At 46.5% G+C, this 144,179-nt stretch overlaps 1 protein-coding gene across 2 annotated transcripts; it reads left to right on the top strand.

The window, feature by feature from the left end:
• The first annotated feature begins 2,592 nt into the window (after positions 1–2,592).
• On the top strand, positions 2,593–117,053 carry PIGO (phosphatidylinositol glycan anchor biosynthesis class O). Of its 2 annotated transcripts, none has more exons than XR_014969485.1 (11): positions 2,593–2,697; positions 11,191–11,684; positions 16,027–16,170; positions 25,044–25,167; positions 28,435–28,594; positions 29,732–29,911; positions 49,562–51,164; positions 51,750–51,953; positions 57,000–57,212; positions 79,567–79,637; positions 113,873–117,053. XR_014969485.1 is itself a non-coding variant. In XM_085628137.1 (11 exons), the coding sequence occupies exons 2-11, from the start codon at positions 11,192–11,194 to the stop codon at positions 114,000–114,002; spliced, it is 3,318 nt and encodes a 1,105-aa protein (XP_085484263.1). In that variant the 5' UTR covers positions 2,593–2,697; position 11,191; the 3' UTR covers positions 114,003–117,053. The 2 variants fall into 2 exon arrangements, 1 of the variants encoding a protein (XP_085484263.1); XM_085628137.1 differs by having other exon boundaries at positions 57,004–57,212.
• Positions 117,054–144,179: the final 27,126 nt, after the last annotated feature.

The raw sequence follows: 144,179 nt of genomic DNA on the forward strand, positions 1-144,179 counted from the left end.
CCTTGTGGGAAGGGGTGTCAACTTTGGGACACTGGGAATGGGGTTCGGGCTTCGGTGTGGATCGACTTCAGTGGTCCTGAGCGGATTGTTTAATATCCTCCGCCTTTCATCGTTCTGAGGCCGGTGTGGTATCCTGCTGCTCAGCCAGAATGACTGCCTGATGGAATGTTAGTGTTTGGAATGTGTGCATGCGTGAATCAGTTGGATGAAGGGGTGAGCAGCAGGGAAGATGCTCCTGGTGGGGCTCCTACTTAGACTCTGACTTTACCTCTCTGTATCTAACTTACCACCTCAATAAATCTATGTGGTAAACTACCTGGCTTGGAGCGTCCTTTCATCCATCCTACAGCTGGTTACAGAAATTACGATAAGCCACAACTGATGGGTTTACAGCATACTCTGCTTAGTAATAATACAACAGTGCCATCTAGTGGCTATCCAGCACCACCGCACTTGAACATTCTATTTAGTTCAAATAAATCTGTTACGCTTCATTGTGCTTCACTGCAAGTACTTTTGTACCAAATCACACAATTTAATCAGTTCTACAAGTACTTCATTGGAACTGCCCTCTACTTGTGTGAGAGTTCGCCAAGGGCAAAGAGTATTGTCACCACTTCACTATGTGTACTTATCTTACCCTACTGCATTACAAGGATTCAACCTGCTGCGCTACAAAGCTTCAACCTGCTGCGCTACAAGGCTTCAACCTGCTGCGCTACATGGATTATTCATTTTTATTTAATTTTCTGATATCGTGAGCAGTTTATATTTACATGCTACATGTTTTGTTTCCTTTTAGGGAACCTTTCTTTGAATGATTTGTATTTCTGCATACGCCATGTGCTCTTGTGCTTCTTTGCCTTGCATATTATGCCGTGTGTGCTTTCTCCACACATTTTATGCTGTGTGGTCTTTCTCCACACATTTTGTGCCGTGTTTATCCCACACGTTCTACCCCTGCTAGCGCTGGGGGGGGGGGGGAAGTACTGCATTTTCTACGTGTACATGCCATGTGGTGTTTCTCCAAACATTCCACCCCAACCTCTCTTTGAGGTAGTTCTATTTTTTCTGCATGTTACAATTACGTTTTACTGTGTGGGTCACTCCCACACCTTCTACCCATCTCCTTTGGGGTAATTCTGCATTTCTTGTATTCTATACCTTCCACCCATCTTATCTTGGGTAAATTCTCTGGTGTTTTTCCATTTCTGCTACTTTCCTATTTCTGCATATTCCACACCTCTTTACTTACTCCTTCTCTTTTATCTTCTTTCTAACACCCTATACTTTCCTGTTTGCCTGGCCAGCATACATGATCTTAGTCCTTGGTTTCCTTTTTATTGTTGTACGGGTTTGTATTTTTGTGTTTGTGGAAAGGAAGATGGTGTAATACTCGCTTGTACTTTTCCTTTCTCTCACTTCCTATCCACTTTACTTCCTCTGCTTGCTCTTTCCATATTTCATTTTCACGCCTTCTTTCAGTGTACCATTCACTATATTTCATTCTCTTATTTTCTTGCCTCTTTTTGATGCCTTTTCAAACGTCCTTCCTTTGCGTTTTAAAGGGGGGGAAGATATGTGGTATCCTGCTGCTGCTCAGCCAGAATGACTGCATGATGAATGGCTGCTCAGCCCTTCATCAATTGGATGAAGGGCTGAGCAGCAGGAAAGCTGCCCCTGGTGGGGCTCCTACTTCGACTGTGACTTTATCTCTCTGTATCTAACTTACCATCTCAATAAATCTATGTGGAAAACTACCTGGCTTGAAGCGTCCTTTCATCCATACTACAGCCGGTTACAGAAATTACTATAATCCTGGTAAATAACAGCGGGGCCTATGGTGGCACTTGACAGACCCGCCACAGGGGCAGTACGAGGGGTGTGTGCGGTAAGAGATGATGAGGAGGTCGGAGGTGGTGGTGGTGGTTTGCATGGGTGTGGGCAGAGCAGACTGTCGCCTTCAGAGGGGAGGGGGCCCCTGGTGGCGGTCGTTTTGTTCACATGCGTGGGAATTGCTGCTAGCCCAGCAGGAATGTTGCTAATCTGCGCACGATCACAGCATTCCTACTCGCACGGTCTTTTTTTTTGCATATTTATATAGCGCGAACTCGACCCGAAGGTATTGGAGCGCTTTACACGAGCACCGTATTTACATTGCACATTCAGGCACGGGGAGATTAAGTAGATTAAGTGATGTGCCCAGAATCACAGGATGTGGACGCGACCCCGAGGCTCGAACCCTTGTTTCCAGCACCAAAGTGGGCAGTCTAGCCGACGGACCACATCCTCTCTCCCAGTGAGCTCGTTCTGCGTGGCACTTGGTGATAAACGGCTTGGCGGCGATCCAAGGTTTGGAAGGGAGCAGCAGACGCCCGCAGCCCCTGCTTTAAACATGATGATGTGGAGTGGGCGCTTAATGTCCGTCCTTAGGCACTTCGAAATTGAGAAATCCTTCCCCGTATGCGTATATAACGTATATCTCGCCCGCTGCTGTGTTTCAATGTACGGGCGGGCAGCACGGTTCAGTTAGTGAAGAGGAGAAAATGAAACTCCCTACCGCCTCTCTCGCGCATGCGCAGCTGTGGCGCGCGTGCGTTCACCGTGCTCAGCTTCCGGGATCTGTAGAGTCTGACCCCTGCCATCTCTGCATGTACTTCCGCCAGCCAGGGAGCCTGACCTTCCATGCAGAGACAGGTACGTGGCGGTAACAGGTGTTCTCTCTTCTTTACAGGTGCCCAGGTCCTTCTGTCCGTCCCGCTAGGTGTCCTCTCCCCCTGACATGTGCCCTGAAGGTATGTCAGGTGTCCTCTCTACCTGTTATGTGCCCATGAAGACAGTCTTAACTGCCAGGCGCTCTCAACAACACCTGCCAGGCGTCCTCCCTCTGTATGTGCACCTGACCCGTGGTCTGTCTAACTGTCAGGCAGGTCTGTCTAACTGTCAGGCAGCCCTATCTGTCTAATTGTCAGGCATCCCCTCTGCCTGAGGTGTGCACCTGAGGTCTGTCTTACTGCCAGGCAGCTCTCTTTCATGTGTACACCTGAGGTCTGTCGGTGTAATTGTCAGGCGTACTCTCTGCCTGAGGTGTGCCCACGAGGACTGTCTAAGTGTCAGGGGCTCTCTGTTCCCGACTATTGCCGGGGGTTAGTCATACCCATGCCAAGCGTTCTCTTTCTCATCTAGATGTTCTCTCCCTTTGACGTGTATCCCATATCTATGCACCTCCCGCCCCGTGCCGGGGTGCCCTTCTCCCTGGTCAGTGCCCCAGGCGTCTCTCTTCCAGGTGTTCTGTTTCCCTAAGGCTTGCCTAAGGTCTTTCTGTCAACATACTCCTGCCTCACTCTTTAGTGTCCACTCTCCCTGACAAGAACCCAAAGGCTATTTATCTTCCCGTGCTTTCTCTCTTTATTCTATTTGATGCTTCCATACAGGTGTCCCATATCTATCCACCCTCTCCCCGCGCCTATGTTCTCTCTCTCTGACAAATGTTCAAGGTCTTGCAATCTCTGCATGCCTGGCGATCCATCTCTTTTCCGGGCGCTCACGCCTCCAGGTGTTCTCTCGCCCTGTCAAGTGCTCATGGTTAGTCTGTATATCGCCCAATGCCATGCGCGCTCTCTCTCTCTCTCTTTAGTCTAGGCGTTCACTCTCTCGTACAGGTATCTCATAGAGATCAAAATCTCCCCCCTGTGTTCTCTCTCTCTGACAATTGTTCATGGTCTCCCTATTCCTCATGGCTGACGTTCCCTTCCCGGTTATTTTTTCTCTCTCTCTCTCTTCCAGGTGTTCTCACTCCCTGACACATGCTCAAGAACTGTCTATCTCTATCTCAGTGCCCGGTGTTCCTTCTCTCTTCAGTCTATTCTCTCCCTTCCGGTGTTCAGTCGCCCTGTCAAGTGCCCTAGGTCTGTCTACCCACCTCCCAATGCCTTGTATTCTCTTTCCCTTACATATGTCCCTCATCTATCCATTTCTCCCCATGCCAGGTCTTCTGTCTCATCCTGACAAATGTCCAGCTTTGTGTTCATTCTCTTTCCCAGATAAGTGCCCAGGTCTGCCTGTTTGTCTCCCCATGCCTGATATTCTCTCTCTCTCTTCCAGTTGATCTTTCTCCCTGACAGGTGCCACAGGTCTACTCTCTTACCCTGACAGTTATTCTCTTTCTTCTAATCATTCTCTCTCTGTTTCTGTCAGCCTTAGTACCACAACCCCTCATGTGTCATCTCTCCCTGGCAGTTGCCACAAGTTTTGTTTCGTCTTTCCATATTGTCTCTGCCAAACGTTCTCTTTCCCTGGCCAGCTATATCTCTATTTTACACACTGTGTGTTCTCTGCTAATGGTCACAGGTCTCACTTTTTTTCCGCTCTGTCAAGTGTGCTCAGCAGCTGCGGCCAGATGTCCTCTTTTATATACAAGTGTCCCTTGTTTAGTCCTGTCTTTCTACTCCAGCTGTTCTCTACAGACTACCTCTCGAAGGATGGCTCTCCTCTTCACACAGTAGGTGTCCTCTCTCCCCCTTATTATTATTTGTTAGGCGCAAAACAAATCATTCCCAAGGGGATTTCTCGACGCTACAATAACAGGCAGAGCAGAAGCGGAGACAACTAGTTAGTGATTGAACAGCCAGGTTTTAACAAGTTTTTTTAAATTGCATGAGGTTAGTGCAGGTGCGAATATGGTCTGGCAGTTTGTTCCAATGGCAGGGCGCCAGATACGAGAACGAGCAGCTGCCCATTCTGGTTTTATTTATCCTCATAGGACACAGCAGCCACTAGATCTCAATTGACGGGAAGGAATATACGGATTTAGCTTATTTTTTAAGTAGCCAGGACCATTCCCCAGTAGTGTTTTAAAGACCAGACACAGAAGCTTAAACACTGCTTGTTATCTAATGGGAAGCCAGTGGAGCAGTCGCAGGAGGGGTTCGGAAGGTGTTCAATAGGGCCGATTAAGGGCTAAGCGAGCGGCTGTGTTCTGCACTACCTGCAGCCTTGAGAGTAGATCTTCCCTTATCCCTACCAGTAGGGAATTTCCATAGTCTAGCCTACTCACTAGTAATGCCTGAATAAGAGATTTTCTTGCTGAGAGAGGGATCCATGGGAATACCTTCCTGAGCATTCACATCAGGCCGAAGCATGTGCCCGAGATGCTTTTCACTTGTTCTCCATAGAGAGTTTGTCATCCAACAGGACACTAAGGTTTTTCACCCATTTTTTTTTTTAGAGTATGGGGATCACCCAGCTCAGAAGGCCACCAATCAGTAGACCAGAACTCCCCCGCCTTTCTGAGTAGCAAAGTCTTAGTTTTGTTTGTGTTAAGCTGTAAAAAAAAAAATTGCAGTCATCCACGTCGCCATTTTTTACATGCAGCCTTTAAATTTTTCTCTGGAGGAAGCGGAATCTGTGTCACTGGTACTTATCAATTGTGTGTCGTCCTCATACCAGATGGTATCAAAGCCACAAGATCTAATAATGGTGGCCAGGGAGGTCACATAGATGTTGAATAAAGTGGGGTTTAAAATGGATCCCTGGGGGACCCCTTTGTCTACAGCCGTGGTTTGAGATGTAAACGAGTCTAGTTGGACTAGCTGTGTTCTGTCCGCGAGGAAGCTTTCAAACCATTTTAGCATCATTCCGCTGACACCTATCTCTCGTAACCTTTGTACTAGGATTCGATGAGAGATGGTGTCAAACACTGCTGACAGGTCGAGGAGGATCAATGGTTGGTGTCCCCTTATCTAAGGCGAGCTTAATCATATCCGTTACTTCTGTTAAGGCGGATTCAGTACCATATGACGGAAGCCTGACTGGGAAGGGTCAAGTAAGTTATTCAATTCAAGAAATTCAGTTAACTGCGTATTAACTGATGCTTTCATAATTTTAGGAAAAAAAGGAAGAAGTGATATGGGTCTATAGTTCTGCAAGTCCTGTGGATCGGCCAGTTTTTTTTTTTTAGTATGGGTCTTATTCGAGCCTTCTTCCATTTCTGAGGGAAAGTGGCTGTGGTTAGTGATAAGTTACAGACTTCAGTGATAGAAGCCACAAGGGCCGGGCAAGAGCTGAGATGATGAAAGGGGGGGCTGGTCAAGAGGGGAGCCTGATTTTATTTGTACTAGTAAGGGCTGGACTTGCTCCAGAGTGATAGCATAAAAAACTTCCAATGGGGGAGAGATAAGATCTGGAGCTTCATGGTTATGTGATGCTGTGCTAAGTTCCTCCTCTATGCTAAAAGACGTATAGAGTTTATTGATCTTTAACTTGAAGTGATTTGCAAGATCATCACAGAACTTTTGAGTCAAAGGGATAGTAGGATTATTAACCCTCGGGTTGGTGAAATCTTTAAGAATCTTGAACAGCTCTTTGGAGGAATTTTTAGGTTCACTGATTCTAACCCCTAGGTGGTATCTTCTTGCAGTTTTGCACTTTAAGTATGCTCTAAGAGCCGTTTTATAGGCTATTTTATCTTCCTCCTGTTTTGATTTCCTCAATTTCCTTTACCATTTCCTACAGGCAGCTTTTTCCTTCTTTAGACTGTCGGTATACCATGGTGCAGGGCTAACTTTTCTCAGGTCTTGCCTACTTTACATGGGGCAATAGTATCTAGAGCTTTTGCCAAAGAGTCCTCTAGCGTTCCCAGTGCCGCGTCACTGTCCGCACAGTCCTGAAAGACTGGCGGTTTAAAAGCAGAGGTGAATGAGGCAAGGGTCACCTTCCTCCATGGTCTCTGAGATCCCAGGATGTACTGATGTTTGGTAATAGCATTAGGGATTTTTAACGATAATTTTAGTGCAAAATGGTCTGTCCAAGTCAAGGCAATGGGAGGTTCCACTACTATGTCCTGTATATTAGAAAATATGGTATCCAACATGTGTCCTGCTATGTGGGTGGGACTAAGTACTTTAGGAGAGAGACCAAGAGATTCCATATCTGCTATCAGACAGGTGGAATCAGGGTCTGAAAGGATGTCTAAATGATTAAAATCTCCTACTAGTAGAAAATTATCTGCATGCAAGGTGAGGGGAGCAAGGGATTTCCATAGTGATGTGCCAAAAACGTTTTTATTTTCACCCGAGCACGATAGACCACACCTTCCATCCAGTTCGGGCCATGTGCGATCTCCAATTTGAATGCCATCATCTCTAGGCTAGGGGAGGAGATTGTGTCCAAAAGCTTGATGCATAAAGGTAAGCGGGTTGCACTGGCTAAACCACCTCCCTTCTTCCCCACTCTGTCAAGTCTAGAGACTCTGTACTCTCCTGGAAAAGCAATAGCCACGGATGAGGCGGCAAGCTTATGCAGCCATGTTTCAGTGAAGAAACAGATGTTTGGTTTACAAGTGTCTAACAAATTCCAGATTTCAACCGCGTGTTTGGGGATGGACCGTGAGTTAAGGTACAGACCCTGTAGGCCATATTGTTTACCTCCCTTCTCATACATTTTCTTACTGGAAGAATTATTGCTTAAGCCTTGAGAGTTTGTGGGGTGAATGTGAGAATGAGTGGCCTAAGGGGGTAGAGGGTTGCCAGGAATTGATTGCATCTATAGCAATGGCCAAAAAGCGGGCCACTAGTCAGGGATGTTTTCCCCTTTCACCTTATTTTTTTTATATCGATATTGTTTCCAATCTCCACGAGTCTATTTCTGTCTCACTCTGGTTCCCCAGTGCTTTCCAGGTGTTATCTCTTCATACTAAGTACCTAGGTGTGCCTGTCACTAGTCTTCTCTCCAGGGCAGAGGCCTCAGGCTTGATTCTGTCTTTCCATGCCAAGTGATCTCTCCCTCGTCATATCTATCCCTCTCTTCACATCGAGGTGCTCTCTCTCCCCTGCTAGGGGTTTCCGATTAGCTCTCTCCCTTTCTGTTAGGAACTCTCAGTCTCCGCCAGTGAATCGCTCCCTGCCAGACTTATCGTTTTTTCCATTCGTTGTCTCTCTGAGCTGCTAGGTGCCCCAAGTCTAAGCTATCTCGTTCTGTCATGTTTCGCTTTATGGCAGGTGTTCCTCGACGTATGTTCTCCCCCACTGCAAGATCTTCATTCAGTAGCTCTGTATTCTGTATCCTCTGTAAGATATAGTATTCTGCACCCCCAGGTGTTCCCCCTTCCCTTCCCAGGTATTCTCTCCCCCCTGACACCTTCAATTAAATCGGCTGGTGTTCTCCCCCCGCCCAGATCTTTCTTTCTACCCACCAGCTGTAGGTGTTCTCACTTGCCATGTACCTGTGTGCCGCCAAACTGCAGGACAATAATATTCAAGTAGCTCTTTCTTGAGGTCGTCCAGGGTAAATGTGAAGGCCACATGTTCGAATTCAAAGAAAACAAATTGAGCTTTAATGATTTTGGTGACTGTATACATGCTTTCTTGTTTAGCTGACTGAATGTGCAGTACCCAGGGATGTGAATATTAAGTGATGTTCAACACGGCCTTCGGTGCCTTTTGAAGTAATTGCTGAAAACATACTGATAGGTTTACAGAATTGATATGACTTCATTCTGTGCAGTTCAGTCATTCGGGAATGAACTATTGCAAAGGAAATTAATGTGCACAATCAGCCGAGCAAGCCCACATATTTAGATATAAAATTGTTGGCATATGTATATATGTATGTAAGGTGTATTTATAAAGCGTACTGTGACCAGTCCTGGCACTGAGAGTCGCTACTGTCATGCTGAGAAGCTAGGGCGGACAGAAATGAAGGGAAAGGGGTTATTTTAATCAGATCAGCATTGTTTTGGGAATAAACAGGTCTTAAGGGCTTTCCTAGAGGTGTAGGTTTAAGGTTCATTTACTGTGAGAAGGATTATGAAGGCTACAATGCTTTTATGATGCACTAATAATTTATGCAGGATGCTCGTAATAAAGTTCTTATCGAAGTGGGTTCGGCCATTACAGCTTTGTTACCGGCATGGTTAATTGTTTGCTATCCAACTCTCAAATTGCCCTGTAACTCAATGTAGGGACTAAGGAACATTTGACTGCAACCAACCAAATATTTACCTCCTTTGTAATGCAGTTTTAGGTCTCTTAATCAAGAAATGCCCAGTAAAAGGGAGGGCACTTGTCATTGCCTCCTGCAATGTTGAAAAGGTTCACAGGCCTTTGCTGTTGTGTAAAAACATTTTCTACTGTGCAACAACCCAAGGGTGCCCGATGCTTTCAGAACAGTTGCAATGCCACTGACATGTAATTGTTCGGCAGTACCATATAGTCTTTATTTTTGTCTTAAACCCAGTGTGGCATTGTACTAAGATTAATCAATTGGAAAATGTGGCAAATGTTTAGTCCACTTCAAAGCTCGCCCTGCTGTGAACTTTGTGGGATGGTTTCAGACATAAAGGCCTTGTCAGTGAGTGCCTGCATGGGAGTAGTGTGTCCAATAACTTTCTCCCTACAGGAAGCCACTGAAGGTGATGTGTTGGAAAATTTTGGTTCCAGATTTTGTACTTCATGCAATCTGTATCGACCAATGTCTTCAGTAGTCCCATATAGAGTGTAACACAGTGCTAAAGTTTCACTCTTATATTGCTCAGGATTGATAAACAGATGATCCTAGGGTGTAATAAACATCAAATATGGAATAGCCCATATCAAATGTTACTTCTCACTATCTTGTTGATATGTTTTCCCTAACATAAAATTAATATCGCGTACCTTGTACATGAGTTTGATAGATAGCTTGAGACATTTTTCTGTGTCTGTTTTGAGCCAGATTAGCTTTGTTAGACTTAACTTTTTTTCACAACCAGCCATAGAAGGACATCATTGTATAGCCTTGTCAGATGCCAGCCAGCGTCTTTAAGCAACTACTGTGTATGTCCATGGCTCGTAATAACTCTCCACATTCTTCCCACGGAACCTGACTAGGTAGATGCTTTTTGATATCTGTCTGAAGTTCACAGCCATGTTATTTTATTGGGGCGATGAAGAGCTACTCTGTATTACTGTTGGGCTTGTCTTGTGAAAACGAGCTCACTCTGTCCCTACGCTCTTACAGCCTTCACTTCCTCTTCAAAAATCAAACCTTCTCCAAACGCCATTGGTCAAAGGATTAAAAAGTTATTTTTAGAAGAGGTTATAGAAACTTGGCATGTTAGTAACCAAGTGAGAGACGAGCAGCTAAATATTTCAGATCAAACCATAGGCGGTAAGGTGTTGTGGGTGTTTTTTTTTCTTCAAATAAACAATGAGGGAATACTTGGTGAGCTAGAGTTTGCAGTATAAGATAAAGTGGAGGCAGTGCTACAAAGGTCATATTTGTGTAAATTGTTTATTAATAAAAAAAGGACCTGCAGTTGTTTGAAAGGAAAAGCTGGAGGACATAAACGGTGCAGAATAAAAAAGACAGTCAGTGACAGAAAGATGGGGTGAAGCTGGCAAGCATGTGTAGTTTGTGGAGCTGAAGTATTCAGTGGACATGTCCAACATCCGTTGTCAGACTCGGTCTCTGAATATGTTACTTGCTAGGACAAGAGACTGACATTTTCAGAGAACATAAGCAAAAGTGCTGAAGTGGGTGCAAGGGGTTATGGGTAGGTGTAAATAACCTGCCTGAAAAAAATACCGGGGCAGGTAAGAGACATGTCCTACAGAATTGCCTACCTAAAATACATGAATTAAGAATGAATAGGTCCAGCAAGTGAATAAGTCCACATTCTACTGAGACGTCCCATCCTTACCCAGTTCCCCCATTTCTTTTGGTTATTACCCTTCTTTTATCATGTGCAGAGGTACTACGTTTTTTCTTTATGTATTTTATAAATATCACCCATGTCCCTTTTCTCTTTCACAAATGCCACCTGTTCACAGGACATGGGGACCTTAGGAGGAAAAAGTCCCTGTGGCCCAAGGTCAGCCTGATCAAGGTGTAGTAACACCTGCCTAAGCCTTTGACAAACGCGTTTCATACTAGAGCTCTCCTCCCGACCTAAATGTTGAAGGCAGGACCCAGTAAGACTGTTTGAGAAATTGCTGGGGCACAAGGTTGTCACACTGGGAGTTTCCTCAGCAGAAACGTAGTGACGGATTATTGATCGGACGTTGTGACACCACAGAATGGCAGTTTTCCTATTATTCAATTTCCAGTGGAGCATTTTTTATTTTAATCCCTTACAGGGGAGCAGTAATGATGAATGTTAAAAAGTCACTGTATCATGTGAAAACTTAACTGCTTTGTTTCCATGTTTTTCAGAATGAGGCGCGCACCTATATTGATATTCTTGGCCTGGGCCTGCTTCTGGTTTTATTCTGGCATCTGGCTGTTCATGAGTGGCTTTCTGTTAATGAGAATTGAGCTGAGCAACCAAAGCAAGTGCTCAGATGCTCTTGTTGCTGCCACCCAACACGACCCACAGAACTCTCCAAGCAACTGCTGGATGCAGCGCCGCTTCCAGAAGGCTGTGATCGTCATCATTGATGCCTTAAAGTTTGAGTTTGCGAAGTTTGACCCATTGAATGACAATCCTAAGCCATTTGAGAATAAGCTGAACATCATACACCAGCTCACTACTTCTCAACCTCGTCATGCCCAGTTATACCAATTCAGGGCAGATCCGCCCACAACGACCATGCAGAGAATTAAAGGAATGACCACTGGCTCACTGCCCACCTTCATAGATGTGGGAAATAACTTTGCATCGTATGCAATTCAAGAAGACAACCTGATCGATCAGTTTGTACAAAATGGTGAGAGACTTCTACTTCTTTCGGTGTGGTGCCCTAATCTTCACATCTATAGCTGTGTCTTTCCATCTGCAACGTGCTTTTCTCTTTAGCCTCATTGTTTCACCTCTAGCCCTCTATCCATCTTGAGATATGTAGAATATATTAATAAACCAAGAGACAAAGATACAACGGCAGAACCTGCATTTGGACACAGGATACGGCCAAGCTAAATGTTACATGTATTCTTAGATTAGACTTGGATTCAAACAAAAGATTTGGTAGAATTGGATATTTGAGAAATAGTTTGTAAAGTTTCAAATCCTGCGAGAAGCTATGTAGCTGAGGCTGCCCAGGTAGAACCTTTTTCTGACCAGCAACAATGAGGTAATTTGCTTAAGCGAAATATTTTCAGATTTAGGTTTTTGAGAGCTTTCCCCTAGCTTCTGAATGTTTCCAATTGTTCAAATTCTTTTAGGGCCTTACAAAGTGTAGGAAAGCACTATACATTACAATACAATAGAACACACCTGGAACTCAGATGCTGGCTTTAAATCCGGTGGTTTCACATTTGACATGAGTAGTGGGAAAATAGAGACTGAATCTAATCTGGCTTGAGGCATTGGAGTGGCACAAGCACTGCATACACCTGGCATCATGATGGAAGCAGCTGGCTGATCATCAATGAGTCTAGCACTTGGACCTGTTTCAGACACCTGACCAGCAGAAAGAGCTGACTTTCTGAGTACCCTATGCAGACCTTGGAGTTGTCAAGCTGTGCACACAGAACAACAGAAAAAGGTGCCCTAATTGAATTAGGATAGATTGACTCAGCCTTTGGACTCCAGTGCCTTTTTTTGCGTCATGACTCCCAGGAGTCTTGGTCAAAAGCAAATGCCCTCTTATTTCTTGTTAAGCAAGGGCTCGTCAGTAGTGAAGAAAACATTACTACCACCCAGTGAGACTGCAGAGTGGCTGCTGTTATCTCAGTAGTCTGCCTGTAGACAAGCAGACTTCGCTCTTAAACCAACTGCTTTATGTATTGTGTCAAAGATGATGAGCGCTCCTGAGGATTCTTAGCAGTAGGACAATAACTGGAAAATTAGAGTATAAGGGGGCTCCATATCTACGGCTCTATTGCCTTTAAACTGTCTGATGTTGAGTCTATTATTCTCTATTGCACGCCTATAGTTAGAAAAACTGAGGTGGGTGCAGTTTAATGAATCCCCTAGGGATAGTGTAAAAAATAAGTGAGGGATAATTCTGCTCACAAAATGGGGTCAACATGGTTCTGCCTGTATCAACCCTCGAAGGTGGTGTCCGTGGCATTCATCAGGACTCAAGCAGCCCTCTCCGCTTTTGAAAAAAAGAATGAAATGCAAGAAAATTAGAATGCTACCCGCATCTATAAAGTTATATACAATTTCAGATCTTTATATACCTTTAGAGAAACAGGTCAACCTCATTTTGTGAGTAGAATTACCCCCCACTTATTTTTTACTCTATCCCTAGGGGATTAATTAAACTGCATTTTTCAACATAGGTAGTTTTCTTCCTTTCCAGTTCATTCCCCTCTGCACACCCGTTCAGACCAGACTCGTAGCATAAGTCACTATTTATATTCCATTCGCCCAAGCTCCCCTTGATATTGAAGGGTAGTAGATTGCATCTACTCCTTAAGAGGAGGGGCTCGATGATGAAGCATGCCACCGATCGGGTGGGTGAGTGCCTTCGTCCTTAAACAGGAAGCGTTTCCCACCTAATCAACTAAACGTTATTGCTATTTTCCAGTTACATTGGCCGGTAGTTCTTTTTGTGGTTATTTGCTCTTGTCACATAGACCTGGTCAACTCCAGCCTGTAGGCAACCAGAATGCACATTTGAGCAGACTCTGCAAGTGTGTGCCCGCGCTGATGTTTTAGGCTGGTACGTGTGCAGAATACTGCTGTAGCCAAACAACCTGGATGGATACTAGTGCCATCATGGATGTCTTGTAGGGAGTCCCACAGGATACGCATGCTCCAAAATAAACTACTCTAAACTGTAGTTGATGAGAAGCAATCCACCTTTATAAGACTAGTTGTTGCCTCTTAAGGGCAACCTAGAGCAGTTTTGTGAACATTTGTCCACACCTGTAGGAATCAATGGATGCCTCCTCCAGATGTATGCACATGCGATGTGAAATCCCCGGCTGAAGCCTAGCTTTCAGGTGAACTTACCTTTTCTCTCCTACTAGAAAGCCTCATCTTACAAGTAAGATTGTTGTTTTTATGGATATTTTGCCTTTCCTATGCTCGCTTATGCCCTCAAGCTTATTGTCTTGCCGCCCTTTTTGTTCAGAAATGCCAACGCATATCTTTACCCAGCAATAAATACTACAGATAATTCCCGTCTTGACCAACATACATCATTGTGAAATTCTCAATACAGGATATTGATGAGGGGGCTTCACCGAATTTGGCAGGTGCTTCACAAAAGAGAAGCAGTAATGAAACACCCACTCTTTGTTTTCTGACACTTTCCTTGAGGTTAGTTAATATGTCTTTTGAGCAACCCTGTAGGACCTCTGTCTCGGTGACCACCTACCCCTCTCCCAGCTCCACCCTCCAGCCTTTCTAGTCTCTAGTCTTTAACAGCTGCTCACTCTGTTTAAAGAGCTGCTTTAGAAGGTGGGATTCCAACTCGTTGTCCAGTGGAGGAATCCAGGCCAACATTTAAAAAAGAATAGATAAGCAAGTTAAGACCAGGAAAAATAAATGAATGTTCACCTCTATTGATCTTATTAACCCTTAGAGAGCATTTCACCAAAGCTTTTCTCACCTCATTAAGAATGGGCCAAGTTTGAGCAGACTAGAAATTCCTAATGTATAGGATCAGTAGATGTCTGCTATGCTAACACTGCAGCCTGGACGGAAAACCCTATTAGAAGTGAGGCACTTTTCTGTGCTGTGTTAATAATACTGGCTAGGCACAAGATTTACTCCTGGAATTATTAGGACAGAGAAATTCCCCTCAATTGGCATCTGCCATTTTTCCTAGTGCATGCTTAAGAATATTGGCAAACATCTAATTTCATACAGTGACGTGGGCCGCTGCACAATTTAATACTGCATATTGCTTTACCTCTGTATTTTTGTTTAACCTGGATTTTATAGGATAATGATATCGCTGTTCTATGTGACTAGAACAAGAAACAGTTGTGGTCTACTGCGGAAGAATGTGTGTGTGTGTGTGTGTGTGTTTGAGGTATAATCGGGTTGATCCATTCTCGCTTCTTTTTCTTCAGATGATATGTTTCGGGTTTGTTTTCTGGCCCCGTGTTTAGGGCTTGCACTGGATTCTTCTTTAGTTTATTTGCTCAAACAACTACAGTTTTAAGTTGGAAAGACAAGGCATCATGATCAGGATTTATTGAATGTATTTAGAGTTTTCAGAAACCTATCGGTGCTCGACTCCATCCAAAGCTGGGATTTAATGGCTCTGTTCGAGTAATCGTGCGCAGTGCTGCAGCTCCTACGATTGATGCTAATTTATAGCTGCCGATTCATGTTTTAAGACTCCTCAAAAAGGCTGTGCTTCTGCCTGCTGATCCCTCCTCACACCTGCCTTCAATTGATCCACTGTTATGCTTTCTGGAATAAATGTCCATCTGTTGTTTCAGCAAGGTGCTGTAGAACTTCTGGTTGGGGCCGCTCATTTAAAAATAGATGCCTAAAGATGGCCCCCTCATGCACAGCGAGTTGCCAGTGTCCACAAGTGGAAGTTGGTGGAAAGTTACAGAAGCAAGGAACAGTTCAGGGCAGGTGGGGGGAGGAGAAACGCAGCACCTTAATTTTAAATGAGTATGTTTTGTGGGACTCTTCGAACAAATGTTCTTTGCCTGACTTATCTGAGGCAGGTAGTCACTTTGTCATCGTGAATCAGTTTGGTTCAGAGTTTTATCCTGTATAACAGCCTTGCTTTCACACATTATTTTTAGATGCTTGACGTTATTCTTCTGTCATTAGCTACATGTATCCTGATTTGTCCCTGCTCCCACACTTTTAAACCCCATCAGTCTGTAAAATGTGTATAGATCTTTAACACCCGAGCTGGCTGCATGAACAGTTTTGTATTACTTTATTTTCATTGGGCAGATAGTTCTTAGCCATCATGTCAATGGTTTTGGTTTACATGAACTCTGTTCTTTTGCATGGCCCTACCACCTTCAGATTGTAAATATTTGACTTCTAGATGTATTTGTGTTCTCCAGCGATAAGGTGGGCAAAATGTTTGCCGGTCACTGAATTACTTGGCAGCACATTGCAGTGTTTTTTTGTTAAAATTCTTAAATCCTTTTAGATTAATTGCAGTGATTCCTTTACAGGAAAGAAGGTAGTGTTCATGGGCGATGACACATGGGATGGTCTCTTTCCAAAGAAGTTCTACAAGTCCTATTTCTTCCCTTCCTTCAACGTGAAGGACCTGCATACAGTTGACGACGGCATCCTGCAGCATCTCTATCCAACGGGTGAGTTTTAGTTAGTATTAAGATGCAATATAGCAACTTGGTGTAAGGGTTTGCAAAGCTTGCATGTCTTTGGACAGCTTTGGGCCTGTGCTTAAAGTGAGACAGGGAACCTCTCTGACCTGCAATATGGTTTTAGCCCACGCCATGGTCCAGTTGAACAAATTCTAAATCTGTGCCTTTTGACCCACAAGTATACAAGGGTTTGGGGGCAGGGGGCGGGAGGGTTGGTTCATGTGGCCTTCAGCTCAGCCTTCGACTGTGTCAATAGAGTTAGGCTTTGGGCTGAGCTGGAGTCCCTGGAGATGGATCCAACACGCATAAACTTTGAGCGGTTTACATAGAGACCTTACCGGGGTGGTCCGATTTCGTCAAGGCAGGGAATGCACCCACCCCTTTAAAATAATTTCAATAAATAAAGGTGCCCATCAGGGCTGTGTTCTTGCCCCCCTTTTATTCATCGTGTATATCAGTTGCCTAAAGTAGGCAGTTATTGATATTGGAGCCGACGTCCCTAAAGCAGGGGGAAGAGCTGTACCAGTTTTACTATATGCCGATGATGCGGTTTTAATTGTCCACATGGCAAGGAGCCTGCAACGCTTGGTAGACTCGTTTGTGGATTTTATGTGTAGCATGGACCTATTTACAAATGTAAAAGATCACATTCTTTTGTGAGATGCACAAGGACGCTAGATGCCGTAACGCCTCAGCTAAGTGTTCGGTATTATCCAGGATGGAAAAACTTTCCCGATGTCTACAAGGCCAAATGTGTCCTGATGGCTACCTTTGGCAGTGAAGTTTGGGGAATGCTGTTATGGACTTTATCCAGGTGATGGAGAACAAATTCCTGAGAAATATACTGGTCATTGGTCAGGGAATCTGCTCTGAAATTGCACATGAAGATTTGGGTATGCCATATATTGCAGCTCTTCTTTGTCCCCCCCTCACCCCCTCCTATTGTGGTGTTCAGTCTGGTACAAAGAGGATTTGTGTTTTAATAAGATCATACATCAGGACGATTTGCTCTTACATAATGTGGCTCACATCACATGGTTACAATATTTAATAAAATTGTTCAGGGAACTAGGAAGTGCTGGCCTATATTAACCCCTTGTGTGCCACGCCCTTTCCCCGCCCTGTGCCGGGCGTTGCATTAGCGGGTGGGGTTCATGACGAGCTGGACTCGTCATGGGCACAGCGCAACCGCGGCCCATGACGAGTCCAGCTCGTCATGGGCACACAAGGGGTTAAACCCAGGGCATAGGTACAACAGACCTTCTTCCAAAGGGTAGCCATTGAACAGGAGAACTCTGCATTGATAAAGCAGATCGTGCGTAAGTACGCCTTGGTTAAGTCTGTCAGTGGAATAGAGCCCTATCTTCTCCTGAATATGTCCAACAGGGTCTTTTAACATTTTTAAGGCTTGATATTTTCCAGCTGCTTCTGTTGCAGAAGGGGGCCTGGTATGAACTGCCTAATTTGCGTGTTTGTAGTTGCGATAATACCTCGATCTGCGACTCCATACATATTGTACTTGTGTGCTCATTGCTTTCTTATTATTGTCACAAGTATATCAGGCCTCTGTTGATTCTGGCACATTTTAGGCAAATTAGACCGGCATGCCTCCTATTTAAAGCTGCTATGACACCAAAAGTATGTTTCTTTCTTTTCTGTTTTATCTCTGGTGTCTTATCGACCACCTATTGAGCCTGTAATGTTGGGCACTAGCTGCTGTTGGGATACTGTGGGGGTACGTAGCCCTATTGATTTGAACTGCTTTTATAACTAATGTTTTGATTACTTTTTATTCAATGTGTTTCATCTAAGATTTTATCTTGAGTTGTTGCTGCTATATATGGAGTTGTACATTTTTATATTTACTGTTATATGTGATGTACACTTTTATGATTATTAACATAAAATGGAATAAAATGAACTGAACAGTGCGAAAAGTGAGACTGCAGTTTGAACACACAGAAACTGACATTTAAGTACAGATCTAATTTGGAGCGTTTCAATAGTTTTTAGGTTGGATCTGTTTTCTGAAAGGATTTCAAGTATTGACATCATGCATTCCATGTAGTGGAACAGCATGTAAGTGACCTCCATATTTACTCGTGGGCCTGGTTTCTGGTTGGTGGAGCAGTTTGAAGAGTGCCGCAGCCAGTGTTATAGCACTGATCTTTTACTGTACCTGAGTGGGGCCCTATGTAAACTATTTTATATCTGCTTGCAATCCGGGTAGCCTTCACTGCCCAGTGGAGGGCTTCCAAAAATTAGTGATGGGGCTGCTCCAACTACTGTTTGTGCTGATTGCTAGCAGGTTTTAGGGCCATTAGGTTTTGCAGAATAACAACATACAAAACATTATAGTAGGCCCTTTCCAATGATGTAATGTATATGTAAAACATTTTGGCTCACAAATGTCGAGTGCTAAGGCCAGTACAACCAGCTTGCAAGGTGTCAGAAGTAAATGAAATTGCACCTGTCCCAGTAGGAAGATGTGCAGACTACTTGCATACTGACAGTTCTGCTTCAATATCATGCTCCTGTAGGATTTCCGTTTGTAATGGAAAGGCAGCTCATAAGTCTGTGAGAGTGGATGAACAGTTACTTCTGGATCCGTAACCATTTGTTCTGCCCCTGATTTGCAGGCTGGGCTAATGTGCAAGTGACACCCAAGCTCCCAACATGCATTTTGGAAATGAGTTTAAATCTTCTTCAATGTAAATGTGAAAGCTGCTCAATGCCTTTACCCACATCTACAAAGCACTCTACAGCCCAGGTCCTGCCTACAAGAACAGCCGTAGAGAGAGAGAGAGAGATTAGATAGATAGATAGATAGATAGATAGATAGATAGATATATCCTCTTTCTTCTCCCGAGTATTTCTTTGCCACTCCTTACCGAGAGCTGCATCGTCGCGGGGGACCTCTCGAGAGTAGGTCCTAAACATCAATCCAATAAAGACGACGCCGTGTGCGGTTCTGAAATTTATTTTACACTGCCGTTATCAAACGCGTTTCAACTGCAAAGCAGCCTTGTTCACTGATAGCGAAATTTTGAACGCGCAGCCATTTTAAAGTGCTTTACGTGCTTGAAACCAAATCACATGGTAAACTACAAACGTGATAGATGTGAAAACAGACTTGTAGTTTTTCAATTTCACAGGCATTGTATACCAAATATCCAGTCAAATTCATAACGCAACTCTCGCATATTACACATCGTTTTTTCATAATTAGTGAGGAATAATTATGCAAACCAATTATTTCCACTGTTTTACAAATAAAACTGGAACATATCAAATGAAGCGCATTTTGCACTGGTGCTATGTTATCACATTTTGCAAAAATGGGCTTTTCAATTTACGCGCTCATCTTAATAAATCATCAATTTAGCTCCAGTGAGCTTTCATATATTACTCACTCTTGCATTTCCCAACATAAAAATTGCAAAAACGATTAAAACTAATACGCCCTAGTGGGCTTGCATATTCGATTTGTTGTGAATTCATTTCTTGATTTTCTGGTGAATGTTGTGACTAACAACCTTTCATTACTGTCTAAGTCTGCTAAAAAGATATTTCTATACATACAAATAACCGCCTAATGGCAATGACTTTCGCTCGGGGGGCGCTGCGTTGTACTCCTCGTTCTCCACCACAATTTTGCTGAAAAGCGCAGTGCTCCTGACCGAGAGGGTGTGTCCGAAGCCGGTATCGGCATAACTGGCTATAAATCCACTACCAGTGTTCACCTTGATACAGACAAAGGGATTTAATGAGCATATTCCCAGCACAAGCATTGCAGTCCGTGAAACACTTGGGCAGACGCGTTTCTAGCCGGAATGGCCGTCATCAGTGCTGGTCTCACAGGCTGATAGATTCACCTTCAAAAGCAGTCTCTCGGCCTCTCCTACTTAGTACAGGTGGATATCGTTACGCTTTGGACTCCAGGTGAACTGCATGATGGTACTTGCAGTCCGACGTGGTACCTCATACAGTGATGGGGGATTCCAAACATCCAGTGATGCCCCAAAATTGTTGGCGCTGGACTGTATACTGCCACAGTTCTACTGGATATGTTGGTCCAGCTCACGCCCCTGTCTGTATCCTCATCAGGCAGCCACACGCTGCCTCCTCTCTCCCCTCGCTGAAATAACCGCCTAATGGCATATATACACACACACACACCTCTCTCATACCTGCTCCTAAAGCCTAGAACCACCTCCCACAACACATCAGAGCCACCTCTCGACTTCTGCAAGAAGCTAAAGATCTCACTGTTCAATAAGGCTTCCAGGGCTGGCCTAACTCACTGACTGCAGAGTGCCTAGATACCCTCACTGGTGGTTAGCATTTTATAAAACCACTGATAACCTAACATAACCATGTCACTGATCATTCAAGAATGCTCTCTGTGACCTCCGGAGGAACGACTGAGAGGGGACTGTAGCCAGTGACATGTCAACAGGCAAACCCTTTAATATGCAAATCACAGGCAATTGGATGATCAGAAAAGGTAAGAAATTATCTGTGCACATGAATGTTGTAGTCATTGGCAAGAATGCTGTGTAGAGTGGGGCACCAATATAGATACTGTGTGGTTGGGGGTGGGCAGAGTTGCTGTGGCAACGTAGGAACACGAAAGAGGACTGTGGTGGTTTATGAACAAAAAGGGATGTTATGGGCCTTTCAGAACAGTCTGAGGATGCCGCTGGGGGTTGGAAACAGACTGGGCTGCTGCTGGAGGTTGAGAAGAGATTGGGGTTGCTGCTGGAGATTGGGAAGAGACGGTATGCAGCTGGAGGTTGGGAAGAGACGGGTTGTAGCTGGAGGTTGGGAAGAGACGGGATGCCGCTGGAGGTTGGGAAGAGACGGGATGCCGCTGGAGGTTGGGAAGAGACGGGATGCCGCTGGAGGTTGGGAAGAGACGGGATGCCGCTGGAGGTTGGGAAGAGACTGGATGCCGCTGGAGGTTGGGAAGAGACTGGATGCCGCTGGAGGTTGGGAAGAGACGGGATGCCGCTGGAGGTTGGGAAGAGACGGGATGCCGCTGGAGGTTGGGAAGAGACGGGATGCCGCTGGAGGTTGGGAAGAGACGGGATGCCGCTGGAGGTTGGGAAGAGACGGGATGCCGCTGGAGGTTGGGAAGAGACGGGATGCCGCTGGAGGTTGGGAAGAGACGGGATGCCGCTGGAGGTTGGGAAGAGACTGGATGCCGCTGGAGGTTGGGAAGAGACGGGATGCCGCTGGAGGTTGGGAAGAGACGGGATGCCGCTGGAGGTTGGGAAGAAGCGGGATGCTGCTGGATATTGGCAAGAGACTGGGGATGCCGGTGGAGGTTGGGGAAGAGATGGGATGCCGCTGGAGGTTGGGGAAGAGAGGATGCCACTGGAGGTTGGGGAAGAGACGGGATGCCACTGGAGGTTGGGGAAGAGACAGGATACCGTTGGAGGTTGGGGAAGATATGGGATGCCCTGGAGGTTGGGGAAGATATGGGATGCCCTGGAGGTTGGGGAAGAGACGGGATGCCGCTGGAGGTTGGGGAAGAGACGGGATGCCGCTGGAGGTTGGGATTAGACTCGGGATGCCACTGGGGGTTTGGTATATGCTGGGGATGCCGCTGGAGGTTGGGCAAGAGACTGGATGCCTCTGGAGGTTGGGAAGAGATTGAATGCCGCTGGAGGTTGGGGAAGAGACTGGTTGCCTCTGGAGGTTGGTAAGAGACTGAATGCCGTTGGAGGTTGGGGAAGAGACTGGATGCCTCTGGAGGTTAGGAAGAGATCGAATGCTGCTGGAGGTTGGGAAGAGATAGAATGCCGCTGGAGGTTGGGACTCGACTGGGGATTCCACTGGTGGTTTGGCATATGCTGGGGATGCCGCTGGAGGTTTGGCATATGCTGGGGATGCCGCTGGAGGTTGGGGAAGAGACTGGAGGCCTCTGGAGGTTGGGAAGAGATAGAATGCCGCTGGAGGTTGGGGAAGAGACTGGATGCCTCCGGAGATTGGGAAGAGATAGAATGCCTCTGGAGGTTGGAAAGAGATAGAATGCCTCTGGAGGTTGGAAAGAGATAGAATGCCTCTGGAGGTTGGAAAGAGATAGAATGCCTCTGGAGGTTGGAAAGAGATAGAATGCCTCTGGAGGTTGGAAAGAGATAGAATGCAGCTGGAGGTTGGGAAGAGACTGGAGATGCCACTGGGGGTTGGCATATGCTGGGGATGCCGCTGGACGTTGGGGAAGACACTGGATGCCTCTGGAGGTTGGGAAGAGATAGAATGCCGCTGGAGGTTGGGAAGAGATATGCCATTGGGGGTTGGGGCGAGACTGGGGATGCAATTGGGAGTTGGGACGAGATTTGGGATGGCCATAATAACGTAGAAACGTTTGGAGCAAGTAAACAATCATCAGGTTAAAAGATGACATAACTGGGTCACCGATAAAGTGCTTGTACAAAGCCAATGAATAAAATAATTAATTACCTGAAAAAGGGCTGTCTATGATAGCTTGAGGATGATTAACCTTTATCAGAGGGCACACAGAGTTCACTAAATAAGAACCATTCTTCGAATGGGAGACACCATCTCTTGCAGCATTCTGTAACCGTGTTAATAGGGTGCACACAGGAGTCCAAAGTGACGACTATTCTTCTGGTGGGAAAAGCTATCTTAAGCGAACAGAAGCAAGAGGGTCTGTTCGAGCCAGGACCTCGTATTAATTGGTAGGGTCCATATATTACAATCTCACTGAAATCAGAAACACTCATGAGGTGAATTCACTGAGGGCCCAGCAGTGACCACTTTTCACCAGGGCTTGCAAAAGAGAAGCAGGGGGCAGGGTACATGTTGGTGAGCTGGAACATCAGTTATTGAGGGAGCGTGCGGGCTGCTCTGCTTGCCATGGGGCCCTCCCTACTGAGCCAAGCCCAGTAAAGGGGGGGGGGGCTGGGACTGTGCAGAGCCCACCAGCAGCTCCTTTAGTTGGCTGAACCTTTTGGTAGAAAAGGTGATGAATTTGGTTAACCAAGAACTTAAAAGGGTGTTATCAGGATTAAGGGAGGAATTCACAGCTTATCGACATGTGCGGACTCCCAGCTTGCTCCACTTACGCTTGAGCCTGCTTTTTCGCTCGTCCACCAATTCCGGGCAGAGGCAGACAACATGTTCAAGGGTTTCCTCACACTAACCATATCCTCTGCAAATTTTTTTTTGCGTAGGTCGACCCCAGCTGCCAAATGATTAAAAAACTGGCACTCCCCAAGCCTGAGAGCATTGAATCTTGCCTTGAAACTGATGGAATAGGTGCAAGAGAGGTAATATGAGGGGGGATGCCTGCCGGTAAGTGTTAATGACCATCCAGGCATGTTTGTTTGGCTAGGACGGCCCTGTCTGAATGGTATGACTAGAGGCGTACACATTTATTTAAATACCGCAGTTTAAAGGCTGACTGACTCTGGTTGGTAACCCAAAGTTCTCTCACATCCAGAAGGCGCTGGCAGTCCCACATGAACTGATGTTTCAATCGTCTTGGGCTGCAGGTGTTAATTTCGGCCCATAATAGCGCCTCTAGGCAGTCACCCCAAGCCGCCCGAAGTTTCACACAGATTGAGATAGACACCAGCTGCCCAGGAGGGGATGCCCTGTTTAAATGGAGCCTTGGGGAGACCTTTGGGACCCAAGGCCCCTCCACCAGTGCCTTCTGCATTACAAGGACCAGTCGTCTCATCAGGGAGGGCAGATTGATGACAGCGGAAAATAAGTGATCTTGGTCATGAGGCAAGTCTGGGGTGATATCCACGCTCGAACCAGAAGTACCTTGGCTCATCAAGGAGGGCAGATCCGTGACGGGGGAGGGTGCATGATCATAATCGTGGGGTGAAACTGAAGTAGGCCATGTTTGGACTAGAGGGACATCTACCCGGTGTGCTGGTTTCAAACCCACTTGATTAAAAGTGCCTGTAGAGGAAGGATGCCCATTCTGGTTCAGTAATATTTGCACAACCAGACCTGCGGATTCCATTGTTTACACCAAACGTATCTCACCTCCAGAGACTGGTCCAGATTTAGCCTGATAGTCTGGCTGTGTTAGCTTTAGTGAAGAGGGGCCTCCTTTATGCATCTCGTTTCGAATTGGCCCTGGGTGGTGACATTATGGGAGCAGGAGCGAAGCTGTTTGTCCCATGTAACCTGGGTAGTACAAGCGGTATCAGTGAAAGTGTTTGCTATGTATCTTTTCCCTTAAGAAAGGCCGCACAGTGAGATCACGCATGCCAGCGCTGGGGACGTTGTTGGCATATCGCTGCATAGAGACTTTTTGGGTGGCACCAGAGCCTTCTGAGTTTTGGAAATGGCAAAAAGACCTACAAGAATGGGCATTGGGGGGCGAACAACACATCAAGTTGATGTGCCGTGATAACAAAATCACACAGGGCCTGGCAGAATGGGCGGAAATGCTGATGAAATACTTGACCCCCTGAATAATAGACCTCCTTTGATTTAGAGGTTGATGTGATTCCTGGGCTGGTTGGGGTGGCTCTCAGCCTCATGTGTGCGTTTGTTTTATATTTATGTGGGATCACATGAGAAAAACATCCTGGTCTGTATTTTGGGATTTTTCATTTGTTTAAGCTCTTGCGGACTGTATCATGTGTCTGGTTAAGACTCCTGTGGGTGACGGCGAGGAAAACAGGCTTTGCTTGATTATGTTCTGTTATTATCTGCATTATGATAAATACCATTTGGAGAAAAAAATGCATATGTGGGCTTTGCTCAGTGGTTAATCATTGGTGCTGAGTACGGGATAGGGCAGGGCTAGAGGCATCGTGTTGACATGTCCTTAGGCCTGATGAGATGTATGTTTTTATGTTCAACTCTAGTGGACGGTGACGAGTGGGATATCCTGATCGCTCATTTCTTAGGCGTGGATCACTGCGGCCACAAGCATGGGCCGGATCACCCAGAGACTGCAAAGAAGCTCTTGCAGATGAATGAGATGCTCAGGTGAGTGTTTGAGTATGCTACCATTGTATTGTGGCATTTACATCATGATTCAGTATATCACGATATGTGAATTGGAAGTCTACACATCAGAGAGAAAGAGTATATTGAAACAAAGTACAAAAACAGAACATGGCCTCAGCACAGCAAAGGCAATGACGCAGGCCGAACAGCTAAGAGAGGGCTCGTCCCATAAAACATTGGGGTGGCCCACAAAATTTGCATAATGAGTTAAACAGTGCCACAGAGAGGGCAGTGTTTTTTGCCATTTATTTTCCCATGCTGCAGAAAGTGTAGCAGCCCCCACAGGAGACCCTAGTTTATTTTCAAGTTGACACCCAAAGTCTCTGGCGGAGAGCGATCCAGTTGATGACCCTGACAGAAGTTTGTTACTTTGGAGCACTTCTGGAGCGTGGGCTTTGTACCTTATGCCTTAAAAATGCAATGGCCTGTTTTGTTGGTCTTAAAGTTACTTTGGCAGCACCTGTTAAAAAAGAAAAGACTTGGGTGCATAGTATTTGAATGTTATAATGCTTTATTAACAAAGGTAAATACGATTAATTGGCTTATTAGTGAAAGCCATTGCAAGACTGCAGAATCACAAAGGTTGTAAAGTTGTTTGTATTGGGTTTTATTGTTATTCTGATACCCTGACGAAGTCCGTAGGTCTGACTTTCAATGAGTACTTCCTAATCTTGTGTATAGCCTAATTGGGAGTCTTGGAGTGAGGGGGTTGTGGTTTTAGGGTTCAAATCTCACTGGGGTATCAACTACTAAAGAGTGTCACGGTGTCCAACTGCTAACCTGTATATATGTTTTAATAAATATGTAGAATTTAGTAGCGAGTATGATAATATACTTTTAGTTTTATAAGCACTGGCTGGGCAATGATTTATTGAATGTTTGTTGCGTGCCTAGGGACTGTGTTACTGCCCTCACACCATGTCCCCTGAAAAGTCCTTGGGCGGTTCCAAATCATAACTGGTGACTCGAGATTTGAATAATTAAATTCCAGTCTGCAGTTAGGGCCCGATTCTCAGAACTAACTTAAGACAAAATCCTAAACTTACTACCATTTTGGTATTCACAGAAGGCACTTACTCATTTTGGTATTCACAGAAGGCACTTACTCATTTCGGTATTCACAGAAGTTAGGAGTCCTAACTTTAGGACTCCTAAATGCCTTCTGTGAATACCGAAAGTCTTAAAATTTGGATTTTTCTCAATTTAGTAGTCCTAAATTTAGGAATCCTAACTTTAGGACTCCTAAATGCCTTCTGTGAATACCGAAAGCCTTAAAATTAGGATTTTTCTCAGTTTAGTAGTAGTATAGTTAGGACTCCTAACTTTAGGACTCCTAAATGCCTTCTGTGAATACCGAAAGTCTTAAAATTAGGATTTTTCTCAATTTAGTAGTCCTAAGTTTAGATTTAGGACTACTAAATTGAGAAAAATCCTAATTTTAAGACTTTCGGTATTCACAGAAGGCATTTAGGAGTCCTAAAGTTAGGAGTCCTAACTATACTACTACTAAACTGAGAAAAATCCTAATTTTAAGACTTTCGGTATTCACAGAAGGCATTTAGGAGTCCTAAAGTTAGGACTCCTAACTTCTGTGAATACCGAAATGAGTAAGTGCCTTCTGTGAATACCAAAATGAGTAAGTGCCTTCTGTGAATACCAAAATGGTAGTAAGTTTAGGATTTTGTCTTAAGTTAGTTCTGTGAATCGGGCCCTTAGACTTTTTTTTTTTTTTTTAGAAGCATATGGTGGTGCTAGATACTCCGCTCGCACCCAACGGACAGAAGAGAACACGCGTACGATTCCGTTACTCTGCAGAAGTCTTAAGTGTATCGAGGCAAAAGTTTGAGGAGGCAAGAAATGTTTAGCCCCTCGTAACTCGGGATAGTGAATAAACTCTTACCACAGCCGATTGTCAAGTTCAGGCACATTAAAGCCAAAAAGTGTTAAATTGGGAGGATCTCGGAATATACTAAAAATCAAGATACCCCGTAAGAATTAGTCTGCAGTTGGGATCGTTGTAAGAGGCTGTCCAAAGCTGCAAAAGAATACTGCAGATTTTAAGAAAGACTGCTTTATGTTTATACCAGTGCCTAATATTAACATGAGTTGGAGGCCCAATAACGCAGGATAATTGCAGTGATTTAACAATGATGAACAACAGAGAGGCTTGAAATGTTAGTCTTGAAAAAGATGGAATATTAAAGAGAAACCATTGAAACGCGTCTGCTTTTTCTGTGGCATAATCTATGGGAACACTTTGTGCTGTATATTGTCAAATAAAGTGTACCCAGGCCAAGTGAGGAAATTGTCCCATGTGATATGCTTGACCAATGACAAACCTTAGTGTCTAATTATATTTTTCTCTCTTTGTTTATGCAATATTGTTTTGTATAATAATTTTGTTTTGTATAATGTTTTTAATGTACTGTTTTCATATATATATATATATATATATATATATGGGATTTTTTTTTTAAAGATTGTGTCACATATCTGATGTGATTTTTATGTTTATAAATTTGTACAAGAATGTATAATAAAATAACATTATCTAATTGTTGGTTGTAATAGAGATATTTATTAAAAATAAAACAGGGTATATATACAATACTTGAAATTAGGATGGGATTTACTTAAACAATTATATTGTTTTAATTAGAAACCAAGGGATAACTTGTCTTTAATCTATTGAATAGTACTCCAGTCCCTTTGTGTGTGTAAATGGGTCACTCTCTATTTTTATACACGGTGCTAGATACTCATCTAACATCATGGTTTGAACAAAGGCTTTTGATTTACACCTTTTGTCAAATTAATACTCTTGTTATCAAAAACCAGTAAAAGCAGCGGGGAAAAGGGGCAGAGCGCAGCCATCTGCATAGAACGTATAGGCAGGCTAAATCCCTCTTTGCATGTTATTGGGTCCATGAGCTGTTTTCACAGCTGGAAAGAGATGCATGACAGGAAAGCATTTTCCTTCTATGGGAAGAGGGCAGACTGCAACAGTTTATTGGTCACACCTAAGTTCACGCTCCAGCTGCCTGGCTTTCTTCAGAGATTAATCAAAATAGGAGCATGTTTTGAGTAGGTATCAAGCCTGTGTCTTGATTTCATGGAATATGTTAGGGGATAATTTACATTACTGCTATGTAGAGTCATTGCAGTGCCTGGGCACTTTGTGTGCAGCATAGAGGAACAGTTGGTGCACTGTAGAGTATTCAAATGGTGTGTGTTTCTCTTTGACAGGACTCTCATTGAACACCTGGACAAGGACACCATACTGTTCGTTGTGGGTGACCATGGTATGACAGACACAGGAGACCATGGAGGAGACAGTGAGAAGGAAGTGAATGCTGCCCTCTTTGTCTATAGTAAAACGCCACTTTTTGGAGATCCGCTCCACAAGGTAATGCAATATGCCACAGACAGAACTGGGGCAGGTATTATGAGGAAGTCCTGGGGACCAGGATGTGAACCGGAGCCCAAGTGCTTGGGTTAACGCAAGTAATTGTCTGTCATTGAGTCAATCTAAGGGTACTTCAGGTCCCATTTAGTAGATTTTGAGCATGCTTACTATACAATACAAATGATTTACTCTGAATGGTATTCTATGTATGGCCTGTGTGAATAAATGGTTATCTTCCACTCCCAGTGCTTTCAACTTGACACCTTTGAACATAGGCCAAGTGGAAATTCCAAGCACTGTTTGAGGGAGAATGCTAATCTGGACTTGGCACTTAAAATAAAAAAAAGCCATTCTAAAACTGAACTGGCCAAATACTGTGTGGAAGCCTAGGACTGAGATTGCGTTTGTGTTATATCTTTTCTGGGATACATGAACAATTGCCACTGTTCCCAATAAGGCACTTTTTAATAGAGTTAACATAAAAAGCCTCAATACTGGTTCAATGTACAAGTGCTGCTCTTCTGCATGAAAATGAGACCTTTTTATGCATACATTGTAGTATCTGCATCTGGAAGTTGGTGGATCCTAGGTTCCTTCCGTCCCTTGCCTTAGCCGCTACTCTAACAGGTTCACCAAGTGGAACTCATCACACTTTAAATAAGATATAAGATTAATACTTCTACGATTTTTTAAATATAAAAAGCGTCCATGTGCAAAGGACTGTTCTGGATGTAGGCCAATGAGAAATTGCAGGCACAGTCGAAACTTCTTAATCAGTGTTTTAAAGAAAGGTTTGGTAACTGTTTCAAGGCCCCATAAGTTAGGTACAGACCATGAGAACACCTGTGTGCATAGGACAGGAGGGACTTGTGGGGTTTCTGGAAACAATGTTAAGTCAGATGCTCATTGCGTGAAGGCTGAAACCGAAACCCTGTGCTGAGACCTTTCCATCTTCATGCTAGTTGTTTATAGCCATATAATGTGGGACATAGATTTAATTGGAGAGGTTTGGGGGGCCCAGATATGCTTCTGAAAGTTTTAAGAGGTTGAGTGTTGTCTCTACCTGTTGTAAATATTGATGGGGTATTTGATAGTGAAACTTCGAGTGACCTTTTAACTCTTATTCCTTTCCTCTAGGAGCCAGAAGCTGTTCCTCAGGTTAACCTCGTTCCCACGCTGGCGCTGCTGCTTGGAGTCCCCATTCCCTACAGTAACATTGGAGGCGTGATGGCAGACTTGTTCTCTTGGAGCTATGAAGATTTCAACCATTCTCCGTCCTACACACAGGCATTGGCTTATCACATTAACGCGCAGCAGGTATTGTTTTAATTTGACATACTAGTTATTTGTTTGAGAGTTCGTCATGTAAGATCATACATTCGTATGTGTTTCCCCATGTGTATCAGCCTCTCCATGCTAAGCATTTCTTACTTTTTCCCTGCCCACGTATCTCCTACACAGCCTTACCTTGCTTATTCATCCTTTCTCATGCCTGTTCTTCCACACCAGCCAAGCCTCGCTGTCTTTTCTTTCTCCCACGTCATATATCTTTCGGTACCTTTTTACTATCCATGAAACCGATAAGGGAGCCGACCATATTATAAGACTGCATTCATTCCGTAGTCACAGGTTTGAATCCCGGCATGGGATAATGAACTCTTAGTTTGGAAGATGAGTTTCTCCTTATTTACCCTTTTTTATGAGCTTTAAGATAAGTTTGAATGCCCTCTTTCAGTGCTTTTCTATGGCGCATCTCTTGTTTTCTTCAAGCTTGCCACCCGGAAGCACCACCAGCTGATCCGCGCCGCCAAGAAAACAGCATTCAAGGACCGGTTGGACAACAACGCACACAACTGCAAGGAACTCTTCAACATCGTGAAAGAGCTTTCCAACCCCAGCGCAGGAAACAACGACATCACCCCATCGCAAGACCTCTGCAACTCCCTCGCTTCATACTTCCACAACAAGATCGCGGACATACACAACAGCTTCAACAACCAACCAACGCACACCATGACCGGACAACCACCCCCCACCACCACCCTCCACGCCTGGACCCCGATCAGCACCGAAGACACCATCCGCACGATGAACTCCATCCACTCCGGATCACCGACCGACCCCTGCCCTCACCACGTCTTCAACAAGGCCGACGCTGTCATCGCACCCCACCTGCGAGACATCATCAACACATCCTTCGACACGGCCACCTTCCCTGAGAGCTGGAAGCACGCCGAACTCAGCGCTCTACTCAAGAAACCAACAGCGGACCCCACCGAACTCAAGAACTACCGCCCCATCTCGCTCCTCCCGTTTCCAGCCAAAGTCATCGAGAAGACCGTCAACAAGCAGATGGCCGCCTTCCTCGAGACGAATGGATCCCTCGACCCCTCACAGTCCGGCTTCCGAGCCAATCACAGCACCGAGACCGCCCTCATCGCCGCCACCGATGACATCCGAGCCCTGATGGACAACGGAGAAACAGCGGCCCTCATCCTCCTAGACCTCTCCGCGGCATTCAACACTGTCTGCCACCGCACCCTAGTACAGCGCCTCAGCAACATCTGAATCCAGGACAAGGCGCTGGAATGGATCACCTCCTTCCTCGACGGAAGAACACAGAGAGTCCGCCTACCACCGTACAAGTCAGAGGCCTCCGAAGTCATCTGCGGCGTCCCTCAAGGATCATCTCTGAGCCCCACCCTCTTCAACGTCTACATGAGCCCCCTCGCGGCCATCGCACGCAAACACAACCTCAGCATAATCTCCTACGCCGACGACACCCAGCTGATCCTCTCCCTGACCAACGACCCCGCCTCCGCCAGAGCCAACCTGCACGAAGGGATGAAAGAGGTAGCCAAGTGGATGACGACCAGCCGCCTGAAACTGAACTCTGACAAGACGGAGGTCCTCATCCTGGGCTCTTCACCCTCCGCCTGGGACGACTCCTGGTGGCCTCCCGCCCTGGGCACCGCACCCAAACCAACGGACCACGCACGCAACCTGGGCTTCATCCTGGACTCCTCCCTCTCCATGACCAGGCAAGTCAACAACGTCTCCTCGGCGTGCTTCAACATCCTACGCATGCTACGGAAGATCTTCTGGTGGATCCCCACGAGACCAGGAAGACCGTCACCCAGGCCCTCGTCACCAGCCGACTGGACTACGGCAACGCCCTCTACGCCGGTACCACCGCCAAGCTCCAGAAGAGACTCCAGCGGATCCAGAACGCCTCAGCCAGACTCATCCTCGACATCCCACGAACCAGCCACATCTCCGGACATCTGAGAGACCTTCACTGGCTCCCCGTCAACAAAAGAATCACCTTCCGCCTCCTCACCCACGCACACAAAGCCCTACACGACCAAGGCCCGAGCTACCTCAACAGCCGGATCAACTTCTACGCTCCCAAACGCCACCTCCGATCAGCCAACCACGCCCTCGCCGCCATCCCCCGCATCCGAAGAGCGACTACAGGAGGAAGGTCCTTCTCCTACCTGGCCGCCAAGACCTGGAACTCCCTCCCTCCCGACCTGCGCCTGACCCAAGACCACCTCTCCTTCAGGAAAAGACCTGGCTGTTCGAGCAGTAGCGGCCCCCCCCCCCCCCCCCCTCCCCCAGCGCCTTGAGACCCTACGGGTATGTAGCGCGCTCTATAAGTGTCATTGATTGATTGATTGATTTTCTTTGTGTTTTAGTGCTTTTGATCCTAGTATCAGATTTTGTTCGAGATATTTTTGTACTTTTAAGGGTCCAAACCTTTTTAACTTGGACAGAAAGTTAAGTTCTATATTTCTTAAATGGATTACTACCAAGGGAGGCAAGGATTCTCTCAGAAACCAGATTATCTTTGTGGCTCAGATTAGTGAGACCTCGTGGGAGTGCAATTGCTGCTCACAACAAGACTGCAGCCTCTCTCCTGTAGCCTAACAATTATACTCCCTACAACTCTCACTTGTGGATGCACAACATATTTATCTCCCCGGCTTGATTAAGACTGTCATTCTTCTTTCCTCAATGAACTGCAATTATTCCAGATCAATAGGTTCGAGGCATGTGGGCTGCTGAATTCATATCTGTGCATAGATCGCCGCCTAGTGTTGGGTCCGGATGTTTGCACGTTGTTGTCCTGGAAGAGTCTTCGAAGTATCCTGAGATAGGTGACTCCTCCCCTGGACCACAGTGCGCATGGGCATCCTCTCCATCCTCAGATTGTTTTTTCCGCCATTGGGTTCGGATGTGCTTATCTTGACTCAAGTTAGGAAAAACTTTTTTCAGGCCAAAAGGCCTTTAGTTCGCGTCGGTACTGTTCCCGATCGGTATCGACAGTTACTTGTTAGTTTACTAACTTCAAAAACAACTTTTTCGCATCGACATCGACACCATCGACGATGGAATCGAGGACACCATTCAAGCGGTGTCCTGTTTGCAATGCAAAATATCCCCATGTCGACGTCCACCCGGTGTGCAACAAATGCCTTTCACCGGATCACGACGAATCCACATGTATGGCCTGTGCCCGATTCCGTTCCAAAAAGACTCTCCGGAATCGACGAGCAGCGAGACTTGAAGCGCAGCAAGCGGCACCGGCCCCAACCAACATCTTCAGCGCCAAGGACGAAGATGTGGAAGGCGTGGAGAACCTACCCTCCAGCCCCGCTTCCGAACACAATTCCGGATCGGAAGACATCGAAGAACAACTCTTTCACAGGGATGAAGACGACACCGAGGTAGGAGACTACGATGAGGCCTTAGGGGCCGAAGAAAGTAGCTCCGGTGATGAGCAAGGCCTACCCGTACAGACGGAGGATATCCCAGTGCGTCAATCTATGGCTCCGGTCGAGGGATCGCCTTCGGGCCTTACCCAAGACCTATCCCGCAGTTCTTCGGCCCCGCCCTCGGGCCCGGCCTCGGACATTCAGCGACAGCCATTAGTACCTAAAACGACTGGTTTCCCTTCATCGAAACCGAAACCAAAAGTCGTGTCGGTTCCACAGAAACCGAAACTGAAAGTGACACTGGTCGGATCGAAGCCCACTGCACCTTCGACGACAGCAAAACCCGTCGGCGCCGACCGCACCCAACGGGACTTCGGTGCCGAACTCGCAGCAGCCGACGTCGGCGCCGACGTCGGCGCCGACACACGGAAAAAGGCCATCGGTACCGCCCAACCGCCCCGGCACCGAAACAATCGGCTCCGGCCACGAAGGTCAAAATGGCCGCTGCGTCGCACACCACTTCGAAAGCAGCACCTAAGGCCCAATCATCGACGCCGTCAACGGCTACTACCTCTCCTCGACTCGATGACCCCGTGGCCCCGAAGAAGCCCACGCCTGCCTCTACAGAACCGCTCGGTGCCAAAGAACCGTCGGCGCTCCAGGTGCGACAAGTTGCAGCGTCCTTGCAACGCATCAAAGAAAAGGCAGCCCTCCAGGACACGTCGGGCCCCGAGCCGAAAACAGCTCAAAAAGCTTCTCCAGCACCATCCCATATCACCTTTGGCCTGCCGCCATCCACGGCGCCAAAAATGTTCGAAATAAGAACACGTGTCACCCAAACTAGGATTACACCTGCCGAACGCTCTCCTCCGGAGACGTCACCGTCCCACATCATCGATGCCGACACCGGCAGAATTATGCTCCACAAGCGGAGAATATCTTCCGAACACGCTTTGGACTCCTACCGGATCCCGCTAAAGAAAAAGCTGCCAGCGGATTCGGAACCAGTTCTTTACGAACGTCTCCATACCTCCTACCCAAATCCACAGTCCTTCTCTCCGACACACTCCGAAACCGACGTTTTGGAGGACTATATGGGTGACGACGTCCCCTACCCCAGAGAGATGGACCCTGAAGGCCAACAGGACCCTGACCAGGCTTGGGATGACCCTGTAGACACAGGTGCACCTATGGATACACAGGACACGCAGCTATATGGCGCAAAAACATCTCCCACAGAGGACACTGCCGCATTCAACGCCCTAATTGAACGTGCTGCGGCAAATCATGGTGTGCAACTCCACTCTGACACAATCGAGGACGATTTTCTAATGGATACTTTCGCATCCTCAGAGAGACATATCAAAACTCTACCCATGTTGAAGGGTGTCCTCAAACCAGCAAAGGACATTTTCAAAGAACCCACCAGGGCAAGAGTAATAAACCCCAGGATGGACAAAAAATATAGGTTGGCTCCTGGGGACCCTACGTACATTAGAGGCCAGTTGCCTCTGGATTCCATCGTAGTCGCAAATGCTCGCAAACGGGCGCACTCGCAGACAACTGGGGATGCTCCTCCCCCGGACAAAGAGTCCAAGGTGCTCGAGACCTCCGGCAAACGGGTTGCAGCCCAGGCAGCTAACATATGGCGTATTGCCAATACCCAGGCGCTCCTAGCTCGCTACGATCGCGCACACTATGACACATTAGAAACCCTACTCCAACATCTCCCTGACCAATACAAAGAGGGAGCAGAGATCCTCATCAGGGAGGGACAACTCCTCACGAACGCATCCATTAAGTGTGCACTGGATGCCGCAGATACAGCTGCCAGAGCAATAAACACCAGCGTCATGCTACGACGACACGCCTGGTTACGAATCTCCGGATTCAAACCTGAGGTTCAACATAACATCCTCAATCAGCCGGTCAACCCCGACTACTTATTCGGGCCAGAAGTTGACACCACCCTAGAAAAAATAAAAAAGGACACAGACACTGCAAAGTCCATGGGGGCTCTCCAAACGCAGACCTTTCGGAGTGGCTCCTTTCGTCGCCCCGGAAATAGAGGAGCAGGCAGAGGACAGGGGTCACAGCAAACCTACAACAAGGGCAACACACAAAGTACCTACGATAAAAACACCCGGGGTGGGTATCGTGGCTCTAGCACAAAGGGCGGAGGACGCGGATACGGCAATACCAGGTCCTCCCCCAAGAACAAACAGTGACGCCCTCTCCCTTCCTCCCGACCACATAACACCTGTCGGGGGAAGGCTACAAAGGTTCCTGTCCACGTGGAACTCCATCACCACGGACAGGTGGGTCAAAGATATTATCAAACACGGTTACTGCCTAGAATTAACCTCCACTCCACCCACAATACCACCAAAACACCGTCCTATGTCCTCAGAGCACTTAGCGCTATTACAGCAGGAAGTGCTCAGTATGCTGGAAAAAGGCGCAATAGAGGTCGTACCCGTCTACGAGCAAGGCACGGGGGTGTACTCCCTGTACTTCTTAATACCAAAAAAGGACGGGTCACTCAGACCTATACTAGACCTGAGACCCCTCAACCGCTACATTCTCTCGGAGCATTTCCACATGCTCACCCTACAACAAGTCCTCCCGCTGCTCAAACAGGGAGACTTCCTGGCCACGCTAGACCTCAAAGATGCGTATTTCCACATACCCATTCACCCCTCGCACAAAAAATATCTCAGGTTCACTGTTCAAGGGCAGCACTACCAATTCAAGGTTCTTCCCTTCGGCGTGACAACAGCACCCAGAGTCTTCACAAAGTGCCTAGCTACTGTGGCTGCACATCTACGGAGGCAACACATTCACGTCTACCCTTACCTGGACGACTGGCTTGTTCAAGCAAAGTCAGCCCAGCAATGTGCCAGCCACATGTCCAGCACCATTCACCTTCTTCACAGTCTGGGGTTCTCACTAAATTACCCAAAATCACATCTCCAACCCGCACACGTACAACAGTACCTAGGTGCGACCATAGACACTCTGGCAGCCACAGCTCAGCCAAATTTAGTGAGGATCAACAGCATGCAAATGCTGATTTCCAAGTTCAAACCCCAACACTCCCTTCCTGCGCGAGTGTTTATGCAGTTGATAGGCATGATGGCCTCCTGCATCTTCATAGTCCCACACGCGAGACTACATATGCGCCCGCTTCAGGAGTGCTTAGCACGTCAATGGAATCAGGCTCACGGGCAACTAAAAGACCTAGTGTTGGTGAGCGGTCGGGCATACAACTCTCTGCATTGGTGGAATCCATAAAACCTTTGCAAGGGCCGACCGTTCCAAGAGCCTGTTCCACAAATAATACTGACAGCGGACGCGTCTCTCCAGGGATGGGGAGCTCATGTACTCAATTACACAGTGCAGGGACTATGGACAATACAACAAAAGAAGATGCACATCAACCTTCTAGAACTGATGGCAATCTTCCTAGCAATGAAAGCATTCAAAGTACACTTGTGCAACAAAGTCGTGTTGATCCGGATGGACAACATGACCGCCATGTAATACATACAAATGCAGGGAGGAACACTCTCCACAGTTGTCTCATCTGGCTCAGAGCATGTGGAAATGGGCCATTCAGAGGAACATGTTCCTCATGGCGGAACACCTCCCCGGCAAGGACAACCAGATGGCGGATCTGCTCAGCAGACACAGCCACCAGATGCACGAGTGGGAGTTACACCCATCAGTACTCCAACCGTACTTCCACCAGTGGGGTCATCCAGAGATAGACCTATTCGCCACAAGCGAAAACGCAAAATGCCAAAGCTTTGCCGCCAGGTTCCCACATCCGCAGTCGCAGGGCAATGCGATATGGATGAACTGGTCCGGCAGATTTGCGTACGCTTTTCCCCCAGCACCATTGATACCGCTGGTGGTACGCAAACTCAGACAACACTCACTAACACTCATCCTGGTTGCTCCAACATGGGCACACCAACCATGGTACACCACCTTTCTCGAACATTCCGTGGTGCCGCATCAAAGGCTGCGGATCAAACCCGCGCATTTGACGCAGAACCATGGCGAGATTCAGCACCCAGATCCGCAACAGCTGAACCTGGCAATCTGGCTCCTGAAGTCCTAGAGTTTGGCTACCTCAACCTGCCACCTGACTGTATGGACATCATTAAGGAGGCTAGAAGACCCACTACCAGAGCTTGCTATGCAGCCAAATGGAAAAGGTTCGTAATTTATTGCACTAACAATGACATTAACCCGCTAGACGCATCCATCCAAAACATAATTTGTTACCTCTTACACCTATACCGATGCAATCTGGCATACACCTCAATACGTGTCCATTTGACCGCAATATCAGCCTATCTCCAGAACAGGCAGCACCTCTCTTTATTCAGAGTGCCTGCCATCAAAGCATTCTTGGAAGGACTCAAACGAGTAATTCCTCCAAGCCACCCACCAGCTCCAATGTGGAACCTCAACTTGGTCCTCACCAGACTGATGGGTCCACCCTTCGAACCTCTGCACTCCTGCGAGATTCAATTCCTCACCTGGAAAGTAGCTTTCCTAGTAGCGATCACCTCTTTGAGGAGAGTTAGTGAACTCCAGGCACTAACCGTTCAAGAGCCATTCATACAGGTTCACGCCAACAGGGTCGTACTACGTACCAACCCCAAATTCATGCCCAAGGTGATATCGCAGTTCCACATGAATCAAACTATTGAACTGCCTGTTTTCTTTCAAAACCCACAAACTGTCGCAGTAAGAGCACTCCATACACTGGATGTAAAGAGAGCCCTCATGTACTATATAGACAGGACTAAAGTCTTCAGGAAAACAAAACAACTTTTCGTTGCCTTTGCCCCACACCACAAAGGTAACGCCATCTCCAAAGCAGGTATAGCCAGATGGATCGTTAAATGTATTCAAATTTGCTATCAAAAAGCTAAACGCACATTAACGATTCCCCCACGAGCCCACTCAACACGTAAGTTAGGGGCCTCCATGGCTTTCCTGGGAAACATTCCCTTGCATGATATCTGTAGAGCAGCCACCTGGTCCACTACACATACATTTACCAAACACTATTGTGTAGATGTGCAATCAAAACAGCAGGCAGCTGTAGGACAGGCTGTTCTCAAAACTCTTTTTCAGACCGCTGCAGCTGGCACTGGTGGCCGCCGCTAATAGAGGGTACTGCTATATATTCTATGCACAGATATGAATTCAGCAGCCCACATGCCTCGAACTGAATATGCTACTTACCAGTATGCATCTGTTCTTGGCATGTAGGGCTGCTGACATTCATATCGCCCACCCTCCTCCCCGGCGCCTGTAGCAGCTGCAGCTCTCAGAATTACTATAAGCATGGTCATCACTTTCTGTATCTACTCCATCACTGCCACAATTGCGAAAAACAATCTGAGGATGGAGAGGATGCCCATGCGCACTGTGGTCCAGGGGAGGAGTCACCTATCTCAGGATACTTCGAAGACTCTTCCAGGACAACAACGTGCAAACATCCGGACCCAACACTAGGCGGCGATCTATGCACAGATATGAATGTCAGCAGCCCTACATGCCAAGAACAGATGCATACTGGTAAGTAGCATATTCAATCCTCCAAATCAACAAGGGAGCAGGACCGTTATGCCCTAAACCTTTCTTTGGTCCAGTCACCATATCTTTAATATCCATAGCTGGCGTAATTTAAAAGGCAACTTCTTGTAGGGGGCCATCAAAGTGCACCAGTCATTTATTGCCCCTAAGATGACCTGGATATCAGGCCAATGTTTTACATCTTTTCATGCTGTATCAGTTTTCTCCTTGTAGATCTATGTAGGCCAAAGCAGTATTGAGGGCTGGATGACCTCTTTGGATCTCCAAGATGCTTACTTCAACATCCCATGTAACTACAACATTCAGTTTCTCTGATTTACTATAAGCTTACTGAATTTTTCATTCAGACTGAGCTACATTCCCAGCTGTGGCAGTCCATCTACGTTCAAGTCCCATACTCAGACAATTGATTGGTAGTGTCTCACCGCTTGCAAAGAGAACCCACAGCCAGTTTGCAATATTGTCTTTAATTAAGGTTATTCCATCACCAAAAGCAAATTTAATCTTATCTTTCTTAATAAACTTCACTTAATTGGAGCGATGCTAGACTCCTTTGTTTTTCGAGTTTCCCTACCCAGTGATAGGATCATTTATTCAAAACGGGTGAAGCAGCATTTTCTCCAAATGATCAGTGACTTGGGCATCTTGGTTGCAGAGGCTCTTGATTCTGATAGCCACCTGTTATGTTATGTTAGCGATCATTTGTAGAGCGCAGCTATCACTCCGTAGAGCATCATGGTGCTAAGTGGATCGCTTGGTGAAACCAGGTACCTGAGGGTGAAAGGAATGGGATTAGATAAGTCCTCTGCATAGTGTGTCTAGGGCTGTAAAGATCCAAGTTTCTTCCGGAAGAGAGTTTCTGACTGGATAGAACGAAGGTGGTTGGTGAGTTGGTTCCATGCTTTGGAGCCACTCACTGCAAGAGATTTTCCTCCTTTTGAGACAAATCTAAACACTGGAGGTTTTAGCAGATTAGCGTTAGATGATCTTCGAGTACGGGAAGATATATAGCGCACAAACCTGGGCCGGAGGTAGTGAGGACCTGTGGAGTGAAATATTCTGAAAGTGATTATTAGGATCTTGAACAGGATTCTTTTATGGGTTGGTAGCCAGCGTAATGCTTCCAGAGCAGCCGACGCTGGGCCATTTTAGTACCAGGCGGGCAGCTGCGTGTTATACCATCTGAAGTTTGTGTAAGACCGACGTATTAGCACCTGCACAGAGGCTTTTGCAGTAGTCCAATCTTGATGTGATTAGGGCCACTGCAACTGCTTGTCCCGCCACGATAGGGAGTAAATCAAAAAACGTTTTGAGTGATTTTATGGTATGAAAGCAGGTCCCAGCTACTGCTAATGATTGTTGGTGGTATTATGTTGTTCTTTTGACTTGGATTTGGGTGCATATTCTGCAGCATCAACCTTGCTGAGAATTGGACTCAGTTGCCTTATGCGCACTACAGGAAGATTGCAGTTTACATCCGGAGGTAGTTCCCCAGTCCCCTGTGAGAACCTTTGACCCAAGGTTCTCTGGATTCTCAAGGAAAGAGATTGGCATACCAACCATGTAGAGTGTGTCATATTTAAAGCTTTGCAGGCCATGTTTTTTCAGGTCCTCACAGACCACATGGTTGGATGTTTTACTTGAATAAGGAAGAAGTCACTCAGCACCATTCTGGTTTTCTAGTCCAGCGATTCAAGTTGAGGACGGGTCACTGTACAAAACTATTTGGGCAGTGTCTCATCTTCAGAGGCAGAAGAATGTGGATGCAGCATTCCTTAGTCGACCGCATCATGCTAAACGTGTGTGGGAGATTAGTCAAGATGAATAGGTGATTATCTTCAAGACCTGGATCTTTCTTAAAATAGGGTTATTTGCCACGAGTGGCAAATCTCAGTCCCTGGCGTTTGTATCACATCAGGGCTTGCAAGATGTCGTTCTTCTGACCTGGTTTAGAAAATCTTTTGTGTTGCTCCCTTTTTAGTAATTCTTTGGGTTCTTCTGAGAAGTCCTACAGCTCCAGTCTAATCCTGATTGGCATGATCAGCTATGGTTAATACAACCTTAAGCAGCAAACAGAATAAAAACAAGAGGTGACATTTTAGCACTTGATCTTCAAGAGGTGTTAAATCATTTAAAGGCACTGTTAAAAGGCATCCTGTCGCCCATTTCACAATTGGATTTTACAGGTTTTAAATTATATTCTCGTAAGCCATTGCAGCCTACGTAGATACACCTTGATGACCTTTTTGTTTTTTATCCTCCTGTTTGCCATCCTGTTCCTGAAAACATTTAAATCTTGTTTTGGCTGCCTGTATGTCAAAGATACCTTGCACTATTTTCCCAAAAAATAACAGAATACACTTTGATCTAAAGCAAGAGATTGGCTCCCAGTTTTCATCCTAAAATTAGCTTTCAAGCTCTGAAGCTGTACCTGTAAAGGTTGAAATCTTCCGAGCGTCTGAGCATTGATGTGCATATGTGGTGTTCTTACTCGGGCATCAAAAGTCTGCAGTTAAGTGATCTCTCTTACCAGGCGGGTGGTCGGAAACCTTTTACAGTTCTATGTCAGAGACTTCATGTTCTTTTCACAAGAGCAAAACAAAAGCAATGAATGTTGAGCAGATGTTTGACAAATAGAAGAAAAGACAACAGAATGATGGTGATATATCCTTTATTCATGCAATTAACAATACTTTATTTAAGTTTTACAGCAACTCAGCCTTTTTCTTCAAACCAGATTCTTCCTAGGTGTTGGAACAACTGTCCTCTGTAAGGCTATGGTTGAGCTGTTATGCCAGGCTCTAGTACAAGTCTGGGCATTCCTGTGCATTTTCCCCCAGTGAGTGCCGTATTTTTGTGAGCCAAAGTGTACGTGTTTTGTGTGAGGGTAGCTAGGGCCCTACTTGCCAATGCTGTGCTAAGATTGTCAGTGAGTGCAGCGGGCAGCTACCATTTTATCTATAGCCGCCCTTTCGTCTATATCCATGTAGGGGTACTGCTTACCTGTTTTCCAATGCAAGAGGTTTTTTCAGGGCATCGTAGCGGGGTTCTATGCTCACAACTGTCTGATATGATACATAAACAAAAGAGGCCTGTAACGTGTGTGCTGTACAAGATGGTAATCTCCATTGTGATTAGCTGACATCTCCTCATCCTTGAAAACCGGTGTCCTTTTAGGGTGGTGAATCATTTGCTTTGATACAGGCTTCCTCTGCCTGATTAAAATCCACCCCACCTCCATTTCCAGTCTTGTTGTTATCTCCCCTGACATGAGCGTTTCCAGAGAAGGAATACACATACCCATCTGAGTCAGGTCAAATTGGTCACTGTGGACACCAAGGCAGGAAACACGCATATTTTGGGCAAAAACAGCAGGGAGCTGCACCTCCTAGATTGGAGGAGCCTTTTGAACATAAAAAAACTGCAGGCTCTTGGCAGCTGAAGGCATGCCCCTTTGGTAACTGGAAAGAGTATAGGTACTAACCACTGCAGTTCTGCATCCACCAGGGAGATGCAACTGCAAGAGCCAGGAAGGAGTGGAAACTCTTTATGGTTGCCATTCTCCCTCCAGACTGGATTGAAGTCCCATATCCTTCATAATCCCCTTATTGCAAGATCTGTGGAGACGAGGAAGATCTAATTGCCTGCCTCATTTTCCCTACCTGTGATTGCATCATCTTATTTGTTTTTTGGCCAGGAGAGGGAGTAAAGCTTTATACAAATGTGTTGTTGGAGGACAAGTTTGTCAGGGCCTTACCAAAGTGTGGATTGAGCCTGTCTGTCTCCTAGGAGAGCTCTGAATAGAGCAGTTCCCAAGTCCCAGCCCCACCCCCAGGCCAGCAGACCTAGGACTGCTATTGTTTTCCCCAGCTCCAAGCAAATCTGAGCCCTCCTCTCACACCTGCCCAGGCCCCTTAAGGCTTTGCTGGGTGCACCCCAAATCATTCTCCTCCATCTTGTGAGTTGCAGCCTACCTGTGCCCAGATTGCAGTGAGCAGAGTCCAGGAAGTGGTATGGAGGCAGACTAGTGCTGTCTCTTTCCTAAAAAAGTAAAAAAAAGAAAACGATTTTCCCTACCTGTGATTGCATCATCTTATTTGTTTTTTTAAATGTCTTTAGCTGTCTTTACCCTATGGTTGTTACAGTTTAAAATTGTAGTTTTAACCTGCCAGTGATTGCATAATATAGCCCATGTTTTTGTGTTTAAACTTGTGGTTTTTCCTGCCCGTGACTGCTTCCATTTAACCTGTTGAATTGTGGGATTTGCAGTCCAAACTCTGTAGTTTTTCCCTCTCATTCTTCGTGACTCTCAGTTTTCCCTCCAAATGTTTCCTTTGCTCTGTGCTAAGACCTGTATGTTAAGCAGTGCACCCCCAGCGACCATTTTGTGTTAACAAGTCAGTGAAACCAGCCCCCCCCCTTTCCCGCTAAGACAGCAGTAATCTGCTATAAGCTGTTTAAACTGTGTTACATAGGGACTGTGCACTTTGTTTTTTGGCTAGGAGAGGGAATAAAGCTTTATACAAATAGTGTTTTTGGAGGACAAGTTTGTCAGGGCCTTACCTGCAGAAATCCAAAGTGTGGATTGAGCCTGTCTGTCTCCTAGGAGATTTCTGACTAGACGAGCAGCTTCCAACTCCCTGGCCAGCAAACCTTGTCTGAGGTAGCTGGGACCTTATATAGTCTGATATTGTTTGGTACATGTGTACACTGATTGGTAGTTGTATCTGATGTTTCTATTGAATTAGGGTTAGTGTCCTCATTGGTCTGTGATTCAATCAATGTAGGGTTGGGACTAGGGCTAGGGTTTCTATTGGAAGTAGGGACTAGGGCTTCCTGTGTTATTGGGACTAGAGTGGGACTGGAGCTAGGGTTAGGCCTTTAATTGGAAGTAGCGATTTGGGCTTCTGGTGTTATTGGTTACTGGACTAGGTGTTGTACTAAGAGTAGGGTTAGGCATTCTATTGGAAGTAGGGACTAGGGCTTCCTGTGCCATTGGTTGCTTGGACTAGGGTTGGGACTACTGGTAGGGCTAGGGCCTCTATTGGACGTAGAGATCAGGGTTTTTTAAACTGATTGGGTGCTTGGACTAGGGCTAAGATTGGCTGTAAGGTCCTGATCTCCTATTGGTTCTAGATTTTAGGGCTAGTGTTGTGACTGGATAGCGTTAGAGCTAGGGTTCCCATTGGCTGAATGAGTCACCTGACTACTAGGGCTTTAAACGGCCAAGGCTTAGGGCGCCTCAGCCCGGGCGTCGAGGCTAAGGGTTGAGAGGACAAGGGTGGGTGCCTGTTCGAGACTGGTCGGGACCTGGGCTGGAAATGCTGCCCATTTTCCCATTCATTAATACCCACCCTATGTATGTGTCCCGCTGTATATACGCATTAATTTCACTATAGATATGTACCTATCTATGTGTATTACTTTGTATAAACATGTAGAATAATTATGTTGTTATAAAAACAAAAAACAACAACAACAAAAAATCATCTTTGGTCTACATGTACTTGCTTCCATTGTGCATCTATGTACCTCCATGTACTTGGATCTGTGTGTCTGTTACTTTTCTCCTGAAAAAGCATATCAATCAATCAATCAATCATGTCACTTATAAAGTGCACTACATACCTGTGAGGGTCTCAAGGCGCGGGGGGGGGGGCTGCTACCATTCGAAGTGCCAGGTCTTGAGGAGTCTCCTGAAGGTTAGAAGGTCTTCGGTCTGCCGTAGGCGGATGGGGAGGGTGTTCCATGTCTTGGCGGCCAGGTGGGAGAATGATCTGCCGCTGGTGGTTACTCTTCGGATGCGGGGGATGGTGGCTAGGGCGTGGTCTGTGGGGGTGTGGAGGCTGAGTCGGCTGTTGAGGTACGCTGGTCCGGTGTTGTGGAGAGCCTTTTGTGCATGGGTGAGGAGTTTGAAGGTTATCCTCTTGTTGATGGAGAGCCAGTGCAGGTCTCTCAGATGGGGAGTGATGTGGCTGCAGCGAGGGATGTCGAGGATCAGGCATGTGGATGTGTTCTGGATGCGTTGGAGTCGTTTCAGGAGTTTGGCCGGGGCTCCTGCGTAGAGTGCGTTTCCGTAGTCCAGTCTACTGCTAACGATGGCCTGGGTGACCGTCCTTGTTTTGGTGGGGATCCACTTGAAGATCCTGCGGAGCATGCAGAGGGTGTTGAAGCAGGAGGAGGAGACGGCATTGACCTGCTTCTTCATGGAGAGGGTGGAGTCGAGGATGACCCCTAGGTTGCGTGCGTGGTCGGTGGGTGTGGGGGGTGCTCCTAGTGCAGTCGGCCACCAGGAGTCGTCCAGGGCCGAGGGGGTGGATCCGAGGATGAGGACCTCTGTCTTGTCTGAGTTCAGCTTCAGTCTGCTGTTTCTCATCCAGTCGGCGACGGCCTTCATTCCTTCGTGGAGGTTGGTTTTGGTGGTGCGGGGGTCTTTGCTGAGGGAGAGGATCAGCTGGGTGTCGTCGGCATAGGAGATGATGTTGAGTTCGTGGTGTCGTGCGACGTGGGCGAGTGGTGCCACGTAGCCGTTGAACAGCGTTGGGCTGAGGGATGAGCCTTGGGGTACGCTGCAGATGATCTCGGGGGCTTCGGAGTGGAAGGGGGGAGGCGGGCGGACGGATATCCGGACGGATATCCAATGCACTACCCTATTTCTCATCCTGTACCTCTATCAATATCTTTAATCTGCATAAACTTTATGCATCTATATACTTTCAATGTACTTATGGATCTATAAATGTATCACTTTCTTCTAATTTAGCATTTCCAAGGCACTACCCTGTTTCTCTGCCTATACTTCTCTCAATACAACCTCTACACCCACTCTCTCATTTATCTCAAACCCCATACCACTACTATGTTCCTCAAAATAACCCTTTTAAAAAAAAAATATTTTTATTTGCATTTTTAACCAATAGAAGAACAACTGGCATGTCACAAATAGTCATCCACGCGTCTGAAAGACCTCCCACCCCCCCACCCACAACCCACAGTAACATCTCCATGTCAACCTATCGAAATCCGGCTCTGTCATAACTGACAAAATAACCCTTTCTTGACTCTCTCCTACTCTACCCCTCCTTGAATCATCTGACACTTTTACTATACCGATCCCCCCACAACAAACCTTTCTAAACTCTTCCATCTGACTCCCCACCAAAAACCCTTTTTACTCATCTAAAAGACTCCTCCTACTGCTATGACCTAAAAAAGAAATCCTTCACTCTTCTATCCCTCCACTATCCTTTTCAGTCAAAATAACAGACTAACGTGTTCACTTCTCTAATTCCATATTCCACTATACTAATTCACCACTAATCCTTTATGGGTTCCAGAGTAGCGTGCTACTCGCCAACAAAGCGTTTCAACACCTCATCAGGGTTACAAGCGCTATTTAAATGCAAACCTTTCTTCCTTTTTGACCCCTCCCCAACCCTTCTCAATCCAAATAACTGACTAACATATCCACCACTCAACTTACTTCATATTTCACTATACTAATTTTCAACACTAATCCTTTATGGGTTCCGGAGTAGCCTGCTACTCGCCAGAAAAGCGATTCAACACCCCATCAGGGGTAACAGGCGCTATATGAATGCAAACCTTTCTTTCCCTTCTATCCCTCTGCTATCCTTCTCACTCCAAATAACTGACTAATATCCACCACTCAAATTACTTTCATATTTCACCATACTCACCAAGAAAAAGCACTTCAACACCCCATCAGGGGTAAGAAGCGCTATATAAATACAAACCTTTTTTAGACAGCCAGTTTTCATCTCATAATGTCCCCATTCAATGGGCTAGAGTAGATTTTCTTGAATAGTGAACTGTTGGAAGTCTCTTTCTAGCTGTTTAGGGTTCCGAAATATCACTTGTCAGTGGTGCGGTTACCACTAACCTTAAACTGGGTCCAGCTACCACACTTGGTGGTCCTCATGACTGTAGGTGTCTTTGCAACTGTAAAATCTTGAATGCAACATTTAGTTACTGAGCTACAGGAACTTACTTTCAAGGACTCAACCTGAACACTAGTGTAGAGGCCCAGATGGGTTGAAACCGATCTGGGGTTGCTTTTGTTCGCTTCTGGACGGAGCCATACCTGCAGTTCGGGATAGACTCTTCCTATGATAAAGACTGTTCCTATGAGAAGCAAGTTCAGTACTAATTTGCATACTGCAGGCCCCAGTTTAGATTGGCATGGTGGGGTGAAAAAACGATAGACTGGAATGCAGCCCACACCATCATCAGTGGTTGAGATTAATTTAGGGTTGAGATCAATTCAAGCATTTCATTTATCACCTTATTGTTAGTTACAGCTGATGCCCTAAGTGCAACAGGTATGCCCGGACGTCGATCCTTTGGAGACTGTCATATAAATCAAGCTTCACCCTACTGTTGAGGATCAAATGGACTGAAATCGGTTCGAAGTTGCTTATGTTCCTCCTGGTGAGGACAGGGGCTGGGGGGCTAAGGGGAACGTTAATCTGGCAGTTGGGGTTTGACTGTGCCCATGAGGAGCAGGGGCAGTACTGATTTGCATAAGGCGTTTTTTTTTTTTAGTGTGGTATGCTTCCTTGAGGTATTGACAGTGGTTGAGATTTATTCAAGAATTAGTAGGAGCTGGCTCATTAACTTGCCAACTGTTCCCCAACGTAAATTCCAGTTTGGCCCTAAGCTGGACTCTTTGATCCATCCAGGGCACCTTAAGACTTGTTTTCAGCTGGGTACCCTTGTTTTGTTTTAATTTTTCTATTTTAGGTGGTGAGCAGTTTTTAATTGTGGTTGTTTTTTACTCTAGGTCCTCTCGAGTATTTTTAGGGATGACTGTTTTCATTAAGTAGCATCCTTGGGTACTACTTGTAGCTAAATCACAGTAAAGCCTATATACCATCAGCAATTCTCAGATTTTTTATGAGGGGACCAAATGAGTGTGAAAAGAGTGAAATGACTTGAGCATAGCTCTTTAGGATAACATTAGCCAGAGGGCTCAATGGTACATTACATTCTACCAATAGGGAGGTATAAAGCATTGGTGTTGGATGTATGGCCCAGAAGGGAATTGGGCCTATTGGTTTTCTTTATGTATGATATTAAGTGTACTGTGTTTACCTACCTCACATTAAAGTCCTTTCTTTTTAAAAGAAATACACTGACTGTACATTGATTTTATTAACTGTTATCTATTATGTTATGCTGCATTCTATTACTGTTCTTATTAAGTCTATTATTAGTAAACCTAACCCATGCAAGGTAAGACCCAATAACCCGACTGCCCCAAGACCTTAAGAAAAGACGCTACTCCAGGTTAACTTACTTATAGTTTCCTGGTTCGCAGACTGGATAGAGACACAGACCAAACTTCGGAGCTCCAGCCACTTTTTAATGATGATTTGTCTGCTCTCATTGGATGGTGGCTGCAGTGCCATCACTTGTCTTCCCTAAATTATACTTTTGCAACCCCCCTTCATGCTGCCATGATCACAGATTGCCAAATATGGAAAATAATTAGAGAATAATGTTTTCTATTTGTTTGGTGGTAGCCATTAGTCCCATCTCAAACAAACCTCCCTCAGAGCTCCTGCTTTCTCAGCCCGCCTGCCTGCCTGAGCTGCTGCTGCTTTTCTGACCCCCATCTGTGTAACCAGGATTGAGTGCATCCTTTGTCCTGTAATGTTGTGGGAAGTCGCCTTTTTTAGGGAGGAAGGCCTCTCCAAGACCCTTTCCTGTCCAAGCCCCTTCAGCTGTAGGGCATTCTGCTTGCTTGCTTGTCCGGTTAAGCTTTCCGTTATATCGTGCGTTATCTAGCTCTCTGCCTCAACCAAGCACACTTGTGGGATTTGTTTCCATGCTAGTTGAAGATGTGTGATAATTCAGTTTGAGCTGTGCGGGTGCCAGTCACTGCAGTGCAATTCTATCTGGAGGCTCCGAGACTCTCAGTGGAGCTGTTCTAACAGCTACCAACCTAGTTGCTGCTTCATAGAACTGTTGTGGCAGAGGAACTTTAAAGTGGCCAAACCATGGTGAAAGTGGCCTTCCTAGAGTGGGCTAATGCTCATGTTTCCTACAAACACTACCCGCAGGGATATCTTACAGAAAACAAATAGTATTCTACCAGGCTGTTTTGTACAACTTGAATGCTGATTGTACATAAGCTATCTCCCTTCCACTCTCCCACTCCCATACAATTGTAAACTATACTACGTACAACCTCGAATGCCAGAAAATACATGTAAGAACAGGAGGTGGCGTTGGTTCTGTCAGATGTGCTAGTTAATCAGCTGCACATTTGCTTTCCATATCTTACTTCAAATGCAAAACCACCCCTCCCCCATTGATCTTAGTGGTTGAATGGCTTTAGTTATGAAACTAAATATATGACCGCGTACTCAGGGGTGGCATGGATATCACACTCCTGAAATAGTTCACCTGCTGTTCGACAGACTCCTAAATATATTGTGTGGTACTACCCTAATTAGGGAAGTTAAAAGTTACTGCAGTGATTAATGTCTACTTAGTAAACGCAGGCAGTAAACTGTTTTGGATTTTATGTTTGTGTCTGTTTTTTCTTTGCTCTCAGTTAGTAGTAAGTAACTGAAGTGATCGGCGTGTTCGTCTCATTTTACAGGTAGATCGTTTCTTGGACTCGTATTCCCAAGCAGCAGAGGATCTATCTTCTGAGAAGTTGAAGCACTTGAGGGAGATGTTTGCTGCTGCCAAGAAACAATATGTGCTCCTGCTTTCTGAGGCAAAGGAGAAGCTAAAAAACTCCACAGAGTATGAGGCCAATCTGCAGCTGCTGATCCAGAGCTTTCAGAATTACCTGCTGGAGGCCAGGGGTGTGTGCATGGAGTCCTGGGCACGTTTCCAGCCCTCACAAATGGTTGCTGGAAGCGCACTTCTAGCCGCCTCATGTTTTCTTTGTTACTTGGTGTCCGAGATGCTCACACAGATGGAATATAGCTACAGAAGACTGGTTTTCTATCCGCTGCTCTGGGGACTGGCTACTGCCCTGCTGCTGATCTCAGGACAATGGGCAACTCCTAGTGATCTGGACCTACTTCCAGTGTGTTCCTGGGTAGCGGTGGTTTCACAGTTCACATTTCTGTGCTACTTTTGGAATTTGAGGTCCCAGAAGGTGCCCTCTGCTAGTGGGAGACCCCCACCACTTGGCCGTTGCATCAAGCAGAGGTTGGGGTGTTTCCTGAGGTGGGCTGGTCCTCTGAGCATGCTCTTTCTTCGATGTGGTGCCATGTTTTCAGACAGTTTTGTGATGGCAGAGGGATGGGTAGTGCCATTCTTTTTGCGGTCCCTCGTGATCCTTGTTGTTGCTAAGCTTCACTGGGATGGGAGCCTGATGGTCCCACCCTTAATGCCTAACTGCTTCTCACCGGATACAAGCAAGCAGGCCTCAGTAGTTGGGTACCGGAAAGAAAGCATGCCCTTAATAGGCCTTGTTGCTTCTTTCCTGGCTTGTGTCTATCTCTCACGCCTCTTCCATAATTGCCGTGATGAGGTCCCGCACTGTGAGCCATCTCCTTTTTTGACTCCACTATCCGATGTGCAGAATTCTCAGATGAAAAACCTGTCCTATGGATTATGTGTGGGATGCCTGGTCATCATTGTATATTTGGTGAAACGATGGCTGCGGCACTACGGGAACCTGAACAGCGCTAACCCTCTGGTTTTCTTTGTGCGTTTGGGCTTCCCTCTGCTAGTAATCTGGATCTCCTGTTACTGGGCTATTAACTCTGGCACAGAGGACAGTCTGGCCAAGCTGCAGGAGATTATCCAAATTGCCCTAGTGGTGTGCCCACGCGCTGTCTTCATTTTGATCACCCTGGGCCTGTTCATCGTCGTCTGGAACCCTTTGATGGTCTACACGAAGGACAACAGAATCTCAGAGGGTAAACTTGTGACTGGCTACCAAGGATCACCTAGTTCTGAAGCTGAACTACTGCATGTAATTCCTCAGATATACAAGCAAATGCAGGAAACGTTAAAAAGCCAACTGGATGGGCGAGGGGACAAGGCAACAGTGGTGGCCTACGGGCTGGGGAGTGTCTTTTCAGCCATCCTAGTTGTGGTGCTGACTCTTCTAGGGTTCTTCTTTCTCATCCTGCACAGTGAAAGAATGTGCTTCTCATTCCTCCTCCTGCTTCTGGAAGCCTTCACCCTTCTTCAGATTCACAGCTATACCGTGAACCTCTCTACATCGACTGAGGGATACGGTGAGTGCCAAAGGCTGATGCATTGATCAGTGCTAAATATGCTTTATTGGACAAAGGCAAGTCAAGGAAGGGGAACCAGTTTGTTCCTTATAACAATATTGGACTTCTGAAGATGGCTTGGTTTATTAACAATCTGAAGGCCCCACCTATGCCCATCCTTAACGGATGTCTTGGCCATTATGTAGTCTTTTAATTGGGGGTAAGGGGACTGGCATAAGTAAGAATGATCTTGTTAGCTGTAGTAATTGTCACTTTGGAGAGTCGTGTGGAACAACGGGGAGCGGCAGTTGAACCTGCATATACCACTGCTTTTACTGGGCCTTAACAAGCAAGCAGGCTTGTTTTGGGCACGTTTACTCTCCTTCTTTTCACAAACATGCACTTTGATTTCTCATCCCTTCTTTTAATTATAGTCTTCCAACTATCCCTTCTAACGCCTGTCTCCTTTCTTTTGCTCTCCCTCATTTGCTGTTTCTGTCTTGGCGCCAGTACGTAGTTGTTCCACCTGCACTGCTCGGGCTTACAATGCTCTAACTCATTTTTCAAAGATGGCGATTGTCACTCTATTTTGTTTCTTTGCTACAGAGCTCTTCTCAGTTCCATGGTATGCTGTCACCGCCTGGATCTTTGCAGCCACACAGTTCTTTTACTCCTCTGGCCACCAGCCCATCTTCCCAGCAATTCACTGGAATGCTGCCTTTGTGGGTTTTTACGAGGGCCACAGCAGCAACCTAATTCCTGCGCTCCTTGTCGGGGCCAATACATTCTCCTCACACATCCTCTTTGCAGGTAAGTTAGAGAATTATTTTGCATACAACATTGAAGATTGTCAAGTGCTCATCAGATCTTTTTGAGATCTTAAATATATTAACTCTGCAGAATGTATTTTTCGTTGATGCTTAAAGTGTGCATGTTAAGGACTGAGTAGATTTGTAGATATAATGAGAGTAAGAGAACAGGATTATGCTGCTGTTTATAAATGGGTGAAAATATATTAGCAATGTCATCACTTTCCTGACGAACAGGAGGCCAGGGAGAGATCTCATTTTGATAGACCGTTCTGAAACTGACAATTCTGCAAAACTGGAGACTGGATCGGTCAGTAGAGAGCGTGAATAGGATAAAGCTAGTTTAAAAAGCAAGATTTCAAAGCTCAATGAAACAGAAGACAGACAATGACACTGGCGAAGTTTAACTGCATGTAATGCAGGCATTTCTGCTACCCACGCATGAAACAGAAGGGTCTTGGCAGTTATTATTAAATGAGAGGGGGTTAAGAAGGGTTTGATGTTTCTCAGCAAAGACAATTGGTAGAAACCTGACTTTGGGATTTTATCAGTGTGTGACTTGAATCACAGTTTTCAGTTGGGATTAAAATCTAGAGACTTTGTGTAAATTCAAGTGTTGGTGTGGTATTCAGTACAGAAAGTGCATTTAGCCATGTTTGAACAGGGGGAATTTCGTATCGGAAGCAAATGCAATTTTGAGTCATTTAGCTTCAAAAGCTTAAAAGCCATCCAGTCCTCAGATGAACCAAGACAGGCCGGTGCACCATGACCATTGTCATAAGATAAGACTACTGGCTAGTGGTGGTTTGGTATCGCGGTATACTTGTTAATAGGGAAGTCTGACCAGCTACCACCTCGTACAACTGCTCTACCGCCGCTTAACACAGCTCTACATAATTATTAGTATATGGTTTTTCCGTGTATAGTGCACATTCACTGAAGCTTCTTAGCGCTAAGTTAAAATGACATGACCATATAAGAATTTATATCAGGTAAAACAGATAGGACTTTTCCCCAAACTTTACAGTTTGCAATCTTGGAACTGGCAATAGAAATGACTGGAGTATGTTTAGTTGAGTGCCTTTGAAAGATTTTTTTGCATATGTGAACTGTGGCCATAGGTTCAGAACTAGTGGAACTGGCATCACATGGAAGAAATATGTGAAAATTTGGAGCATTCATGATGAGCCGGGCACCTGTGTTCTTTAGCAGATACAGTTGCTTAAGAAGAGTTTCCAGAGAAGCCAGGTACACTGAGTTCCCATAGTTGAGATGTAATTGAATAAGAGCATTCATGATTGAGGGGTGAAATCTAGCGTCATTGTAAGGAAGTGAGGAACTCTGCATATTTAATTACCATAATCAAGTTTTGGCTAAATTAGCTTCCTGAGTTGTCATTGATATAAATCTGCATTAATATAAATGCATAGGTTTCACAGTGAGGTTCTGGGACTGGTTTTTGCCCCATACATGGGTGATAGTCTAGGGAGCGAGCTTTATAAGACTCACAAGGAGTCGAGAGGAGTTCGGTTTTAGATGGTTTAATTTGAAAATGTTTTTGGCCATCTATTGTTGGGTGTCCAATAGACAATCAATCATTGCAGCCTGAGGGAAGCCAGGTAGACGTTGTTTGTTTTCGAATCCAAAAATCAACAGCTCATCATCCATATCCATATCGAATTGTGCTCCCACTTGGTGAAGCAATCTGGCCAGGAGAGGCGTATAAATATTAAAAAGAATTGGTCCTAGGAGGGAGCCCAGGGGGATGGTGCATTTGAACATTTTGTGTTCTGAGCGAGGAGAATGCAAGGTTACATTTTATTGCCAGTCTGTGAGAAAAGATTTTTAAAAATGAAATACAGATCCTGAAATACGTTCTCTGAAAGTCTTGTAGCTAATATGGTATTTTTAGAGGTATTAAAGGTTGCCAGGAGATGTAATTAAAAAAGAGCGCCTCAAGATTGTTCCAAATGGAGCGTGACCAAGGTTGATGTGCATGTTATGTTATGCTGATTTGTAGAGCACACTATCACCCAGGCACTGAGCAAGTGTGAGTCTAGCCACACCCAGGGGCTAGCGGGACGACTCAAAAAGCAAGGTCTTCAGCTTCTTTCGGAATTTAAGAAGTGAGGAGGTGATGTGTAGAGGTAGATCGTTCCATGCTTTCGGAGAAGGCTTGCCTGCCAGATCTGGTTTTTCATATGCACGTAGGAGTGCGGACGAGCAGAAGTGTCTGGAAGGTTTGTGAAAGCAGATGCAATTGTTGAGGTGTGCTGGACCAGTGTTATGCAGTGCCTTGAAAGGGTGGGTGAGGAGTTTGAATTGTGCTAGTTTGTGATTGGGATGTCAGTGGAGCTCTTTCAGGTGTGGTGTGATGTGAGTGTGGTGTGGGAGGTTGAGAGTGATTCTGGCTCCAAGTTCTGGATGGTCTGCAGCCATCTGTTGAGTTTTTACTGATCCCGTTATAGAGGGTGCTTGTGACTAGGCCATTTGTGATGGTTTTCTGGGTGCTGATTGGGAGCCATCTGAAAATCTTCCTCAGCTTCTTCAGGGTATGGAAGCATGGGGCGGTGACTACATTGACTTGGATGGTCATGTCGAGTTTGCTGTTGATAATGATCTTGAGGTTGTTGTCATTAGTTATCGCTCTGTTGGTTACCAGGTGGAGTCTCACAGTGATGTGCACTTGTCAAAGATCACAATTTAGGTCTTGTTAGTGTTCAGCTTTACACAACTGGTCTCCATCCATTGAGCAATTTCCATCATGTAGCCATTTAACTTTATCTGGTTATTGAGCGTTTTGTCCGCGAGGGAGTGAACGAGTTGCGTGTCATTGGCATAGGAGAGGATGTTGATCTTGTGAGATCAGATGTCGCTGGCTAATGGGATCATTTGTGCGTTGAAGAGGGTCGGGCTTAGGGAGGATGCTTGAGGAATTCACAGATGAGGTCACGGGCGTAGCTTATCACTTAGCCTAATCTGATGTGGCATGGTGGGGGAAAAAAAGATGGGTTATAATGCTACCCCAAGCAATTGGCAGTGGTAAGACTATTTGCAAGCATTCCTTCCATCACCTTTTGAGTTTGATGTAACTTCTTAAGTGGCCAAAGATATGCCCCAGTGTGCCACTGAAACCAAGATGCACCCAACTGAAGATGCCCAAATAAGCCTAAACCGGTCTTGGGTTGCTGTTGTACCAGTTAAGGGAGGACCTGGCATGGCAGTTAAGGCTAGACTATTCCTATTGGAGTAAGACTGATTTGCAAATAGCTGTGTGGCATGGGGGCAAAATAACAATGAGTTGGAACAATACCCTGAAAGATTGCACGTAGATATACTATTTGCCTCCCATTACCTTGTGTGTTTGATTTACAAAATTGATGTCATCCTATTGAGCCATGGGTCAAGGTGGAATTCAAGATATATAATCTTGGAAATTACTCATCCGATAGGAGAATAAGTAGCTACAGTCTTAAATGGTATTTCTCTAAAGTGAGGTTATTTTGTGTATTCCTCTATCTTTTCTTCTCTTTACAAGGTAATGTCACATTTCCATTTAAACCAGGCACTTCATCTATCTGTGTTTTTCAATAATGCTACAATTCCTGAAACCAAAACTCTTCATACTGCAGATGCGATACAAGCTGTGAGGAATTTCCTAGACGGAACTAGGGCTTTGAGGAATCGCCTATGAAGAATTGAGGGAGTAGTAAACCGCTTCAGCCCTGTATACTGTTGTGGGGACTGCAATGCCTATTTCTGACCAATCGATAGCCAGATGGATATGTTCTTGCAGAAGGTTGTGTTAGCAAACTGTAGACAACTTATTGACAGACCAAGAGTGTTATGTTAATCTGTTTTTTTGAGCACATGTTTGTGCTAACTTCTTTGCACTATCTGCATTACAACATACTAAATCAAGGTGAAACCATTGAAGTATCACAAAAAGTTTAAGTACAGTATTGGTTGAACAACCGGTTAGTTGTGGAGCAGAAGAGGGCGCAAGTTTCCCGCATTTGGCAGTGGCATTAGAGAATGCCGTACCACTGTGTCCCTGTACTAACTTGGGGCACATTGAGGTGAGCTAGAATGATGGGATGCAGTGCTCGGTTAGGGATGTGCCAAATGACTTTGGTGGCTATAATATTAGGGGGGGGGGAATACATGGCTTTATGTATAATTAACATTACTTTAAAACAAACATAGTTGCATATAGATATAATCTCCGGGTGGGACAAGCTACCCTTAGAAATCTCTTCCATTAATGTGAATTTGGCCTTATCCTTAGCCCTTCTTCCCATGTGAGTGAACTAATTTATATTATAATCTATCAGTCATCATATGATAAGGACCCCATGACTGCGAAGGTAAGGTTTCTTGTCATTGTAGATCTCCAGCACGGGAATCCTTCCCATTGACGACAAACCCTCAATTTGAGTTTTAAACTGTTGTTTCAGTGTTACAAATGTTTGCTGGTATCCTCTGTAAATAATGTTAGCGTTCATCAGCGCAGAGGATTCTCGAAATGCCACCTACAGTTACTGGCAAGAAACATTCCCATCCATCTCCAACATGGACCATTGTGCCTTCCTGTTGATGAAGATTGAAATCTGACTCTGAAAGGCCAGGCGTATGCCCTCTCTTTATGAACACCTACCCCTCTTTTTCTTCTACTGGATCTCGTGTCGGTTTCTGATTCTGAACTATACAAACCCATGGGAAAAGTTGCAAAATGAGTGTGTTGAATAGTCATGGGAAAATATTATTGTTGAATAGTCATGGGAAAATAATATTTTTAAAGAACATAATACAATATTCTGATTCTAGTTATTATTACAGTCCTTGAGAACAAACTGACTTGTAACCAAAATATGTGTGCCCTTCTTTCTCATTTAATTGTAGCCTTGTGGAAGAAATTGCAGTTAGTTGTAGAACATTCTTGTTCTTGCTTTGAGTGGGTGGTTGTGAGCTGTATTTTTAAGGCCTGTTACATTGACCTCTGCTGTCCTCTGTCCTCATAGTAACTTTCTCCATTTTTGCCCTCGAGGTAGTCGGCTGCCCTCTGCTGCTGTTCTGGCCCTTTCTGGGTGAGGCTTCTACTTCACAGAGGCAGAGACTGAAGAAAGGGGTCCACTCTGGGAAGGCTGAGGAAGACCAGGAAGCACCCTTGATGGAGATGAGGCTGAGGGAATCACCAGAGAAGTTCTCAGCTGCCCTTCTGCAGTTGGGCATGAAGTACCTCTTTGTCCTCGGGATGCAGGTAATGGGCATGCAGACTTTTAGCCTCCATCCCTTCTTTGTTCACATCGCTTGCATGTGAACTTGAACTCTCAAAGTTGATGGCTTTTTTCACAGATGCTTAGAGCTGTACAACTAAGGGAACTCTTGGAAAATCGTTTTTGGCTGAATAAATATTCACATTATAGGTTGCGAAATAATAGAGGTAATGTAATCTGTGCTATTATGTAACTCATAACACAATGCATTGATATGAACAAATGTTACTTACCTGTAAACTGTGGTTCTCCAGTATTGGTGTCTTTCATAGATTCACATGCTTGAATATTCCCCGTCGTCGAAGTGGGAGTCCCACGGTATATATAAAAAGCAATAAGTATTATGTATATATACGTATACACATACCTAACCACATAAGAGTATATACATACCCAAATAAACATCTATATATAGTTCAAATAACATATCAAGTTAAAAATACCATAGGATAGCATTGAGACAGCACCCTCTAGAACCTTCTCCTCAGAGGCTCAGGCCCTCAGATTTTCGAGCACGAGAGTGACCATAGAGCCGAAAGAGGAGAAGAGAGCCTCTGAGGGGAGGAGGGTGGGTCGCATGTGAATCTATGAAAGACACCAATACTGGAGAACCACAGTTTACAGGTAAGTAACATTTGTTCTTCTCCAGTATTTGGGGTGTCTTTCATAGATTCACATGCTTGAATAGAATAGTAAGCAGTAAACAGTATTCGGCTGACCAAGCCGTATTGATATTGCATGTAATACAAACAATGTATTTAAAACGCAATAATAATAATAATAATAATACCCCAGGAGGAGGGAAGTAGCAGAGGCTCACCTTATTTAAACAGATTTCGTAGAACTGCCTGTCCCACAGCCGTGTCTGCTTCGTTAATGGATTCCAGACAGTAGTGCTTCGTAAACGTGTGCCTGCTGGACCACGTAGCTGCCCGGCATATTTGATGGATGGGCACACCAGCGAACAGGGCAGTGGAAGATGACATAGCCCTCGTTGAATGGGCTCTCACTCCCGAAGACAGAGGCTTACCAGCCTTTTGATGGCAAAAAGAGATTGCTGATGAAACCCAACGGGCAATAGTAGGTTTGGTGACAGACTGTCCTTTGCAAGCACGCCCGTAGGCCACAAACAACTGGTCAGATTTGCGAAAGGATTGAGTCCTGCTAATGTAGAATTTTAGACATCTCTTCAAGTCCAGAGAATGTAAGCTTTGCTCCGCCGGGGTTTGTGGATGCGGGAAAAAAGTCTTTAAGAGCACTGGTTCGTTAAGATGGAAATCGGATGGCACTTTAGGTATAAAAACCGGATTAGTGCGGAGGATGACACAATCCGATCTGAATTGAAGGAACGGAGGCTTTATTGTAAAAGCGTGAATGTCACTGACTCTGCGGGAAGAGGTCAGAGCAAGGAGGAGGGCCACTTTCCAAGTTAAAAATTTGACATCCGCTGAGTGGATAGGTTCGAAGGGCGCCTTCATAAGCTGAGCCAGCACGATGTTCAGGCGCCACGTGGGTGGAGGACGCCGAATGGGCGGGAACATGCGGAAGAGACCCTTGAAAAATTGTTGTATGACTCTGGATGAATAGAGAGAGGACGAGCCATCTTGTCGGTAGCGAGATATTGCCGCTAGAAATACCTTTAAGGTAGAGTGTGATAATCCAGACTGCGCTAGTTGTAGGAAGAACGGCAGAATGTGTTCTGGAGGAGCGTGCACAGGATGAATGTGGGCGGAAGCACACCAATGACAAAATCGCTTCCATTTGAGCTTATACGTTTTCACTGTGGATGGAGCTCTTGCCTTAGCTAACACCTCCCTGCAGGCTGGAGGAATGTTCAAATGAGCAAATTCAAGGTGCTCAGGTTCCAAGCCGACAAGCTGAGAGATCTGGGATTCGGATGGCATATCCGACCATCGTTCATTGTGAGCAGATCCGGCTTCAGGTGGAGAAGGATGGGCTCGCGTTGGGATAGGAGAAGCAACTCCGAAAACCATGCCTGCCGAGGCCACCGTGGAGCTATTAGAAGTACATGGCACGGTTGTTGTCTCATCTTCCGCAGCACTCGTGGAATCAACGGAATCGGCGGAAAAGCGTACGCAAATATCCCGTACCAATTGATCGAAAGGGCATTTCCGCACGACCCTTCGTGGGGAAACCAGCTTGCGTAGGACTGGCATTTTGCATTCTGCGGGGTTGCGAAGAGGTCGATTGTCGGGTGACCCCAAAGGTCGAAGACGAATTCCAGCGTCGGTTGATGTAACTCCCACTCGTGGGTAGATGATGCTGACCGACTGAGTGCATCCGCCAGAGTATTGGAAATGCCGGGCAGATGAATTGCTTGTATCGTCATCTGATGGAGTATGGCCCAACTCCAAATCCTCTGCGCCAGACGGGAGAGCAGTGGAGATCTCGTCCCGCCCTGTTTGTTCAGGTAGTGCATGCACGTGGTGTTGTCCGTCTGAATGAGGACTGACTTCCCTTGGAACTGCAGGCGGAAGGATTTCAACGCCAAGAAAATGGCCATCAGTTCCAGTCTGTTGATGTGCCAGCAACGCTGAGCCGCTGACCATAGGCCCTTGACGGATAGATCTTGAAAATGTGCGCCCCAACCCTCCATGGATGCGTCCGTGGTAAGGACGAGTTCTGGGGTTGACGACAGAAAGGATGTTCCTGCTGCGATGTTGGCAGGACAAGTCCACCAATGCAGCGCTTGAGCCATGCGGGGTGACACCACGACCTGATCGTTGAAGGAACCGGAAACCTGGCGCCACTGCTTGTCTAACTCCTCTTGGATGATGCGACTTTTTAGTCTGCAGAGAGGGATCAAAGCGATGCAGGAGGACGCCATTCCCAGAAAGGATTTTAATATGCGGACTGAAACTGACTGCTTTGCTGCGATGGAGCTCGCAAGCTGTTGAATCCGTTCCTGACGTTCTGCTGAAGCGAAGGCCATGGTTGTGCTCGTATTGATACAAGCGCCGAGAAAAGTCTTGCACGTAGTCGGCGTGAGTTGAGATTTTTGCACATTGATCGACAACCCCAGGGACTGAAACAGATCGAGACAGCGCTGGGTATCGAGGGCCGCCTGGTGAGAGGATTGAGCTTTGATGAGGCAATCGTCCAGGTAGGGGTATATCTGAATACCCTCTTGTCGTAAGTGAGCCACCACCGGGGCTAGGAATTTTGTAAAGACCCGCGGGGCTGAGCAGAGTCCGAAGGGTAGGACTTTGAATTGGTAGTCCCTGTGGCCCACTCGAAACCGTAGGTATTTCCTGTGGCGTGGTAGAATGGGCACATGGAAATATGCGTCCTGCAGATCGATCGTTGTCATGTAATCCTCCTGAGAAAAGAATTGGAGGATGTCCTTCAATGTGAGCATCCGAAAGGACTGAGTCTTGAGAAATTTGTTGAGCAATCTGAGATCGAGGATCGGACGCCATTCCCCTGATTTCTTTAGTATGAGGAAAAAACGGGAATAGAATCCCAACCCTCTTTGATATTTCGGAACCACTTCGATGGCACCCTTGTTTAACATTATTTGGATTTGTTTGAAAAGTTCTCTGAGATGGGCGGGTGGTGGCCCGGATGGCGGTGTGCGTGGAGGAACCTTCACAAACTCTAGGGCGTGGCCCCTTGAAATTATATCCAGGACCCAGCGGTCCGAAGTGATTAAGGACCAGGTTGAAAAGAACTGGGAGATTTTTCCTCCAACAAGAACTAGAGGACAACTGGGAAAAGGAAGTACTTTCCGTACAGAGTCACTGCTTCTTGGTTGAATTTCCTCTGTAATTCGACTTTCCTCTGTATGACTTGCTATTTTGCTGTCTGTAGGACTGCTGCGGTTGTGAATAGTACCGCTGTTGCCCCTGATTGTACGAGCGGTATTGGGACGAGGAGCCACGAAAGGATGATGATGAGGAGGTGCCGCGGCCGCGCGCACCTCGAAAGGGCTGCTTCTTAAACTGTAGAGTGCCGAGGGAACGAGCCGTATCCGTATCCTTTTTAATGGTTTGCAAGGCATCTTCTACATGCTGGCCGAATAATGACTCCCCGTCATATGGCATGTCCAAAATCTTAGCCTGGACCTCTTGCCGAAAAGAGGTTGACCGAAGCCAGCCCTGTCTTCTTAGGACGGCTGCTCCCGCCAATTGGCGAAAACCGGTGGATGCGATGTCAACAGAGCAGTCAATGATCTCGGATGACGCCCTTTCTCCCTCTTGCAGGATTTTCTGAGCTTCCGCTCTTGAATCCTCCGGTATAAGTTTGACCAATGCAGCCATGTCCGACCACATCTGTCTATCATAACGGCCGAGGATAGCCAAGGAATTCGCAGCCCGGACCGTTGTTGACGCCATGGTTGAAAACTTCTTGCCTATAGCATCCAGGCGACGGCCGTCGCGGTCCGGAGGCGCCGACATTGGAGATGATGGATTCTTGGAGCGGCGCTGTGCCGCTTGTGTGATCACTGAGTCCGGCTTAGGTTGAGACACCAAGCAGGCTGGGGAAGAATCCGGAGCTTTATATTTTTTCTCCAGGCGTGGGAGCACCGCCGGAATAGAATTAGGTGTCTTCATTAATTTTAGGCCTTCATTCCATATGAAGTCTATGATTGGCACAGCTCGTACTTGTTTCTGAGGTTGGGACTTGAAGTCATATAAGAAACAGTCCTCTTCCCTGACCACCATGGGAAGGTGAAAGCGTTGTGCTGCTCTCTCCATCAGCTGATGGAACCCTGTTATGTCGACAGGTGGCGAGTTGACTGGTGACCTTGGCGGTGATGCGGGCGAATTGATTTGGTAATCATCCCAGTCCGCCATAGTGTCGTCTTCTGGGAGCTCGCCCTCTTCCGTATCCGGATTGTCCATATTATCATCCTCTGCATTGAAAGGCAGTGCAGGTGTGGAGGGCGTGGGTATCGTTGGCAATATAGGAGGTGGAACCTCAGATGGCGCTTCACGTGGAGTATTTTGAGGGGATGCTGGAAAACGACGATTATAGTCCTCCAACATATATTGGAGGTTGGAAACAAGCTGCACAGGAAGCTGCATCATAGGAACCGGAGCAGAGGTATTTTGCTCTTCTTCCTGTTCATAAAATTCATCCTCCTCAGACTCTTGGCATTTTATATGGAGCTCCGAAGGACTATGAGCATCCCGAAAAAGAGACTGATCGCCTTCATCCGAATCGTCCTCATCCCCTGAGGGAAATAGTTGACGAGGTGGCCGTGGTCCAGGTGGTAACATCACTGGGTCTAGCATGGCCTTACGACGAAGCATTAAGGAGCTGTCCACAGACCCCGGTGCTGGTGTTGACATTGGCACCAATGGCATTGTCGCAAAATTTGACCCTACCGTCGTCGAGGCGACCGTCGACGAAGCAATCGTCGACGGAGCTGCCGTCGACGAGGTTGTTGCCGTCGACGGGACTGTCGTCGACGGGGTGGCTGTCGTCGACGGGGTGGCTGCCGTCGACGGAATGGCTGTCGTCGACGGAATGGCTGTCGTCGACGGTGTGGCTGTCGTCGACGAGGCTGTCGTCGACGAGGAAGATTTCCTCTTCTTCTTTTTACCCATCGTCGACGGAGTTGTGGACGTCGACGGAAGCGCCAGCTTCCCAGTTGTCGACGAAGAAGTGAGTGGTATCGTCGACGAGACCGTTCTAAGTGATACACATACTATCGTCGACGGAGAAGACGTCGACGAAGTCAGTGTCATCGACGAAGGATATCTACTCGATACCGTCGTCACCGTCGTCGACGAGGCTGATGAAGTAGCCGATCTCGTCGACGGAGGGGCCGTCGACGGGCCCGTCGACGGTTTTGAAAGTTTCTGACTGGAAACATGTGCTGACGGAGTCACAGGCGCCTGAGAGCTACGTCTCGGGGGCGCAGACGTGGAGACAGAGACCTTGCCTGTAGACACTTCCTCAAGGTGAAGTCTCTTCTTTTTCAGAAAAGGAGATGGCAAGTCCTGGACACTTCCACGCTTTGAGGAGACTCCTGTTTTGACAGAGGCTACACTTTCCACCTCAGAAAGTGGGTTGTCTGTGTCCTTTAGTTTTTGAAGCCATATCAAAAGGCGACCTTCTCTATCTTTCAAAGTTTTGTGAGAGAAAGTTCTGCAGATCTTACAATTAGCCACCTTGTGATCAGGATACAGACAATAAATACATTTCTCATGGGGATCCTCAGAGAAAAGTCTTGACTTTCCGCAAGATGAACAAGGACGGAAAAGAGATTTCTTACTTGCAGACATGATGAGAGATAAAAAACCTCAAACCAGAAGAAGAACTGAGCAGAGCTCAGGGAGACTCCCTTCACACGACGTGCGGTAGAAAATCTGAGGGCCTGAGCCTCTGAGGAGAAGGTTCTAGAGGGTGCTAGCGCCTGATTGGCTGGAGTTTGGACTATAAAGTGACAGTGATATGTTAGCAAAGTGATTCTTTTTCTCAATGCTTTCCTATGTCTCAATGCTATCCTATGGTATTTTTAACTTGATATGTTATTTGAACTATATATAGATGTTTATTTGGGTATGTATATACTCTTATGTGGTTAGGTATGTGTATACGTATATATACATAATACTTATTGCTTTTTATATATACCGTGGGACTCCCACTTCGACGACGGGGAATATTCAAGCATGTGAATCTATGAAAGACACCCCAAATACTGGAGAATCAGATTTAACAACAAATTGTATTTGGTCATTTTTCAATAAATCGGGCCGAAGCCCCACATTGGCATAAACAAATAAGTGGACAACATTTGGAGCAATAGCTATTACCACTAAAATAATCAGCACCTGCCAAACATGCAGGTAAACAAAAGATAAAAACATTATGCAGACAGCGGTCAAATCACCAGATTCAGTACATGATGCAGCAAGTTCTCTACAGAGATCATCTTTTAATTTGTACCCTTATTAAATGAAAGTCAGAGTGGAAGAGAAGGTTTGTGAATTGGTATGTTTAGACTCCAAAGCATAATACAGCAGCTGTGGGAAAACAGCTGAATAACTAGATAGGCCGGGATTCTTTTCCCACCATGCTGACCAAATTTCAGTGCAGAAATGGATCCAATAGCCACCTTATTAAAAATCCTGGAACTAGTCCAAAAGCAGGCATAACTTGCTCTCCTTTACAGAGCCACAATACCCTTGTTATGTCTAATTTTGGTGATGTGCGACATCCTTGATACGTCTGTTTTTAAATCCTCTCTTGGATGATGTTAGCTTACTCCTCCCTCTATCACTTCTCATTCTTTGCATTTAAATTTTTCCTTTCTCTCCCCTTCTTTGTCCCCTGCCATTTCTACTTTTTTCATCGTCTTGCTCTGCTGCTTTGCATTGCCCCTCACCCTGATAAGTTTCCATCTCTGTCTGCTAATGCTCTGTTATTTCTGGTTCCTTCTCGTGTATATATGCTGTTATTCACGGATTTTCTTTCATCCTATAGCTGGTTTTGAATTTTCTTTTTTCCACTTTTAACGTCTGCTTTTGGACCTTAACATAAAAGCATAAATAGTGTCAAATTGAGGAACTTTTTCAGATTGCTAGGACTGCTTTTAAATGAACCGCAAAGCTTTTAGTGTGCAAATCCGTTACTATAAATCATAGACTCCATTTGTGTAAATATATGAAAGAATCATCATATTTTAACTTTGGAAACAAAATCACATTTTCACTGTCTTACAAGGCCATACCGTATAACTGTATTTTATAGTTTTCCCCTGGGCTGAAGTAAATAAGAGACTGTACCACTTGGGAATTCAGATCTACAGTTTAACATGTTGTTCCTTAGTTATTGGCCACAATATTAAGTTTATACCACAAGTTTTTCAACTTGTATTGTAGGGTATTAAATTCTGGACAAAGTAACGCAGATTGCTCTGGTAACAACAACAAAAATCCTGTGTACAATCCACATACACCTTTTAAATATTCCTGTCTGCAGCGACCTTTAAAATGGTAAGCAGGCTAGGTCGTCTGAACAGTTATTATCATACGTTTTGGTTGTAACTACGCTTTACGGTTGGAAATGGAAAATTTGAAAGGTAAATGCTATGCAGGGCCTGTGCCTCTTGCCTCAGATTCATATTTCATATTTGAATCCAAAGAGGTGTCCTAGATGGACTTGAGCATCACTAGGACGAAATCAGCAGTTCGGTCTGTTAACTGTGTTGTTTTATGAAGTATTTAGGGCCCCACAACGCCACACCAAGAGAAGTGACTGTGAAGTACTCCTAACATTTAATTATAGCTTTTTTCATATATGCATTAGGCCACAGTTTTTAGTGCTTTTAAGTACTGCACATTAGAAAAGTTGCGGTTGCCCATGGTACTCCATGTAACCGCCTCACAAGAAAGAAAGACTGGTTTGTCTTCGCTGGTATTCGAATGTATGGACAGAAAGGCCCACAAACAACCATCTTGCAGGCCTCTTTAGTTAAAATTGTGTTCATACTGGTTTGGCAACTTTGCACGGGACCCAACGTACATATTGAAAGTTATAGGTGACCCGTATGATCCTATAAGTACTCGTGAGAGCACGAATTTGGCAGTAGTGATTGGACATCCTGCCCACTGCCACAGTAGAATATTGATGGAATTTAAAGTAACAAGAAAATATCTAGACCACTATAGACTGCAGATTTGGAGGTACAATTTCCAGGCCCATCCCTTGAGCCGTGGTATTAAACGCCACACAGATGTAAGCAAGCCACAAAACTATTCTACCACTGTCCTGTGTCTAGGAGGTCTTTCATTCTGTGGAAGTAGCTGTCTTGATACTAAGTGCTGTGAGAACCGTTAATGATTTTATACCAGCACACCATTAATTACAGATTGGAAATTTGGTAGGAACCACTACTAAAATGATAATGATATGGTTTAGAAAGATATTAAGGTTGTTGACTTCCAAACACTTTCTACATACATGTGTTATCCTCAAATGGTGTTACATTAGGTGTGCAATTGTTCCATAGTAGTTTTTCTTCAAGTGTATCATCCTTACAAAGTGTCATTCATAGTTCAGCCTGCACAGCAGTCATGAATGTAGGAGAGTAGGATCTGTTTCACTGTTTTTCGACATTAGTCTGGCTGGGACCCTGCTAATCAGGGCCCCAGCCTAGCTGCTTCCTCTCTAAAATGATTCCATGTACTTTAGGTACAATTCAGATTGGATCTGAGGTGCCCTTGTAAGCCCCTAGACTATGGTATACTATGTACCCAGGGCATAGGTACTCCAGAGGCCTACCAGGGGCTGAAGCATGTATTATGCCACCCCTGGAAAGCCACCCAAAATGACACCACAGGTCTGCTACTGCAGCCTGGGTAAGGTGGGGCATGCATCCTTTACTGAGATATAGGTTCACTATATCTCACCATATACCCACATATAAACCTTTAAGTCAGTCCTATGGCAGGCCTTATCAATCCTGAATGCAGAGTGCTTTGTTCCTATGTGAGAGGGTGCCCCTGCATGAGCAGAGCCCCTCTGCAGCGTTCGGAGACCCTTTACTGATGCTGTTGGTAGTGCAGCCTGACCATATACTCTTAAGTGCATTATAACCAAACAGTAAATGCTAACTTTGGACTGGCTGCATGGAAACATGTGTTTGGTGTCACACACCTTGGAATCATACTTCCACACCAGTAACTGGTGTGAGAGTACGATCCCACCCTTCTAGAGGGAAAGACATGACAGCACTGGTATACCCGGTAGAAACTTAATAGAGCCCTGGCATCACAAAATGGATGCTGCAGCCACAGACACGGGTCTGGCTTCCTGCTGCTGACCCAAACTCCGGCAGGGGAGGCCTGGACAATAGGTTTCCTGTCACAGGGAGGTGGAACCACCTCCCAGACAGGCTTATGTGTATTGGGGCTGGGTGGGAGCACTCTCTGAGTGCTTTGAAGTCCTGCACTGGGGGCACATTTGCTGTCCCTGTGCATAGTCCAGCTCAAACCGGTTCAGGGGCTTCCAGCCCCTGCTCTGGTGCGAAACTGGACAAAGGAAATGGGTGTAGCCACCCCTCTTTCCAAATCCTCCCATAGGTGGGTCCCCAGAGTATGTCCAACCCCCTACCTTAGTATAAGTATGGGACCCCTTGTGAGAAAGTGGCTCTGTATATACTGTTCCCTAATAGGTACAGGGTGTACAGAGTCCACAGTCCCCCAGAGGCTGATAGAGGTCAAAGTTAGGTATGACCTTACTCTCAAAAGTGGTAGCTTGGTCGAGCAGTAAGGCAGTACCAGAGGACAGTGTAAAGCATTTATTGTACACACTCGGTCAGCAAATGGTTTCACACACTCAATAACTGAACTCTAGGCCAATGGTTTATTTATATAAAATATATGCTTGTTTTATTTTTAGAACCACAAGGGGGTAAAAATATACTTTCTCAGAATGAGAGGTTGAGTATAAATACTTCTGTCTTAAGCAATAAATTTGTGTAAACAGTCACAGTTGGTTGCAATAAACAATCCTATTTCCTAAACATAACAATGCATTGAGCTCAATGGTAAATTCAGGTTATTTGTAATAAATTACTTTTCAGATTACTTTTGGAATTCCAGGTCTGGCTCCTAGAACCAGCCTTGGGTCAGTATTCAGAATCAAGTGATGAAAGTCGACTTAATAACTGTAATGATTTTTAAATAATATTTAGCTATTTCAAAAGTTAGCACTTAGAAAATATTTCAAAGAAAACATTCAATGGATCTCTATGGCAAGAAATTCAAATTGCAGGTAGAGTACTTTTATCGTTACTTTAGCAATCCAGGACTGGGTGCCTAGACCCAGGACTGGGGTCCTTATCAAAAGCAGGTAAGTAATTTCGTTTTCAGAAATGGTACGATTTTAAAAGAATATTTCAATTTTGCAAAAATAGACACTTAGAAGAAATTTCACAGAAAAGCAGACAATGGTTTCCTATGGGAGAAAAATGAGTTAGAGGTAAGTACAGTTGTGAACACTTTTCAGGGTCAGGGCTGGGCACCAAGATCCAGCACTGGGAGCTCACCTAGGAGCAGGTGAGTAAATTCGTTTTTGTCACTTGGCTGATTTTTGGTGAATTTTTGCAGTTTTGAAAAGTTCACACTTAGAAGATTTTTGAAGAAAAAGCCAGTCAATGTTACCCTATGAGGAAAATGAAGTTAGCGGTTTAAGGGTAAGTACTCGACTGGCAGAGTTGAAATTCCGGGCATGGACTCAGGGGTCCCCCAGTGTCAGGTAGGTACAGTTGGTTCACCCTCAGCGGTTTCAGGACGGCCGGGTGCAGAGAGAGTTAGGCCCAATGTTATCCTATGAGGGATAGGGGGGCCTTGGTTGGTGGCTGCTGTCTGGCAAGCCACGCGGCTGTGGGAGCTGGGCTCCTGGTCACTTACTCAGGGCAAGTGGGGAAGTAGGTTAGTGTAGAGAGGGCACTGCCAGGGCCACTCGGGCGGCTGGGTGCAGGGTACTTTTGAGCCTTCGGGCGCTCAATGGAAATCAATGGGAATGTTCCGGTTTGGAAACAGGCTGCAGGCTCGGGGACGAGGATGTTTCAGGTGCCACCACCACTTCGAGAGGTAAGTTGGGTAGTTGTAGGTTAGGTGGGTACCCCTGGATTGGGCACAGGGGGCCGCAGGGCGCCGGGTGCAGGGGTGCCTTTTGACGTCGGGAATCTTACCCTCTGGTTGATCGCGGCTGGGGTGGCACTTGGTTCTGAGGCTGCAGGCTTCTTCCGGGATGTCGAGGGGGGTCCTTGGGTGCCGGACTCCGGGTCACAGTCGCCGTGGGGTCGTCCTCAGGGTCTTTGTCCACTCCGGCACTGGCCAGGCTTGGCTGGTGCAGAGTGTGTTGGGTCCGCGGTCCCGGGCTGGTGCCAGGGATAGCAAATAGGTTTCTTGAGTAGAGCCTCTACTCGTGGGAGTCCCAGGGGCTTAGAGCTAAAAGGTAGCCAGGTCCTCCGGGGTTTGTGAGGTTGCTGGCCACGAGAGATGCCGCGTTGGTGCAGGTTCGAGAGTCGACAGGCCGGTAGGGCTGGGGCCAAAGCAGTTGGTGTCTTCTTCTCTTTTTAGCAGCTGCAGGGCAGGTCCTTGTTCTTCTTGCTCTTCTTGTAGTTTTCTATCTGGAATCTGGGGAAGGAAGGTTCAGGGGGCCCCTAAATACTAGATTTAGGGGCGTTACAGGTAGGTGAAGGCCAGGGACCAATGGGTCCTTATCCTGGGGTGGGTACACCCCCTATCCTGCCTCTCTCCTGTGGGAGGGGGGCAGTAGCCTGATCCTGATAGGGTAGGGCCTCCCATCTTCAAGATGGCGAGAGCCCGGAGATGTGCTTCACCTCGCCTCCCCCACCTGAGGGGTGGGGTGGGCAGGCTGGCACATCCCCTGTCCTTGTATGGGGTTTCCGGCCAAGCTTCCCGCCAGAGTGGGGGGTTGCAGTGGCCTGGGGAAACTCCAACTGGCGGCATGCCTTTGAAGCTTCCCTTTGCTCATCCTGGGGGAGGAGATTTCTCACCTCACCCAGGATGTGCATTGTTGCAGGCCCGGGAGAGCAGGGGCTCTCCCACCCAGGGGTCCAGCAACGTGTCTGCTGTGTGGCAGCCTGGGCAGCCTCAGAGCAGACGTGGATTGTAGGTTAGCTGTAAGGGGGCATCTCTAAGATGCCCTCTGGGGTGCTTAGTACATTAAATCCCACACTGGCATCAGTGTGGGTTTAATGTGCTGAGAAGTTTGATACCAAACTTCCCAGTCTTCAGTGTTGCCATTATGGTGCTGTGGAGCTCGTGTTTGACGAGCTCTCAGCACCATGTACTTGTAAATGGCAAACTCTTTTGGACTTAGGAAGTTCTAGGGCTAGCACCCACGGGAGCACCGGAGTACTTGTGTTACCTCACCCAGGGAAGCCGGGTGCATAGGTGTCTTTTGGTGTTGGGTCACGTCGTCGATTTCAATGGAAGCTGGCTAAGAAGTGCTGCTGCCGTGAAGAGGAGAAGTGTCCGAAGCGATCCAAGCCTTGATCTAGGATGGAAGGAACCTGAAAGCAGAGGGGACATAGTCTGGGTCACTTACCAGTGACCAAGGGCACGACTGACCAATGCCCACAGATGTCGGGTGCTTCAGGTGAGTTGACGGGTGTCTTGACTCTTCAGCCACGAGGTCCAGGAGGCGCCGATGACAAACAGGAGCTGGATTCGAGCTGTCCCACGAAGTCTGTCGAGTGCTGCGGTGTCAGCGACCAGATTGGACCCAACCAGCCTTGGCAACGGCAAGTCACTTGGAATCAGAGAAAGGACGTCGGTTCAGACCAGCAAGGTCTGGGGGACTCACCCAGCGAGGGTAAGTCAGGGCACGTCTTGGGCAACCAGGAAAGCCCAATCAGAAGAGGAGTTGCCTTCGTGGGGACCTACTAGCCAGCGGGCTAGTGATCGCGAAGGAGCCTCGAGCGGTTGCACTTGAAACTGGCCCACGGGTCACTCGTGGAGTGGAGGCCAGCAATCTTCGGGGCAGGAGATGCTCAAGGCTGGGGCTACTCGGAGCCCAAAGCACAACTTAGAGGAAGACCTGGAAGATGATGGTGTTGCAAAAGTTCACGGTGTCCAGGGGTCATGGTTCCACGTCACCCACGATAGCCACGGGCCTCAGCTTTGCTGTGGCCTCAGGGTAGCCTCGGAAGTCTGGAAATCCACCTCTGGTGATGCAAAGACTTTGGCGTCTGGCGGGAGCTTCAGCGATGCAGACTGGTCAGTTGCTTCTTTGGTGCCTGCCAAGCAGGGGAGTCAGTCTTCTAAGCAAAGTAGAATGTCAAAGGTCCAGGATATATATTGCAGAGTTTCGTCCAGGGTAATCTAAAGTCGCAAGGACTGGGTTCCCATACTTATACAAAGTTTAGGGGTTGGACATACTCTAGGGACCCACCTATGGGAGGGTTTGGAAAGAGGGGTGGTTACACCCATTTCCTTTGTCCAGTTTCGTGCCAGAGCAGGGGCAGGTAGCCCCTGCAACCGGTTTGAACTGGACTATGCACAGGGACACCAAGTGTGCCCCCAGTACAGGACTTCAAAGCACCAGAGAGTGCTCCCGCCCAGCCCCAATACACATCTGCCTCTCTGGGGAGGAGGTTACACCTCTCTGGGACAGGTAACCTATTGTCCAGGCCTCCCCTGCCGGAGTTTCGGTCAGCAGCAGGAGGCCAGACCCGTGTCTGTGGCAGAGGCATCCATTTTGTGATGCCAGGGCTGTAGAAAGTCCTACCGGGTTAGACCAGTGTGATCATGTCTCTCCCTCTAGAAGGGTGGAATGCTACCCCCGCCGCCAGAACTGGCGGGGTGGGAGGGTAGTATTCCAAAGCGTTTGACACCAAACACGATTTCCGTGCAGCCATCCCAAAGTTAGCATTTACCGCGAGGTTATAATGCACTTAAGAGTATATGGTCAGGCTGCACCACAAACAGCATCAGAGGAGGTACTCCGAACGCTGCAGAGGGGCTCTGCTCATGCAGTGGCACCCTCTCACATAAAAACCAAGCACTCTGCCTTCAGGATTGTTATGGTCTGCCATAGGAGTGACTTATAGGTTTTATATGTGTGTGCAATGGTAGTGATATTAAATAGCCTATACCACACTAAGGGGTGCCAGCACCACCTTACCCAGGGTGCAGTAGCAGGCCTGTGGTGCCATTTTGGAGTGCTTCCCAGGGGTGGCATAATACATGCTTCAGCCCCTGGTAGGCCTCTGAGGTACCTATGCCCTAGGTACATAGTGTTCGAGGCATGTGGGCTGCTGAATTCATATCTGTGCATAGATCGCCGCCTAGTGTTGGGTCCGGATGTTTGCACGTTGTTGTCCTGGAAGAGTCTTCGAAGTATCCTGAGATAGGTGACTCCTCCCCTGGACCATAGTGCGCATGGGCATCCTCTCCATCCTCAGATTGTTTTTTTCCGCCATTGGGTTCGGATGTGCTTATCTTGACTCAAGTTAGGAAAAACTTTTTTCAGGCCAAAAGGCCTTTACTTCGCGTCGGTACTGTTCCCGATCGGTATTGACAGTTACTTGTTAGTTTATTAACTTCTAAAACAACTTTTTCGCATCGACCATCGACACCATCGACGATGGAATCGAGGACACCATTCAAGCGGTGTCCTGTTTGCAATGCGAAATATCCCCATATCGACGTCCACCCGGTGTGCAACAAATGCCTTTCACCGGATCACGACGAATCCACATGTATGGCCTGTGCCCGATTCCGATCCAAGAAGACCCTTCGGAATCGACGAGCGGCGAGACTTGAAGCGCAGCAAGCGGCACCGGCCCCGACCAACATCTTCAGCGCCGAGGACGAAGATGTAGAAGGCGTGGAGAACCTACCCTCCAGCCCCACTTCCGAACACGATTCCGGATCGGAAGACATCGAAGAACAACTCTTTCACAGAGATGAAGACGACACCGAGGTAGGAGACTACGATGAGGCCTTAGGGGCCGAAGAAAGTGGCTCCGGTGACGAGCAAGGCCTACCCGTACAGACGGAGGATATCCCAGTGCGTCAGTCTATGGCTCCGGTCGAGGGATCGCCTTCGGGCCTTACCCAAGACCTATCTCGCAGTTCTTCGGCCCCGCCCTCGGGCCCGGCCTCGGACATTCAGCGACAGCCATTAGGACCCAAACCGGCTGGTTTCCCTTCCTCGAAACCAAAACCAAAAGTCGTGTCGGTTCCGCAGAAACCGAAACTGAAAGTGGTACTGGTCGGATCGAAGCCCACTACACCTTCGACGCCAGCAAAACCCGTCGGCACCGACCGCACCAAACGGGACTTCGGTGCCGAACTCGCAGCAGCAGATGTCGGCGCCGACACACGGAAAAAGGCCATCGGCACCGACAAACCGCCTCGGCACCAGGCACCGAAACAATCGGCTCTGGCCACGAAGGTCAAAATGGCCGCTGCGTCGCACACCACTTCGAAAGCAGCACCTAAGGCCCAATCATCGACGCCGTCAACGGCTACCGCCTCTCCTCGACTCGATGACCCCGTGGCCCCGAAGAAGCCCACGCCTGCCTCTACTGAACCGCTCGGCGCCAAACAACCGTCGGCGCTCCAGGTGCGACAAGTTGCAGAGTCCTTGCAACGCATCAAAGAAAAGGCAGCCCTCCAGGACACGTCGGGCCCAGAGCCGAAAAAAGCTCAAAAAGCTTCTCCAGCAACACCTCATATCACTTTCGGCCTGCCGCCATCCACGGCGCCAAAAATTTTTGAAATAAGAACTCGTGTCACCCAAACTAGGATCACACCTGCCGAACGCTCTCCTACGGAGACGTCACCATCTCACATCATCGATGCCGACACCGGTAGAATTATGCTCCACAAGCGGAGAATATCTTCTGAACACGCTTTGGACTCCTACCGGATCCCGCTGAAGAAAAAGCTGCCAGCAGATTCGGAGCCAGTTCTTTACGAACGTCTCCATACCTCCTACCCAGATCCACAGTCCTTCTCCCCGACACACTCCGAAACCGACGTTTTGGAGGACTATATGGGTGACGACGTCCCCTACCCAAGAGAGATGGACCCTGAGGGCCAACAGGACCCTGACCAGGCTTGGGATGACCCTGTAGACACAGGTGCACCTATGGATACACAGGACACGCAGCTCTATGGCGCAAAAACGTCTCCCACAGAGGACACTGCCGCATTCAACGCCCTAATTGAACGTGCTGCGGAAAATCATGGTGTGCAACTCCACTCTGACACAATCGAGGACGATTTTCTAATGGATACTTTCGCATCCTCAGAAAGGAATATCAAAACTCTACCCATGCTAAAAGGTGTCCTCAAACCAGCAAAGGACATTTTGAAAGAACCCACCAGGGCAAGAGTGGTAAACCCCAGGATCGACAAAAAATATAGGTCGGCGCCTGGGGACCCTACGTACATTAGAGGCCAGTTGCCTCTAGATTCCATCGTAGTCGCAAATGCTCGCAAACGGGCGCACTCGCAAACAACTGGGGATGCTCCTCCCCCGGACAAAGAGTCCAAGGTGCTAGAGACCTCCGGCAAACGGGTTGCAGCCCAGGCAGCTAACATATGGCGTATTGCCAATACACAGGCGCTCCTAGCTCGCTACGATCGCGCACACTATGACACATTAGAAACCCTACTCCAACATCTCCCTGACCAATACAAAGAGGGAGCAGAGATCCTCATCAGGGAGGGACAACTCCTCACAAACGCATCCATTAAGTGTGCACTGGATGCAGCAGATACAGCTGCCAGAGCAATAAACACCAGCGTCCTGCTACGACGACACGCCTGGTTACGAATCTCCGGATTCAAACCTGAGGTTCAAAATAACATTCTCAATCAGCCGGTCAACCCCGACTACTTATTCGGGCCGGAAGTTGACGCCACCCTAGAGAAAATAAAAAAGGACACAGACACTGCAAAGTCCATGGGGGCTCTCCAAACCCAGACCTTTCGGAGTGGCTCCTTTCGTCGCCCCGGGAATAGAGGAGCAGGCAGAGGACAGGGGTCACAGCAAACCTACAACAAGGGCAACACACAAAGTACCTACGATAAAAACACCCGGGGTGGGTATCGTGGCTCCAGCACAAAGGGCAGAGGACGCGGATACGGCAATACCAGGTCCTCCCCCAAGAACAAACAGTGACGCCCTCTCCCTTCCTCCCGACCACATAACACCTGTCGGGGGAAGGCTACAAAGGTTCCTGTCCATGTGGAACTCCATCACCACGGACAGGTGGGTCAAAGATATTATCAAACACGGTTACTGCCTAGAATTAACCTCCACTCCACCCACAATACCGCCAAAACACCGTCCTATGTCCTCAGAGCACTTAGCGCTCTTACAGCAGGAAGTGCTAAGTATGCTGGAAAAAGGCCCAATAGAGGTCGTACCCGTCCACGAGCAAGGCATGGGGATATACTCCCTGTACTTCTTAATACCAAAAAAGGACGGGTCACTCAGACCTATACTAGACCTGAGACCCCTCAACCGCTACATTCTGTCAGAGCATTTCCACATGCTCACCCTACAACAAGTCCTCCCGCTGCTCAAACAGGGAGACTTCCTAGCCACGCTAGATCTCAAAGACGCATATTTCCACATAACCATTCACCCCTCACACAGAAAATATCTCAGGTTCACTATTCAAGGGCAGCACTACCAATTTGAAGGTTCTCCCCTTCGGCGTGACAACAGCACCCAGAGTTTTCACAAAGTGCCTAGCTACTGTGGCTGCACATCTACGGAGGCAACACATTCACGTCTACCCTTACCTGGACGACTGGCTTGTTCAGGCAAAGTCAGCCCAGCAATGTGCCAGCCACATGTCCCACACCATTCACCTTCTTCACAGTCTGGGGTTCTCACTAAATTACCCAAAATCACATCTCCAACCCGCACACGTACAACAGTACCTAGGTGCGACCATAGACACTCTGGCAGCCACAGCTCAGCCAAATTTAGTGAGGATCAACAGCATACAAATGCTGATTTCCAAGTTCAAACCACAACACTCCCTTCCTGCGCGAGTGTTCATGCAGTTGATAGGCATGATGGCCTCCTGCATCTTCATAGTCCCACACGCGAGACTACATATGCGCCCGCTTCAGGAGTGCTTAGCACGTCAATGGAATCAGGCTCACGGGCAACTGAAAGACCTAGTGTTGGTGAGCGGTCGGGCATACAACTCTCTGCATTGGTGGAACCCACAAAACCTTTGCAAGGGCCGACCGTTCCAAGAGCCTGTTCCACAAATAATACTGACAGCGGATGCGTCTCTCCAGGGATGGGGAGCTCATATACTCCATTACACAGTGCAGGGACTATGGACAACACAACAAAAGAAGATGCACATCAACCTTCTGGAACTGATGGCAATCTTCCTAGCCATGAAGGCTTTCAAAGTACATCTGTGCAACAAGGTCGTGTTGATCCGGACGGACAACATGACCGCCATGTACTACATACAAAAGCAGGGAGGAACACACTCTCCACAGTTGTCTCATCTGGCTCAGAGCATGTGGAAGTGGGCCATTCAGAGGAACATGTTCCTCATGGCGGAACACCTCCCCGGCAAGGACAACCAGATGGCGGATCTGCTCAGCAGACACAGCCACCAGATGCACGAGTGGGAGTTACACCCATCAGTACTCCAACCGTACTTCCAGCAGTGGGGTCATCCAGACATAGACTATTCGCCACAAGCGAAAACGCAAAATGCCAAAGCTTTGCCGCCAGGTTCCCACATCCGCAGTCGCAGGGCAATACGATATGGATGAACTGGTCCGGCAGATTTGCGTACGCTTTTCCCCCAGCACCATTGATACCGCTGGTGGCGCGCAAACTCAGACAACACTCACTGACACTCGTCCTGGTTGCTCCAACGTGGGCATGCCAACCATGGTACACCACCTTTCTCGAACTTTCCGTGGTGCTGCATGAAAGGCTGCGGATCAAACCCGCGCATTTGACGCAGAACCATGGAGAGATTCAGCACCCAGATCCGCAACAGCTGAACCTGGCAATCTGGCTCCTGAAGTCCTAGAGTTTGGCTTCCTGAATCTGCCACCTGACTGTATGGACATCATTAAGGAAGCTAGAAGACCCACTACCAGAGCTTGCTATGCAGCCAAATGGAAAAGGTTCGTAATTTATTGCAATAACAATAGCATTAACCCGCTAGATGCATCCATCCAAAACATAATTTGTTACCTCTTACACCTATACCGATGCAATCTGGCATACACCTCAATACGTGTCCATTTGACCGCAATATCAGCCTATCTCCAGACCAGGCAGCACCTCTCTCTATTCAGAGTGCCTGCCATCAAAGCATTCTTGGAAGGACTCAAACGAGTAATTCCTCCAAGCCACCCACCAGCTCCAATGTGGAACCTCAACTTGGTCCTCACACGCCTGATGGGTCCACCCTTCGAACCTCTACACTCATGCGAGATTCAGTTCCTCACCTGGAAAGTAGCTTTCCTAGTAGCGATCACTTCTTTGAGGAGAGTTAGTGAACTCCAGGCACTAACCATTAAGAGCCTTTCATACAGGTTCACGCAAACCGGGTTGTACTACGTACCAACCCAAAATTCATGCCCAAAGTGATCTCGCAGTTCCACATGAATCAAACTATTGAACTGCCTGTTTTCTTTCAAAACCCACAAACTGTCGCAGAAAGAGCACTCCATACACTGGATGTAAAGAGGGCCCTCATGTACTATATAGACAGGACTAAAGTCTTCAGGAAAACAAAACAACTTTTCGTTGCCTTTGCACCACACCACAAAGGTAACGCCATCTCCAAAGCCGGTATAGCCAGATGGATCGTTAAATGTATTCAAATTTGCTATCAAAAGGCTAAACGCACATTAACGATTCCCCCACGAGCCCACTCAACACGTAAGTTAGGGGCCTCCATGGCTTTCCTGGGAAACATTCCTTTGCATGATATATGTAGAGCAGCCACCTGGTCCACTACACATACATTTACCAAACACTATTGTGTAGATGTGCAATCAAAACAGCAGGCAGCTGTAGGACAGGCTGTTCTCAAAACTCTTTTTCAGACCGCTGCAGCTGGCACCTGTTGCCGCCGCTAATAGAGGGTACTGCTATGTATTCTATGCACAGATATGAATTCAGCAGCCCACATGCCTCGAACTGAATATGCTACTTACCAGTATGCATCTGTTCTTGGCATGTAGGGCTGCTGACATTCATATCGCCCACCCTCCTCCCCGGCGCCTGTAGCAGCTGCAGCTCTCAGAATTACTGTAAGCATGGTCATCACTTTCAGTATCTACTCCATCACTGCCACAATGGCGAAAAACAATCTGAGGATGGAGAGGATGCCCATGCGCACTATGGTCCAGGGGAGGAGTCACCTATCTCAGGATACTTCGAAGACTCTTCCAGGACAACAACGTGCAAACATCCGGACCCAACACTAGGCGGCGATCTATGCACAGATATGAATGTCAGCAGCCCTACATGCCAAGAACAGATGCATACTGGTAAGTAGCATATTCAATACCATATACTAGGGGCTTATAAGGCTCTACAGAATCCCATTAGAAATGTACCTAATGTACATGGAAACCATTTTAGAGAGGAAGCAGCTAGGCTGGGGTCCTGATTAGCAGGGCCACAGCCAGATTAAGGTCGAAAAACAGTGAAACTCCAGCAAAAAGTGGGGTACCCATGTGAAGCAGATCCTACTCTCCAACACAGCATTTATCAGGCCAACTTCTCACAATGAATAGTACCAACCATCGATCATGATGCACTAAACATCCTGCTGCGCACCATGCACCACACCAAAGGCTCATGCCTGTGAGTCCAGATTAAAGATAAAGACAAATGCAAATCTGTCCGAGTCCAGGGCGCACGCCACTGGTTACATCTTGGATCCTGACTGAAGGGCCCCGCTGGCCCTTTCGGTTTTAAGAGGGAATTGAAAAAAACACTGTTCAAGCAGGCATTCCATTTACAGCTGGATTTCCTTGCCCGCCTTTCCGCATACCCCTCTTCACAAAGGAGAGGGCACCACTATTCAGTTTCAAGACCCTGCATGCCCACACCCTGCCAAGGACTAATGCTGGCCATTCAGAAGTGACAAGCCTGTGCCCGTCTCCTAATCTGGAGGTTTGCTGCTGGATTCACATTCCCATAGGCTGAGCTATAAAGTGGCCTCGGGTGATATTTTGGCAATTAAGGAATTGATAAAAGAAAGCAACATAGACAATTACAAATTCTAAAGAGTTCAGAGTTTATAATCATTTTTTGGTGGTTTTCTTACACCCAGAGCTTACCATACTAGCCTCCTTTAGTGGCTGTAGCCATGATGTTTCCCATTTGTGTGCTATACGTCAGTATGTAAATGTCTACACCATTTGTATTTCATGATTTTCAGTGACTTACAGCTACCGCTAATGCCAGAGGACCGCTGATGGATTTTGTCTTGGATGCATCCGAGTGCCACTAGATGTCAGTTCGATAGTTTGAAAAAAAAACAAATAAGCTGGGCCAGTCTCAAACTGACAAACAAAAGCACAGGGGCAAGTTCAGCATAACTTGTTTAGAACATTAGAAATTGTATAACTGTATAAAAAGTGAGTACACTTTGATTTTTAAGGGGAAGATAAGAGTGGAGGGCGGGTGCAGACACTACCTAAGAGAGAATGGGAAGCAATCTGTAGATAAAAATGTGTTGATTTGTGGGAATGAGCCCCATCCTCCAGTGAAGTCAGCACCGACAAAAGCCTGACAGTGGATGACCGTGACTTTCACCAATGGCAGCTCAGATTGTTTCCTTCATCTCTCTTCCAGCTTCTTGCCTGCGTCTGTGCTGCCATGATTCTGAGGAGACATCTCATGGTCTGGAAAGTTTTTGCACCAAAGTAAGTTATGGTTTTGAAATTTGTACGTGTGGTTCCTTAGACTACTTTGAAAACTCATTAGTACATGTTGTTGTGCTCTTGGATTTTCTAACAAAGTCATGTCTTATACTTAATTTAGAAAAAATCTACTTAGAACCGAAGCAGTGCTTGTGTACCTGCCTTCGACTGTGCTGCAAATGATGACTTTGTTGATTGAAGTAAACTCTAGACCAGTTTGGTGATCTGGACATTAATTGAACCTTATTGACTTATATAAGAGTGTAAAATACCAGCTTAATCATACAAGATACATTAAAGTGACCATTTGGTGTGATTTTACTCCACCTACCACCATCAGCACCTTGTATTTTATCCTGTTGAATTTTCACCCAGGGATACCGTTTGCATCTGATGTCACATGCTATGCTGCAACATTCCCACAATAACAACATTTAACAATATGGTACAACAAAACGATGGTAAGGTTTTTGACAGAAGCAGGAGGAGATTTAAGTTTTGTTTAGTTGCCAAAGCCTAGAAGACGTTGCTCGCTTTGTATTGGAGGGCATCCTCTTCTCAAATACAGGACTTTCTCTCAGGTTAAAACATCCGCTGTCTAGGGATTTGCTTTTGGGTCATTAAATAGAAGGGTGAATCATCTTGGCCTTAAAGATCTGCGCCAATTCCACACTGCTGAAATTTTGTCCATTTTCCTTTTCAGCCCAGCAGCCAGGTTGATGTGTACTCTGAAATGGCAGGGTGCATTTTGGGCCTTCTTTAGACACTGAACATTCAGTTAGTGAGGGTTGAAGCTGAAAAAGCTCTATCCTGTTGGGCTTTGTGATCATGGTACTATTCTTTGAAGAGTATGGTGGTCATTTATATGTAATCTATCAACTTGACACGATTGATTCATGCAGCCTGGACTGTTATGGCTCACCTTTTTACGAACAACGTCGTACAATGCGTGGGTTATCAGATACATCTACAGAGGAGTTGTAGAAGGTGCCGTTGCAGGATGTCCAGCATGATGGACAAAAAAGATTGCTTTCAGAGGGTGAAATCTATATTCCCAAGCAACGTTTTGCTCTGTACATATTTTTTTTTCTGTATAAACTCTACAAATATAGCACGTTCTATAGTAATTATGAGCACTATATGAATCAGCTTAATCCCACTGACTTAAATAAAAAAAAATTAACAACATATTGTATTGATTTTATTAAACGAACAACCAGCACAATTATCCAGAGATTATGGTGCAAGTACATCCCCCAGGTACACATTGTGCTGATTTACCGCCCCGACCCCTAGTCTGCAAACATCAGACTCCCACACCCACCCCACCCACCCCGTGTCAACACGTAGTCCCATCCGTTTCCGGGATGGCATCATTACTATTATCCTAATATGATTGTACACAGTCACCCCACACCTTGTATTTTTCTCTCCTGTCTCAACAGGCGTTCTATGGGATCCCCTGAATCGTCTGGAGTAAGTTGTGGCAGGTCCACACCCCTGTATATGGCCCATTTCCCCCATATCTTCCCATGTTTCCGGGGGCAGCCACGTGCCACAAAGACCGCAATCTCCGCCATCATACATTGGTCCATGGCTTTCTTCCACTTGCCTAGGCGGGGCGGGGAGGTCCCCTTCCAGCTCTGCGCTATATCCCGCTTCGCCAACACGAGCCCCAGAAACAGTAAGTGTCGTTTATATCTGTTCCCCCCCGATGTCCTCGGTGCTATGTAGTAGTGTGAGTCTTGGCTCGAGTGGGAGCTCCCAGGCCAGAACGTTCCCCAAACACCCAAGGACCTTACGCCAATAGGGTTGTATCGCTACGCAGAGCCATACTGTATGTAAGAACGTGCCTTCGGTCGCGCCACAACGTAAACATATCGGGGACTGAATCGTCCCCATTTTCCACAATCGCGTTCTAGTGTAGTAGACTCTGTGTAGGTATTTATATTGGATCAGGCGATATCTAGTGGAAACTGCTGTATAGCGGGGGCTCGCCAGTGCCTCCGCCCAATCATCATCTGTAAGGTCAGGGAGATCGGCCTGCCATCGCTCACGTGTCTTATGGAGATTGTGTTGCGCGCGTGTTGTAAGGGTTTGATAGATTTGTCGGATCTTATGAGGGCCGAGGTCCCCCGTCAAAAGGCGACTCTCTAGGGGGTGATATTCTGGTAGGTACGTCAGTGAACGCACCGCTGGCATCAACGCATGTCGAAGCTGTAAGTATCGGTAGAACTGGGATTTGTGTAGGTCAAATTCGGTTTGTAGTTGTTGGAAGGATTTAATTGTGGGCCCTCGCATAACATCCCCCAACGTGGAGATTCCTATTGTATCCCACTCCCGGAATCCCTCCAGGGCCGCCACCGGCCGGATGAAGGCGCCGCGCCATAGGGGTGTCATCCCGGTAAGTTTCCCCCACCAGCCCATCATACGCAGCACGCGCCGCCAGATTTGAATCACCGTACCGCATGCCGGAGGATGACCGGCTACTGAAGAGGAGTCATATAGTTAGTGTAGCAGCCGCGTGTGAGGGAGAGTTAAACGCTCCACCGCATACGCCGGATCTTGGAGCGACCCATACCACCAGTCGTTGACCACTAGCAGCTGGGATGCCCAGTAATAGGCGCGCATATCCGCCGCTGCTATTCCCCCGCAGTATGTAGATTGTACACAGGTCGCCAGGGCCACCCGCACGCCGCCCCCTTGCCAGAGGAATCTGTTCAGCAGGGCGTTTACTTGCGTGAACCACGTCTGCGGGATCGGGTATGGGTAATTCTGGAGGCGATAAAGCATGCGGGGCAGTGAAATAATCTTAAAGATCGCCGATCGGCCATAGAGGGAGAGGGGTAGTTGCGACCATATCGTTGTGTCGTCCCGCACCGCCGGGAGAAGAGGGGCTATATCCCGAGCCCACGCCGTATCTTGATCTCGGGTCACGTAGACCCCGAGGTATTTAAACCCGTCGGTAGCGACAGTCACCTGGTTTGCCCAAGCCATGTGTCCTAGGTCCCCGCACACCGGGAATAAAATAGATTTAGAAGGATTAGCGCACAGACCAGACGTCTCACCGAAGATGCGGAGGATCTGAAGGACCCTAGGCCCCAAGACCCGCGGGTCAGCCATGTAAAATAGTACGTCATCCGCGTACAGGGCTATTTTGTCTGTGTAGTCCGGAGTCCATGACAACCCACGCATCACTGCGTCCCTCCTCACCCATTCGGCTAGTGGCTCTATAGCAAGCGTGAATAACAGTGGGGATAGTGGGCATCCTTGTCGGGTGCCACGAAGGAGCGGGAACGAGGCCGACCGATGACCGGCCACCCGGACCGACGCCGTGAGACCATTGTATAGGAGCTTGATATACGTCCGGAATCGGGGACCAAAGTTTACTGCCTCGAGGAGGCGGAAAAGGTATTCCCAGCTAAGGGAGTCGAACGCCTTGTCTATATCACCAGCAGTACCGCGACCGGGCAGCCTAGCTTATGGGCTTCTGCTATCGCATTATGCAACCGTCGGATATTATGCCTCGTTGCCCGATGCGGCATAAAGCCTGATTGGTCCGGGTGGATCAGCTCTAGTATGTATGTTCGTAGACGATCGGCCAAGACCTTTCCCAGTAGTTTAGGTTCAAAATTCAATAATGATATGGGACGATACGACCCCGGATCCTCAGGGGGTCTGCCCGGCTTCAGAAACACGACTATTTCGGCATGTCGCCAATCAGGTGGTAGCAGTTGAGTCTCCTCGGCCTCTTGTACAACCTGGAGCAGATTGGGGCCTAGCGTAGGCATAAGGGGCCGCAGAAGGAATCCGTTCGGTCCGGGGGCCCGACCCGGGCGGGTAGCCCTCAACGCCGCACGGAGCTCGTCTAACGTGATTGGCTCCTCCAGTTTATTCCGTGCCTCGTCAGACAGTTGGCGAGGAGGGATGTCCCGAAAGAAGGCGTCGATTAAAGGTGGGGCGATCACTTCCCGTGCCGCGTATAAATCTGAGTAGAATGTGGCAAACACTTGTGCGACCGCCGCAGGGGCAGAATGGGGCGTTCCGTCTGGGGACCGTATCATCGGGACTTGTGTCGGAGCTGTCCGAGCTTGGCACAACCGATGCAGCATTTGGCTCGATTTATCCCCCCACTGATAGATACGATGTTGCGTCGCCAGCCAGGCCTCTTTCACGCTGTTAGTTTGCAATGAGTGTAACCGTCGCTGGGTAGCGAGCATGTTGCGTCGAACCGCGCCCCCCCGCACGCACCCGCTGCTGTAGTTGCGCCTGACTGTCTTCTAACGCCTTTATCTGTTGGAGGGCCTTCGTTTTCGCCGCCGCTCGGAAACTTATATCGGCTTCACGAAGCACCGGCTTCCATGCCTCCCACAGCACCCCAGCCGATTGAACCGTACCTACATTGTGCTCAAAGTAGTCGGTGAGAGTGTCCGTCACTAGTTTTTGGTGGTCCCGGTCTTTTAGGGACCAAGGGGAAAGCCTCCAGCGAAAATCAGGTTTATGTGTGTTGAGGGCCAACGTGAACTGTACTGGGGAATGATCTGAGAGACCTCTGGAGAGAATCGCTGATGAATGGATCCGGGAAGCATGTGTGCACGGCAGAAAGACATAGTCGAGGCGAGCCATTGTGGGGTGAACGTGGGACGCATATGTGTACCCATCTTCTCCGGGATGTAGAGCTCGCCAAACATCTACCCAACCCAGGGCCTGGGCTAGTGTAAATAGTTTGGTGTGTGTAGGTGACGGAGCCCCCTCTCCGGCGCGCCATCTATCGCCGGCTGCCATCGTCTCATTCCAGTCACCACCCAGAATCGTCAATCCCGGAGGGAGCTCGCCCCATACCCTAGTTATGGTGTCTACAAACGACTGACTCATGGGCGGGGGTGCATATACGCTTCCGATGGTAATTTGCTCTCCATATAGCGTCCCTGTTAAAAACGTGTATCTACCCGCTGTGTCCACCCACGTTTTGGTCACCTGCAGCGGGACACGTCTGTGTATGAGAATCGCCGTGCCCCGCGAGCCCCGTGTGAAGCCTGAGTGATAAACTGTGGCGAACCCGAATCTAGCGAGGCATATGGCCTTGTTGCCCATGAGGTGTGTCTCCTGTAAGAGAAGGATGTCAGCGGAATGGCGTTTGGCCGAACGTAGTATAGCCCCTCGTTTTATCTTGTCCAGTAGCCCCCGGATGTTCCAGGTAAGAAAGGTGAGATCCACCAGGGGTCTACTTGGCTGTGTATGTGCCATCTACTCTACGTGGGATCCCAAGTGAAGTGGCTAGGATATCCTGTGTACGTTGCAACAGCGGAACTAACGTGTGACATCCCCAACAAAAAAGAAAACTGGTGCAATGAACCACCCAACCACCCGCTCGCCCCGCCCCCCCATACAGCCGAAACGTCGGTGCATCTGCCGCGGTGTATACCCGGGTCATGTCCCAATCACATAAACTCACTGTATACCACCAATGAATCCCCAAAACCCCAAACCCCCAAAACAGTGTTTAACTAACCGTGGGGTGCGGTGAGTGTCAACCCACGTCGAGATTTAAGTATCTACTGACCTCCCCTAGCATTTAGAGCGCCCAATACCAGAACAATACAGATACAATCAGTCCATACAGGATACACTTAGCTGGTGCTTGGTATGTCATCCGTCAGCGGCTGAGTTCGAGCTCTCCAGCTCCAGGTCGACCGGTGGCGGGAACGGTCAGTTCTGGACGGGCCCGCAGTTTTGCTCCTGGCTGAGCCTTGTGAAGAGTCTGAGTCCATCGGGACCGGGGAGTGCGGTCTAAGCGTTCGGTGTTCGTCAGTCCATGCGAAGACCGCCTCCGGCGACGTGAAGAATAGGGTCTTGTCCTGGAAGATCACTCTAAGGCGTGCAGGGAACAGCAGGGCATAGGAGAGATTCAGGGATCGAAGCTTCCGTTTAGCCTCAGTGAATGACTGTCTTTGGCGTTGAACTATATTTGTATAGTCCGAGACTTAAATAATTTTAGCAGCCCTCCGCCTCTAGCTGTGGGTTAAAAGACAGATTAGACTGATTTCGGAGAGAAACTGACCATGCCCTTTTTCGATCTGGTCTTGCCAGACTATGTGCTGGTTCAGAGTCCTTTAATATCAGCTAATTCGTTTGCCTTTGTCAATGGGCTATGAACTGCCTTTTGTACAGTGGAGTGTAGATAACTGAAGGCTTTAAAGTCTTAGTTGTAGCGTTTTATTCTTGTCATTTCACTTCTATTTTGTATGCTCAGTTTGTATAAATGTGTGCTTGTATTTGTATGACCATGATGTTGAGGTAAATATTTGATAACATTGAAATTCAATTATTGGATTCGAACAGCTCTCCGTTATTATATCTCCGGATCAGACTAATACTATTTAGGCAGGCAGCTTTTTTCTGCCTCTTGTTTCTTTTTTTTCCCCCAAATTTGATGCTATAACAAATAAAATATATCTATGTGGATTGTGATTTGTATTAGTGAATGCTTCAGTGTAGCCAACAAGACTACACCTGATGTGATCATTGCGCACACTGTTGGCTGAGGGGCCCCTACTGTTTTTAAAAGAGGACTACCTTGCAGAAAACTGACTATGTTGACATGGTCTTCACTGCACTCATTTCCTAAATGTTATTGCCCCAATTAAAATGCAAGAGGAGAAGCTATTTGAAAGTTCTGTAGTTCTCATATTTTCAACTTCCGTAAGGGAAGTTGAAAATATGAGAACTACAGAACTTTCAAATAGTGTTATCTGAGGCTTTTTTGTACGCTTGTAGGGTCTTGCATGGAATTTTTGGGAAAATAAATAATCTGCAGAGGGAATAACATCCGTTAAAATAGTGTTTTATTCCTTTGGTAACAGTGGTTCTAGTAAATAATTGTATGTAATAGTATAGTTTTTTTAAGTGGCTTCCCTCACATTTAAAGAGAAGCATTATAATTTAGGTCCTACCACAACCTGAGCAATTTGTTGACTTTGAAGTAACTGCTTTTTTATCGGTCTTTGACCCATTAGGCCTGATTTGGCTTTGGCATCTAATTTTCCTCTCATTGATCATGTCCCTAAAGAGCAGGGCCACTGAAAATAAGGGATTTTTGCAGCTGCGGCATTTTCTGCATAGTTATGGATTTGCATCACAATCCATCATCTACTGCTTAATCTACAGGTTTTAACATAAAATATAGTTTCAAGCTCCTACAAATCAAAAGTTACTAAAAACGCAGCAAAACCTTTTGACTTAAAGTGGAAGGCCCCAGACAAACATTAACTGGTCAACTTACTGGTGTTTATTGCTGGATTTGGGTTTTAAAGTGGTACTAAAGAGGCAAACGCTTTGCCTAGAAAGTGTTAGCATCTGTAAAAATGTCAAAATATTAAAGTAATACTATCACAAAATGTGCCACATTAAGCTTCATGATTTGCTGTTTCTTGCCGTGTGATTTAGTCAGTCCTGCAGCATAATTTAATTGTCCCATGCAATATTACAAGGTGTTTTTCGTCCCAGATGGGGTTTTGGGTTTGAGCTGATTTGTTATGCCGCCCCTGAAGGTGGAGACTTTGTTTAGTGCTTTGCAGATTTTTGAAGTAGTAATTGAAAAAATTGCTTTATTGCATGATTTGTTAAAAACCCTTGCAACAATATACAATAAGAGATTCATTTCTAGGTACTTAGCTTTGATAATAACATTTAAAAGCATTGTAAAAGCCTAATCTTAGAAGACATTGAGGTCTGGTTAAAACAGTTGAGAGTTAAAAAAAGAGTCATTATGACATAAAAGCCTCTATTCCATGCTGCACAGTCCATGACACACTGGATTATGTTCAATTTAGGAGGAGAGTTTTGCATCTTCCAAGTGAGGGGGGAGAGATTGTATAAGAAAACAGTATAGACAAATAGGCTCTACTTATGCCATGCATTAATAATGGGTCTAAAGCATGTCTGTTGGCCAGTGACCGGCGGCGATAGTCTCAGTAAGGCGGAAAAACAGGTTTTCTGCCTGATCATCGTGCACACATCTCGCCTCCTCTAGCTTCTTAATGAAGCAATCCATAAATCTGACCAAGGCACAGTTAAGGGTAGTATTTAAGGGGTCAAGGCAAGCCAGAACGGCTCCTCTGCAAGATCTTATGTCCTTTGCAATCCAACCCCTTCGTAAAAGGGCCCTTCTATCTTCTAGGAGATTAGGACACAAGCCTACCACGTCCTTCCTGTGTTGGCCACAGAGCAGACACGTTTCCTGGCCAGGAACTCTTTTCCATTTTGGGAGGTGACAGGACAGGGGAATCACCCCCATTCTCAGCCTAAAAAACTTAAGCTTAGTACGTTAGTTAAAAGTGATCATTAGGTAGCTCTGGGGTTTTAGCTGTAGATAGGTGCGTAGAGTCATCCAACCGGGGTTCCGTACGGAGAGGCCTGGCCCTGTCTTCTAATGAGGAAAGTAGATTCACACTGATTTTTGCTAACCTCTTGAATTCATGTTGGCTAACTTGTAGATCCCAAAGGTTGCTCAAGCCAAGAGAACGGAGGCCTCGGGACAGGTAATAGTACCCCGCCAACCTGCGACTTGTGTTCAAGTGAATCCATACGTTGTAGGCCAGGCTGCCTTCCTTAGACGCCCTAAGCTTATGGCAGCTTATTAGGAAGGCCGCCATACGGGCCAGTGCCTGTCTGCACATGCCGAATTCCAGTCTGATTTGTGCTGGTGACGTGTAGGAGGGAAGCTGGAAGAATGTTCTATACATTTTTGCAACTGCTTTGTCTAATTGCCACGCCCTTTTAGAGCCTCGCAACCATATGTTAGGGTTGGGATAACATTTGCCAGGGCCACCTGGAGAATTGGAGCAAATGTAGGGCCGTTTAGTCTTTTGTAGATCAATCTAAGTGCAAAAGACCGCACAATGCTTTTGGTTCTCAGTTCTGCCAGCTGATTCACATACCTGACATTGTTGTTGAAGAGGACGCACGCATAAGTACTTGTGGCATCTGGTTGCTTCTATTCTTTCCTGGTGTAGGAACCATGCCGGATTTTAGGTCCCAGATGTGCGGACCGCAAGGAATTTGGTTTTCTTTTTGTTTATCTGTAGACCATTCCTGTTGGAATATATGGCAGTCGCATCCAGGAGACGTTGTAAGCCAATCTTTGTATGGCTAAGAAGAAACAGATCGTCGGCATAGATTAGGTTGGATAAACAAAGGCTACCCAGTTTGGGTGAATACGAATTGACTAAGTCGAGAACTGCAGAGAGGTCGGACAAAAATAGACTGAAAAGCATAGGAGCAAGGACACACCTTGCTTGAGGCCTTGCGTTGTTGCTTTGGGTCGTGAACCGTTCCTGATCTTAATCCTGACCCATGATACAAAAGTTGCAAGGCCCTAATTAGGCTGTTAGAAATGTTCAACAGGGAGAGTGTCTGCCACAGCTTCCTTCTGTTGACTCTGTTGAAGGCAGATTTGTAGTCTATAAACCCCATGTATACGGGACTAGTGTTGGATTCGGCCTGGTCGATCAAGAGAGAAAGTGTAATAAGATTTACTGTTGTTCTGCTGTTGTTTGTAAATCCAGTCTGGTTTTGTGGTATGATTGGATTTGACTCAGCTCATGATCGTAGGGAGTCCAGCAGTATACCTGCAAAGTACTTTGCTTCATTATCAATTAAAGGCGATCAAGCGGTAGTTCCCTGGAGATATTTTGTCGCCGCCTTTAAAGATCTGAGCGAGAATCGATCCCCGCCATGAGGCCAGGATGGAGCTCTTTTCAAGGATAGATAAGTAAAGCGGGGCTAGCTGAGTGGCCCAAACGGCTGGATCCTCCTTGTAAAGGGCTGGTGGTATTCCACCTGGTCCAGGGGCCCCGTCCTACGTCCCTAGGCAGATTTTAGAACTAGTACCATAGTTCACCTTGAATCTGAAACCCATTCTTTGAAAAAAACATCTTGTAATGTTCATAGCCAAATACACAATTTTAGGAGTGTGTACAGCATATTAATCTACAGCACTACAGGCTTCAAAACTATTGGTACATGTAATAGAACATTTTCCTTTCTTTGACTCTCTGGTTCCTATAAATCACTCCAAAGTTTAGTTCTTCTTGTCTTATGTGTAAATAAACTATAAATTTCACTCAGATAAGTTTGCTTTTTTCAATGTAGTTCCCATGATGAAAAACAGCATGAAGGTGTTTTAGACAAACTTGATAAAAACATTCTGGCAACCATTTCAACTGGGTATACCAACTTTCTTGGGCAAAGTCCTTATTTAGAAGAGAATCTCCTAAAAGGGAATGAGTTACTTACCTGTAACTCCAGTTCTCCTATGTTGGTATGTTTTGTATATTCACATGCTTGCATCAACCTGTTGTCAGGCTGAGCATCCCCGGTAATCTTAAGTAGCAGTAAACAGTGTTAAAATGGCCATAGGCATCAACAATGTTTAGTAAGTCATTAACCTCATTTCAAGCGCCCCAAACTTCATCAAATGAGTGCCAGCTTTCCTTCTCTCCCCTAGAGGCCACCATAGCTCAGATTTCATAGCATAAGTATGAGAAGAATATATAATAGATGAGCCTCTGGCCGGTGGTAGGTAGGTCCCATGTGAATATATTGAAGACCCTATCACCGGAGAACTGAAGTTACAGGTAAGTAACACATTTTTTCTCCAGCACTGGCTCTTTCATACATCCACATGCTTGATTCAGAATACTAAACAGCACATAACAATTCTAATAATTTTTAAGACGGCTGGAAGTGGGGGCACCTTTAAGCCTGTCCCACTGCTGAGTCGGGTTCTACATTCACATCGAGGTAGAAGTGCTCCAGGAACGTGTGCCTGCTCCTCCAGTTAGCTGCACAGCAGATGTCTCCCAAGGGCACACCACAGTAGAGTACAGCAGTTGTAGCAATTCTCCTGTTGGAATGTAGCCTCTCTTTTCCCTGGAGCGCACGCATGGCTTTGCTGTGGAAGAAGGTGATGCAGGCAGTGTGCTATCCCCTGTTTGGATAGGGGTTGACCCCTTCCTGGCCAGCCAAAAGACACAAACAGTTGGTCTGATGAATGGATGTCCTTTGTTTTGTCTATATAGAATCTAAGACCTGAAAAGCCCGAAATGTTGGGTAAAGAACCTAGCAAAAAGGGAGGGATTTTCGCTCAATCTGAGCCAGAAAATCAGCAGGAAAGAAAACTTTCTGTGGACAAAGGTGAATTAAAAATACCGAGCTAGTGGGCGAAATAATTTCATTCAAAAGAAAATAGAAAATACGCCGCAACTAATAAGCATGCATTAATACATACGATCAACCATTGTCACATAGTATTTAAATGTAAGCAAAATTGATCGTATGTATTAGCGCATGCTTATTAGTTGCAGCGTATTTTCTATTTCTTTTGAATACCTGATTGTAGGTCATTTAGGAGTGGGGTACACGGGGCTGGACCCTGTGTAGTCCTGACGAAGAGCTCTGGGGAATGCTCGAAACATGTTGACGTATACTAGGGATTCCTAACCCATTACAGCTAGCTCTTTCCAGTATCTTACCACGTTTTAGACATACCAACTAGGAGCAAGAATAAAATTATTTCACTCACTAGCTAGGTATTTTTAATTCACCTCTGTCCACTCCACTACACCACTGCACCACACATAGTCTTCACAACAGTGCTCCTACGTAATTTCGCAAGTCGCAGCACGCCTCAGTTCGCAGCGGACTGAGATGGCCCCTATGATGAAGCATGTCACCAAGGGGAAACCCTGGTGAGTGAGGGGACTCGAGAAAGAAAGTTTACTTTCCTGCTGATTTTCTGGCTCGGATTGAGCGAAAATCCCTCCCTTTTTTCTATATTCTTTACCAGACATTTCGGTTTTTTCAGGTCTACGATTGCATTAGGAGGGTGTACCTACCTCTACCTCCCCCTTATTTTCTGATCCCTAGGTAGAACCTAACACATCTGCGTAAGACCAAAGCCTGTGATCCTAATACTGACGTTGTTCGAGTCGGGGAAAATGAGTATAGTATGACCAGTTCAGTCGAATGACATCACAAAACATAAAATTCCAGAACTAAAGAATGTCCATAACATATATAAACTCTGTCACAGCAGCCATCTTCCTATTTTAAGCTGCTCTGGACCCATAACACGTAAACGTTGATTTTTTAGAAATGACCAACAAAATCCTCGCCAATCTCTACTGGTTATCTGAAACAAACAATAAAAACGTAATTGAATTGTTCTTAAGTTTCTACTAATAAATCAACACATCAACAAATTCTCTTAAATCCACTCCCCCTCCAAACACTTACCTGGGAGGGTGGGAGGGATAATGCTAGCCTCCGTGTCCTTAATGAAATCCAGAATCTCTTCACACCAAACTTGGAGAATCTACATTTCATGACAGGACCGGAGGCTAGCATTATGCATGTTCAAAGCTGTGCTACAATCATCGGTTTTGATGAGAGAGGAGCTGTAAGAACGGGAGCACTCACATTTTTGAAAGGTATGGATGATTAATAACGATGAGGCAGTTAGGATGTTTGATTAAGGGAAGTTGAACTGATGTTTGAAAAGTGGGGTATAGGTGTAATGAACATAGAAGTGGTACTTAATTAGAGGGATTGGGAGAGAGAAGTAATACGTCACTGATGTGGAGGTTATGTTTTGATTAAAGTGGTAGCATTTGATGAGAGGCACGAGGAGAGAGAGGCAGTCTAGAGTATGAATAGAAAATGGAGACATCTATGCAAAGGGGTAGCATTAAGCAATTTTTTAGCGGGACAACGTTGATTAGGGGGAACGTTATGCAGATTAATTATCGAGTGGGATTGGGTTAAGCATAATCTAACTACTGTGTCTTGCATTTTTAGATTAATAAACCCCTGACGAAGGGCCGGACAGTAGGCCCGAAATGCATTGGGTAAACAAGATTTATGTTTGTGGAAAAACTTACGTACACTATCGTGGCGCAGGATAAGGCTTGGATTAGCATTTCTGCACCATTTAGAATTAAGTGGAGATGTAAGCGCCTCTCTTGTGATTTGCGCAAAAACATGAAGAAATGGCAAACCTTTGACTACAACGAAAAATAAAGAGTATGAAAAAAATCATGAAGTTTATTGGCATTTGTAGAGTACAACGGAAATCAAAGCTGTGCATCCGGCGCGGGGTGGTAAGCCGCTCCCATTTTGTACAACCACAGATGAAGCATGACCCAAAGGTTTCAAATAAAACCGTGCAAAAACATCAGCATTAGACTAATCTGCTGCATGCAAGATCTCTTCCAAACGTCCACCTGACATGAATGCCTTACTTGCCATAGCACCCCTTACCGAGTGTGCCCCAAAATCATTCATATTCACACCTGCTTCCAACATACAACCTCTCACCCATCTTGCAATGGTCGCTGAAGTTACCGGTCTATAAGGCTTCGTATGAAATCAATAACTGATCGTCACTATGCCTTCTGAACTCACTCAACCTGCTTTCATACTCCTTTAAACAATTTACAACACACAACTTAGGATGATCTTCAAATCTAGGATAAAAGATCGATGAAGACATGCATTCTGTCCTTCTAAAAATCTTAAATAACACTCCATCTGGATTAAAACATCTGTTACAAACATCCAAAGCTCGAACATCCGAAACTCACCTAAAAGAAATAAGACACCAAAGTTGCCAACTTACCGGACAACTGTTTTAGATTTAAATATCTATTCATAGGCCACCCTTCAAACATTTGAAGGAACTTATTAACATCCCACAAACAATTGTATCTAGGTCTCGGTGGTCTCCGCAACCTTACTCCCTTCATGACTCTACAGACTAACGGTTCTCTACCTAAAAATGTAAATGTAAATTTGATACTTGTATAGCGCACTACTCACCCGCAAGGGTCTGAAGGCGCTTGTACGAATACTGCTGTGGAACCCATCCTGGCTTTCCCTGTGAGGTGTCCACTCCTGGGCACCCCCAAGGTGGAGGCCAGGCATCCTTAGCGTTGTGGGGGCCGTTGTGGAGATTAAGCAAGCTATTGCCCAGAGTTGCAGAGTGGGACTCCATGATTGGAATAGGCACCGAGGCGAGAATTATCAAGTCCGTGGAATTTTTTAGCCCAAGACCCGCCGAGGCGGGGAATTGAACCCTGGTCCCGGGCTAGACCTCTGCATCAGGGTCTGCCGCTCTAATCATTGAGCCACACTTCTCCACTACCTACAGAGCAACCTCCCACTAAACTATGACTTGCAGCAATTGCAGACCTATAACAATTAATTGTTCTATAACTTAAACCCTTCTCATACAAACTAGATAAATAATTAGACACTTCTATGGCAGATGCCTCCACAGGATCCAAATCCCGTTCCATGCACCAACAAACCCATTTCTTCCATGCTCCAACATACCTCTTTCTGGTTCCTGGAGCCCAAGACTCCCTGAGCAGCTCTTGAGCCTTCTCCGAAAGGCTTCTGAACTGCATACCTCTCCTGAAATCTTCCAAACAAGAAGGCTCAACGCCCCTTCCAAGACCAAAGGATGAAAACCCTCTTCTGCCCCTAGAAGAACATCGTCTGTTTCCGGAATCAAAAAGGGCTCTTCTTTTGCCATTCCCAACAAACCTGGAAACCACGCCTGTCCTGCCCAAAAGGGCGTCACAATTATCAACTGACATCTCTGCCTCCTCACCATCAACAATACTCTCTGAATCATCGCAAATGGGGGAAAGGCATACCCCTTAACTTTGCTCCAATCTTGCTGAAACGCATCCACCTCCTCTGCTAACGGATCCGGTCTCCAACTGTAATATCTTTCCAGTTGATACGTCAGCCTCGACTCAAACAAGTCCACTTCCAACGGACACCATACAGAAGATATTCTTTTGAAAAAGATTACATTCAGCTTCCAATCGCTGTAATCTCTGAGATATCTTGAGTTCCAATCTGCCACAACATTTTCCAGACCAGGAAAATACTCCGCCTTCAAACCTATTTTCTGATCCAAACAAAAACTCCAAATCCTTTTTGCCAACTCAGTCAGATTCCCTGATCTGCTTCCACCCAATTTGTTTATATAACGGACTGCCAAAACATTGTCTATCTTCAACAACACATTGACATTTTTTAACTTTTTCCAAAAACTCCTCAAAGCATAAAGTCCTGCTCTCATCTCCAAACCATTTATATGTTCTGACTTCTCTTCCAAAGACCACTTTCCTCCTGTCCCCATATCCTCTAAACATGCTCCCCAACCAAATAGACGTGCGTCTGTTTCCAAAACAAAATCTGGACAAATCCCAAATATCGCCCTTCCATTCCAGGCCTCCAGACTCTCTAACCACCAAACCAACTCCTCCCGTGCCTCTATTGACAAAACTACCTGATCTCCATACCACAGTCCTTTCCTCAGGGCCTCTGCTTTCAGTCCCTGCAAAGCCCTGTAATGAAGAGGACCTGGAAAAACCGCTTGAATAGATGATGTAAATAAACTAATCGCTCTTGCTAAACTCCTTAGAGCCAATCTCTCCTTTCTTAACACTCCCTTCACATCTGACTTTATCTTTACTATCTGCTCCACTGGTAAACTTAAAGTCTTCTTTACTGTGTCCACCACAAAACCCAAAAACTCCAGACACTGATTCGGCTCTAAGACTGATTTCTCCTTGTTTATCAAGAAACCTAATCCCTCCAAGAGATTCATAGTTAGTAATAACTGATTCCTCAAATTCTCCTGACTCAGACACTATCAAAAAATCGCCTAGGTACATAATCAGTCGTACAAACCTCTTTCTCTCAAAAACTTGGCTACAGGTCTCAACACTTTTGTAAAGCACCATGGTGCCGATGCCAGACCAAATGGGAGAGAACAAAACTGATAAAGCTCCCCCAACCACCTGAATTGCAGAACCTTGCGACTCACCTCCGCAACAGGAGTAGTGAAATACGCATCCTTCAGATCCAATTTCACCAACCAGTCGTTCTTTTGAAGAACGTCCCTTAACAGATGGATTCCCTCCATCTAGAAATTCCTGTACACAACATACTGATTTCACCCTCTTAAATTTATTGCAGGTCTCCATCCCTTTTCTTTCTTTTTCACCAAGAAAACAGTACTCACAGATCCGTGATCCTCCTCTGAAATTTTTTGAAAAGCTCCTTTGAAACATCTACAACACCTCTTCTGCTACTATTTCCTGCAGATCTCTCTGAAAAACTAGCCGCTTTGGTTCCTTCAACTGAATTGGCTCTTCTTCCAATTCTATTACATATCCTTTTATAGTCTGAATAACCCAACTGTCCTTGGTAACATACTCAAATTCCTCACAAACCATTGTAACCTTCCCCCTACCTCACAAGTGATAGAACCAGAAATGATCTTCATACTCACCCTGAGTTCCTTGAGTGAACTGCACACTCCCTCTTGACGCACTCTGCCTGTTCTTCCTCTCTGAGGATAGAATCCAGTCGCTGATTGAAAATCTCTGAACGCAGCACGTCCTTGCGACTGGTACTGAGCCCTGCTGAAAGACTGGCCAGGGAAACGGTCTCTTGCCCCAACCCAGTGACAAACTCCTCTTCCAAAGACCCTTCTTAATGAATATTGAGCCTTATCCAAACTGGTGAAGGTTGAAACATATTTTCCAACCCCTTTCACCAATCCTTCGCGAATAGATAACCCTTTGGATCTTCAAAAGGTTCTTTATTTAGCAAAGTCCCCCAACTTAGGACTTATTCTCATTAGGACTGCTTTCCTTCTCTCAGCTGATAATGCAGAATTCATATTACCCTGAAAACATATCGGTCTTTGAGCCCAACCTCTCAAAAGCTCATTATCTATTTGGACACTCTTCATTTTGGCTTCCTCAGCCATGTCCAAAATAGACATCCAACAAACTATCTTGGCACTGCTTAAGTGCTCTTTCTAATCCTTTTCTGGGATCACGCCCCATCTTAAAAAGGAAACTAATCAAATCCGGATCCAAATCCGGAGTCAAGCATGCTTTTCCGTCCACAACTGGACGTGAACACTCTGCTCTCATAACAGCTCTTGCTTCCTTTTCTAGTGGTCTCCTTATCTATAGTTTAAAAAAACGTACAACATGAGGTAAAGGCCACCAGTCTGTGCTTCTAGGGTGACGAATCATCTCTGGACTAAACATATCCCCATCCTGAGGTGAAAAGAGAATTCCTTTCTCTTTTCCCACTTTTTCCACTTTGTCCATATCCAATTCCCAATCGCCATCTAAATAATTATCAAGCACAAACTCATCTGTTTTCTCATCAAACTCATGATTTTTCGAGATCCTCTTGATGCTTTTCTCCATCATTTGTGCCGCTTTGGACACCCTCTAGTGTTTCACCTTGGAAACCCTCCTCATTTGTGGTGCAAGGCTCACCTTGATTTCCCTTAAAAAATCTAACCCCTACTTCAATATTCTTTTCCTTGTCCTTTTACCATAACCTCTTACATCTCCTTCCTCCCCCTTCTCCAGTGACCAATATTCATCTTCAGAGCAATCCACTGCCCTTCTCTTCTTCTTCAACACACTTTCTGAAACCTCTCTCATAGACGTTTTCATCTCCTCCTTCACAGTCTTCCTTAAATTAGCATCTGCAGTCTGTGAAGAGTGAGCGCTCTCTCCAATCTCCATCATTAAACCCACACTAATTATTTATATTCAAAATAAATTCTTCTTTTTTTTTTTCTCTACCAACTAATTTCAACCACCTAAAATAACAAATCTAACCTTTCTCCTTAAAAAATATTGCTTTCAAGCACTTTATCTCTAAACAGCCACCTCTCTCCCAAAATAACACATTTGTTTTCTTTTTTCCATCTCAAACGTGCCCCGGCTCAGCTGACTAACCAAATTAGCTGTTAGTCAATTACTGCCAGCAGCGCTCATCCGTAATTATTGCTGCGCAACACTGAACAAAATGGCCCCCATGCGTCTTCACGCAACGTAGCGTAATGACTCATCTACAATGGCGTTCAACTAACAAATTCCTTTACCAATGGAAAAGCCTCCCTTGTGCTACGATGAAAAGCCTCTCTCGCGCTTACTTGCGCTTAGGAATCCATCTCCACCTCGAACAACGGAGATTCGAAAACGCTCGCGGCGCAACGGTAAAATACTTTACTTTTCTCTCTTTTTTAATTTTTGAAAACAAAACAGTTGACCTTAAAAATAAATTACCGCACAACCAACTAACTTGCCCACCATATCACCCCACCTCAAAAACGACCCATAAATTGGGTCCAAAAAAACCTGAAAAGCTTAACACCAATTTAAACAAGTTAAATAACCTTAAAAATAAATTACCGTACAACCAACTAACTTGCCCACCATATCACCCCACCTCAAAAACGACCCATAAATTGGGTCCAAAAAAACCTGAAAAGCTTAACACCAATTTAAACAAGTTAAATAACACTCACAATACATAAAATGTTTAAAACACAATATAATTCTTAACTTTCATTAAATCAAATACAACTTCTACAGTAAAATTCAATATTTTAAAATGATACTTATCTGTCAAGGAGCAGCAATTAAAAGAGGTAGATGGCTGCTGTGACAAAGTTTATATATGTTATGGACCTTCTTTAGTTCTGGAATTTTATGTTTTGTTATGTCATTTTTTGAAGTGCTGCAAGGAGCTTGGCAATAAAAGTTAATGCATAATGCTAGCCTCCGGTCCTGTCATGAAATCACTCTCTTCTAAGAGTTAAACTTTAGGTGCGCCTTGAGAATCAATTTGAAGAGAGGCAGCATCAGCTGAGCCAGGACCAAGTTAAGTTCCCATGACACTGGTGGATGTCATACAGGAGGAAATGCTCTAAAAAGTCCTTTTATAAATTGTATCATTATTTGAGAGAACAGACTGAATGCAGTGTCTTCTGTTTGTCTAAATCTTGATATTGCTGCTAGATTGTCTTGTACTAATGAGTATTTCTGAACACTCTTAGCCAAGTCCAACAAGTAAGGGAGTAAAGAGGATGAAAATATTTGGTTTTGCACCAGACACAAAAACGCTTCCACTTGTCCTTGTGGTTGCTTGTGTTTTTGCCAGGGGCCAGTATGTTCCTATACCCTGTCAGCAAATCCAAGTGACTGATCAAAGTGGTCAGGTACCATGCTATGAGGTTCAGCCACTTAAGGTCGTTGTGGAGTATCTCTTTGTGGTATCTTGAGAGGAGCCTGGAGTACGGTTTCAGTGATATCACATGACATGCAGATAGCTGCAGAAGTTTGCTGTACTAGTACTGGTGTGGCCATGATGGAGCAATGATGATCCAGGTACAGTGATCCGCCTTCATCTTCCTCAGTACCCTGGGGATCAGGGCACACTGAGAAAAAGTTTATGCTAAGACTTTGGACCGTCTGATCGAAAAGGCATTGCCCACAGTTCCTGGTTGCAAAATCTGTTGGCGTTACACCACTCTTTTCTGTTCCAGGTCGCAAACAAGTCCAGCATGGCGTTATTCCAGTGTTGTAAGATGTAGTCTAATTGTTCTTGGTGAAGTTCCCACTCGTGACAGTCTGACAGTTGCAAACCGAGCATGTCCACTTGATCATTGCAACGCTCTGGTAGATGTTCCACAGCAAAGCTGACTTTGTGTGAAATGGCCGAATCCCAGTTGTTCCACCTCTTCTGAGAGAGGTCAGGGCCATCTGCTTCCCTGCTTGTTGCTATGTTGTATTGTCTGTCCTGATGAGACCTGCTAATCTTGAGAGGAACACTTGTAGGCCCAGTCTTATGACGAGGAGCTTCAGAACGATGATATGAAGCATCTTCCTGCTTCTGACCAAAGACCTCTGGTCAACAGTTCCTGCAAATGAGCTCCCCAGCCATCCATCGATGTATTATTTGCTGTCTACTGAAGGTTAGAAAGAGAGACCTGCCTTGAGGTTTGAGGGGGATCTCCATCACAACTGTGTTTGCTTCAGCCATCTTGTGACATTGTTGTCCCATGAGCCGTCTATTTTTTTCCCATTGTGTGTCTAGTTCTTGTTGGACAGCCTAACAGAGTTGTAGTGCCTGAGCGCGACTGATAGATTCTTTGACATGGCTTCCGGCTTCGCCATTCTTTCCGGTGATGAGAAAGCGTTTCCCGGTTGCGTTTCTAGTAATACTCCAGAGAACTGAATCTTCATGTTTGAACACTGAGAAGGATTCTTTGGAATTGAAGTTAGACCCAGCTTTTGAAAGGAACTGTTGCAAGCTGCTGAAGGCTTAGCCTCTTTCCTTGAGAGAGGTTTGACGAGGCAGTCATCCAAGTATGGGTTCACTTGGTGACCTTACCGTCTGAGGAAGGCAACAAGTGGCATTAGGCACTTTGTAAAGATCCATAGCGCTGCTTTGAGCCCGAAAAGAAACACCTTGAATTGGTAGTAATGCCCCTGCACTGCAAAGCGGAGGTATTTCCTGTGCTTCCAGTGTATTGGGATGTGAAAATACGCATCTTAAAGATCCAGGGATGTTAGGTAATAGTTTCCATGGAGCAACAGGAGGACGTATTGGAGTATTATCTTGCAGAAGGTCTGTTTTCTGAAGAACTTGTTTTGTTCCCAGAGGTGCAGGATAGGTCTCCATTGACCTGTTTTCTTCTTTATTAAAAATAATCTGGAATAAAATCCCTAAGTCCTGTGCCATTGGGACTCCTTCTATCGCCTCCTTTAGGAGAATTTCCTGTTGTACCTCCCTCGAATTATGATGTTGGTTTCTGGGTGGGAAGATGGGCAGGTTCTGAACAAACATGCAGGTATGACGTGAGCGCATAATCTGCCTCACCCAACGGTCCTTTGATATGGAATCGTATACGTGGGCATTAAGGGAAATTCTCTCTCCTATCTTTTGTAGTGGGAATGTTAGAGGAACAGCTGCGAAACTTCAGGCTTGTTTTTGATTGTGCTGGGAGTGCAATTGTGAGGCACTCCCTTTTTCACCCAGAAGATCTTCCATACCCTTTCCTGCTGTTTCTTTTGGGTGTATAAATTGGTCGTATCCCAGCTGATTTAGGGGTGGGGGACAATAAGGGCAGCCTTGACCCCCGTATTGATTAAAACTTCTTCTGTAGGTCTGATATCTTCATGAGCCGTGAAAAGACATGAATCCAGGATAATGATATTGGGGAGCTCCCAGAAAATTTGCCATATCTCTGTTTTAATATTCTGCATGGCATCATCAACATGCTTACCAAACAAATGGGTGGATTCAGTCAAACTGCATGTCTAGAATTTTAGTTTGGACTTTAAGGGTGGAAGGCGGTTGATTGCAGCTAACCCTGCTGTCTTAAACCATCCACTCCTGCTAATTGACTAAAATCAGTGTTGGAAACATCCATTGCCACATCATTGATGGGCACTGAAGTTATTGCACCCTCTTTAAAGAGAATTGTAGCCATGTTCCTCTTATCCTCAGGTCTGAGTAGCAAGATGTCATGACACAACCGGCAATCCTATTGGCCTAGAATTGCTAAAGGTGTTTGCGGCCTTGATTGATGTAGCTGCCATGGAATCAACTCTACGGCCCTAATTATTCATGTGCCTTCTGTCTCTGTAAGGGGGTGCAGTGGAAGACATGATTTGGTTATTTGACCTGCGCTCAGCTGTTGATGTGATGACAGAGTCTGGCTTTGGATGCCTGTAAGCCAGGCCAGGGCTGTTTCTGGACCCCAAGACTTTTTTCTCCAAAACTGCACCATCGCTGATAATGTAGCTGGTACTTTCATCCACTTCAGTCCAAACAAAATCTAGTATAAGTATGTACTTAATCACTTTATGTGGCGGTTCCTTGAAGTCCCATAGCTCTTGCTCCATATAGGTTATTGGGCGGTTACGTTTTATCTGCTCTTTCCTTGTGTGTGTGGAAACAGTCTGTCATCCGAAGGTGAATCCTGTTGGATGGGCGACTTGTCACCGTTCTTAGGTATGATGTAATAATCCTACTCTGCTGCAGCTTCATCATTAGGTAATTCACCCTCCTTCATATTCAAGTGGAGTGAATAAGAAGAGTCCTCGTCTCCATTATCCTTTGTAGTTGGCGGGACCGGTTTTGGTGTATTTGGAAGCTGGAAGTTGTTCATCATCTGTTGGAATGTTGTTAAAAAAAATGACACAGGTACCTATGTTCTGCATAGCCACACCAAGGGGTACAGGGTTGATGAAAGTGATCAGTTATAAAAGTTTGTGGCTTATAGTTTTAATCCTCCTAAGTGTCCTCATCATCCATGCCTCTCTATCAAATTAGCGGCCCTCAAACTGGTGGGACTATAATCAACCTCAGTAACATTCTGGTCGCTGAATTTACTCTCCAACTCAGAATTGAGAATTTGCACATACCCCGCTCACTTCCCTCCTCAAGGACCCTTCTCGTTGGGTGAAGCTGGAGATTTCACGGGTGGGCAGACGTAATAGTTTAAAAATGAACCTCATGCCCCGGCTTTTATATGACCTCCACTCCCTTGCTCCGCAAACACATCAGTGCCAAAATGTTAGATTTTTTTATATTGGTAGGGCGTAAGTCCCTAGAATAGCAAACGCGACTCAGAGCAGACCGGTCTTGTAAGGTGGTCTGGGTTTTGCTGATGTCGCAACCTATATCCTTGCTGCACAGCTTCGCCCTTCTCTTTACTGCAACCACGACCCTGACAGGAAATTCTGGGTCCAAGTGGATCAGGCATTTTCTACCTCACCTCTAACAGGCCTGCTGTGGCTCCCAGCATTATCCGAAGCAAGAGCTTCCCCCATTACTGTCTTTGACCTCATTAATTCTAGCTTACTGGAGGGAGGTACGGCAACGCAGACCATTTCCGACCTATCCCTTTCAACTCACCACCCTGGCACATAATCCTGACTTTCTCCCAGGCAAGACCAATCCTGGTTCCTTCTGCTGGCTTCAGTGCCGTTCCCCCATCCTGGACAACTTCTGCGACGATGGAGACTTGCGGACGCGAGGAGACCTAGTTTCCAAGCTCGCCCTAACTCGACACAACATCTACAGGCTGAGTCGGGCGCTCCATTGGGCAGGCACGTCCATTTAGCTTTCCAGCGCGATGACACTCCCATAGAGTCCCTCTATCTTAACAGTGTTCGCCATAAAGGCATATCATTTATTTATTTATTTTATTTAACAAATTTGTAATGCGCCCAGCTACCCCAAGGGGTTTCCTTGTGCAGGACAGACGCAGATAGGGTATCCCAGGACAAAGATTTAAAATAGCCAAGTCTTCAGATTTTTGCGAGAGATAAGTAATGAATTGCAATTTCTAAGATCCACAAGTTTGTACCAAGGTGGACAAAAGAGCGGCCCTTCATACGGGTTAGACAGAACCTTGGTACAGAAAACAAAGCTTGACTCTAGGATTGCAGAGCTCGAGTAGGCTGATAAGGAACTACCAGTTTCTGAATGTATTGTGGCGCCAAGCCCTGTTTGGCCTTGAAATAACACAGTGCTTTAAACTCAATGCGTTTAGAGACCTTGAGCCAGCGCAGTTCCTGAAACAAATGGGAGATTGAAGCATATTTCAGTAATCGAAAGAGCAGCCGAGTAGCAGCATTTTGAATAATCTTCAAGCAATGGACCGAAGTCTTTTCCACACCCAGGTACATAACCACCATAACTACATAACATAATCCAATCTGGATATGACTAGAGCCTGAATTAAAGTCCTTTGAACAGTTTGGGGATTAACCAAAGAATGTTTGCCATTTATGGACTGAAAAATAGGTGGCAGTAACTTTAGTCATTTGTGGTTTCATAGAAAGCTTAGCGTCAATAAGAGAGCCCAGATGTTTTACCTTAGTAGACGGGCGAGCAGAGTCCCTAAGGATTCCAGACAGTGTCTCTGATTCCACTGAGAGGTGTTGTTACCCAGGACAATGACTGCAGTCTTGTCACCTTTAAGCCTGAGTGCGTTTTTATTCATCCATGAGGAAATTTGCATCAGGCCCAGGTTCAACAAAGACTGGTCATGGTTCTTTGCCAATAATAAAGAAAAGATAATCTGTGTATCATCGACGAATGAAAAAAGTGTAAGCCTGCAACTCTCTATTAAGTGCGCCAATGGGCGGACATAGATGTTAAATAAAAAGGGCCTCAAAATGCAACCCTGTGGAACTCCTCAAGTCAGGGCTTGTGGCTTGGATCTCACATTAGCCAAAAAGACCTGAAATGTGTGGTCTTTTAGGAATGAACCAAGGCAGAACTTTCAAGGCGTAAAGATTCCAGTCTGCCAGCTAGGATAGAGTGAGAAACTGTGTTGAATGCCAGGCTCAAATCCAGCAGAATGAGCGTGGCAGTACCTCCTGTGTCTATATGTTGTCTTAGATGTTCAGACACACCAAGAAGGGCAGACTCAGTGCTGTGCCCAGTTCTGAAGCCAGACTGCGAGGAATGGAGAAAATGATGGAACTCAACAAATGCAGTGAGTTAGGCATTGACATGCCTTTTGAAGACTTTGGAAAAGACTGTTAATAGGGAGATAGGTCCAAAATTTTACAAACCAGAATGATCCAAATTAGCTTGTTTTAAAAAAAAAAATAAGAGGAAGAACCAAAGCATGCTTCCACCTCTGAGCCTCTACCATTGCCTCCTGAAGCTGACCCCTAGCCACTTTCCCCCTCCTCCCCACAAAAAAACACCTATGTATTGCAGTGGGAAAAAGAGATGGCTACTGGGATTTCCTATGACAGATAGGGGGGGGGGGGGGGGGCTATATGGCAAAGAGCGGCTAAATCATTGATCGTCATCCATTACAAAGAGAATGCATATAAAATATTGACACACTAGGATCTTACACCCGTTAGACTTGCCAAGATGTTTGGGGGTTTAGATTTTGTGTTGGAAAAGGTGCGAGAAGTGAGGCACATTCTTACGCACATGGTGGTCATGCCCATTGACCCAGACATTTTGGGTAGAGATCCAGCGCACAGTATAAGACCATCACGTATGTTCAACTACCGCTGGAGCCACTTGCGATTCTCTTCGGTGATCCAGGGCCAGATGGAATCTTTCCCACGATGACCCACCTATTCCACTTATTCTCCCATTTAACTCCTAGCTACATGGATGTGTGTGGCTCAGATGTGGAAACGGCCACTACCGCTTTCTTTAAACATGTGGTGGGGGAAGGGTTGGTCCCTCAATGCCATGGAAAAATTAACTACCATCATCTGCGAACAAGTGGCTAAATTTGTTGTCCGATGGCACCCCTTTACTACCCATATCAAGTGCTTGTAATAGGCAGGAAGGCTCCATATTACAATGTCCAAAACACTACGTGCATCTGACAGCCACATCATTTCCTCCTCTGACCCTGAGGAGGGGTCTATAGGAATTTAACGTCTACTTCAGTGAGCACCTTGATGATGGTGTTTCACTTTCCCTTTTTCCCTCTCCTTCTCCTTCCCCCATCTCCTCCTTTTTGGGATTGTTTGAAGAGACATGAGGCGTTTCTTCTTATTCGGTGCCCTACCAGGGCAGGGTCGTGCTTCAGTGGACTTCCTCATATAATCATGTGTATGTGCGCTACGTCACTCATTTTATTTGTAGAATGTTTACTGCTTCCAGTGTAACTGTACTGTGAGTCATGTTCTTTTTCAACAAATTTTATTGATTAAGTGAGAACAGGTCACGAGTTATTCATATACAATCAATAATATTCATGGTTCTTCAATCCTCCAGGTGAACAATCCGTCCGCTGTATAGTACTCGGATATAAGAAAGTGTACATCCATTTCGGAGGGTGTATATTCTTAACCATAACATAGCTTTACAAATTCGGGTAACTTTTCCGCCAGTTCTACTCAAATAGTTTTGTGGTGCAACTCGTAAATCAGGCTATTATGTTTCAACTAACCACCCTCCATTCCCTCCCACTCCCTCTGGGCGTGTCCTGGCTGAGCTAGTGTCTTCGTATATATTGCAACATATCAATGGTGTGGGGTGGTAGTGTGATACCGCATACTGCACTTTATGCCATAATTATTGGACGGACTTGAATGATGTACGGTATTAAAAATTTGAAAATGTCAATAAAAATATGTTACAAAAAAATCAATGGTGTGGGGTGGTAACCCACTCTTAATCATGCTTGCTAAACTTGGACACTCCTCTCCAATCCCATTGTCTGGGGGCTTACTTCTTAGGTGGACCGCCAGGTGCATTCTAGCCCGTAGTTGTGTATCATGGTCTCACAGGTGGTGTCAAGGGTCTCTTCTTGGAAGGGAAGCTCAGAGTGCTTCAACGATGTCACCAGCATGCCCTGGTTGCCTCCAAGGAACCCTTGGCCCCTTCTGGCCTCCCTCAATCGTATAGCTCCTTCATAATCTGCCAATCTTATTGCCTCTTTTTTCCACCCCTCTACAGAGGGCCCTCTCTGTCTGGTAATCTCTCTTTTGGCCAAAAGTAGAGCCAAGACTTGGAATGTGCTGGTAACTTTAGTTTTTGGTGTGTGGAAACCAGTGTAATAAACAGTGTCCCGGTGTACAATGAATCTCTCTCTCGGTCCCTTCGGTTAATATGTCTGTTTCTGCTCCCCAGTAGTTTCCGAACTCTGAGCAGGTCCAGAACAGATGCAAGAAGTCTGCACCGATTTACTCTCAACGTGGGCACTTAGCGGTTTCTATCAGGAAGTATTTATTTATTTGTGCCGGTATGAGGTATGCCCTGTGTAGTATATAAAATTTTATCAGCTGAAATCGGGCGTTAGATACTCTCGGGAACCGTTCTACTAAATCATTAGAAATGTTCTCTTCAATGGGACCCCCTAGGTCCTTTTCCCAACGTTATCACAAATTGTTAAGTCCGGGTGATGCCTCGCTCCTAAGCATGCGGTATAGGCAAGTAACTGCTGTATACCTCCCAGAGGAGCACACTATGTATTGGCATCCAGAGAACCCTGCTCCCCAGTGTTTATATATTACTGCAGTGAGGATTCTATGTAGCAAGAAGTGGCCCTGTGGTCAGTCAGAGACCCACCGGAATTCCTCGAAAGGCATCCTGATGGAGCCGTCCCACAGTAGATGTTCCAGCTGCAGACCATTCCCTCAGACCTCACCAGTTCCCCCCCATGAGGCAGTACCATGAGGATTTCTAGTGGAATGTTTGGGGATTATGGGTGTTGTATTATCAGCCTTTGTACACTCCTAACCCAACACTTGCGGAGCACTCTCAATTCTGCTTTGTGTAATCCTCGCCCCCTCCCCCCCCCCCCCCCCCCCCCCTGGTAGGCAACTGTAGCACTATGCAAGACAGAAGGTCCAGGTCCGGTATCCAGGGGGCTAGGTTATTTGTCCTGTGTACCCTCCTGTCCACCCACTGCGTGAGCCACTGTAGTTGCGCTGCTGCGCCAGGCCACCCAGCTCCTTAGGTCTCTGAAGGGTGGCTTATGCCACTCTGCACCTGCCAGCACCCCAGATAAAGGTCATTATAAGTGAGTTTAGGATTTGGAATACCCCTGCCGGGATCCACTCTGGGAGCACCACGAAGAAGTGTAGTAACCTCAGCAAAGTCACAATTTTCAGTAAAGCGATTCTGCCCATCACTGAGAGGAGGAGAGACGCCCAGAATTCCATGTTCGATTTCGCACCTCGGATGGCATTCCCTATATTACCTTCCAAAATGTCTCCTGGTTCATGATATATTTTAGTCCCTAGGTATGGAAGACAGCCAGGTTCCCATATCACTCCTTCCACTATTGCCGGTCTTTCTCTACCGTCCTGGGTTGGGAACAGGCATGATTTTTTCCAATTAACCAGGAGGCCTGATACCTGTCCAGGCTGTGCCAGTGGTTCTTAGCACCATCTAAATCCTCCCTCACCATTCAAAGGAAAAGCAAGAGGTCGTCAGCATATAGTGCGATATGGTGTTGTCTACCCATTATCTCCAGACCCCGGTATGGGATCCCTGTTCGAGTCCGGTTAGCTAGAGGCTCCATAGCCAGAGCGAACAGATGGGGGGACTGGGGGCAACCCTGTCTAGTTCCTCTGCCCACCCGGTAGCTGCTTGAGATTATTCCCACCGTTGTCACCCTAGCCCTGGACTCTGTGTATAATAGGGTCATCCAGCTCACAAATCCTGACCCCAGTCCGAACCGCCTCATCACCTTAAAGCGATAGACTCTCAAAAGCTTTTTCTATATCTCCTGCAATAAGGCAGCCTCCTCCTTACAGTAAGACTCACCAGCCAATACTCGCAGCAGTCTCTGAACATTAAGGGCTGTGTACGGCCCGATATAAACCCTGCCTGGTCTTTATGGATGAGGGTCATCCTGTGTGGTAGAAGTTGCGTGGCTAGCACTTTGCTTAGGATATTGTAATCCAAATTGAGCATTGATATGGGCCTGTAGGTAGTTTTATCGAAGGCCAGTTTTCTGGGATTTAACAACGGGATAATCAGGCCTCCCTCGTAGACACAGGCCGTTTCCCACTTTGTTTCGCTAATTTATAGAGCGCCACCAGTCTAGGTCCGAGCACCTCAACGTACGTAGCGAAGAATTCAACTGGTAAGCCATCGGTGGCAGGCGTTTTGTTCCTGGCCATAACGTTAATTGCGGCCCAACTGCCTGAATCTCTATATCTCTTCCTAATGATTCTCCTTCTTCAGTTATAGACAGCAGCCTCGTTGGCTCTAAGAAGGAATCCATATCTTCTTTCTACCTGACACCCTGCTCTAATACAGATTGGCATAATAGTCATGGAAGGCTCTGTTGATGTCCTGCTGATGGACGAGTGCTGGTGTGTGTTTGTCCCTGAGCTTCAGGATTACGGACCCTCTCTTAGTGGGATTTGCTAGCCACACTAGCAGCGCTCCAGAGCTGTCTCTTTCTGCATGCGCTCTGATCATATAGTTTCTGTAGTCGAAGCAACAAAGTCTTTCTACCTACTCTGCGACCTTTTCCTTGGCCTCTAGTAATTCCTCTTGTTGTTCCGGTCTTTCTCAATCTCCCCTAATTTTTGCTCCGCGGCCAGAGTCTCTCCTAGGAGGGTCCATCAGAAACCCACTGCCTCAGAGATACACCTGCCTCCAATCACTGCCTTGAAGGCATCCCACTCCACCAATGGGGTTGACGCTGTCCCATCGTTCTCTACAAAAAATTGCTCTATGGCCGTTCATATTACTGATTGAAATACTGGGTCTTCTAGAGATTCTGGCTTTAAACGCCAGGTTGGTATGGATGGCCTAATTTGTGTCCAGCTGAGTCCCCGCAAGAGGGGGTTATGGTCTGAGATTGTCCTAGCTAAGTGTGTTGTGTTCATGATCATCAGGTGTACAAAGGATTGCGTCTAGCCGAACGTGCAAATCATGTAAGAATGAGAAAATGAGTAGTCCATTTCTCCTGGGTGGAGCAGTCTACACGAGTCGATCAAACCCCATTGGTTTTGGCAGTCACGAAACGCCTCGGCTGTCCTGATAGGGGATGAGAACAATCTAGTACTGCATCTGCCACACAGTTATAATCCCCACGCATAATCCCCGACCCTACAAGGCATGGCGCTAAGGACCTAGATAGGGTTTCTAAAAATTAGTTTTGGTCCACGTTTGGACCATAGACACTCCCAATTGTCACATCTCTGACATGTAGCTTACCAGTTACCACCACATATCATCCCTCTGGTTCTACTACACAGCTGGTACATTGAAAAGGAACCCCTGCTTTGATCCAGACCAGTACCCCTGGCAAAGGCTGAAAAAGTCTGTGTAAAAGGCCTTACCACTCCTTCTGTGCTGTAAAGTGGCTCCCTCCGTTTATACGTGTTTCCTGCAACAGGGCGATGTGGACCCTCCTCCTAGCTAAGTAGGCAAAAACCTTGTGACGTTTGGTCAGAGTTCATCCCCCAAACATTCCACGAGACACATCTAAATTCTGCTATGGGTGCCATGTGTTCGATGATGTCCTCCACCCACCCATACCAAGTAACTCTTCCTGGTCTGTAGTCATCTGTTTCGTGTACTATGTCTAGGCCGAGATTTGCTCACCAGGCATGCCCAGACCCTAAGTAAACGATCAACAAACAATGAAAACCCCAACTCACGCTCCCCAGGACAGGTAGAAGTCCAGATCCCATCCAAACTTGATACCAACTTGTATCTGCCCGCGAGAGTACTCATGAAACTATAAAACAGGAAGAAAAAGAAGGGGCGGGGGTTGCAAAAGTGCGACTAGCGACCATGCGGAGCATCCCAGCCCGGTTCCCCTCATCTAGTGTTGGCTATAATAGTGCCAGGACTCCCCCCTTAGTTGTGATAAGAGCAGAGACAGCGTGGCATACATACATTCTGTCCAAAATGATTTAGTCCTTCGTGCTCCTCAAATCAATGTGTCTCTGCGCCCACTTTCAAATAAGCTCATCTGCTGATTAGGGGTAACTTTTGGCAGTTCAGGAACCGAGTCCTCTGCAGAGCTGGTATTCCGGCCAGTGTGTGAATTCTGGCCGTCCTGATCACTCTGTGGAGATCGAGACTTGTGCTAGCATTGCTAATCTCCGACAGTACCTGAATTACTGTGACGTTCATCTTGAACTTCTGCCAATGTAGGTGTCCTTCTGCTGCCCGAGTCTACTTTCATGCTCTGAGTTGCAGAGCCCGGGGAGCCCCCACCCCTTGATGTAATGTCAGGGTTAGATTCGATCCAGGCCCAGGCATCCTGCGGGGTTTGGAAGATCTGGGTTCCCGTTGACGTGATCACCTGCAGCAGAGCAGGGAATACCATTGCATAGGTAACATTTAGTTGTCGAAGGCATTTCTTGACTGTTAGAAAACTGGCTCGTTGTCTCTGTACTTCCTGTGTAAAGTCCGGAAATATCATGACCCTGCTGTTCTCGATCTGAAGATCGCCTAGTTGTCAGGCCCATGCTAGTATGTGATCCCGGTCTCTGACATGGAGAAGCCTGGCCACAACTAGTCTCAGGTTTGGGGGAATGGCCTGGCACCCTGTGTGCTCGCTTCAGGGCGTAGAATGAGGAGAGCCCCTCAGAGGCCTGGCTGCATCCAGAAGTGGCACCAAAGTAGGCCACCATATCTTCTCCCTCTGCTTGTTCGGGAATGCCAACAATTCGGATATTATTCCTGCGAGACCTGTTTTCACTGTCTTCTGCTCTCATCTTCATAGTCAGAAATTTAATTTCCATGAAGGACAGTGATTGCTGCAGGGCTGTGACCTCTGGGGATATGTCTGTCAGCGTTCTCTTGGCGGATGTTACCCTTTCAGCTAGCTGGCGGTGATCATCCTTGAGTAGATTTAGGTCAGTCCCTATGGCATACACTTTTGCTTTCAGGACCTCTCGGGACATGATAATGGCCTGCATAATGTCAGATAGCGTTGGCCGACCCTGTGGGACCGCCCCTGATTGTAGTCCAGATTCTTCTTCCTCATCGGTTTGGGCCAGGGCCAATTCAGGATCAGTGGTGTTCTGGGCACGCTTCCTGGGTACCTTCCCAGTGTTGAAGAGGGAGTAGATCGCTGGGACACCAGACAGCTCGTAGGCAGGATCTTCCAGGGGTGTATGACATTTTCTGAGATAATTAATGGGAGCCTTGAATTCTCCTTGAATTGTCCTGTATCTGGCTGTTACTCTCGCAACCTCCCCCCCCTGTGAAGGCTTCCCTCCTACCAGGCCACAGTGCTGATCTCCGTATTCTCGTATCCCCCCCAGGTAGGTCACCTCTTGTTGGATCCCAACGTGGAACCTTTGAAAGTGTGGGGGGTGCAGTCTTTTATTTTTAATCGCTTCCTCTCAACACTCAGTAGTGGTTGGGGGTCAGAGGTGCATGGTAAACTAATATTGGAAGCTTGCGCGCTCCTGCACTTCGGATATCCCTGCAAAATATGTGTAGGTTTCTTGATAAGGCCCTCGCTCAGTTTCTCACCGGGATGCGAGTTGCGGCATTCTAGGCCTCCCATTCATTCTGCTCCCCATTTGTTCTCTTCTGGGGACACAGGGTATTCATCTGAGACTGTTGCCTCCATAGTATCCTTCAGTGGGGGAGGTGACAAGGTGCAGGGATTATTCCGTAGCGGGACAGGCACCGTAGGGCTCTGCTCCCTGGGGGCTCCATGCAGGCGGCGATTGCGGCCGGTTGATCTCTGTGGCCTTAACCCTGTGAAGAGGCCTCTTAGGTTCTCTTGGCCAGGGCAGTCGATGCTTCCAAACCTCTATGACCCAACATGGCCTGCGACCCTCCCGGCCTCAAGAAATGCCTCATTTCTCTTTCCCGCATCCAAGTTTTAACTGGGTGATCTTCCGCTAGATCGGCTTATCTCGTGTAGGGGCCTTCCTTTACCTTTTCCAGCTCTGTCCCTGCCCCTATGTGTTCATAGGGCTTCACCTAATATTTCCGCAGTCTTTGTGGGGTGTAGTGCCTCAGGATGTAGGTGGATGGGGGATTCGCCGGGCGGGAGCCCAGCGATCTGTGTCCTTCTACATCGGTGCCTGGCCACCTCCCCCCCCCCCCCCCCCGCCCCCCCCCATCTGTGAATCATGTTCATTTACTTTTTTCTAGAAAACGCAAAATAAAATTGTTAAAAAATCTTTTTAAGAACTGAGAATTTGGTAGGGAAGGCTTGCTGTCACTTGAGTAGGTGTAAAAGTGACCTGAATGGAGAAAACTGTAGTCGGCAATGTAATCGTCGGTAGCTGGGACATTCTTGGCTTTCGTCATCGACTGTGATCTTGTTGTCGTAGGTGCTGTAGTCATCGCCAAAGATCTGGTTGTTGACAGTGGTCTTGACATCACAGGTGTCGCCATCGGTGACTGGGGTCTGGTTGTTAACGATATCAATGTCTATGACCATCTGGTCATCAACATTTGTATGTTCCTGGACTGCAACAAGTCCAGTTCTATATGTGGTGTTGAAGATGGTGTATTTTTCCTTTACATTTACGATGATGAAGTCACCGGTAGAGACTGGAGTTCAATCAGAATGTTTAGAGTTGGATTTTCAGGCAGATTTTTGCACGGGCTGATGTTCGTCCACATCTGGAGGTTTATTCTGTGGAAGCTGCAGTCATTTTATGAGTGGAGGTGGGTGCGGGTGCTTTTGAATGCAAGTTTAGCTCCGGGAAACGGTTTCCTTTTTGCACCATCTTTGTGGAAGCGCTTGTAAACGCACTTTTCACAGAATCCTCCCAAGATGTGGGAACATCCCAATTAGATGGAGGGATTTTTCTAATTTCCAGCACATAGAGGGCCAATTTCCTCTCTGTGTCCTTTAGGATTTTGAAAGGAAAGGTTCTACATATATCTGAGCTTGAAGCTTGTACGCTGGGTAAAGGCAATAAATACATTGCTCATGTGGGGTCATCAGTGTAGATTTTCTTCTGACTACGGGTAGAACAGGATTTGAATAGAGATGTTCTTTCTTTCTGTCAGCCATGGAGCTAGTTGGCAGATGGAAGGTCTCCCTGGCCCAGAAAGAGGAATTTTGCCTAAACCAAACTTACAGTACTCTGAAAGCTGAAGGTAGGACTGGTTCAGTCGCAGACAGAAAAAATGTCATGAAAAGGTCACTGAGAGGTTAGAGCAGAGCTCTTTGTGGTTAGTCCCTCACACATGAAGTGCAATAGAAATCTGAGCTATGGCGCTCCTATGGGCAGTAGGAGAGCTGGCACTTCCACCTCATTGGCTAAAGTTCAGGTTGCTTCCAATGAGGTGGTTGTGCTACTAAACAAACACTGTTGTTGAAGTCTATAGGTATTTTAACTGTTTACTGCAGTTAGATTGCCATCCTGACGACAGAGCAAGATTCAAGCATGTATGCATTTGAAAGTTCCAGTGCTGAAGAAATTGTATATTCTCCATCTGTGCCTTGGACAAGTTGACTGCCCAAGTTAGTGGTTTGTGTGTAGCTGATGCTGTGCCCACATAGACACCTCAGATGTAGTATCCACCAAAGATAATTGTGGTTCTACTTCAGTAGATCTGTTACCATGTTTGGTGAAATTAGCACTGTTAAAGATTGCCATTGCAAAGATGGTAGTCTGTAACCTCCCCTCCTTAGCATGTTAGTGACACAAGGTGGGTGATATTATATGGGATACATTAATTCCACTGCGGGCTTGACATTCCAGAAATTATTTTGACTGCCCAAGAAACTTCTTCCAAGTAGGTGCATAAGTACAGTGGTGGAGCCTCCTGGTGACTTATGTGATACCTAATGGAATATTTCTGAAGAACGCTTGAATGATGTTTTTATGTTGGGATGTTCTAGACATGGGTATTAATTGTATCTTTGTTGGTGATTGCAGATTCCTTTTCGAAGCTCTGGGATTTGTGGTGAGCAGTGTTTCGCTCCTTATCGGAATTGCACTGGTGATGTATGTCGACTGTTCAGTCAGTTCCTGGTTCCAAAAGCTCATTCTGTCGAGATCCAGGTAGCAGCATGAACTCCCCACAAATTGCAACCTGAAGTAAATGGCGCTGAAGCGGACTGCATCAACAGCAGGGACAGAATGAGAAATTACTTGTCTGCAACGAGAATGGCAAGGTCTGGCCTTCAGTGCAGTGCTCCCTCTATGCCAGTGGCAGACCCAGAGGAGACAGTCTGTCATTTGACCAGTTGGCCATGTTGTAAGACATGACACCACTTGAGGACCTAGTTGGGAACCAGCAGAGACAATTTATCCCAACTTGTGTACTTGTTTGTGCTCTTTTCAGATGGTGAAAGTCCAAAGTGAACTGATGGGAGAGATTGTACCAACTTTATTATAATCAGTGTTGTGTTTTGTATCTGGATAATTTATATTTTTGAGAGTGAAATTCAATCACTCTACGGTTTATCGGCACAACAGGATGTGCTGTTTAATTTTTCACTGCTCCTCCATGGGGCATTAGAGGAAAAGTAGACTTTCAGAGGATTGTTACAAAGGCTACATGCGACCACCTCCTTTTGCTCTTTACCATCACCTAATTTCTGCTTTTTGAGTGTTTTTCTTTTAAAGAAAAGGGCTGTTAGCTTGCCATTTTGTGCTCTCCACACTGCACAGACCTTCCGTTTGGAGATTTGGAATAGAAAAACTTATTCCTTGTGAAGAAGAGCACATGCTTGTTCATTAGTGATTTGCACTCCCTTTTGCCTGCCTGGCTTTGGATTCGAACTGAAGGCACAGGCGTGAGTGCCTGACCAACGGTGTGCCAAGTCCTGATGCCACTCACTTTAAAAATCCTTAGTTACTTAGACTGATTGAGCCCCCCGTCCCCCTTTCACCTATAGGTTTGGGATGAGGTACTATGCATTTGGAAAAACTGTCTGTCTTTGGGTTGTAAATAAGGTTTGCTGTTACTAGTGTTAAAACAAACGTGACTGTATGCTGTTTGCTGTTTATTTAAAACTGGTCTATTTACATGTGAGATGGGGATCCATTTGAGATAACTTTTATGGGATTCTACGGCGAGAACCGTTCTTAGTGGGCAACCTGGAAGTTTCTATTCATGACCCAAATGTAGCTTTAGGATTCTTTTTTTTCATTGACCAATCACTTACATTGTTTCACATTTTACTTTTCAGTTCCCATATATTTTAGCTATGTTTAATCATATCTGTGTTTCATGTTCCCCTCTCAGGCTTGTCATTACTCATTCATGTCCATTGCTTCTCAGCACCACCCCGTTCATTTCTTTCCCTTCCCTCCTTGGCATCCTCCCTCTATTCCTAATTTGTGTCCATTCCACCTTTAATAGGTGTTGCTGTAATCTTTGCAGTTTCAAAAATCTTCCCGACCTAATTCACTTTTGGCCATCTCTATTGCTATCTTTATCTCCATTGCCTGCATCGTCCATCAGTTATTCCTATCAATTTCTCCCCCCAGTCGCAATGTCTCCTCCACCTCAGTGTCTGTTGGCTTAGTTCATCACCTGTAGATCGCCTCGCCCCTGCCAAGCCTATTACTACTTTTCCATTTCTGTCTCTTCATCCATTGCTAGGTCTCTTGATGTATTCTTTTGTTGTTCTTGTCCCTTTCCTGGCCTCTCTATACACCTTCCCCTCCCAGGTCTCCACACCCCTGTTCTCTCTTAATCATGTCACTGCTACAGTTCCTGTGATCTCTCAACCTGTGTTGTACTCTGCGCTATGTGACCTTATTCCTTTTTATTCAGTTTATCTTTCCCCTGCATCCCTTTTTTTTCTCTTCCTTATCCAGATCTCTCCCTTCTGCCTTAAATCTCTTGCCTCACTCCTTCCCACTGCCTGCCGGAATACTCTATCCCCACCTAGTTGACTCTCTCCAGTGCCTCGCCTCAATCCGTTCCCATTTGGACCTTACCCAGCCCTGCCCAGCTTTTCTCTTTCTGTCCTCCCTCCCATCACTCCTTCAACCTCCAGATTTCTTCCTTCCCTGTCTTGATGAACCAATTTCTCATTCAGGTCTTTCTATCCTTTTCCTCTCCTGCAAGCCGTCTCTATCCAGTCATTCCTCTCCTTCCTAGCTTCTCTCTTTTCCCCCATTAGTCTTTCTTCATCAACTGCCAGACCTCACTTTTCCCAATCCAGACTCGCCCTCCTCACTCTAGCTTTATTCCTTATCCATCCAAGTATCTTCCTCCACTGCCTGTATTCATTTCTGCTCCATCCAGTTTCTTTCTCACCTGTCCGCAATTCTAGTACCTGTTATCCTCTGCTAACTAATCTTTTCTCCCCTAATAACTACATTCACTCACTGAGATCGCCTTCTTGTCAGTTCCTTTTTTTCTGGCCACCTTCCTTAGCATTCCACCCATGTCTCTCTTCCTCTTTCTCACATCTCTTCCTACTAAAGTGGACTGATATCTATTGCCATTTTGACTGGCTTAACTCTTTTGCCAAGCGCATCTCTCAGCCTTTCCCCTGACGTCCCTCCTGGTATCTTCTTTCTACTATTGGGTAATTCCTTTTTTTGCATCATTTGTCTTTGCCTGGTCAGTTAAGCAATTTGTGATGCTATTTTGTCATTGGTAGCACTCTCTTATTTTAGATCGCTCTCCTTACAGTTTCCTGCTTCTGCATCACTGTATCTTCTATCAACTCTCTGCCAAACCTCCTTGTTCATCTTTTCACTAATTTGTAAGTCTTCTTCTCTCAAGATCTTCTTGACTGCCCCTTTTTAAGACTACCTAGTTTTGAAACTGAAGCTTGAATAATGGTAAAAATCATTTTTATCCATTTATAAGGAGTATTTATTTTAATGTTTCATTCACTTCTGTGCATTGTATGCATATTTGCCTTATCAACCGGCTGCCTGAAGGAATGGCCAGTTTTATTCAGGTCTTTAGAAAGATGAGAAGCAACAAACCCCTCTGGGAATTTTTTGAAGTAGGGTATCCTTTTCATTCATTTCTGTGTTTCTTTAACTTTTTTTATCACTGTATTAGAAAGAGTAAATTCACAGTAGAACCATACTCCATTGAAGATAACACAATAAATTCCTGTGTCCCACAGAAGGGCTCATTAAACACATTGGCCTTTATTCTTTGGCTCCATTTGAAGTGGATTGTACATGGCACTGTCACTGATCTACACTTAAATACTCATCCAGCTTCTCAAATCTTTCATCTGCTGCTTGTGTCGTGGAGAGTGTAGGGTAAACCAAGCTGGGTAGCAACTGTGTACTGTTCATTATGGGTTGTTGGGAGACAGTAAAAGATTGGGTACATCACATGAGGATTGACATCTCTCAATTACACATGTACATTGTTTAACATATTTAAATTGAATTAAAACATTTTTAGGTAGAGGGGTAATAAGGCATTTTCCCACTATTTTACTAAGTGCCGAAGGCCAGATTCAATTCCAAGCTGAAGCACTGGGGGGGAGGGGTCATCCGCCCCCACATCAAATATATGGTTTTCTTAAATTTCTAGAATAACCCAACAAAGAGTATGGATGAAAAGATCAGTTGCAAACACCCTCCAGTCAAAGTGCATGCTGGCTTTGTTAAAGCAACAAGTGTGCTGTGACAGAGTGCCTACTCTTTCATTCAGAATGAATGAATAAAGCTATTTTAAAGTGCACAGCTACTCTGGGAGTGTCCTAGGGAACACATCTTAGACTCCCCATTCAGTAATCTGCCGCAAAAACCCAGGTTTTCAAATGCTTTCGAAACTGACGTTCTCTGCCAGTCTTGCGGAGCTGCAGTGGAAGATGGTGCCAAGAAGGAAAAGCCTCCCATCTTCATACGCTTGAGTTTCACGATGTGTTCCAGCCATGCATCAGCAGAGCGAAGAGCCCGTGAAGAACAGTAGTGCGTAAATCTATTGGATAAATACCATGGCCCAGAGCCAGAAAAGGTAAGGGGGCCAATATCAACGTTTTAAATATAATTCTTTCTTCAATTGGTTGCCAATGAAGGGCAATCAAGTAGGGAGAAAACTGAATACATTGTGGGATCTTCAAAAGCAAACGTGCAGATGCATTCTGACCCCCGTGATGCCGCTTAATCAGGTGGCCTGGTAGGCCCAGATACAGAACGTTAGTATAGTCTAATCTCGATGTTATTAATACGTGAATTACCGTTTTCTGAGTCTTAGGGTGGGGGGAAAGGAATTTCTTGAGGAAGAGCAACAGCGAAAAACACATACGGCAAATTGCCCGTCTAGTGATTGACTGCTGAAAAGGTGGCTCAAAATAATTGAATGGCTACTGTATCAAAATAATTGTACGTGAAGTATATATAGGACTCATTCATGTGACAAGCAGTAATGAAATAAGTCCATGTAGTTACAGGTAAGTATCTCTTCTGAGCTCTGTCGAAAGTGATGCAGAACTGTAAGCTCTAACAAGTAAGCTGCACAGGTTGGAGGGAAACATTCATCAATACCGGTGGGCACTAGAAGCCTAACTCACAAAGCAATGTACCACCACACAGAATAGTACTCCTGTAATATTGATTAACAGAATCCTAAATGGTGAATCACAAAGTACGGTTGTAAAGCTATGTAATAGGCTCTCCTATCGCTTAAATGCATAATACTGTGAATGTGCAGATTAATATGCTCACCTAAACCTACTACTCGAGTGTCAGAAGTTGGAGTGATAGGGGCCAGTGACTAAAATTGGTAATATTTCCTCTGAAATGAGTGGGACAAGGGGAAATCAGGGGGTCACAAGGCTGTCCTTGTAAATGCAAAAACACACCTACTAAGCCAGGCCAAATTCACACAAATTAGACCTAAATCTACTCCAGTAGTACTAGTGGCCGATTGCAGATTCTCCTGCTGTAAAAGAGAGTCCTAAATGTATTGGAGACAAGTATTATGCAATCACTTTCATTTCTGTTTATTTTCACAGCCATTTAATAACAATCACCCGTAATGGTCTCTAGGCGCTGGGGGCCGTCGGGAAGATTAAGCTAGCTATTGCCCAGAGTCACATGGTGCTGGGCTAATTTGCCGCCGGGGATCAAACCGTGATCCCCAGATTCCAGAGTCAGTCGCCCTGGCAGCGGCGCCACACCACTTCCCCCTTCCCCCTTAAAGAACTACATTTTTCATAATCCTATTCTTCTAGACCGGAAAGGCCAAAATAACACAGCAATACTTTCACAGTAAAAATAGAGTAGCCTCCATGAACACCACATCTTTTCTTCATGCGCCCCCAAAGTTCAGAATTCATGTGTGAATTTAAACATCGATAACAATCCCAGAAGAAGCCATAAAGCATCTTTCTGTCCATATGCATCCGTGACCATCAAACTTCACATAATAGTAGCCTTCGTGAATTGTGGGTTCCATCACTTCAGCTTCTTGTTTTATTATTTGTGACGTCACTAGTAATAACCATAGCCTGTACCAATCACAGTTCAAGGGTTGGACATTTACAGTGGCGGGAGAATACTCGCCTCCTTGTCTTTAATAAAATCAGAATGTTCATACACAACTGGCTAGGAAAATCTGAAATGTATTACAAGCCAGACTCTTATTATGCATGTTCAAAGCATGTTCTACGGGCTTACAGTGAAAGTTCTTAAAAGTTGACCACCTCGACCAGCCTACAGTCTTAAGGATATCCTCCAACCTAGCTGCTGTCCAAAATGCTTTAGAAGCCTTGGCTCCTCTACCCAAATGAGCCTCAGAATGAGCAGTGTCCATGCCAAAACTCCTTTAACCTATATATTCCATATGGTATATGTTACTGGAGCAAAGGGTCTACGCAGAGAAATGTACAACTGCAGGACTGCTGTCCTCCTATTTTTTAGTGACATTGCATACTGTTTAAGACACCTCACCACACACAACTTTGGATGTGATCGGAAATTTAGGAATGCCACATAAGTAGAGGCATTCTTTGTACGCCTTTTAATGTTAAAATGCACACCTAATGGGAAAATCTAATTTCTGAAATGTCCGGAGCCCCGACATCTCAGCCCCCGAATACCCTTGTGGCTAATAGTGCACTTTACAAATACACATAACTTCTAATCTGTTTCCCTCCTAAAGGACACCAAGCATAACCGTGTCACCAGCATAGCAGAGATTAATTGAAGTGATCGTTTCATTATCACCCCATGACTGAAACAAATTCAGTACCATATTCACATCCCACATAGTGTAATGTCTGGGATTAGGCTGATCTCACCAACTTCATCAACCTACATACTGAAGGTTGTTCTGCCACTAGTTAACCATCTACCTTCTCATGCTCTGCAGATATTGCTGACATGTACCCATTAATGGTTCTTTAAGATTTCTGCCAAGCCACCAATGATGCCAGGAAATTCAAAACACTTGTAGCGTCTACTGAAACTGGATCTGGATCCAATTCCACACACCAGCTACTCCATGATTCCCAGGCGGATATGTAAGCCTTGAGCATATCCTTGGCCCAGGAGCCTTTGATGTATCATGAAGCCACTTCCAAAAGCCCTGACTCATTGGAGAATGCCCTGAAACTTTCCAAGTCATGAGGCTGAACATGCCCTCTGTGACAAGAATGTGAATTTCCCCAAAAGTGTACCTCAAAATTTGTGGAAAGACTGAAGTAGAACAGGGCATTCCACTGATAGTTGCAACAAAGCTGGAAGCCATGGTTGACTCCTCTACAGTGGTGTAACCACTAATAACCTTCACCAACTCTCTGTAAATCTGTGTCGGAGATATTTAAATTATTGCAAATGGAGGAGCAGCATAATGACTCTCCCCAGACCAGCCTTGGATTAAAGCATCTTTAGCCAAAGCTTCCGGATCTGGTCTCCAGCTGAAAAATGTTTTCAACTGCATTGTTATTCGGGACGCAAACTTTTTGTTCTTGCTTTGCACCAAAAATACATTGCTTGCTAAGCCACGAGGGTTGCCTGTTACACCTTTAGATGGCCCCTATTTTACAGCAGCTCCTGAACTTCTATATAAATCTGTTCCATTCCCTCTTGGGAAATCTACGTTGGAACAGGAAGTCTGACCTGTTAGGGAACAGCAAATTTATCTGAAATCCACCCCCTTCTTCTTTTCGTGAAGAAAATACGCCTGGAGAAACTGAATTGGCAGTTGTAAAAGTGGGGTCTGAAGAAGCCTGATTGGCCAGTAAAATGACTCCTGTATCCGCCAGCCCTCACGGGAAACCTCACTGAATACTCTCTTTGTTATGGTTTTAATTAACTATAAAATAAATGTTACTACTACCACTCGAGCTGTCGGGGAAGTAAGCAAGCACTGAATACTCTCATTAAGGAATGTGCATGCCCAAGAAAGCAAAAGCCTGCACGTACTTTCAAACCATTATAAAATCATCCCGAAACAAGAAATCCTGAGTAGATAATCCAACCTCTGATCTTGCTAATTCCCTTATTTGGGGTGAATCCTCAAAGGAAGGCATTTCCTTTTCTCAAACGACAGCCCTCATTGGCATTCCCCCCAAAAACAAATGGCCCAATGTTTTCCTTGAGATTTTTGCTTACTCAGCAGAACAAATAATTTTAGCAAGAGGTCCCAAGGTATCCAGCATTTTGTCATGACTGGAACAGTCCTTGTCCACTCCCTTCCTGAGGTCCTTACCCCCTCATCTCAAAAGTTATAATTCTTTGATCCACCACTGGTGTTAATGCTGCTGTCTCAGGAATTTTTGGCTTGGGGCATTGTGCCCACATTTTGGACATCATTGCTCTATTCATAGGGGATCTTATCCTGGCCTTAATGTAATCATTGAAGAAAGCTGGTGGAAACAATACTGCGGAGTTAGGATGCTGAATCAACCCACGGTCAAACATTAGGTTACCATCTACATCCAGAATCGCCACTTATGGCTTATCTACCTACACGTTCTTTAGCCACATTTACCACATCATCATATTGCATATCATCATGAAAGTCATCCATACAGAAATCATGTGACTTCAAAAGGTCTTTTAATCTGTCCTCCCCCTGGATTCATATAAGAATCGTACCGCAAGGAATTTATAACCATTCCACCAGGTGGAATTGAAACGCCACCATTTCCCTGTTCCTGCATGTTATGTTGCACGAACATGTGGTTGCTTTTAGACAACTTTTTGGGCAGGTTCAGTTCAAGAACTCGATTTATGGATTCCTCAGATTGGCCAATATCTGACGCCACACCCTTAAATGAAGTGGACACGACTTTAGAAATTTAATTTGACACTGAAGCATGAAAGAACTCTCGGAGGCTCCTTTTAAACATGCTGTCCTCTGATTCATTAGCCTCTGTAGCATGCCCCATATCCTCTTGGTCACTCATTTTTCGTAATAGTTTTCGGGGAATTGACCCCCCCACAAAAGGGTTAAATATTAGTAACCTCAACTAAGTGAGCAACAAACCCTCTTGTCTCTAGTTTAAACATGAATCGGGACAGTTTCATTGATTTAAATGTTACATGATATATAAACATCCAGTTATTTTTAATGTGTTTTGGAAGCAACACAAAGATCTAAAACTTATAACCCCCTGTTTAAGTAAACAATTTAAATCCTGTGACGTTTCGGGGTAGGGACCAATATTCCAAATAATTTGTTGCCTACGGCAAGGTAGACACAGAACCCTAACTGCCAGGTTTTAAATCCCCAGCCTTCATTGTGTAAGTCAAGGCTCTCAACTTATATGCCACACATGACTCCACAGTCCAAGAAACGATAGAGAGCTACAAACAAACAAAAGACTGCAGGATCCCTCTGCCCTTCCTGCACATGCCGCTGGCAGCCATGCATCTGTAACGTTATGCTGCTCTCAGGCACACACAGCGGGACTGCCACCATGCTGGGAGCAAAGATGCAGTGGAACCATAGAACAAAGCTCCAGACCAGAACTCCTTACTAAAGGAGAAAAATACCACGACACGTGTGGCAGTGCCGCTTTCAAACAAATCACACACGGATTTTGGACTTCACAAAAGAGGTGGTTTTCATTGAGGCTGCCCTACTTACACTTGGGATTTAATTGGCTAATTTAAGTGGCATTTCCTGTCTAGAAAAACAGGATAATGGGAAATTTTGATTTTTAAATGGCTGTGAAAATAAACAGTCTGAAAAGAGACTTCATTATATGAGCCTCTTTGTAATAAAATCAAGCTCTAATGTGCTCCGACTCAAGCTTGCAGTGAGACAGCACACCGGGCCACGCAGAGGAACTGAAATGGATTCACACGCAGATCAATAACCTGAAAGAATAACATGACCAGCGCCAATGGAAAAAACATAAAGAGAACAACAGACCATACGTCTCCACAATTGGAACAAATTCAACATTCAAACAACATTCTGACACAAAACACACAACTGCAACCAGGAAATAATTAACACCCACACTTTCTCACTCTTTCTTCACCAGCTGCGCCTGAAACCAACTACCGATGACACACAGCCTGGCTACATGAGAAAGCAAGCACAGGCATAACACTTTCCCCACAATATTGGCAAATGTAGTTGTCACACTGGCCTCATCTTGAGGAACAACTACTTCAGTAAGTGAATGAGAAAATACAGGCAGGGGATCGCTTTGGTATGTAAAAAGAGGAGGTGTTAGCAACATACCACTTCTTATTATGTTATTCGACATGGTTGTAGAATCGAGGCTAGGCCTTACCTCACTAACCGCGCGCTCACAAGCCATCACGGCCCAGGTCAAAGTACTGTCTGCAGTCCGCTTCTTGCCAATGGGACCAGGGCTGCCATATTACAAGTCAGCACTCTTGGTGTCTGCACTGGGCACTAAATGAGAACAGCAGTACATCATCATGCCACAGTCCCTGTAGGGCAGGCAACAAGTGGCACATGATTTCTATGCTACTGCCAATTTTCCCACTGGTCCTAAAAGTCATGGAATGCTCAGATGTTCATTATCGCAACTACCATCCCTGGCAGTCCATCAACGTGCAGGCGGCTTCACTCAGATCCACACTGCCTTTCGTGGTTTAAGACATGATAACTTCACTGTGCACCAGTTTAAGATTCCGCATTATTTGATTGTAGGGAATTACTTTTGACATGCTAGTTAAGAAAAGGTAAGTCACACAGGCACTGCATGTGCATCTGGGACATGAAATTTTGGTGACTATCACTCATGACAGCTCCTTTCACAATACCCCACTGATGGAAACTCTGACCGCATGCCTGAATGCAATGACTGAATTATTGTGTGGGTACCAACCATAACGCAATTCCATATCTGTATTACAGGTGATGCTGCATATGGCTGCTTTATTCATCTTGTTGCCTAGTTCTTTTTTTTTTATAAACTCTTTTTATTGTATTTTTCAAGAAACTTTGCAATCAAGCCTTGATTGAGAGGTAGGTGGCCCGCAAGTTGCTGGGCCATCAGCATCGTTTTGACAAACAGGAAACATTCCCTGTCATTCTACATAACATAATAAAACAAAAGTTAAAAGGGAACCAAATACAGAGGAGCAATTTACAAAATAATTCCTAGTAATATTCACAGTACAGTAATGACCCAAGCCTTCATCATAATACCATTATCGTTAAAACTCTTAAATATTACTCAATGTAGGGGTGAGTCCAGAACCCCCGGTCCCGTCGACAGGTACATGTCTCCTATTAGTAGGAATTCCTGTATCATTCATTATCTATGGAGTGGGCTTGCAAATAGTTTCTAAGAGGTTGCCAAAAATCACATGGACGTGAAGTGGCGGGTAAAAGTGTGGCATATATGTCACTCATAGTATCACAGTAAGTGAGTTCACGAAGCCATGCTTGCACTGATGTTATCTAAAAATATCCTCCCAATAGGTGTTTACAGGAGTGCAATGCCAACCCAGATGCAAAAAATACGCCTCAGGAGCGCCACACCTCTTGCAAGCGTTCGACGCCGCAGGGTTTATTTTGGACAATAGTTTGGGAGTGACATAAACCCTATGGAGATATTTAAAATGTAGCAATTTATGTTGGTAATTACTAGAGATGTATCGAATCTGAGAACAACAGTAATGCCATATATCCGTAAAAATGATATCCAAATTCTGCTCCCAGGATGCACATGCTTTAGTGCCCGCGGGCGAAGGGAGAGAGATAAATGGTAAATGCGTGAAACCAGGTGAGAACTGTCTGGGGAGGGGAAGTCATCTGGTTCAGATGACGTGTCCGGTAAAGTCTTTAAAAAGGAGCTCTGAATTCTGTGGAGTAAGAAATTATCCATGTGTTCAGCAGCCCCACTTGCAGCCAACTCAGCGGTCGAGCATGGTCTGGAGTCGCAGCACAGGTCGCCAATTTAAAATAGTCTATGTTTAAGTAGTGTTCTCTTAGTGAGCGTTTCCATTGGGGGGGTATTGATTGGTTGTCCGCCAATGGTAAATGTGGGGTGTATAGTGATGTGTAGTGCAGGTATTTCCGCAACTTAGTCCATGCCCAACATGTTGTGGAAACTGTTTGAATTTCTGTGGGCATCGTGAGAGCCCCTGGGGTAATAATCTTGACAATGAATTGGGTTATATCTGTGATCAGTCAGCTTTGAGATATTGTAATCTGGTGTCTAGGTGATACCAATAGTACGTAAAGTGAACCTGGGCAACCAAGTAGTATGGATAGAAATTGGGGACCCCAAAAACCCCCATTCGAACAACATGTTTAACGTGGCCCAGGTCACTCGTGGTTGTTTACCCGCCCAGATTAATCGCATGAGGAGCAAACAGAGTGTGTGTTACAAAAGGTCACTGTTAAAGTTATTGGAATATTAAAAAAGAGGTACAAAAAAAATGGCAATACCACCATCTTTATAGTGGCGATCCTGCCTGCACTAGAGAGCGGAAGTTTCGTCCTTTTAGTGATTTGTGTTTCGAGACGCTCAATTGCCAGACCATAATTTAAGCGGACACCTCACGGGCACTACAGTGTAAATAGATGCCCAGATATTTAGGAGGGTCGGTGCACAATCTCAGAGGGAACTCAAGATCACATGGAGTAGTGGCAGGGGTCAAGGAAAATATTTCAGACTTGGCCCAATTAATGCCCAAGTGCACTCCAAAGCGGACCACCTCCCGTAAAAGAGGGGAAAGATTCTCAGCCGGTTTGCGCACAAACAACATTACGTCATCGGCATATAAAGATGCCATGAGTGGGCTATATGCAGCTGTAAGCCACGGTGTAAATGCCGTTCCTGAATATGGCGAGCAAGCGGGTCCATAGCTATTATGAATAGTAGGGGTGAAAGCGGGCATCCCTGCCTGGTGCCCTGTGTTAAACAAAACTGTGGTGTAATCATACCATTTACTTTCAACCGGGCAGCTAGAAAAAGAGTACAATAAGCGAAGCAAGTTTAAAAAAACCAATGGAGACTCCCAACTTTTGCATAACTGTATACAGAAAGGGCCGCTCTAAAGAACCAAAGGCCTTCTCGGCATCCAGCATCACTGCTGCTGCCGGCAGGGTGGGTTCCACTTGATTAATCACCAAAAACACTGCACGTACATTTAGCGTTGTGAATCGTCCCGGAATAAAACCTGCTTGGAAGGGGCACAGTGTGGTGTCAACTAGTAATGCCAGTCTAGTGGTAAGTATTTTAGCGAGGATTTTATAGTCATGGTTAAGTAAAGATAGTGGCCTGTAGGACTGGCATTTATGACGGGGTTTGTCTGGTTTAAGTAGCAGTGTGACAATAGCCTCACGCATTGTCGGTGAGAGGGACCCGCTCTGCAACGCTTCGTCATATACTTCAAGGAGGCGCGGGGCAAGCTCATGTTGGTAAGCTTTGTAAAAATCCCCAGAAAGCCCATCAGACCCCGGGGCATGACTACTAGCTAGATCTTTTATTGCCTGTTTAATTTCGTCAGCATTAATTGGAGCGGCTAGGAAATCCCGTTGTCCCTCTTCAAGCCACACCATAGCTATTTCTTGCAGATAATCATGTAGGGCCAGTCCCGTAGGCGGGTGTCTTGTCTGGTATAGTTTAGTGTAATAGTCAAGAAAAGCCATGTTGATGTCTGTCTCTTTTGTTAGTGAGTCTCCCGAGTCAGTGTCTAATTGTGGGACAAATGTAGACTGCTATTGTTGTCTAAGGAGGACACTCAAGGTAGTTAATGCACCAAGAGTCCGCCAACAGGGCTGACTGTAGTAATGCGAGAAGATCTCTAGAGGCCTGCGGTTTTGTGACACGGCCAGGTCCCGTAGCGTCAGTGGTGGGATCTATTGTGAGATAAAAATCTCCTCCCATTAATATAGTGTCCGATTTAAGTCAATCAATGTGTGAAGTAATTGTGGAGAAAAAAATCGGGGGTGCCCACATTGGGAGCGTATATGTTAACCAGTAGTACTGGCATACACCCAAGAGAACCCTGAAATAGTAGGAATCTACCTTCCGGGTCCGTCACCACCGAAAGGGAAGAGAGCGGTGAACTAGTATACATACCCCACGTGAGCAGGTACTATCGCAGGAAAACATCTGATGTTGCCCCCATGTTGCTGCAAACCCGTGGGTTGGAATGGGTGCGTAGTGCGTCTCTTGGAGGAAGGCTGTTAGACCTGTCAGCCCTTTGGGTGGTCCCTCCTCATCATTATTTATTTTGTCCCACTTTTGCCTCAAACCCTGTTTGAATTTTTTCCTTTTTGGGAACCACCAGACTTTTTCGTGTTGCTGCAGATTCAGGGAGCCATTTTAGCTACCCCTGAAACTTCTGTCTGAGGGCCTGGAGCACAAGATGGTGGCCACCTGTGACATCACCAGCATCCACTGGAACCTACCAGCCCCTTCCAGAACATTCCAGGAGATTCCAGAACTCTGTGACAGTTGGAGACCGTTTAGAATGTTGGGAGGATAAGAGAGGCAGTTGGCAGTTGGAGCTGGCAGTTGGCACCTGACTGGTGAAGAGAGAGGAGCACAACAGTGAAGGAGGAAGGAGTGAAGCAGCAGGGGTGGAAACTTGTGCCTGGAGTGGGGTCCCTAAACCCACCCTTGATACTTGTCCCTACTGATGGATCCCAGCCTATAGCCCTGTGTGGGAAGAAGACAGAAGAAACTTATCCTAAGGACCTGGACAGCAGGAACAGGCCTTAGAACCAAGAAAACAGCAAGATTCTGACCTGAGAACTGGTTTCCCTGGAGTCCGGCGTCGAGTAGCCTGAAGACCTGGAGCCCGAGGTGGAGAAGCGGCGCTGACTGAAGTAGCAGACGTCGTACCCGGAGCCGCCTGAGGTCGTGAGAGGGCGCCGACGGAGGTCGTGAGGAATACCAGAGGTCGAGGAGGGAGTGAACCGAGGTCGAGCGAGCGGCGTCATCGGAGGAGTGAAGTCCGCCCTCCGGAGTCGTCGGAGACCGAGGTAGAGGTGAACCGGAGGTCGGGAGTGAGGATCGCACTCCGGAGTCGCCCGGAACCTGTGTGGAGGAGCACCGGAGGTCGGGGGTGAGGATCGCACCCCGGAGTCGCCGGAAGTCGACATCGAGGCCAGGCCGGCCGACGTCATCGGAGCCGAGAGCGCCATCGGACCGGAGCCGCCCGAAGTCGACATCGTGAAGAGACTGCCCGACGCCGTCGAATCGGAGGTCGAGATCGAACCGAGGCCACCGACATCGGACCGGAACCGCCTACCGGCGTCGTCAAAGAACTGACATTGTGCCGAGGCCGCCGAGACCGAACCGGAGCCGCCTCACGGCGTCGACACGACTCCAGCGGCGTCGGAACATCAGAAAAAGGGCAGTAAGTGGAGTAGAGGGCGCCTAAGGCCCTGTGGAGACCTGAGAGACTACTCTAAGGGGCTAGGGAGGTGCTGAAACCAACCTGACTGTGCCTGGGGTGAACTGGGACTAACCTAGAGAGGTTGTGTGGAGAGAGAAAGCCAGGGCACTGGTATTCCCCCCTTTGATCTACCTCAGCTTAGGCCTCAGCCTTGTCCCAGCCAGGGAGTAGCCCCCCCCTCAAGCCTTCCACAACCCTACAAGCTGTGCCTGGGCCAAATCAGCCCTTAAGATTTGAAGTGTCATCTGATTACATGAGTGTTGCTGTATACTTTTAATTATTTATTGGGGGTACTGTATTTATTGAATTTGTACCTATTTATTGCTGCACTATATTTATAGGTCCACAGGACTTGTTGGTGTACAATATTTATTGGTACAGTATTTATTGCCTCAAAGTATTTAATTGTCTGTATATATTGCACTTGTATTTATGCCCTGTTATTTATGATCACCCCTATTTATTTCATCAAACAGCCAATATTTATTTGACCTGCACTAATTGAAACTTGTATATTGTGATTGACCTATTTATTTTTCCAATCAGCAACTAAGAGAAAAAGATAAAGAAAGAATATTTTCATAATTTTTACGGTGTAGAGTCGTTTTTGGAACGGATGCACGCATGGTTATTGTATGGGTATATTGTATGCTTAGCACTGCGCCTGTTTCCTGACCACTCGAGCCAAGCTACCACAGTGTGTTCGGGGAGTCCACCACCACCCTGCGGAGTGGGAGTGGGCTGTTTCCAACATAAATTGGTGTTCAGTGGTGGGATAGAGCTGTGCCTACATATACTCAACAATAACTGTGGGTAGTCCATAGGCCTACACCGGGAGTTTTCTCAAAGCGGCCTTCCTAATTGTGGGTTTTTGTTTTTTTCCAAATTTACTCTGGTGGTGGGAGGAGGTATTATTAAAGGTACCACCCTACATTGTTACTGCACAAAACCTGTCCTCTAACCTGAGTGGGCAAGATGGAGTTTGTACTAGAAAATCTAGAAACGTACACTGTGGCCCAACTCAGGGAGTTTTGCCAGCGGGAGGGGGTGTACTGTCCCCCAGGAGCAAAGAAGGGTGCACTCCAAACCAGCTTAAGGGCTTGGGGGGAGGCACGCCGAGAAAGCAAGGCTGAGGAGGAAGACAGGGATGGAGAGCCTGACCCCGAGGGGGCTGAGATGTACCAACCTGAGGTGGGGAACCTGTCAGCAGGGCCCAGGACACTTTCTAGGAAGGGCAGCACTGTCTCTAGTGGGGGCTTATCCGAAGTGGAGTTAGCAGATCGGAGGGAGAAAAGACAGCTCACATGGGACTTAGCAAAGCTGGAGAAGGAGAAGGAGGAACAGAGGATGGCTCATGAGACGGAGAAACAGAAGATGGCTCATGAGATAAGACTGAAAGAGATAGAGCTTCAGATCTTAAGAATTGGGGCACCAACTGTTCCTAATGGTGGCAGCAAAGACCAAGAAATCACCAGGGAATCCAAACCTTACCTGCCAAAGGACATAGTAGCTAGCTATGGGGCGGGTGACGACATCGCCAAGTGGCTAGCAGCCTATGAGGTCTCGTTGAGGGCCCATGGGGTTCCAGTGAAGTATTGGGGAGGAGGATTGTATAGGTACATGCCTCCAGCTGGTAGGGATGCTTTATTGGCCCTCGAAGAGGATGAGCAGACCCACTACCCCACCATGAAACTGGCGCTCATCAGAAAGTTTGGACTAACACCTGAAAAGTACAGACAGAAGTTCAGGGGTAGTCACAAACTGGGCACACAGAATTGGGTGGACTTCCTGGACTATGCAAAGAAGGCACTGGAAGGTTGGATTCAGGGCTGTGAAGTAAGGAACTACGAGGAGCTGTTTGACCTAGTACTGAAGGAACACCTACTCGAGAAATGTTTCCCTGAACTGCGGCAACACCTGGTGGATAGCAAGCTGACCAGTCCCCGGAAGCTTGCTGAGGAGGCGGACATTTGGGCTAGTACCCGAGTGTCCACAAGGGGGACTGGAGGGGATACTCAAAAGGCCGGACAGGGCGCCCCCCAGAAGAAAGAGGGAGGGGAAAAGAAAAAGGAGTTCTCCAAAGGCCCCCAAAATAACTTCCAAGGGAAGGGAACAGGATTCACCTCTAAGGCTAACCCACCCAGAAACCCTAATCCTGGCCAGAGTCAGCAGCCAAGGGTTGTCCATTGCTACGAGTGCGGTGGCGTTGGACACTATAAAGGAGATCCGAAGTGTCAGAAACGATCACCCCCTCCCACTGGAGGAAAGCCCCCCGGAGTAGCTAGTGTAGTGCTCGGGGAGGAGATGCCCTTAACTAAGGGAAGGGAGTGGGCGGGTGTCACTTTAGTGTCCCTGGGAGAACGGGAGATGGTTCCTAAGATCCAGGTGCCCGCAAATACCGCAAAGTATGGGCAGTGGATCACCATCAACGGCCAAAGAGGGGAGGCTCTGAGAGACACAGGAGCCAGTATGACTATGGTGCGTAGCCAACTGGTGTCTCCAGAGCAGGTAATTCCCGATGTACTCCACCCAGCCGCGATGGCTGACGGCAGAACAGGTCACTATCCAGTGGCCGAGGTTCCCTTTGAATGGGGGGGGGTTGCAGGTTCACTTCGAGTTGCCGTAAGCCCTGCCGTGCCAGTCGATTGTCTGCTGGGCAATGACATGGAGCACAACGCTTGGAAGGAGGTGGAATACCGGACTCACACCGAGATGCTGGGTACACCTGACTGGGCCTGTGTTAGCACAAGGTCCGCGACTACCCGAAGAGGGAGTTCATTCCGGCTGGAGCCTGGAACAAAGGCCCAGCCAGCTGCCAGTCAAGGGAAGAACCGAGGACAGGAGGAGCCTGCCTCGGCGTCTCCACCCCGTAGGACGGATAGGCCACCGGAGGTGGTGGACCAGGAGTCTGCGGAGGGGGGCGTTACCAACCTGGAGGACCTACCCATTCCGGCCGAGTGGCACGTGGAGGGAGGCCCGTCCAGGGAGGAATTCTGCCAGGGCCAGAGGGAGTGCCCTACCCTTGAGGGGCTGAGGCGACAGGCCGAAGCCCAGGCAGCAGGGAACGTTGAAGGGAACTACAGTGTTTACTGGGAGGATGGCCTCCTCTACAGTGAACCCAAGGCACCCCTACATGGATCGTCACGAGCCTTGGTAGTTCCTCAACGTTATCGAGCCTTCCTTTTGGAGTTGGCTCACGAGATACCATTGGCAGGACACCTGGGGCAAGACAAGACCTTCGCCCGTCTTGTCCCACACTTTTATTGGCCTCAGATGAAAGTGTCGTCCGATACCTACTGCCGGACATGTGTGTCTTGCCAAGCCAGTGGGAAAACAGGGGTGAAGCTGAAAGCTCCCCTGGAACCACTTCCTGTCGTTAGCACCCCCTTTGAAAGGGTGGGCATCGACATTGTGGGTCCATTAGATCCACCGACTACAGCTGGTCACAGGTTTGTTCTGGTGGATCATGCCACACGGTACCCAGAGGCAATACCTCTGAGGACCATAACAGCACCTGTTGTGGCTAGGGCCCTGATGGGAATCTTTACCCGAGTGGGTTTTCCCAAGGAAGTTGTGTCCGACAGGGGGACCAACTTCATGTCAGCATATATGCGGGCAATGTGGAAGGAGTGTGGAGTGACCTACCGGTTCACAACTCCTTACCACCCCCAGACCAATGGTCTGGTGGAGAGGTTTAATAAAACCTTGAAAGGCATGATCAGAAGTCTGCCTGAAAGCCTGCGGAGGAAATGGGACGTCCTCCTACCCTGTTTACTTTTTTCATACAGGGAAGTGCCACAGAAGGGAGTGGGCTTCAGCCCCTTCGAGCTTCTGTATGGGCACCCTGTACGTGGACCTCTCAACCTGGTGAGAGACGGATGGGAAAGAACTCCCAGAAAGCTCCCCCAGGATGTGGTGAGCTACATGCTGGCCTTCCGGAGCCAAATGGCTAAGTTGTGGAAGCAAGCTTCTGACAACTTGGAAGCCAGCCAAGCAGTGATGAAGGCGTGGTATGACCACAACGCTCACCCGGTGGAGTTGGAGCCTGGCCAGAAGGTGTGGGTGATCGAACCAGGAGAGCTTAGTGCCCTCCAGGATCGCTGGTCAGGACCCTTTGAGGTGTTGGAGAAGAAGGGTAAGGCTACCTACTTGGTGGACCTGAAGACCCCTCGTCAGCCCCTGCGGGTGCTGCATGCCAACCGCCTCAAACCCCACCACGAGAGGCCCGAAGTCATCTTGATGATGGTGACTGACGGAGGAGAGGACGTGGAAAGCGAGCCTCTCCCTGATCTGTTTGCGTCTCAAGAAAAGGATGGGTCGGTGGAGGGAGTGATTCTCTCCCCATCTCTAACTCCTGAACAGCAGGAGGACTGTCGCCAGGTCCTGGGGCAGTACTCTTCGTTGTTCTCCCTTGTCCCGGGTAGGACTCACCTGTGCGTCCATGACGTGGACACAGGAGACAGCCCACCTGTGAAGTCCAAGATCTACCGGATGTCAGACAAGGTGAAGGCCAGCATTCATAGTGAGGTCACTAAGATGCTGGAGCTAGGAGTGATTGAACCTTCTAGCAGCCCCTGGTCCAGTCCGGTGGTGTTAGTACCGAAAGCTGCACCACCGGGTGCCCAACCAGAACTGAGGTTCTGTGTGGACTACCGGGGACTGAATTCAGTGACAAAAACTGATGCTCATCCGATCCCTAGGGCAGATGAATTGATTGACCGGCTGGGAGCTGCCCAATATCTAAGTACCTTTGACCTTACTTCAGGGTACTGGCAGATCTCGTTGACTGATGGAGCAAGGGAAAGGTCAGCCTTCTCCACGCCCAATGGCCACTACCAGTTCTGTGTGATGCCCTTTGGGCTCAAGAACGCACCTGCCACGTTTCAGCGCCTGGTAAACCAGATCCTCACCGGAATGGAGAGTTTCTCTGCTGCTTATCTGGATGACATAGCCGTCTTCAGTAGCAGCTGGGAGGATCACTTGCGTCACCTGCAAGCTGTTCTCCAGGCCCTGAGACAAGCTGGATTGACGATCAAGGCCAGCAAGTGCCAGATCGGGCAGGGGTCGGTAGTGTACCTTGGACACTTGGTGGGTAGGGGAACGGTGCAACCCCTCCAGGCGAAGATCGAGGCCATCATGGCCTGGGAACCCCCCAAGACACAGACTGAGGTCCGAGCATTTTTGGGCCTCACGGGATACTATCGCCGCTTCGTGAAGGGGTACGGTACCATCGTAGCCCCTCTCACGGAGCTCACGTCCAAGAAACAACCTCGACGGGTAGTCTGGACGGAGGCTTGTCAGCAAGCCTTTGAGAAATTGAAGAAAGCCATGTGCGAGGCCCCGGTCTTAAGGGCCCCAGACTTTTCCAAGAAGTTCGTTGTCCAGACAGATGCATCAGAACATGGCATTGGGGCAGTGTTATCGCAACTCAACGAAGAGGGTCTGGATCAACCCGTGGTCTTCCTATCCAGGAGACTACTTCCCAGGGAACAGAAGTGGAGTGCAATAGAGCGTGAAGCCTTTGCAGTGGTATGGGCTCTGAAGAAGTTGCGGCCATACCTGTTTGGCTCGCACTTCCTAGTTCAGACCGACCACCGACCCCTTAGTTGGCTGATGCAAATGAAGGGGGAGAATCCCAAGTTGTTGAGGTGGTCTATTTCCCTACAGGGGATGGACTTTCAGGTGGAACATCGGCCTGGAGTGGACCACGCCAATGCAGACGGTCTCTCAAGGTATTTCCGCCTTAGTGATGAGAACTCCCAAGGGGTTGGGTAGCTCTCCCCACTTTCAGCTGGGGGGGACGCGTGTTAGACCTGTCAGCCCTTTGGGTGGTCCCTCCTCATCATTATTTATTTTGTCCCACTTTTGCCTCAAACCCTGTTTGAATTTTTTCCTTTTTGGGAACCACCAGACTTTTTCGTGTTGCTGCAGATTCAGGGAGCCATTTTAGCTACCCCTGAAACTTCTGTCTGAGGGCCTGGAGCACAAGATGGTGGCCACCTGTGACATCACCAGCATCCACTGGAACCTACCAGCCCCTTCCAGAACATTCCAGGAGATTCCAGAACTCTGTGACAGTTGGAGACCGTTTAGAATGTTGGGAGGATAAGAGAGGCAGTTGGCAGTTGGAGCTGGCAGTTGGCACCTGACTGGTGAAGAGAGAGGAGCACAACAGTGAAGGAGGAAGGAGTGAAGCAGCAGGGGTGGAAACTTGTGCCTGGAGTGGGGTCCCTAAACCCACCCTTGATACTTGTCCCTACTGATGGATCCCAGCCTATAGCCCTGTGTGGGAAGAAGACAGAAGAAACTTATCCTAAGGACCTGGACAGCAGGAACAGGCCTTAGAACCAAGAAAACAGCAAGATTCTGACCTGAGAACTGGTTTCCCTGGAGTCCGGCGTCGAGTAGCCTGAAGACCTGGAGCCCGAGGTGGAGAAGCGGCGCTGACTGAAGTAGCAGACGTCGTACCCGGAGCCGCCTGAGGTCGTGAGAGGGCGCCGACGGAGGTCGTGAGGAATACCAGAGGTCGAGGAGGGAGTGAACCGAGGTCGAGCGAGCGGCGTCATCGGAGGAGTGAAGTCCGCCCTCCGGAGTCGTCGGAGACCGAGGTAGAGGTGAACCGGAGGTCGGGAGTGAGGATCGCACTCCGGAGTCGCCCGGAACCTGTGTGGAGGAGCACCGGAGGTCGGGGGTGAGGATCGCACCCCGGAGTCGCCGGAAGTCGACATCGAGGCCAGGCCGGCCGACGTCATCGGAGCCGAGAGCGCCATCGGACCGGAGCCGCCCGAAGTCGACATCGTGAAGAGACTGCCCGACGCCGTCGAATCGGAGGTCGAGATCGAACCGAGGCCACCGACATCGGACCGGAACCGCCTACCGGCGTCGTCAAAGAACTGACATTGTGCCGAGGCCGCCGAGACCGAACCGGAGCCGCCTCACGGCGTCGACACGACTCCAGCGGCGTCGGAACATCAGAAAAAGGGCAGTAAGTGGAGTAGAGGGCGCCTAAGGCCCTGTGGAGACCTGAGAGACTACTCTAAGGGGCTAGGGAGGTGCTGAAACCAACCTGACTGTGCCTGGGGTGAACTGGGACTAACCTAGAGAGGTTGTGTGGAGAGAGAAAGCCAGGGCACTGGTATTCCCCCCTTTGATCTACCTCAGCTTAGGCCTCAGCCTTGTCCCAGCCAGGGAGTAGCCCCCCCCTCAAGCCTTCCACAACCCTACAAGCTGTGCCTGGGCCAAATCAGCCCTTAAGATTTGAAGTGTCATCTGATTACATGAGTGTTGCTGTATACTTTTAATTATTTATTGGGGGTACTGTATTTATTGAATTTTTACCTATTTATTGCTGCACTATATTTATAGGTCCACAGGACTTGTTGGTGTACAATATTTATTGGTACAGTATTTATTGCCTCAAAGTATTTAATTGTCTGTATATATTACACTTGTATTTATGCCCTGTTATTTATGATCACCCCTATTTATTTCATCAAACAGCCAATATTTATTTGACCTGCACTAATTGAAACTTGTATATTGTGATTGACCTATTTATTTTTCCAATCAGCAACTAAGAGAAAAAGATAAAGAAAGAATATTTTCATAATTTTTACGGTGTAGAGTCGTTTTTGGAACGGATGCACGCATGGTTATTGTATGGGTATATTGTATGCTTAGCACTGCGCCTGTTTCCTGACCACTCGAGCCAAGCTACCACAGTGTGTTCGGGGAGTCCACCACCACCCTGCAGAGTGGGAGTGGGCTGTTTCCAACAAAGGCTATCTGAATGGAATGCCTCGTAAGATAGGCCATCACCTGTCTACTCTTTTTGAGACATGACAGTCCCCTCACATTCCAGGATAAGCATCTAATACAGAGGTCTTCAAACTTTTGGATGCCGAGACCCCCTTGTCAACATTTTGAGGTGTAAGGACCCCCTCCTGACAAAAATGTCTAAACCTGTAGGCAGGGCTACTGGAATTATGAGGCAGGTGAGGACCAAATTACGCGACAGGCTTGACTAAATTGTGTGGGAAGAAAATGTAAATGATGTTATGTGATGCAGCGTATTTTGGGATAGCATTGCTTCATTATTATGAAATTAATTTTTTGCACACAGTAACACAGAGGAATGATTCCACCCCATCAGTACCTGTTTATAACCAAAATACAGCAATTAACATCAGAAAGATTTCTAGTCAACCTTTGTGAAGTGGCTTCCACTCCGTAGGAATACGTGCTGCCACATTATAAGCTCACCTGGCCCGGGTCGGGAGAAGCAGGGGTCCCTTAAAACCCTGGCGGTTTTGTGCAGAGTTACGCAGTTTATCCATGCAGCTTTCCACTCACTCACTCCCTCTCTTCCATCCCTCTCTCCTCTCCCAAACCCGGATCCCTCTCTCACTTTGCAGGCCATTTTCTTTCACCCATTTTTACAACTTCTGAACTCTCCCCATTCAACCTCTCACTTCACCTTTAATCGCCTCTTGCCATTCTGTCTTTTCACTGCCCTCATCTCAAACAGTCTCTCGCATTTATCTCATGGCCTCTCTGGCCCGTCACCTCCCGTGCCCCTCAGCACTTCTCATTCACCTCGTCTCTCCATTCAAATTTTTGTCTATTTGTATCTTACACCTCTCCAGTCCCCCCATTCATCTTTCACATCTACCCTTTGTTCTAACAGAAGCACTCACCTTTGGCTCACACCCACTTTTTGCATGTCCACACTTCTCTTCGGCACTTCACATTTCTCCTCATCCCTGACCTCTTCAATCTAACTCTCTCACTCCCTTGCTGTCCTCTCTCATCGCTCCTCACCAAGCATACGGGTCGGGCCTGTATGCTCCACTCGGCCTGTGCCAATCTGCTTTTTGTTCCCTAATTCAAGAAGGCATGAGTTGTCTGTCACGCTGTTTTGGGGCAGGCCGCGCAGTTATGGACCTTGCACCCTCCTTTGCTTCGCTCCACCAAGAATATATTATCATTTAGGAAGATATAAAAACCTGGCTCTATGCTCTGAAGGTCACCCCATTTGTCTGGTTCTCCTTCTCCTTCTGTGTGTTTCTCATTGTCCTTCCGGCAGCAGATGGTTATTAGCCGCAGGACATCTTTTGGTAACAGTAGCGCACTACAAATGTAAATAATAATAATAGGGAGAAGCAGGGGAGCCACTAGACCAGAACTTCGGGGGGTGGGGGCTAACACTCCTAGCCACGGCTGGCCCTAACACTGGTTACACACTGTGCAACAGTCTTTTTTGGTGCCCCACCCCCGTTTCCTTCTTCTCCATGAATTCCCTCACTACCACTCACCAACAATGCACTTCATCTCTCTATAGAAGCTTTCTGACAAACATTTCATTTTTTATAGCACTACTCATACTTTAGTCACACTCATTTCTGTGATCGGCATGGTACATATTCTTTGTAGCAGGCACATTAACAGTCTGCACTGTGTGGGTGACAAGAGTGCCCATGTGAGTGCACGGTGACAGATGCAACAGTGTGAGAGTAGGGTGAGAGGAGTGACTGCAGGGTGAGTGAGGTGGCCGTACGAATTTGAGTGTGGATGCAAGTTCAGAATGGGACGAATTAATGTATGATTACTGATGGGCTTGTTTGAGTGAGTTGCATATTGAGCAGTGAGGGGGACAGGTGAGTGAAGTGTCACATGAGTGCAGGGTGAGTAGTGTGCTTGTGTGACTGCAGGGTGAGGTATAGGGTGAACAGCGCAAGTTTATTGTGAATGCAAAGTGATCACTGTGAGTGCAGGGTGAGCAGGTGAATGGTGTGAGAGCACGGTAATCAGTGTGAGTGCATTGTGAATGCTGTGAGTGCAGGGTAAGCGTGAAAGAGAAGGGCGAGAATGATGAGTGATTTGTCTGAATGCAGGGTTTATTCCCAGGCACTTGAAGTAACTCAGCATGTTATTAGAGGCAGCGTAGGGTTTAAGATCTAAGTTAAACTATTGCTATTATGGCATCAATCTGGAATCGAGGGTGGAGGAAATAAATAATGTGCTGATCCTGCAACAAACTTCCAGTCCTATGGTTAGGATAGCCAGCAGATTATTTTGATGGCCCAGTTGGTACAAAAATAAGCAATCACCTAAAACAGTATTTTAAGCACGTATCTGTTCATACTTTGAACAGCAAATATAAATAGAAAGCACTTTTAATTGTGTTCTAGGGCTGCCGCAATGATCCATGACTGATAATTAAAGAGAACAAAGACAGAAAAGTCACATAACGAATGAATACATACTTTTTTATTTATAAGTCTATTTGGTGTCAAGAGAAGGTCTTTGTAGGCTCTTTAAATAACACATGGCTCGCATTTTTCTTTTGGCAACCCTACTTTATATTCCTTTTTATTAAATGCATTCTCACACTACAGCAGTAAATCTAAAATACAAATGTAAGGAATAGGCAGAGTGAGGACCCAGGGGGTACTGGTAGGGGGCGGGCACTAAGCCTTTGTAACCGGTTCACAAAGACATGCAAATATGCAAATGGTCTTTAAAGACCTGTGAAAAACTCAGACGGGGGCGTGCCGGAGATAAGACTCCAGACACTGCCCAGCTGAGCCTCCAGCAGCTCGAGTTGCACTGCAGCAGCCCGGGCTGAGACACAGGGTGAAGGAAGAGGGGGGCTGAATCCCTTGGGCCTCGGCAGAAGTGTGCTTGGGAAGGCGCGACCCCCTTTACATCGCTCCACGCCCCCCCCTGGGGGTCGCGCCCCACAGTTTGAAGACCCCTGATCTAATATGTAAGTCAGTAGTGGTGAATTCCCTTGCACTCGTTTTATCACCAATGTTCGGTTGAAAATAACTGGCAAAAATGAACCGCAGCTTGTCGCACTGTACAAAGTAGTGTGCTGCAGACAAATGAAACAATTAAGGAAAAAAGAACAAGCATGAACAACCCCTAGCAACTCCTCCCCCAACTCCCATTGGACACTCAAATATGCAGCACCCAGTGAATCCCAAAGAGTTAACCATGAACACCAGGGAAAAAAGGGCGGGGGGAAAAAGGTAAAGGGAAGAGTGTAGGAAATTATCCTGAGGAGGGTGGCAACACTCCGAAGGAACCATCACGACTCAGGATAGTCATGACTAAAGAGATGGCCACACAGCCAAGTTCCACTAGTGAAATGTAGTTCCGTGCTATCATAACAAGCATTGGTATAGCCAATAGGTCTCGCCTTTGGGACCTTATAAGTGTTTAGCCGTGCAACACTTGATGTTGTTGCACCAAGGATATTGTACTGGATAACTAAACACTTATAAGGTCCCAATGGCGCGACCTATAGGCTATGCCAATGCTTGTTTTTCTTTAAGGACAAGCAGTGCTATCAGGCTCCGGCTGCTACTTAGAGGTTTAGAGAGAGAGGTATAGAGAGAGAGAGGTGTGTGAAGAGAGAGAGGTGTGTAGCGAGAGAGAGAGAGTTGTGTAGAGCGGTAGAGAGAGAGAGAGGTAGAGAGAGGTATAGAGGTAGAGGGGTAGAGGTAGAGAGAGAGAGGGAGAGGTAGCGGTAGAGAGAGAGGTAGAGGTAGAGGTGTAGAGAGAGAGAGTGAGAGGTAGAGAGAGAGGTAGAAAGAGGTAGAGGGAGAGGGGTAGAGAGGTAGAGGTAGAGAGAGGTAGACAGGAAGAGAGAGAGAGGTACTGTAGTGGAGTTTTAGATGCACACATTGCTATGTTAGCATAGGCGTCTTAGAAGTTAGAAACGCCCTCGTGCCACTTTTGCACACGACACTGCAGATCGATGTTATTATATGAAAACTGCTTGCCTGCCTTTTCTTCACATGAGAACGGTCTGTTGTTCACATCCCTAGACGTGTACCGCGACCTTGGTCTGAACATTGTGTGCAGAAACAGTCAGGGCCAACAAACAATGTATGCTTTTGAATTCAGGTTGATCGGCCCACACTCTAGCCATAACACGCACACAGCTGCAAATATCTGGAACTCGAGCGCCTTTAATATTACAGTTTGCATGCATTAGACACACATTCTGGAGAATAACTTTTCCAGCCACAGAGCAAAGCTGATCCTGTGATGTGATTCACCTAAGCTGATATTTATGGTGTGGGGTTTCCCCCATTCAAACCTAGAGACCTTCTGTTAGTCTAATAATACTAGCTTACTAGCGAAGGGAGGGTGGTTGTATTCCACTATCATTTGTAATATGATTTCTCCCTTCACTTTCTATGGTATTGTAACAATGCTGAAGGTTTTATTTTTAATCATTTGTCTGCTTATGTTAGCCAAGGTACTGCATCTTAGGACACGTAGTTTATAAAATAAACGTTTTAAACTTTAATGTGTCTCTGATTACTCTTGTTGTGGACTGATATGAGAATAATAACGAACAGGTATTTCTGATTCCCACCATTCCTGAGAGTACTCTAAGTCGCTTGTTCTGGGTTGTCTACACATTGGGAGCTTCGAGATGATACGAAGAGCTAATGAGACACTGATGCTAGTCGGATAGGGGTTCTGGGTACTGAGGTGAGTTTTTGGTACACCGCAATTCACTGAGGTCCTGGGTTCCTGCGCATAGTTCTGTGCATGAGCAGAATCCCTGCAACAATGCACACCTAACGTTTGGTCTTACGATTTGAGACGCCTTAGTAGTGCTTATATTAGTCCACGACGCCCTCACTCTTGTTTCCGGATAGCGGGAGTGACGGTTTTAACCTACCTATTAGTTCAATAGGTTCAATCAAGCTTGTCAATTAAAAAGGTTTTTATATTTTTGAACCCTTGTGCTACTATATTATAGATAGTTTTTTTTCTCTGTGTCCTTATGGCTGCGGTCGATATTGCGACGCATAGCCGAGCACCTCTCCGGCGTCATTTGACGCAGTTCGGGGGACCGGACGATGGGATGGCTGTTATTTTTGTGGTGAATGCCGATGCATCATATCCCTACGACTTGTTTTACTCTTGGGTTACTATGCCGGCGGTAAATGCGGACGACAGTACGTTTCACTCCTATACTCCCACGCGGGTCCCAGCGAATTATACGCCATATAGGACGCAGGAGATTCCTATTTCGGCTAAGCTGCATCGCATTTGGTTTAATGGCGCCCTTCCCCATACGGTTACACCGGTTGGTTTGGGACCTTTGTCAATTCCAGGGGCCACTTGGCCGGTACTGGCCGGATTTACACCTCATCCTCGTTATTTGAATGCTATGGTGGATGAGTTACGTGTCCTCCATACAGCCCTGATTACAGTACATCGGGCTTTAGTGCAATACGTTTCACGCAACGTGCAAGTGGGGGCACTGTTGTTGCGGGGCAGCCAGCTGGCCCGGCCGGGATTGTCATTAGTCCCGTCATGGTTAATTCGGTAATGGGCAAGCGCCCCCAGAATAAGGACGATTTACCTTATTGGCTTGCTGAGAAATTTGACCAGCTGGAAGCAGTATTTCCGCACTCTACTCCTGTGGAGAAACACAGGATACTCACCATTAGTTTGCAGAAAGACTTAGTGCCAGAGGTGGCCGATTGTGACAACTGGGGTAAAGTTTTTGCAGCGGTCTACTCGAATTGCTTCGGCACCCCATCTATGGCCGTGCTTCCCTCCGTCATCAAACGTGTTCAAGATCAACACTGTACGGAGGCGGCGGTCGAGTTGGGAATGAGGCTTGTCGGTGTGTTCGACGTAGTTGCCACTCTCATCCTTGGTAACCTCAAGGGAGATGGGGTTCACTTTCAAGTGGCGAATGGTTTAGCCCTCGTTGACGAACTCGATAAGCCCCGAGAGTTGCCTAAAATTATTGCGGAGGCTTATAGAACTATTGGCCGCAGTAGTTTGGGGATTAAGCCTACTATTGTTAATCCAGATGTACAACAGCAAACTAAGACGAGTTCGTCTATCAAAGACGATCGTCCAACATTTCCTAAACAGAATTGGAGAACTAAGAAACAAGGAAAGCAGCAACAGAAACAGGAGTCTCGTCCTGCGTCACCGGCGTCTAGTGAACGCACATATGATTTGCGTGATCGCACTAGGATTAGGTCACCTGACAGATTTCAGGTTACTGAACAACGTTCTCCTCGTTCTTCACAGGAAACATCGGCCTCACAGTCCGGTGGCGGAGAACGTGGCAAAGGTAGGGGTGCCCAACAAGGACGTGAGCAACCCCGTCAGCCTGACAGTAAGAGCAAGCAGGACGAATTTGCACGTCAACGTCTCCCGTTTCAAAAGAAGAAGGTTGCTGCGCTAACAGCGAGGTATGCCACAGATAGTAAGAACGCAGCTTTGGAACCTGACATGGCCACTAATGCTGCTCGACAGCGCAGCGGAAGTTACAGTAGTGCGACAAGCACTGCGTCCATATCTGGAGGCGACAGCAACTGACACGTTCATTACTGTAGAAACTGCAGATACTAGAGTGGCTCCCCCTGACAGACTATATGACATAGTCCTTTTGATTGAAGGTGACATACAACGTACAATACAAGGGATTTTTTTGGGATAATCTGACCTCTACATACGATATGTGATTAGCAGAGGCGGACTGGCCCCCAGCTTTAATTTCTGCTGCTCCTAGAGGGGAGGAGGTAATCCTCCCGTCCTTCGCGCACACTGTGCCAAAGTTATCACGCTCAAAGATTTGCAGAAGAGTGGGCCCAGGTGCTTGCTCCGGCTCTGTACCGTACTCAGGTTGGGTGGGATAAATTGTCGCCAAGCCATGAGATTCCTTTACGGTCTATGCCCCAGCCGCAGCTCCAATATCCCATGCGCCGCAAGGCTAGATCTCATGTTGCAGAAATCCTTGAGCAATTGGAATATCAAGGTGTTATTGAAACCTGTGTGTCATCAATGAATAATCCTCTATTCACTGTAACTAAACCTGATGGGTCGTACCGCATAGTTTTGGATTACCGGCATTTGAACTCTCATTGTCGGACTTGTGCTGTACAGAATACCCACAGTTCTGCCCTCGTTGATAGTCTTGTGAGAAAACGGTTTAAGACCACACTTGACATATCCAATGGCTTTTTCAGCCATCATCTGTCCTCTATTAGTAGTCCGTGGACAGCGTTTACTTCTGGCGGCAAACAAAAACAGTTTAAGAGATTGGCCATGGGCTATAAAAATAGCCCTGGCGTCTTTGCCGCACGTGTAGTCACTCTGTTAGTGAGCACTGACCCTGATGCGTACTCGTATGTTGACGATATCTATCTCACAGACGACGAATTATGGCCGCATCTGTGTCGCGTTGATTGCATCATTGTTATGTTTGCGGACTTCGGTTACAAATTCAACTTTGCAAAGTCACACATTGCAGAGTATACAGTGTTGTTTTTGGGCTACGAGCTCAACAATGAAGGTCGAGGTTTAGCCCCTCACTTCTTGGAGAAGTGCGCATGTTTGCGTGCTCCGACAACGCTGAAAAAATTAGAGTCTTTACTGGGTTTTCTGAATTTCGGGCGTACTT

The sequence above is a fragment of the Triturus cristatus genome, chromosome 2_1 (genome assembly GCF_964204655.1).
Source record: "Triturus cristatus chromosome 2_1, aTriCri1.1, whole genome shotgun sequence".
In the NCBI taxonomy this organism is placed as follows: domain Eukaryota; kingdom Metazoa; phylum Chordata; class Amphibia; order Caudata; family Salamandridae; genus Triturus; species Triturus cristatus.

Excerpts from the sequence above, each read along its gene's own strand:
- PIGO (XM_085628137.1), top strand. The coding sequence starts at position 11,192 with ATGAGGCGCGCACCTATATTGATATTCTTGGCCTGGGCCTGCTTCTGG. Across the intron at positions 16,171-25,043 it reads GCAGCATCTCTATCCAACGG|TGGACGGTGACGAGTGGGAT; the intron begins GTGAGTTTTAGT and ends GTTCAACTCTAG. Across the intron at positions 57,213-79,566 it reads TCTTTGTCCTCGGGATGCAG|CTTCTTGCCTGCGTCTGTGC; the intron begins GTAATGGGCATG and ends TCTCTCTTCCAG.